Source organism: Sus scrofa, chromosome 1, assembly GCF_054392235.1.
Source record: "Sus scrofa isolate SSC_HxYL_T2T_F1_AM1 chromosome 1, Sscrofa_HxYL_maternal_Yorkshire_Landrace_v2.0, whole genome shotgun sequence".
Classification (NCBI taxonomy): domain Eukaryota; kingdom Metazoa; phylum Chordata; class Mammalia; order Artiodactyla; family Suidae; genus Sus; species Sus scrofa.
The window spans coordinates 235994360-236138538 of record NC_139383.1 but is presented as its reverse complement, the minus strand read 5'-3'; the positions used below and the strand labels follow the sequence as shown (position 1 = coordinate 236138538).

The following is a 144179-nucleotide window of genomic DNA, read 5'->3' as shown; positions in this document are numbered from 1 at the left end:
CGGAGCTGTAGCCGCTGGCCTACGCCACAGCCACAGCAACGCAGGATCCTTAACCCACTGAGCAAGGCCAGGAATCAAACCTGCATCCTCATGGATGCTAGTCAGATTCTTTTCCATTGAGCCACGATGGGAATTCCTCCCTGATTATTACTTTCTTTCTACCTTTCTGAGTCTACAACTCCTAGAAATGCAGTATGAAAAGTGATGCTATCTGATCCTGGCTATGAACACTGGGCCGAGGTGGGGGCAGTCCTGAAAGCACATGTGGCCCTCTAGGCATTGTGGTTTTTCATGTACCACTTCTGATCATAACAAAACAAATAACTACAAGCTAGTTTAGATTATCAAGGAATAAGTTCTCTGTAAGGTTAAGTGATGAGGTAGCAGGTTCAGAAGAAGAGCCAGCCTTAATCCAGGACTGAACTCGATGACCACCTGAGAACAACTTCTGGTTACCCCCACCCCTCACACCCCCACTCAAAATCAGAGGGGAGGAGTCCAAGGGCCCCCAAATGTGAAGGAGGCAGGGCAGGCCTCCTTTCTACTGGCAAATTTCAGGGTTGGAAAGATCTCAATGAACAGTACACAGAAGACAACACCAAAGTACCTATGGAATATTCTATGACAAAAGAGAGGTGCACTGCATCAAGCTACAAGAGAATTATTTACTTGTTGAGAAAAACATACTTCATAATACTAAAAATAAAGAAAGAAAAAACATCATGTTCAAAGGCAATAGAACATAAGAAAACAACTTTGAATTAGATTCGTAGTGTTGCCAAAACTCAGCCTCTGTCCACTGGTGCCAAAAAGAAACATGGAGACAAAAGTTCTGGGTGAAGGAGAAAAAAATGCTTTTATTTCTTTGTCAGGCAAAGGAGGCCACAGCAGGCTAATGCCTTAAAGACTGTGCCCTCTTTGGGGGAAGTATTTGCAGGGAGTTTTATAGTCTAAAAGGAGAAAAACAGGGTTTCACATAAAAATTAGAATGAGGGCAAACATGCAATCTTTTTTCTTTGGGTAACTCTTAGTCATCAAAGCTGATGTCAGATCTCAGCATGACCATGACGGTGGTCTTCTGGGTTATTGCTTAGAGTAACAGTACTTACGAAAAGAGCATATTGACTAGAGATGAGAACAAACTAGGAAAGTTCCTGAAAAACATCATGTGCTAACAACCTTTAACCCACAGGCAATTGTGCTCAGGGTGCCTAATCTTTAGCTTACAGGTGACTGTGTTTAGAGCACAATCAAATGCAAGGAAGCACAAGGAAGGGCTCCAAGCTGTTTGATTTTAAAATATCTGTTTCTATAAGAAATATAAGGAATACAACTTTTCTCTTAGGTGTATAAGATGCCTACATTACTATGTGTATCTCTTGAGAGGGAACCAGAATTCTGTTTCTGGACTGTTCCTCCTTTCCCTGATCAACAATGGTCTGAACCTGCCCCTTGGAACTCAAGGAAGGCCATGGAGGCTGAATGAGGCCCATTTCCTAAAAACAAGAAATGAGGGACACAGAAAGGCTTTTGTGCCCAGAAACCCCACAGGGCCCCCTGCTCTGTTACAATAGTGGAAAATCTTTACACCTAACATCACAGAAAAAGAGCTACTCTCCCTAATATTTAAAGAGCTCCTAGAAATCAAAAAGAGAAACACCAAAAAACCAGAGGAAAAATGGACGAAGAAAATGAAAAATGGAGTTCCTGCTGTGGTGCAGTAGGCTAATGATCTGGCTTGTCTCTGTGGAGGTGCCGGTTTGATCCCTGGCCCAGCACAGTGGGTTAAGGGTCCAGAGTTGCCACAGCTGTGGTATAGGTCACAACTCTGGCTCAGATTCAATCCCTGACCCCGGAACTTCCAGTGGAAAAAAAAGAAAAAGAAAAACCATAGGAAAAATGGGCAAAGATCATTCACAGGAAAGGAAGTACAAATGACCATAAATTTATGAAGAGTTGCTTAACTTCAGTGGAGGAATTGCAAGTTAAAACTATCCTGAGATACCATTTTCTTCCTCTATTAGATTGGCTAAAATTCAGAAAAGTAAAAATACATTCTGTCTCCAAGTCTATGGGGAGAACGACTTTTTAGTTTGATTGCTAGTAGGACTTTAAAAGGGCAACGCGAGTAGACAGCCACTTGTTAAAGTTTTGGGGTTTTTTTTGTTTTTTTGTTTTTCTCTTTTTTTGCCTTTTCTAGGGCCACTCCTGTGGGACATGGAGGTTCCCAGGCTAGGGGTCTAATCAGAGCTGTAGCCACCAGCCTACGCCACAGCCACAGCAACTCAGGATCCCAGCCACTTCTGCAACCTACACCACAGCTCATGGCAACGCCAGATCCTTAACCTACTGAGCATGGCCAGGGATTGAACCTGCAACCTCATGGTTCCTAGTCGGATTCGTTAACCACTGAGCCATGATGGAAACTCCGCCACTTGTTAAAGTTATTAAAGATACTACTGCAGATTCTTTTAATCCAGCAATTCCATTTCCGGGAATTTGTCCTGCATCCGTTAAGTTCACACCTTTAAAATTATATGTATATAAAGTTACTCACTGCATTATTGTGACAGCAAAATATTGGACCACAACATCAAAGATAAGGGACTGGTTAGATAAATTATGGTACATAAAACTGTACATAATGGAATACTATGCAGTTTCAAAAATAAATGGGGAATTATTCTTGAAGCAATTTGAAAATATCTCTAAGATAACAGTGAGTTAAAGGAGGACAGAAGCATGTTGCAGAACAGTATATATAATAACCTTGTGTATATATAATAAATTTGTTTAATTATTTGCTTTAAGAGGTATCTTGATTGTTTGCAGTTTAAGGCTACTACAAATAAAACTTCTATTAACATTCATGCACAGATTTTTGTGTGACATGAATTTTCATTTTTGTGGGATCAATACCCAGAAGTGTGATTGTAAGTCATATGCTAAGAGTGTTTTAGGACTTTAAGAAACTGCCAAAGTACTCCAGAATTGCTGTAGCATTTGACTTTCCCACCAGCACCATATGAGAGATCCTTATCTTTCCCAGTGTTTGCCATTATTTTTTATTTTAGTTGTTCTATAGATGTGTAGTGACAGCTCACAGTAGTTTTTATTTAAATACCCCTAATGGCTAATGATGCTGAATGTCTTTTCATGTGTTTATTTGCCATCCATACATCCTCTTAAGTGGAATGTCTCTTCATGTCCCTTGTTTATTTTCTAACTGGATTGTCGGAACATACACTTGTAAAAAGTTTCTGGATTTACTTTGGAAATGCAAGTTCACTTCACAGGCATGAAGTAAATATATTAAGGCTATTTGATGATATGGATAATTAAATGTAGATGCAGGAGGCAGAATGATGATGATGCTAAGACAAATATCAGGGAGATAGTGTCAGATATGAACATAAAAAGGAGGGGAGAGTGAGGGAAAGTGGATAGAGGAAAAGAGGGAGAGAGAAGAGAGGGAACAGAGAGAGTACAGGGCAAAGACAAGGATTGGCAAGAATGGTAAGAACAAAGAAAGGAGAGAGAGGGAGTTCCTGCTGTGGCTCAGCGGGTTAAGAACCAGACTAGTATCCATGAGGATGCGGGTTTGATCCCCGGCCTCACACAGCGGGTTAATTATCCGGCATTGCCATGAGCTATAGTTTAGTTTGCAGATGTGGCTTGGATCTGTCGTTGCTGTGGCTGTGGCTGGCAGCTGAAGCTCTGATTCAACCCCTGGCCTGGGAAGGTCCCTGTGCATGGCCCTAAAACACGCATGCGCGCAGGCGCGCGCGCGCGCGCACACACACACACACACACACACACACACACACACACAAAAGCAGCAAGAGAATACTGGCTCCAAGGAGAAAGATGAAATTAAGTCAAGGCTAAGTACACCCTAGGAACAAGGGCTATTATCAGGGGCCAAAGGCATCTCCAAGTCAAGGGGGCTGGGAAGACCGAGGTTTTCCTTGAAGAAATTTTTAGTATTTTAAAGCCAAATCAAAACCTGTGAAGTGGTGAAGGCTTTAGACTAAATCTAAGCTGTCAGTGGTGGAGTTGAAAGGGAGTTAGAGTCAATTCCCAGTTCTACCAACAACTGAGACCTCTGCTCTTCTATTTGTAGACTAGGACATCAAATCTTCTGCCCTTCTCTCTCTGGGATGTCACATGCCATAAGGTATTTCTCAGAAAACACGCAAGCCTCTGTAAGTTATTCTACAAATAAAAATTACAATTGCTATGGAGTTTCCTAGTGGCACAGCAGGTTAAGGATCCAGTGTTGTCACTGCTGCAGCTCAGATTTGATTCCTGGCATGGGAATTTCCACATGCCACAAGTGTGGCACCAAAAAACAAAAACAAAAAAACAAACAAAAAACTAAAATAATTTAAAAATCGTAATTGCTAACATTACTATGACTTTGTGTGAGTAGTTCAAATGATATACTAATCTAGTTAAGTTCAAAGGACCACAGAGAACAAGGTGAGGTGCAGGAGTCATGAAAGAGGCAAGAGTTAATGGCATGGGAGGTTGTGATCCAGTATAGCCTTTGGTAAGAAAAACTTCTCAACCTCTGTCTTCCTGTCGTGGCTATAAGAGAAAAGTCTGGGGTCACCTAGCAGATGGAGAGGTGGGAAATTCCGGGGGTGGTGTGCCATATCGAACCCTCTCTTCCCAATCCAATTAGACACCAATTCAAAGATATTGTCCTCTTCCCAAAGCCACCACCTGGTCAAAATCCTTATCACTTCATACAAGAATTTCGGCATCAGCTTCCAACTCAGCAGAGCATCAGCTTTTCCAGTAAACAAGCTTTTCCTGATTCCACTATCTCAATGACACGTTTAGCCTTTCAGTTTAACCTTTTCAGTTTCCAAACTTTAAGTCATTCCTGAATCCTCCTACTCCTATATTTATATACATATAAACTATATTTTATAACTGCAAGGTTATAAATATGGATGTAATCCAGACTGGATTTATTTTATATATTCTATTTTTTCTCATTTTGAGACAAATTAAAATTAAAATATTTTTGTGGGTTCCTGAAAATATGAGTCCTAGGCATTGTGCCTATTGCTTAAGAGGTAAGTGAATCCTGCTAAGTTCCACAAGCTATGGGACAAAGTCCTAATTTTCTTTTTTTTTTTTTTTTTTTGTCTTTTTGCTAATTTTCTATGCTGGCATTCAGGGACTTCAAAAATCCAACTGTTGCCTCACCATTATAAGCACTTCTGACCCTGCTTCCCCCAAAGGATGCTCGTCCTCTGTCAAGCTAGCCTGCCTACTGTTTCTCAAACACAGGAGTTGCTGCTGCCATTACTAGAGTTGCTTCCTGCTTTCTTTTTGTCTTTTGCCTTTTTTTTTTTTTAGCGCCACACCTTCGGCATATGGAGGTTCCCAGGCTAGGGGTCGAATCAGAGCTATAGTTGGCCTACAGCACAGTCACAGCAACACCAGATCCAAGCCGCGTCTGTGACCTACACCACAGGTCATGGCAAATCCAGATCCTTAACCCACTGAGTGAGGCCAAGGATCGAGCCTGCAACCTCATGTTCCTAGTCAGATTCGTTTCCGCTGCGCCACGACAGGAACTCCGCTTCTTGCTTTTTGAAATCTATTTCCCCAAATCTTTACTTTCATTTATATCTGCTATAGGAGGTCCATTTCAATTTCCGGCTTGAGAAAGAAATGCGGCATTGTATAGGCAGAAGAACAAGAAGTAGATTTAGATGGACTTAGGTTGCTTTTCCTCTCTGAGTTTACTTCTACAATTAAGAACATAGTACCTCTCAGGATTATCATGAGGATTACATGGAGTGAGGTACAAAACAAAACTAAAAAAAAACACTAGTAAGGTACTGAGCACATAAGCATCCTTTCTTCCTTTCCTTTCTTACTTCTTCCTAATTGTGCAAGATTTCCATGATCTATTTCTCTGTTGAAACTCCTATACTACATATTTAATCAAACCCAGGCATTCTCTTCCTATATTGGGTTATAAACATAAATAAATATAAAGAAACAACTTTATTGAGGTATAACAGACATACTATAAATTGCATTTTTTAAAATGTACAATTTGGAATTCCCGCTGTGGCACAGTGGATTAAGAATCTGTCTGCAGCAGCTCAGGTTGCTGGAGGTGAGATTTCAATCCAAGCCCAATGCAGTGGGTTAAAGGGTTCATTATTGCTGCAGCTGTGGTTTAGGTCACAGCTCCAGCTCAGATTCATTCCCTGGTCCAGAACCTTCCATATGCCATGAATACAGCCATTAAAAAAAAAAATGTACAATTTGTTGAGTTTAGATATATATCTGTAAACCCATTAAACCACCGTGATTGAGATAATAGACATAGCCATCATCACCAAAAGTTTCCTATTCCTTTTTTTTTTTTTTTTTTTTTTTTTGGCTTTTTGCCTTTTCTAGGGCTGCTCCCACAGAATATGGACTTTCCCAGGCTAGAGGTCTAATCGGAGCTATCAGCCTACGCCACAGGCACAGCCACACCAGACCCGAGCCGTATCTGTGACCTACACCAGAGCTCATGGCAACACTGGATCCTTAACCCACTGAGCAAGGTCAGGGATCAAACCCGCAACCTCTTGGTTCCTAGTGGGATTCGTTAACCACAGAGCCAAGATGAGAACTCCTCCTATTCCTTTTTGATCCCTCATCTCAACCCTCCCAGTCCTCTTCCTATCCCAGGTAATTACTAATCTGCTTTCTGACATTATAGATTAGTTTGCCTCTTCTAAAACTGTATATTAATGAAATCATACAGCATGTACTCTTTTTTATATCACTCCTTTCATTTAGCTTACTTTATTGCTGCACACATCAATAATTCATTCCTTTCTATTGCTGAGTAATATTCTATTGAAATATAACATCTGTTGATGAACATTTAGGTTTTTTCCCCTAGCTTTGGGCACTAAAGTTGCCACAGATAATCTACTAGGGATTTCCAGAGGTTCCATAAAACAGATATTTGGAGTATTGTTGGGTTTACTGGGTCATAAGGCTCAAGTGTTAGGGCAACTTGCACCTAAGTCTGTACCTGCTTCAGAATGCTTTCTTCTTCTGGAGCCCACTCAAAACTGTCAGCTTCATGGTTTACTACGTAAGTGGGTTGGAACGGCATGCTCAAATGTGTCATATGTTGCCTCCAAAATTCAGAGACCCACCATACCTTGTGCTTCTTCGTGGTGGTCAATGCAAGGTGCAACAACTTGCCTCTCAATTTAAGATATGCCTCAGACTGCTGCACCACTCAAAACAGCGCATATGTGGCAGACTCCTGAATTTTCGTAAACTTTTTTCTCACCTTTTAGAATGAACGTGAGTTACTAAGACATTTAAGGTACTTGCTACTTCTGGTTCTCCAGTTCCTATTTTAGGGTGGTGTCATCACTGATGCAATGTAGACTAGCAAGATGATCAAATTCTCTTTGGAGTATTTTATAATAGAGTGTAGGAGAGTTTAGGTGGCCTAGAGACAAATCAATAAAGGCATGTTTTGCCCTGCCTTGAAAAGACAAACTGCTTCTGATGTTTATTAATGATGAGAATGGAAATAAGCATTTGCCAGGTCAACAGCTGTAAGCAAATACATAGGGGTGTATTGATTTGTTTTTGTAATGATATTCCAGCTGGGCCATCGTTATGATTGGCGTTACCATCTCTTTAAGTTTAGAGTAACATCTCCAAAACTCATCTGACTTTTACACTACCCAAACCAAGGAAATCAAAAGAGGATGTGATAGAATCACAGCACTGCATCTTTCAAATCTTTGATGGTAGCACTAACCTCTGCAATTCCTCTAGAAATGGAGAACTGCTTTTGGTTTACTATCACAAAGGGGAGGAGTTGTGTACCTCCAGAGTTTTCACTTGACCACTTCTATAATAGTAGCCACAGGGTCATCCACCCCATGTCTGCAGGAGATGTTCTTAGCCTTCAAAAGCTGATAACCTTTGAAAGCTTTGGAAGGTTTCTGATTATCCACTTAGAGTCAGAAATTAAGTTTCACTGTCTCCTTCATCTTTTGTATACTCTTAAGGGCTGTCAAAAGAAGCAGGTGGCTGCATGATCTATGTAATTGTTTATTATCACCATAATGACTGAATACCACAGTTATGTGATCTCCCAATGCCTTGCCCTCTTGCAGTTTATCTCATGCCCACATGGTGATAATCTGAATATCATGATGCTACCTTATACCAGAGATGACATTCCCTAAGTTCTACTGGCAAATAAGGTAACTTATGCTCTTCGAATAGAGGTACAACCCAAACCCAGAATGCAATCCTGACTATTTCCTAGCACCAATTGTGACAGCAACTTTTATGTCAGTCAAGATCCCAGGAAAAAACAGATGACACACTAAAATTGGATAGTTTAAAGAATATTTTTTGACCACTCCCATAAAATGTGGAAATTCCAGGGCCAGGGATCACACCTGTGCCACAGCAGGTACCCTCCCTGCTGCAGTGACAACATGGATCCTTAACCTCGTGGGCCACAAGAGAAGATCTCCTAAAGAGAGTTTTTAAAAGGGACTATTTACAAGGATATGGGTAGGGCATAGGGAATCTGCAAAGCATTCTATACCCTAGGCTAGGAAGAGCATGGCATCACTACCGTTCCTAGACCTGAAGGGGCTGTGAGAATGTCCTTCCAGAGTGGAAGACAGAGAGGTCTTTTTTTTTTGGTCTTTTGTCTTTTTAGGGCCACACCCATGGCATATGGAGGTTCCCAGGCTAGGGGTCGAATTGGAGCTGTTGCTGCTGGCCTACGCCACAGCCACAGCATCGTCAGATCCAGGCTGCATCTGTGACCTACACCGCAGCTCTCGGCAACGCCTGATCCTTAACCCACTGAGTGAGGCCAGGGATTGAACCTGAAGCCTCATGGTTCCTAGTCGGATTCACTTCCTCTGCGTCAAGATGGAAATTCCAACAGAGAGGTATTGACGTAGAGAACTATTAGACCCTCTGTCTGCTTTTACCCAGCCTGCCCTTGGTGACCTCAGAGGAAGAAAACAGTGAAATAATCTGGACTCTTCTTTCAGGGATTCCCATTGAATGAATCCAATTGGAAGCCAAAGGGCAAGGGCATCCATGGATGCAACTCAACCCATTATGTCAGGCTCCCAGGTCACAGGGCAGGTACAGCAGGACAGAGAGTGAATCTAGAGGAACAAATGGAAGATATCCCATGTTTCTTAAAAATTAACTTTTGTGTGTTTATGTACAGTCCCTACAAGTAGGTGATAAGCCCCTTGAGGCAGAAACTTACCCTTCCATCCATCCTCCCAGAGCACCTGGGACAGTTTTGTATGAGTAAATGAATGAAAGTTCTTTGATGTTCAAAGCTATGCTATAACACGTTCGCAGATGTGTTACAATGCATGATAAAGACAAATAATCCGGGAGTTCCTGTCGTGGCTCAGCGGTAACAAACTCAACTAGTGTCCATGAGGATGTGGGTTCAATCCCTGGCCTCCTTCAGTGGGTTAAGGATCTGGAGTTGTTGTGGCTGTGGATGACTGTGATGTAGGCCTGCAGCTGCAGCTCTGATTCAACCCCTAGCCTGGGAACTTCCACATGCCATGGGTGGGGCCCTAAAAATATTCCCCCCAAAAAAAATTATCTGAAGAAAAATCTCCCTGATGTATCTTACCCAACACCGAAAGAAGGATATCACAATGACTGGAACAAAATGAAACAGAGCACAGCATTTCACAATGACTGAATCAGAGAAAATTCTGACAGTATTTAATATAGTCCCAGCTGAATAAAGATTTCAGCTCTCCCTGAGTGATTTCATAGGTAGGCGTCAGCCAGTCCAGCCCCTGCTTTTGATTAGCAGAACTTAAGATGAAATCAGATCACCCAGTGTGTGGCTTTAAAGTGACAGCTGAGTAATGGATGGTAATTTCCCATCTATTATGATAAGGCTCCCTTGCCAATGGGTTTTTGTGCATTCTGCTAAGTGACTCTGGTTTTCATTTCCCCAACACATTTTTATTCCCTGAATGCTTTCCTAATGTGCCCTGTTTTGACAGTGAATGGCTTAGTACACTTTGCAGGGATTTGTTTCTCTCTGCAATAGATTGATTCTTCGTATCTCACCTTGATTTGTTGGGATGTATTTGACCTCCTACCACTGACAGGAGAGGTGGTGATGTCTTTTTCCTGTAGATAACAAAGAACAGGCAGCTTTATTTCTAAGATTCTATTACCAGATTTGAAGAGTAAGGAAGAGATAGCAGAGGGTTGCTCTAAGAGAATCAATTACCCAAGTGTATTGCTGCAGAATGTGTGTCCTGCACACACACAAATATTCAAAACAAACATGGGCTTTAAACACATAGAGATCATGCCATTACCTTAACTTGCAATCATAGAGATTGATATACTGTACATTGTAGCTTAATATCAATATGAAATCAAAGTGCTATGTTCATATCTGGCGACCAGAGATGGCACAAATAAAATAGTTTACTGAGAGATAGTGGGCTGGTGTGCCAATTACTCCCTTTTAGGATTACATTTCGACTTCTGTATGTCTTTATTATTGAGGAATAACATGCATACAGTAAAGTGTCAAAAATCTTTTTTTTTTTGACTTTTTAGGGCCTCAACCACAGCACATGGAGGTTCCCAGGCTAGGGGTCGAATCAGAGCTATAGCTGCCATTCCACACCACAGCCACAGCAACACAGGATCCTTAACCCACTGAGCAAGGCCGGGGATCAAACTCGCATCCTCATAGATACTAGTCAGATTCGTTTCTGCTGAGCCTTAAAAAGACAAAAAATAACTAACCAACTAAATAAATAAGATGGGTGAATATTTGATACTTTTAAAAAGTGCCAAAAATCTTAAAAAGTAACATTATTCTGACTTCTACAACATAGACAAATTTTCCCTGTTCTTGATTTTCATTTACATGACATCATATAGTATTTTCATTTTGTGTCCAGTTTTTTTGGAGGGAGGGATTTTTTTGGTTGGTTTTGCTCATCATTGAACTGTGAGATTCAGTACTGTGGTTGTATGTATCACCAGTTTATTTTAATTGCTGAAGAGTTTTCCATTGTATGTATATACTACAATTTATCAGTTCATTCTATTACTTGATGGACTTTTCCTTTGAATAAAATTTAACAAGTTGCAAATGAATATTTAACAAACTGTAGTCAGGTATAAATCACAGAATAACTTGTTATCAGAAGTTAAAAAATACATTTTTCTCCTCTGGGCATATTCAGCAGCAGAGTTTTGAAAATGCCTTTTCTTTTCTATTATAGCAACATCTAGTGGCCTCAAAAGGCTATAAGCAGGTCTGGTTTCCACATTTACATTCAGACATAATGACTTTCAGTCATAACAGACATCCGAGAGCATCTAGATATCCATGAGAACCACAGAATGCTGTGTGGGACTCACCAGAAATCATTTAAATCAGATTCTTTGATGGGTAGAGCTCAGGATTGGTAGGTTATAAAAGCCGCCTGAGTGATTTTAAGGCACAGACAAGGCTGAGAACTATTTATCTAGACCAGTTGTTCTCAAATTTTTGCTGAACATCAGAATCCCCTAGAAGGCTTGTTCAAACACAGTTTGCTGACTCCATCCCAGGTGTACTTCAGTGTGTCTGGGGTAGGGCCCAAGGATTTGCATTTCTAACAAGTTCCCAGGTGATGCTGATGTGGCAGGTCCTGGGACCACATGATGAGAACCACTGATCTAGACCAACTCTGTTATTTTACACAAGGAGAAATTGCAGGTTAGACAGTCAAGGTAATTTACTGGAGTCATAGAGCCAGTTAGTGACAAAGTTATAATTAGAATGGGGCTTCAAAATCACTTTTCCTCTCATCTGATGAACCAGAATTGGATATCTCAGAATGTTATATCATCTGAAGCTCTGTTAAAGAGAGACTACTTCCCCTCCCCCATCAAAAATAATAATAATAATAATGAGAGGTTTAAGGGGTGGGTGAGGGTAATTTTTTTCCATAAACCTATTTGTAAGAACATAAGAATCCTGAGCAAGTGAGCTGATAATAAACTCTAGAACCAGGGCTGGAGAAGGAGTATAGGGCGGATGGAAAATGGAGCTTCCCTAGCTTGAATCTGAACCCCTGCTCAGGAAAGGGTGCATCTGCCCTTCAGTATCCCTCTCACTCCTTCCTTCCTTCAACTACCTCCCAAAGGCTGAGCTTCCACAACCCAAATGGGCCACGTGGTCTCAAGTCATCTAGTCAGGGGTCGAGAGTTCTCAGCCAATAGTTTGCTCCTTCCACATCTCTCGCATAGCACAAGATTTAGTCCATGCTGCTCTATCTGCCTATGGCTCCTCAATCTCACCCACATTTGCCCCTTACAGTAGAGTTTTTTCAAAAATAGTCAGCTTGTCCCCATCAATTGTGGTCCACCCCTGAGGTTTAGACAAGCTTGTGCCTAAGGATCTGTAGTACCAGGCTGTCAAGCAGGGTGAGGCCATCCTCCTAGATGTGCTAAACACACTGAATGACACAACACACCCACAGCTGAATCATGGTCTCCGAAGCCTTTTCAGCCTTCTCCACTGGCTTCTCAAACATCTTGGCATCAACTCTGCAAAAGAGCATTGCCTAAGGGGCTGGAGGATCAGTGTTTTAAATACTCATCGCAGGTGATTCGAATGCACACCCAGGTCTGGGGACCACTGCCAAATACCACATTATTGAGTAATCATTCGTCTCAGTTGCTAGGGTTTTTTTTTTGGGGGGGGGTGTTTAATGGCATTTTATATATATTCTTAGCATCCACAATTTGGAGCAGTGGAAAAAAAATTTTCAGCTCAGGATTCAAACAGGAACAAATTCATTCTACCAAATAGGAAGAGAGAAAAGAAACTGCACCAGGCAGAGACTGCAGGTGCAAGGCATTTGCATATAAGATATTTTAAAAATGTTTTCTATAGAAAACAACTGATGCAGACTCTTTTTTGAATAAGAACATAAGCAAAAACTTAGGAACTCTCTGATGGGGAGCAAAAAGCTGCCAGATCAGTGGTGAACAAGAGCAACCTTGAAAATAAAACTATAAAATAAAAAAGAGAGTTCCCAGGCAACCCACAGTTAAGGATTCAGCACTGTCACCACTGTGGCTTGAGTTTTATCCCTGGCCTGCAGACTTTTGCATGTCCCAGGCAAGACCAAAAACAAACAAACCCCACTCCTGGGCATTTATCCAGAGAAAACCATGACTCACAAAGACACATGTACTCCAACATTCATTGCAGCATCAATTGCAACAGCCAAGACATGGAAACAACCTAAATGTCCATTGACAGAGGAGTGGATCAAGATGTGGTACATATACACAATGGAATATCACTCAGCCATTAAAAGGAACAAAATACCAGCATTTTTAGCAACATGGATGGACCTAGACATTATCATGCTAAGTGAAGTCAGTCAGACAATGAGACACCAACATCAAATGCTATCACTGACATGTGGAATCTGAAAAAAGGACACAATGAACTTCTTTGCAGAACAGATACTGACTCGCAGACTTTGAAAAACTTATGGTTTCCAAAGGAGACAGTTTGGGGGGTGGGGGGATGTGCTGGGGGTGTGGGATGGAAATCCTATAAAATTGGATTGTGATGATCTTTGTACAATTATAAATGTAATAAATTCATTGAGTAATAAAAATATATATATAAAAGAAAGGAGCCCCCCCAAAATAAATAAATAAAAAGAGCACCACCAAACAAAGAGAGGATTGGACAAAAAAAAAAATGATCCCTGCTATTACAATGGTTATACACTATTTTCTTAGGAAGAACTAGAGGCTTATATGAGAATTCCACATTTGACTTTTATGGTTTACTGTATACAGTTTTCATTATTGAAGGTAGATCCACTTATTCTTCTGTTTCCTTCCTGAAGTGCCTGGTTGAACCACATCCCTCCAACTGTGCTTATTTGTTTATACACATAGATATACACAGGTACATTTATACTTGTACTCAAATACTGAAATCCCACTTTGACTTAAAGATAATGAAGCCATTTCTTCAATTCTCAAGGGAAGCCACTCCTCTCCTCTCCCTAGTCATACCAGACACACCCACAATAAACAAACCACAGAAGAAAATGAAAATTCTTTTTTTTTTTTTTGGTCTTTTTTTGTCTTTTTAGGGCCACATCCACAGTATATGGAGGTTCCCAGGCCAGGGGTCGATCCAGTCGCAGCTGTAGCCACCATCCTACACCACAGCTATAGCAACGTCAGATGGGAGCTGCATCTGCGACCTACACCACAGCTCACAGCAACACTGGGTCCTTAACCCACTGAGCGAGCCAGGGATCATCTTGCAACCTCATGGTTCCTAGTTGGATTTGTTTCTGCTGCGCCACAACGGTAACTCCTAAAATTCTTTTTTTTTTAATTTTTTAAAATTTTTATTTATTTATTGTCTTTTTAGGCATATGGAGGTTCCTAGGCTAGGGATCCAATCGGAGCTACAGCTGCCGGCCACAGCCGCAGCCACAGCAACACCAGATCCGAGCCATGTCTGCAACCTACACCACAGCTCACAGCAATGACAGATCCTTAACCCACTGAGTGAGGCTAGAGATTGAACTGAGTCCTCAGAGATACCAATTGGGTTCGTTAACCGCTGAGTCACGACAAGAACTCCTGAAAATTCTTAATTTGAAATTTCATACTGGAATTCCTGCTGTAGCACAATGGGTTAAGGATCCAGCATTGCTATGGATGTGGCGTAGGTCAGATTTGATCCCTATGTGGCTCAGATTTGATCTCTGGCCTGGGAACTTCCACATGCTGTTGTGTGGCCAAAAAAGAAAAAATTCATAATAATTTATATATTGAGGGGGCTGTGCTGGACTACATGCCCCTACATGTCTTTTAATTTAAAAAATCTACTCAGACAACTCAGACAAACAAAACTGCATGCACAACAGATGCTCTAAAATGTTCATAAATGATACAGCATGCAGGTGGGAGGGGCAGTAGACAGTTTGTCAGGCTTCAGGACCACAAACTTCCCAATAGTTACCAGAGGGATTCTTTCCTTTCTTTTCTTTTCTTTTTTTTTTTTTTTTTTTTTTTTTGCTTTTTAGGTTCACACTCGAGGCATATGAAAGTGCCCAGGCTGGGAGTCAAATCAGAGCTGTAGCTGCAGGCCTACACCGAAACTACAGCAACACCAGATCCAAGCCGCATCTGTGACCTGCGCCACAACTCATGGCAACACTGGATCCTTGACCCACTGAGCGATGCCAGAGATCGAACCAGTGTCCTCATGGATACTAGTTGGATTCATTTCCTATGTGCCACAATGGGAACCCCTCTACAGTAGTTTCTTAATGTGAAGCACAATATTTTTAAATTGAGTTATATTTATCAAATATATATGTAAAACAAGTCACAGAGTGGCAGAAAAATATTTCCAATATTTCCAATATTTATATATGATAAAGGATTTGTATATAGAATATATATAAAGAAATCTTACAATTCAATAGTAAGAAAACAACTCGATTTTAAAGAGAGGCAAAATATGAGAGTTCCCATGGTAGTTCAGTGGTAATGAACTGCTAATAAGCACATGAAAAGATGCTGAGTCATCATCATTAGTCACTAGGAATATACAAATTAATTACAGATTAATTATTTTATCTCCAGTATAAAATGGTGATTATCAAAATGGATCAACAATTATAAGTGTTATGAGGATGTGGAACCTCCTCACTGGGTCCCCTCAACACTGACAGTAGGATTATACATGGGGCAGCCACTTTGGAAAACAGTTTGGTAGCTCCTTAAAAATTAAACAGAAATTTACCATAGGCTCCAGGAATCTCACTCCTAGGGATATATATACACTCAAGAAAAATGAAAACACGAGTTCCCATCATGGCTCAGCAGAAACAAATCTGACTGGTATCCGTGAGGACGTAGGTTCGATCCCTGGCCTTGCTTGGTGGGTTAAGGATCCAACATTGCCTCGAGTGGTGGTGTAGGTCACAGACCCGGCTCAGACCCTGCTTGGATCCCATGTTGCTGTGGCTGTGGCACAAGCCGGCAGCTGTAGCTCCGATTCGACCCCTAGCCTGGGAACCTCCAGGTGAGGCTCTAAAAAGACCAAAAAAAAAAAAAAAAAAAAGAAAGAAAGAAAGAAAAATGAAAACATGTGTCTACACAAACACAATGCAAATGTTTACAAAAGCATTATTCATAATAGCCGTAGAGTAAAAATAATCAAAACTGGAATGGGTAAACAAAATTAGTATGTCCATACAATGGGATGTTATTGAGCAAAAAAGAAAGAGAATGATGAATATCATCACAACATGCATCTATCTCAAAAATGTTTGATGGGGAGTTCCCATTGTGGCACAGTGGTTAATGAATCCGACTAGGAACCATGAGGTTGCGGGTTCGGTCCCTGCCCTTGCTCAGTGGGTTAACGATCCGGCGTTGCCATGAGCTGTGGTGTAGGTTGCAGACACAGCTCAGATGCCCCGTTGCTGTGGCTCTGGCGTAGGCCTGTGGCTACAGCTCCAATTCGACCCCTAGCCTGGGAACCTCCATATGCCACAGGAGCGGCCCAAGAAATAGCAAAAACACACACACACACAAAATGTTTAATGAAAAAACCCAGACCTAATGACTACATATTTTATGATTTCATTTATGTGAAAAGTTCATAAAGAGATTTTATAGACACAGAAGGGAGATTAGTTGCTTGGAGCTGGGAATAGGAATGGGAAGTGACCAAAACTGGACATGACAGATCCTTCTTAGGTGATGGGAATCGACTAAAACTAGATTGTGGTGATACTTGTACAACATTGTAAATCTACCAAATCATAAAATTATACACTTAAAATAAGTAAATTTTAATGGCATATAAATTATATCCAATAAATCATTTTAAAAGTATAGAGATGGATTATCACTACATTGTAGAAAAAACTCTTACAGAATTTATAGCACCATGAAGGCTGATACTTTTATCAGTGATTCTCAACAATTTCCAGTCCTAGAATCCCTTTTTAACAGCAAAAACAGTGACAGCCCTGCATATTTATAGATATGAATTGAACATTTGGTATAAACTGAGGGAACACATAATTTCAGGAATACTGTGAACTCAGTAATTTTAATTGAATTTGCATTTAATTAATAATTACGTCTACTACACATAAAAATAATAGATACTTATGTAAGACATGCTTATTCATACTTGTTGGCATTTTTAACTGTCAATGCTGTGTGCCCATGTAGATTCATGGGCTTCTTACAAACTGATGGGGTCAGAGGCCTCTGAGTTGAAACTCCCTTCATGTCTTTTCACTTCCTAAAGCAGCACTGAACAGAGAAAAGGAAATTTACTACTTTAAGTTCAATTGCATGGTGTTTCAGTCATCTCCGCAGTCCGTTTAAGCTGGGAAGAATATGACTGACTTTTGGACTACAGGTATGTGCAGGCAAAATGTTCGTTAAGTCGATCATAGAAAAAGAGCAAGTCATATGACTGGAAAAATACAGAAAGGTTGACTGGTCAGATGCATGTTCAAACACATAACAGAACTGTTTTGTAGATTCCTGTTTGTCTCCACTCCATTCCCCAGGGCCCACCTTGGTCATGTCACTACAGCTCTCCAGTGCAAACCTCATATTAGATGTCGTGACCAGGCAGAGACAGCGTGCTCCCACATGGCTTCCTTCCTCTGGGATTTTCATTTTCTTTAGGATATCCTCTCAGCTTTATGGACAGTGGCAGAGCATCAGTATTTCCAGAACTACCAATTGAGGACTTCCCACATATAAATCAATCACTTAATAGCATCTGAAATGTACTATTTCCATTGCCAAGAAATGGATTCCAAAAGTGTTTCCAAATTATTTATAAGAAACACTTGTTTGTTTCGCTAAGTCTTGCTTTTGTCACTGTCCACTGGCAGCCACTCTCCCTGCCCCTGCCTTGTTCAGCTGGCAGCTACAAGTGTTGCAAAGGCGAGAAACATAGGAGAAACTTATTTTTAAAGAGTATGTAACTGTTCAGTAGGCTTTGGGGTAAAGAATAAAAACACAATTTTCTCTGATGTTCTGGACACCCTGTAGTGTATCAATTACACATTTTTCTAGAATAACAATTGGATCTATGTTTTAAATATAGAGCACTTCACCAGAAAACATACTCAGTATACTATTCGAAAGTGTAAATAACTTAGTTTAGAAGTCAGTTTATCTTGTTTCCTGACTTTGCGGACATGCTGTAATATCCTCTGCAAAGAGACGTCAGTTCTGTCCTGTAGAACATCTTTCCTAACCTCAGCTGGTCCTGGTAATTTCCTCAGGGCCGATTCATTTCCTTTATCAGTTATTTAGGTCATTGTTCCCCATGTTACTGTGATTTTTCTTCAAAATAATAAAAGAAAAAAAAAAAACCCTCCTTTATAAGAAAGAAAATTACTCCACAAATAAATTTATGACTAGGTTAAATAATTTAAAACAAAAAGTAGAAGAGATAAGGCTATACTCAACTACACAAAAAATTTTATTTGTAATTTAAATATGCAAGCTTATAATTTAAATACAAGTCCAGGGTAACACAAGATGCTTTTCTAATTTATTTTGTATTTTTAATTCAAAAAATAACTTTAAAACATTTGTTTTTAAACACCTAAGCTAACTTAAAAAAAACATATGTGTATATATATATACATGTTTTTTTTTTGTCTTTTTAGGGCCATGCCTGCGGCATATGGAGGTTCCCAGACTAGGGGTCAAATCAGAGCTATAGCTGCTGGCCTATGCCATAGCCACAGCAACACAGGATCCAAGCCGTGTCTGCGACCTACACCACAGTTCATGGCAACACCAGATCCCCAACCCACTGAGTGAGGCCAGCGACTGAACCCGCATCCTCTCATGATTCCTAGTCGGATTCGCTTCCACTGCCGCCACAATGGGAACTCCCTAAACACATAATTTTTTTGATCGTTTGATTTACTAAAGTTTCTCAGTTTCTGTGTGCGATTTAATTACAGTTGGCAATATGGTAGCACTTAGTTTTAACAAAGAAATGAAAGGCAGTTTATAAAGTTGTTACTGTCAGAAAGATTTTGTCTAAAGCTTGCTACTGCACTCACGAATTTGTGGAGGTTGTTACTAAAGGGCCTATTCCTCCCAAGTACTAAAAAGAGCCAATTCAAGTCTGACATTTCTTATGACAAATACTTTCATTGGAAGAGTTTGCCTCTTCCTGTTAGCATAGGAGGAATTCTATATCAAGGTTTCTTCTTTGTCCCCACCCAAGAATTTCCAGTTTACCTATGTCTCACTGCCACAGAGCATCTTAGGATATTTGAAAAAAAAAGTCTAGGCCAAAATTTATACGGTAATATAAAACTATGAATAGAGCACCTACTTTGAGGTAGAAGCTTTATAGATACGATATTTAACCTCACAGCAACTTTATACTGTAGAAATCACTGTCCTCATTTAACAAATAGGTAAAATACACAGAAGGTAACTTCACAAGGAAATCAGCTCAGGGTGACCCAACTTGTGAAGCAGGGTTAGGATTCAAACAGACCTTTCTGCCTCAGAGTCCCTCTATCACCTGACGTCAAAATTTATATTGCTTTATTTCAAGGCATGGATTTGGTAACAGAATACAATTAATTTTTTCAATTAGGTGCCATAATTACTTTTGACTTCAGATAAAATTTAGATACAGAAAAGTGAACATATCCTAAGTGTTGAATTTTTTATTTTACGTACTGTGTAATTATCACTAAAATCAAGATATGAACAATTCCAGCAACCCAGAAGTTTCCCTCATGTCCCCTCCTGGTCAATACTACAATCTCAAAGATAACCACTATTCTGATGTCTGTCATCATTAGTTTGGATTATTTTTGAATTTTATATAAATGGAATCATGAAACATGAAATCTGATGTTTGGATTCTTTTTTTATCGTATCGGTGAGGTTCATCCATGGACAAAGTATAATTTTAAAAATGTTAATTACAACTTAATGGCTATATTGAATTCAAAGGCATTTAATTTGCCTTAAAATGGAAAAAAGCTTAATTTTAAATATTATTTAAATAATGTACATTAAACATTTAATATTTTAATTAGTTTGTATTAATGAAATTAATGTTTCTGGAGGTTAGAGACACCTCTAAATCAAATTTTGATGAAATACTGTATCACTTAGTCAATTTCTGAACACTTAGGTACTATTTGTAATATTATCTTTTTTAAAACCCTCCACATTATTAACTATATATTTTATAATAAAAATTATTTCTTTCAAAACACATTTTTGAGATGATAAAAAATTTTTATTTTTTTCCATTTTTAAAAGTTTTATTGAAGAACAGTTGATTTACGATGTGATAATTTCTGCTGTAGAACAAGGTGATTCAGTTATACATATACACACAATTTTTTTTAAGATTATATAGAAGAAACTGATGTAGCCTTGTGGGGTTGTGTGTGTGTGTGTGTGTGTGTGTGTGTGTGTGTGTGTGTGTGTGTGTGTTTTGTCTTGTCTTTTCAGGGCCACACCCAAGGCATATGAAGTTTCCCTGGCTAGGGGTAGAATCAGAGCTATGGCCACCAGCCTACGCCACAGCTACAACAACTCGGGATCCAAGCCTCATCTGCGACCTACACCACAGCTCACAGCAACGCCGGATCCTTAACGAACTGATCGAACCCAGGTCCTCAAGGTTGCTAGTTAGGTCCGTTAACCCGATGGGAACTCCTAGCCTCATGTTTTACGTAGTGATATCTTTTGAAAGTTTGGTAATTTAATTCCTTAGAAATCTGTCTTATTCATGAGATTTGGGGATGCATAATTTTTTCCATAATTAATGAAATTATGGGACTCATTAGCATGGAGCTAAATAAACTCTGTTAACATTAATCCTGTTTATATAGAACACAGAATTAGGAATGCAAAGAAAGGCTAGTAGAAAACATACCAACTGAGACAAGGAAAGGAAAACAATGGAAAAGAAGAAAGCAGAGCATGAGAAAGACATAGGACTCAGTCAAAAAGGTCAGAAGTATATATAACTGGAGTGCTAGAAGAAGAAGAAAGCATAGGAAAAAGGAGAATTTGAAGAAATAATGGCTAACAATTTTTCTGTCTGTTTGAGGACATTGACCGACAGAACTAAGAAACTCAGAAAACATAAATAGCATAAAAAAGAAATCCACACCTTAGAAATCAGTTGAATGGCTGAAAACCAAAGATAAAGAAAAAACATCTTAGGAGATCACTGGTGACTCAGGTCACTGAAGTAACACAGGTTGGATAGATCCTTGCCCTGGGAACTTCTACATGTCACAGGCCCAGCCAAAAAAACCCCAAAAACATCTTAATGGAAATTCCCCTAGGGTGCAACAGGTTAAGGATCCAGCGTTGCTGCAGGTGTGGCGTGGGTCAAAACTCTGGTGTGGGTTCCATCCCTGGTTCTTGGAACTTCCACATGCTGTGGACAGAGAAAAAAAAAAAAAAATTAGGAGTTCCCCTTGTGGCGCAGTGGAAACAAATCCCACTAGGAACCATGAGGTTGTGGGTTTGATCCTTCGCCTCACTCAGTGGATCCAGTGTTACTGTGAGCTGTGGTATAGGTCACAGACACAGCTCGGATCTGGCGTTGCTGTGGCTGTGGTGTAGGCCCGAAGCCATAGCTCTGATTAGACCTCTAGCCTGGGAACCATCATGTGCCACAGGTGTGGCCCTTAAAAGACAAATATATATATATATATATATATATATATAATATATATATTAAGTAGGTTTCACAGGATTCCATTTCCTTTCTAATCTTATCTCTTACAACTCTCCCACTTAATCACTCCTTTCCTTGCTGTTCCTTGAACATATCTGACACAATCTTGCTTAATGGCCTTGCAGTGGCTGTTTCCTCTGCCTGGAAAATTCTTCCCCAGCATGTCTCTTTGGGCACCTTATTTTTTTTTTTTTTTTTTTGTCTTTTTTGTCTTTTTGTTGTTGTTGTTATTGCTATTTCTTGGGCCGCTCCCGCAGCATATGGAGGTTCCCAGGTTAGGGGTCTAATCGGAGCTGTAGCCACCGGCCTACGCCAGAGCCACAGCAACGCGGGATCCGAGCCGCGTCTGCAACCTACACCACAGCTCACAGCAACGCCGGATCGTTAACCCACTGAGCAAGGGCAGGGACCGAACCCGCAACCTCATGGTTCCTAGTCAGATTCGTTAACCACTGCGCCACGACAGGAACTCCTGGGCACCTTATTTTAAAATCATAGCCCACTTCCCATTCACTTGTGCATCCTCACCCCACCCCATCTGTACCCTTAGACTCCCAATTACCCTACTATGCCTTATTTTTTCCCATAGAACTTTTCACCTTCTAACATTCTGCAACATACACATATATATAATTCTTCTTTTGCAGAATGCAGGTAATCAATCAAATTGATATCTTCATTACTAATAATTACTAAGTACTTCATTTCAGAAAGATTAATTAATTTGTACCAAAGAAGTAGCATAGCCAGGATTTAGATCCATGCTGCATTTCAATAAAAATAATTTTCAGATTAGAAAGAAAGAATAATACCTAAAGATATGTAAATGAACTAAAAATAACAAAGTCCACAGAAAAAATAAAACAAATCTTTCTTAGCACTAAAGAATGAAATGCAGATACTACTATATGTCACTAGGTGATGCTCTTTGTTAAATTTCTCTCCTAGTAAGCTAATCTGAAGAATTATAACTTACTCGGACAGGGAAGAATTTGTGCTAGGTCAAATAATTTAACTGGCTTTTTAACTACAAAAGTGACATAGTTCAGAAAACAAATTTACAAACAGAAAAGTAAGCCACACAAATTTATGACAGAAAAACTGTCTGTAAACTTAGAGGCTTCTTTATCATGAATATATCTCCATTTATTTTTATCTTTTTTCATTTATGCCTCCATCTAATTTTAATGTCTTTCTTTTTTGGCTGCCCCACTGTATAGGGAGTTCCCCAGCCAGGGATCAGATCTGAGCTACAGTTGCAAACTGCTGCAGTTAGGCAACAATGGATCCTTTAACTCACTGTGCCAGGCTGGGGAATCAAATCTGCATCCTGGAGCTGCAGAGATGCCTCCGACCCTGTTATTGCCACAGCAGGAACTTCTAATTTTAATGTCTTGATAAGACTTTATATTTTTGTCAACAGAGTTCTTGAGTGTTTTTAAAATTGATTCCCAGGTAATGTATTTTTGATGCCACTGAAATGTTACCTGTATCTTTATTTTTTTATGCTAAAATATTCTTGAGTTAACAGACCATACACTCAAATAGTTCAATATGCATTTCTTTAATAACATTATTATGTTTTACCAAAATGATTCCATAATATCATCTCTTACCCCAAACCCAATAGTCAGTAAATATTAAAAAGGGCTCAAGCTTATTAGTAATTTAAAAAAATACAAATGAATAAGACAAAGACAAATTGCACACATACCAAATTCACAGAAATTTTAAAGTCTGATACTAAGTGTTGGAAAGGGTGCAGAGCGCAGGAACTGTAATACATCATTACAGGGAAGGAAGACAAATCCTTCTGGAAAGACAGCTTGGCATTATATATTAATAATGAAGATGCATCTACCTGATGTCCTCTACCACTGTAGATACACCTAATGTAGCCAGAAACAAGATATCCATACCAAGAAATACACAATATTGTTTGTAACAGGAAAACTTGGAAATAACTCAAATGTCCCTCAATAATAAAAATAAATTGTGGTGTGAGAATAGAATATAACAAAGAAATGTAAAGTTAACAAATTAGAGTTACTGTAACAACATAGGTTAAGCTCACAAATCTCATAATAATGAAATGAGATACAAATTAACATGCATAGCATAAGTCTGTTCACATAAAGCTCAAAACCAATGCCTGCCACTTATCTGAAAATGGTCCAGTAAAACAAAACAAATATATATGTATATATCCATATATACTCAAATATGAAGAAAATGTGGCAAAATGTTAACAACTATGAATCTAAGTGAAGAATATACAAAGCTTCACTGTACCACATTGCTACTTTAGGTCTGAGATTTTTCAAAATAAAAAAAATAGGAAAAAAAAAATCAGACAAAGCTAATTTATATTGTGTAAGAGTAATTTATTCAGCTGGATGTTATTAAACTATAGAGATTTTAAGCATTTTTTCTTCATGTGTATTTCACAAAAGAAAAATGGTAAAAATGATGCAGTAAGATATATAAAAACTTTCAAAGAAAAATTACTATATACTTGCTAAACATTATTATAGGAAAAAATAAACTTTTTGCTTTAAAACAAGCAAGTGTAAACAAGGGGGCTTTTGTTATGTGGGACATTTACCCGAGGTAAATCTATCAAAAGTTACCTCTTGAGGACCAATTTTTGAGGCCAATGACATAATGTTATCTGATTTTTCCATGAGATACTTCTTTTTTTTTCGTCTTTTGTCTTATTAGGGCTGCACCCGCGGCATAAGGAGGTTCCCAGGCTAGGAGTCAAATCGGAGCTACAGCTGCTGGCCTACACCACAGCTACAGCAACACCAGATCCAAGCCACATCTGCAACCTACACCACCGCTCACAGCAACGCTGGATCTTCCTCATGGATACTAGTCAGGTTCGTTAACCACTGAGCCATGAGGGGAATTCCCCCATGAAATAGTCTCATACAACCATCAATTCTGAATCTTGCTTAGTTTGATATTAGATAATATATTCTTCTAAAAAATTCCAATGAAATGCAATACTCACTGTGGCAGATATATTCACACATGCTACTTTAAAATGTACTATAAGAAGTGGGGTGGATGGAGTTCCCGTCCTGGCTCGGTGGTTAACGAATCCGACTAGTGAGGTTGCGGGTTGAATCCCTGGCCTTGCTCATTGGGTTAAGGATCCGGCATTGCCGTGAGCTGTGGTGTAGGTCGCAGACGTGGCTCAGATCCCACATTGCTGTGGCTCTGGTGTAGGCCGGCGACTACAGCTCCGATTCGACCCCTAGACTGGGAACTCCATATGCCGCAGTAGCGGCACAAGAAATGGCAAAAAGACAAAAAAAAAAAAAAAAAAAAGTGGGTGGAGGGATGCACTGAGGGTTTAGGATGGAAATGTTATAAAGTTTTGTTGTGATGATTATTGTACAAGTAAAAAGAAATAAAAAATAAATAAAATGTATTATAAGAAAACTCCGGATTAATGTTTTATCATTATTCAAGTATCATACACAATTCATACTGTTCATTTATAAATTTTGCCTATTTTCTATAGGTTCTTCCAATTTCCTTACTGGATTCCACAATATGTTTTTTTTAAAACCTTGAAGTTGTTCAGAATTTCATGTTTTCAAACTTTTAACATGATTATATTAATCCATTTGATTGTCATCTTCTTTGTCATCTAAATCAATATCAAAATCTAAATCATCATCTCTCTCTTCATTTCTTTGGCCCCTTCTTCTGTGGTTGGAACGTAGACTATTTTCAATATTTTCTGTCTTTTCTGGTTCTTTATTAAACCTACAGATGGAAGAAGAAAACCGTTTATTTCTCAGGATTTCATTGTTTAACTATATAGACTGAAAAGACCTTTATACTACATTTCTTGATTCATAGGACCATAATGATATGAGGAAAAGATTCTTGATGATTAACTTAAGAGCTGACCAATTATAATACAGTTGTCAATAAAGTATGATCAAAAGAAATTAATACACGATATTCATGTGAAAAAGAAGTTACATAATGAGTAAATCTTCTGCAATGTGTAATAAATGTGAAGCTCACAGATAAATGTTTTAATTTCCTAAAAACAATGTTTTACTTTTATTATAATGATAGAGAATTTTAACAATTAATTACGTTTTTCCTGTTAGTAGAAAAACATCTACAATGGCATGATATACTGCATCTTAAGACTTTCAGAAGTACTGAATGTTTCTTTAAAAGAAAACTCATACATCAGTTACTAAAAGAGTAAACCATGAACATAAAAAGAAATACTCACGGGATAACAATGTCTTCTTTCTTTCCACATTTGGCACAAACTTCAAGTTCAGAGGCACACGGTCTACATATTATGTGATAAGAATCCTTCACTGTCTTTTGTAAACATTTAACACTAAAAGTGGAAAAGAAAATCAAATCTTTTTTTTCCTGCTTTTTAGGGCCACACCTGAGGCATATGGAAGTTTCCAGACTAGAGCTTGAATGGGAGCTACAACTGCTGGCCTACACCACAGCCACAGCCATGCAGGTTATGAGCCATGTCTGCAACCTACACCACAGCTCATGGCAACGCTGGATCCTCGACCCACTGAGCCAGGCCAGGAATCGAACCTGCATCCTCATGGACACTAGTCAGATTTTTTTCTGCTGTGCCACAATGGGAACTCCCCAAATCTTAATTTTTTAATTACCTAAGTTTTACTTAATGATTACCTAATTTTTATTTAATGAAATACAGGGAGTTAGCAAAATGTATAGCTAATAAGCCCAAAAATTAAAATTCCTAGATCTCAATCTCAGATATTTCTCTCATATGTCATTTTAGTTTATTTAGCATTTCTAGACAACAGTTTAAAGCTCAAAGTAATAGTACTTGACATTTATCTTTCTTAAAGCTTTAAAAAAAAATCATCTGCAAATACTGACAGTTTTACTTCTTCCTTTTCTTTCTTTTTTAAAATTTTTACTGCCACACCTGCAATATATGGAATTTCCTGGGCTAGGTGGTCAAATTGGTGCTGTAGCTACAGCCTCTGCCATGGCCACTATAACACCAGATGCAAGCCTCCCCTGCGATCTACCCTGCAGCTTGTGGCAAAGCTGGATCCTTAACCCACTGAGTGAAGCCAGGGATCGAACCCACATCCTCACAGAGACAATGTCTGGTTCTTAGCCCACAGAGCCACAGAGGGAACTCCCTGCTTCTTCTTTTCAATTTGGAATCTTTTTATTTGTTTTTCTTATCTGACTGCTCTGGCTAGGACTTCCAACGCTATGTTGAATAAAAGTGGCAAGAGTGGGCATTCTTGTCTTGTTCCTTAGAGTGAAAGCTTTCAGCTTTCACCACTGAGTATGGTATTAACTGTGAGCTTGTCATATGTTCCCTCTACACCCACTTTTTGAGTTTTTATCACAAAAGGATGTTGAATTATGTCAAATGCTTTTTCTGCATTTATTGAGAAGGTCATAAGGTTTTTATCCTTCATTTTTTTAATGTGGTATATTATATTAACTGATTTAAGGAATCTGAACCATCCTTGCACCTCTGGAATAAACTCCACTTGATCATGGCGAAAGATTTTTTTAAAGTATTGTTGAATTCTGTTTACTAATAGTGATTCGGTCTTGACAGATTGTATGCTTTCAGAAATTTATTCATTTCTTATAGGTTGTAAAATGTGTGATGTACAATTGTTCATAGGAGTCTTATATGATATTTGTATTTCTGTGGCATCTGTTGCAATGTCTCTTCTTCATTTCTGATTTGATTTGAGTTCTCTTTCTTTCTTTTTCTTTTTGGGGTAATTCTAGCTAAAGGTCTGTCAATTTTATCTTTACAAATAACCAGTTCTTAGATTCACTGACCTTATCTGTTGTCAAGTTCCTATTTCATTTATTTCCACTCTGATCTTTGTCATTTCCTTCCTTCTACCAGATCTGGGCTTAACTGTTCTATTTTTCTAGTTCCTTTAGGTGTAAGTTTGGTTGTTTAAGATTTTTCTTGTTTCTTTATTGCTAGGACTCCCCTCTCAGAACTGTTTCTGCTTCATCCCATAAGTTTTTGTACATTGTATTTTCATTTTCATTTCTCTCAAGGTACTTTTAAATTTCCCTTTGGTTTCTTCTTTGACCCTTTAGTTGTAGTATATTGTTTATTCTCCACAAATAAGTGAATTTTCCCTATTCTTCTTCTGATTGATTTCTAGTTTCATACCACTGTGTTTGGAAAAAATACTTGATATATATGACCCAATCTTCTTAAATTTTTAAGACTTGTTTTATGGGCTAACATACAATTTATCCTGGAGAATGTTTCATGTACACCTGATAAGAATGTGTATTTTGTTGCTTTTTCATGAAATGTTCTCTCTATATATCCATATAATACTGTTTAAAAGTCCATACTATCCAAAGCAATCTATAGATTCAAGGCAATCCCTATCAAAATTTCAATGGCATTTTTCATAGAAATAAAACAATCCTAAATTTGTACAGAACCAGAAAAGGCCCCAGATAGCCAAAGCAATCCTGAGAAAGAAAAGCAAAACTGGAGGTATCATGCTGATTTTAAACTATATTACAAAGTCATGGAGTTCCTATCATGGCTCAGTGGTTAACAAATCTGACTAGGAACCATGAGGTTGCAGGTTCAATCCCTGGCCTCGCTCAGTGGGCTAAGGATCCAGCATTGCCATGAGCTGTGGGGTAGATCGCTTATGTGTCTCAGATCCTGTGTTGTTGTGGCTCAGGCGTAGGCCGATGGCTACAGCTCCAGTTAGAACCCCTAGCGTGGGAACCTCCATATGCAGCAGAAGTGTCCCTAGAAAAGACAAAAAACAAAAACAAAAAACACACAAAGTTATAATAACCAAAACAGTATGGTACTGACATGAAAACAGATACACAGATTGATGGAAAAGCATAGAAAGCCCAGAAATAAATCCATTCATATATGGTCAATAACTTTATAAAAAGGAGCCAAGAATATACAATAAGGAAGGAAAAAACTCTTCAATAAATATGAAAAACAAGACCACCACACACAAAAGAATGAAACTAGACTACTATCTTAAACCATACACAAAAATCAATTCAAAATGGGAGATCCTGCTGTGGTATAGCAGGTTAAGAGTCTGACTGCAGCAGAGACATGGGTTCACTCCCCAGCCAACACAATGAGTTAAAGGGTACAGTGTTGGCACAGCTGAGGTGTAGGTCCCAGCTGTGGTTTGGATTCAATCCCTGCCCTGGGAACTTCCATATGCTGCAGGTACAGCCATAAAATTAAAACAATAACAACAATAACAACAAAACATCATCCTAAAATGCTTCTGGGAGTTCCCACTGTGGCTCAGTGGGTTAAGAATCTCACTAGTATACATGAAGATGCGGATTCAATCCCTGGTCTCACTCAGTGGGCTAAGGATCCAGTGTTGCTGCAAGCTGTGGTATAGATCAGAGATGTGGCTCGGATCTGGCATTGTTGTGGCTATAGCAATAGGCAGGCAGCTGCAGCTCTGATTTGACCCCAACCCTGGATCTTCCATATGCCGCAGCTGCTGCCTTAAAAAGAAAAAGAAAAAAAATTTTCTGGACAGTAAAGGAAACCATCAACAAAACTAAAAAGGCAACCTACAGAATGGAAGAAAATATTTGCAACCTGATAAGAGGTTATATCCAAAATATAAAAAGAATTCATATAACTCAAAACTAGAAAATAATTTGATTAAAAAATGGGCAAAGGATCTAAATAGACATTTTATTCAAAGAAGATAAAACAGATGGCCAACAGGTTCACAAAAAGATGGTGAACATCACTAATAATCAGGGAAATGCAAATTAAAACTACAATGAGATATTACTTTACACCTGTTAGAATGGCTATTATCAAAAAGATAACAACTAACAAATGTTGCTAAGAATGTGAGAAGAAAGGAACCCTTATGCAGTGTTGGGAATGTAAATTAGTGCAGCCACTATGGCAAACATTATAAGGGTTAATCAAAACATTAAAAATGGAGCTACCATATGATCCAGCAATTCTACCTCTGTGTATTTATCCAAAGAAAATAAAAACACTAACTTTAAAACATACATGTACCCCATGTTCACTGCAGCATTATTTGCAATGGTCAAGAAATGGAAACAATCCAAGTGTCCATGATGGATGAATGAAGATAGAAAATGTAATCTATGTGTAGACACACATACACATACATACATACACAGTGGAATATTATTCAGCCATAAATAAAGAGGGAAATCTTTTCTTCTTCTTCTTCTTCTTTTTTTTTTTTTTTTTGGCTGCACTTGCAGCATATGGAAGTTCCTGGGCCAGGGAATCAAATCCAAGCCACAGCTGCGGCAATGCCAGATCCTAAACCCACAGCACTGGGCTGGGGATCAAACCCATGGCGCTAAAAAGACAACACCTGATCCTTACCCCTCTGCACCACAGTGGGAACTCCTTAAGAGGGAAATCTTGCCATTTGTAACAACATGTTTGGATCTTGAGGGCATTATGCTAAAGGAAATAAGTCAGAAAGAGAAAGAGCATGCTCTTAAGAACATATGAAATCTTTAAACAAAAGAAAAAATAAATAAATAAAACACCTAGCTCATGGATACAGAGATCATGGCTGTCAGAGGCAAGGGGGAGGGGGTGGGCAAAATGGGTGAAGGTACAAACTTTTGAGTTAAAAAATAAATTGTCATAGCAATGTAACATACAGTATATATACCACAGTGCATATAAAGATGCTAAGGAAGTAAATCTTAAAAGTTCTCATCACAAGAAAAAAAAAAATTTGTGACTATGTATGGTGACAGATGTTAACTAGACTTACTATGATGATCATTATGCAATGTATATGAATCATTACACTGTATACTTGAAACTAATATAATGTTGTATGTCGATTATACCTCAATTCTTAAAAAATTAAAGCCACATGTGCATCAAAGACGTTATTAAGAAAGTAAAAGGAAAAGCCTGCTAAATGGAAGAAAATATTTGGAAATCATAGCTGATAAGGAACTGGTATCTAGAAATACACTAAAGACTCCTATAACTCAACAGTAAAAAGACAAATAACTCAATAAAAAATAAGCAAGGGACCTGAATAGACATTTTCCCAAAGAAGACATATAAACGGCCAATGAGCATACGAAAAGAAGCTGAACATCTTTAGTTATCAGGAAAATGTAAATCAAAACCACAATGAGAAACCACCATACACCCAGGACTATTATCAAAAAGAAGGACAAAAAAAAAAAAAAAAAAAAAGGAAGGACAATAACAAGTGTTGGTAAGGATGTGAAGAAATTGGAATTCTCATACTGATGGTGGGTCACCTTTAAAAACAATTTGGCAGTTTCTCAAAAGGCTATAAATACAGAAATATCATATAACCCAGAAACTCTACTTCTAGATATACTGAAGAGAAGTGAAAATAGATAATGCACACAAAACCTTGTACATCAATGTTCATAGCAGCATTATCTGTAAGAGTCGAAAACATGGGAATAATCCAAATGTTGATCAACTGATGAATTTATAAATAAGAATATATATCTATACAATGGAATATTATTTACTAATAAAAAAGAATTAAGAACCGATCAATGTTACAACATGCATGAAAAAAATATGCTAAGTGAAAGAAGCCAGTTGCAGAAGACCACATAGTATATGATTCTGTTCATATGAAATGTCCAAAATAGACAAATCTATAGAGAAAGAATGGATGGGGGGATGTTTTGGGGAGAAAGGAAGACTGACTCCTAATTGGTATGAGGTTTCTTTCTGAGATGATCAAAATTCCAAAAACTGATGTGCGTGCACAATTCTGTGATATACTAAAAGCTGCTAAGCTGCTTCAAATGGATGAATTGTAGAGTATGTGAATTATTTTATAATTAAGAATTATTAGTAAATCTTAATAAAGCTGCTTTTCAAGAGCCAAATGGAAATATTAGAAATAAGAAAAACACCCTCCTGCACTGTTGGTGGGAATGTAAACTGGTACAGCCACTATGGAGAACAGTTTGGAGATACCTTAGAAATCTATCCATAGAACTTCCATATGACCCCGCAATCCCACTCTTGGGCATCTATCCGGACAAAACTCTACTTAAAAGAGACATGTGCACCCGCATGTTCATTGCAGCATTATTCACAATAGCCAGGACATGGAAACAACCCAAATGTCCATCCACAGAGGATTGGATTCGGAAGATGTGGTATATATACACAATGGAATACTACTCAGCCATAAAAAAAGAATGACATAATGCCATTTGCAGCAACATGGATGGAACTAGAGAATCTCATCCTGAGTGAAATGAGCCAGAAAGACAAAGACAAATACCGTATGATATCACTTATAACTGGAATCTAATATCCAGCACAAATGAACATCTCCTCAGAAAAGAAAATCATGGACTTGGAGAAGAGACTTGTGGCTGCCTGATGGGAGGGGGAGGGAGTGGGAGGGATCGGGAGCTTGGGCTTATCAGACACAACTTAGAATAGATTTACAAGGAGATCCTGCTGAATAGCATTGAGAACTTTGTCTAGATACTCATGTTGCAACAGAACAAAGGGTGGGGGAAAAATGTAATTGTAATGTATACATGTAAGGATAACCTGACCCCCTTGCTGTACAGTGGGAAAATAAAAAAAAAAAAAAAAAAAAGAAAGAAAAAAAGAAATAAGAGAAACATGGAGTGCAAGATACAAGACATAAGGAGTGCAAGATACAAGATATAAGAAATTCACTTTAGACATAAACAGCGTATCTTGTTTCATTGTACTTTTGCATAATTGCTTTTTTAAAAAACAAGTTGAAGGTCTGTGGCAACCCTGGTTTGAGCAAGCTTATCGCCTTTTTCCCAAAAGTATTTGTTCACTTCGTGCTTCTGTCACATTTTGGTTATGTTTGCAATATTTCAAACTTTTAAAATTATTATTATATTTGTTATGGTGATTTGTGATGAGTAATCTTTTATGTTGGTGATTTGTGATGAGTAATCTTTTATGTTACTACTGAAAAAAGATTATGACTCACTGAAGGCTCGATAATGTTTAGCATTTTCTAGCAATAAAGTATTTTTAAACTAAGGTGTGTACATTGATTTTTTTAGGCATAATGCTATTACATACTTAATAGACTATGGTATTATGTAAACTAAGTTTTATTCATCTGAATCACTTTACTGCAATATTTGACTTACTGAGATGGTCTGGAACCAAACTCGCAATATCTCTGAGGTATGCTTTGTATACAGTTAAAACAAGTAGGACGGGGGAAAAAAAAAGCATGTAAACACAACTCAAAAGAAAGCTGGAGTAGCTACATTACTATTAAAATAGACCACAAAACAAAGAAAATTGTCAGGTTTAAGAGAGGACATGACACTAAAGGAATCAATGTCCCAAAAGGACTCAATAATCCTAAATGTTTATGCACCTAAAAATATCATGCTAAAATAAGGGATGCAAAACTACTGAACTAAAAAGAGAAACAAACAAATCCACATTACAACTGGGGACTTCAATACTCTCTCTGTAAGTAAAGCAACAAGTAGACAAAAATCAGTAAAGATATATAGAACACCTTACTGATGGAAGTCTATCAATCAAACTGACATTTATATAGCACTTCATCCAATACAAGCAATATATTCTCTTTAAGCACACATGGAACAGAATCTAAGATAGCCCATATTCTGAGCTATAAAACCAACTCAATGAATTAAACCCCAAAACCTAAAATGTATATAAAACATTTTCTCTTACCACAATGGAATTAACTAGAAATCTGTAACTGAAAAATATCTGGAAAATGTCTAAATATAGAGAAATTAAACAAAACACCTCTAAATATAGGTCAAAGAGGAAGTCACAAGGATGATTAGAAAATATTCTGACTGAATAACAATGAAACTAGCATCAAAATTTGCAGAATGAAGCCAAAGATGTTTTTGGGACATTTACATAATGAAATGTTTATATTAAGCGAAGAAGAAGAGCTTAAACTCAAAGCAAACAAAAGGGAGGGAGTGATATCAATATGAATAGAAACTAATGAATTGAAAACAGAAAAATAGAGAAAAGCAATAAAACACAAGGCAGGCTCTTTGAAAAGATTAATATAATTCATAAACACACAGCCAGGATCAAGATAAAAGAGAACACAAATTACCAATTTTAGGAATGAAAGAGGGAGCAACACTATAGATCCAAGAGCTATTAAAAGAATAATAAGAAAAATTTACTTAAAACTCTATGCCTATAAATCCAACAAGTTCATTAAAATGGAGAAATTTCTGGAAAGACAGAGTATAAAAACTTGCTTAAGAAAAGAGACAGGACATGATGGAAGATAATGTAAGAAAACAAATGTCTCTGTGTGTGTGTGTATATATATGTATATATATATATATGAGTGTGTGTGTATATGCTGGGTCACTTTGATGTACAGCAGAAATTGACAGAACACTGTAAATCAACTTAATAGAAAAAATAAAAATCTTACCAAAAAAAAAAAAAAAAAAAAAAAAAAGGCAAAAAGAAAAGACAGGGAGCTCCAGTTGTGGCTCAGCAGGTTACAAACCCGACTAGTATCCATGAGGATGGGGTTTGATCCCTGGCCTTGCCCAGTGGGTTAAGGATCTGTCATTGCTGTGGCTGTGGTGTAGACTGGCAGCTGCAGCTCTGATTCAGCTCCTAGCCTAAAATCCATCCCATTTTAGATGTGGCCCTAAAAAAGCAAAAAACAAACAAAACAAAAAAACAACAAAAAAAGAAAAGACAGACAATCTAAAAACTCCTCTATACAGTAAAGAAAAACTTTAATTATGGTTAAAAACCCTCCAACAAGGCCCAAATGGCTTTACTGGTGAATTCTACCCAAACATTTAAGAAATAATACTAATTGTACATAAATCGTTTCAGAAAAAAAAAAAAAAAAGACAGGAAAAGTTCCCAACTCATTTGTTGAAGCCCTGACATCAAAATAAAACAAAGACAAAATTACAGTATTTCTAATGAACATAGGTATAAAAATGTGACAAAATGTTAGCAAATCAAAGCTAGCAATAGGGAAAAAGGATACACATCATGATCAAGTGAGGTTTATCCAAGGGCATGAAAGGCTGATTCAATGTCAAAATTAGTAACTGTAACTCACCAAATCAATGTTCTAAGGAAGAAAAACCATATGATGATCTAAATAGATGCAGAAAAATGTAACATCCATTCATTATATAAACTCTCAGTAAACAATAAACTGAAGGAAACTTCCGCAACCCAGTAAAAAGCATCTACATAGAAACTATAGGTGGTATCATACTTAATGATGAACGACTGAATAAGTTTCCCATAAGATTGGAAATGGGCAAGAATATCTGCCCTCGTTACTCCTTTTCAAAAATATACTGGAGGGAGTTCCCTGGTGGCCTAGAAGCTAAGGGTCCAGCATTGTCACTGCTATGGTGCAGGTTCAATCCCTGGCCTTGGGAACTTCCGCATTCCATGAGCACAGTCCAAACAACCCCAAAACATACTAGAGGTCCTAGGCAGTGCAATAAAACTAAAATAAAAGTAAAAGTCATACAGATCTGAAAGTAAGAAATAAAATGGTCTTCATTTTTTTCACAAATCGCTGACTATGTAGAAAATCTCACAGAATCTACAAAAGACATTAGAAATTAAAACTGGGTAAATTAAAATAAACTGTATTTCTGTGTTCTAGCAGTGACCTATGACTTTCCGTACAAATTGAGAAGCTGATTCTAAAAGTTATAAGAAAAAGCAAACATAATAGCCTAAACAATTTGAAAAATAAAAACAAAACTCAAGACTGGATTTCAAGACTTATCTTTAAGCTGTAGTAATCAAGGTAGTGTGGTATTGGTGACAGACATAAAGATCAATGGGACAAAGTTGAGTCCAGAAACAGATATATAATCTGACATATATAATCAACTGATTTTTAACACAGTACAAGGGGAATTCAATGGAGAAAGGACAGAATTTTCAACAAATGACCCTAGAACAGTTCAATATTCATGACATTAACAGGAAATGGATCATAAACCCCAAATAAAACTAAGAATTACATACTTTCTAGGAGAACATATAAGAGAAAATAAATATTTGTAATTCTAGGCTAGGCAAAGATTTAATTATGACAAAACTATGATCAGCAAACCCTGATAAGTTAGACAGATCTTCACCAAAATATTTCTCCACTTCAAAAGACACTATTAAGAAAATGAAAAAATAAGTCAGAGGTTGGCAGAAAATATCTGCAAAATGCATATCTGATAAAAGATTTGTATTCACAATATATAAAGAACTCTTAAAAACTGAGTAATAATTAAAACAAAGTAACTCAATAAAGTCATGAAGTAAAGACATGAACAGAAAAAAAGAAATAAGGATGCAAAATGACCACATGAATGGATGCTTAGCACCACTGGTCATCAATGAAATGCAAATTAAAATCACAATGAGATACAGCTATTCACTTATGGCTAAAATAGAACAAAACAAAACTTAAAAAAAAAACAAAACCCTGACAGTCCTAAATACTAAGGATGCAGAACATCTGGTTCTCTCATGCACTGCTAGTCTCAATGTAAATGATACAGCCAATATGGAAAATAGTTTGCCAGTTTCTTATGAACATAACCTTAACATACAACCCTGTAACCTCACTGCTAGATGTTTTTTTCTCAAGAGAAGTGAAACCATACATTCACGCAAAACCCTGTGCATGAACGTTTATGGCAGTATAGTTCACAATCACCAAAAACTTATAAAACCTAAATGTCCATCAACCAATGAATGAAGAAATGGGTATATAACTCAGCAATAAAATGGGCTTAACCACTGATTAACTCAATAGTGCAGATAAATCTCAAATCTGCTAAGTTAAAGAAGCCAGCCTCAAAAGACTATCTAACACATGATTCCGTATATATAACATTCTCCAAAAAAGTAAAAGTATAGGGAAAGAAAAGAGGTCACTGTTTGCCAGGGACTAGGAATGAGGTAGAAGGAACTAAAAAGAGTTCTACAAAAGAATACAAAGAACTACAAAGGAATGTTTGGGGGGTAACAGCAGTGTATTTTAATTATGGTCTCACAACTGAATTCATTTCTCAAAACTTATAAAACTGTTGTTAAAAACAACAGGTCCCCAAATTCAGTTACTTAAACTAAGCACCAAATCACCAAAGTGAGACGATTTTAGTTTTGGCCTTCCAGAAAAGGAATTTTAAACCAATCAGGAATAATCTGACTAGCTAGATAATCTGACTCTTAGACTCCTGCCACCCTGGCAAAGGAAACCAACCTTGCAATAACAAACCTGCTTTTTTGCCTAATGTAACTTTCTGGATCCCGCTTTCTTCTGCTTCAGCCTTTCAATATTCTATAGCTCCTCAGAGCTTCTTTCCATCTGCTAAATTGGATAAAGCCAATAAGATCTGTAAAATTCACTCATCTGATTTTTGTTTTTTACACTGTACACTGCAAAGGGTAAATTTACTGTATGTAAGAGACTTGACTGGGAAAAATAAATCAGAATTTAAAAAAAAATACTCTTCAATATACAAAGTGAAAATACTTTCAAAAATTTTTTTTATTTAGTTACTTGGTATGTTTGTGTTTTGACTTTCCAAACAGCTTTACTTAATCACTGCAATAAAAATTAGGTTAAAAGTTTATGCCCTTAGAACACACAGTGGAGTTGCCATAATGGCTCAGTGGTAATGAACCCAACTAGTACCCATGAGAATGCACGTTTAATCCCTGGCCTTGTTCAGTGGGTTAAGGATCTGGCATTGCTGTGGCTATTGTGTAGACAAGCACGTGCACCTAACCTGGGAATTTTCATATGCCTCGGTACAGCCCTAGAAAGACAAAAAAAAAAAAAAAAAAAAAAAAGAAAGAACACACACAATATTCTAAAATCCATATGGATTAGGAAAAATTTCAGAGTATTTTTTGCCTTCAATTTTTTTAAGTTTTTAAATAATTTTAAAGAAAGTCTGTCCTGGATAGGTTCCTCTGAGGCTTCAAAGAAATTCATTTCTAAGAATATGTTTTTTAATAACAGAAACTCTTGGGATAAACCAATCCTTAGGTATTCACATTGCTAATTCAGGGATAAAAGCTTATTTACAGAACTGTTAATGTTAAAATTCTATGCAAATGTTGTTTAATAACAGAAACTCTTGGGATAAACCAGTCCTTAGGTATTCAAATTACTAATTCAGGAATAAAACTGTATTTATAGAACTGTTAATGTTAAAATTTACATTCAAAATAGGCTCAAAAATGGGATATCCTGTTTTGGAATGTGGAGTGAAAAGATAACAGATTCTTCTAGCTCATCTAATCCTCAAAACAGTGACTTTTAACACTGGCTCAAACACCTACTACATAGCTTATTGAAATGCAGACTCCTTGGCTCTACCCATTATTTACATAATCAGAATCTTGGGGATGGGTCCCAAGAATCCGTTAACAAACTTTTCAAGAAATTCTCATGTACATTACCACTTGAGAGCTTCTGACCAGATCAAAGTACTACTGCCTTGACGGGGGTTTTCAGTGTTCTTAAAACTGGTTGAGAAGAGAAAGATTCTGTTCCTGAAAGCAATTATGCTCTTTCCAAATTTAAACTCATTCTGAAAAGCAGGTTGTATTCATTCTAAAAAATAGGTTATAGCTCTGTGAATATAAATATACCTATCTTATAAGGAGATGCAAAACAAACACACATTTAAAAAATTACACACTTCCAATCCCTATGGCAAAACAATCTGAAAAAGAATGGATGTATAACAGATGGACTTTGCTATACACTTGAAATTAATACAACATTGTAAGTCAACTATATGCCAATAATTTTTTAATTAAAAATAAAATTGGAAATAAAATATAAAGTACAGAAAAATGCTAATATTTCTATATCCAGGTAGTTATATTATAGCTGATTTATATTTTCCTATTGTACACTTTTCTGTATTCCTTAATTTTTTATGACATTCACTGTTTTTAATAAACAAGAAAAAATAATAAAAATGACATCTGGTATGGAAAAATAAATAAAATTACTTTTTTCCTTTTTATAAATGTATCATGTTTGTGAAAAGGTAAATAATGTACATTTTTAGATGTTTATAACCTTCCAGTTTCTCTGTCACAGAAGTGAGATCTTTGTGCACCTTTGCTTTCAAACCTCTTAATTTAGGTTTTATGTCTTCATGGGGAACAGAGTGAGAGAAAGTCTGAAAGTAATTGAGTTTCAGCCTTTTATTTTTTTCACCTAAATATATCACATTTGTCTAGACAAAGAATCGTGATCTTAAGCATGGAATGGTTTAGATGTTATTTTAATGATAAGAGATATACATTGAGATTGTCATAAAACTTGTGCAGTATCTTGAAACATCTTTAAAAATAGCTGTAAATTATTTAATCACTCCTGAGTGTTTTTTCTTACAAAATGCGTAGTAAGGAAAAACTTGAAATTCACCTAAATATAAATTTTACCTCATTTCCCCTGAAAATGGCTATGTTTTGAATATTTTGTGAGCCCATTACTAAAAGTACTCCAGAGATGTTAAGTAATGGTGGTTTTGCTTTCTTTTCATTTCTCCATGGAATACGATTCCCAGAAACAATGCATCTTGACTATGCATATATCACAACTAATCATTTTAATGAAAACTGTGGTCAAATCAAAACACAGGACACTCCTATAAACCAAGTTTGCTGATAAAGGAGACAGTAGTACACTTTTTTAAAAATGTCACCACATTTACTTCCTTGATATATACATATCACTGAAAGTCATTTTATTTGAGTCTCATTCTTTATAATGGACACTAAAAGTGCTGGCAAGTTAACATAGAACATAAAACAAAGACAGTGGCACTAAACTGTACTAGTAATCACTGTATTTGTCACCTCCACAAACTAAATTAAATAACAAAAATGAAAAATGAAAACCCACAGACTTTTTGATGACACCCTTTGTATTAGCATGACCTTTTTATAATGTTTAATAAAAACACAGCAACATTTGGAAGATCTGTATCACTCAGTGAACTAATATTTTCCAAATGAGCAAATGTATGATGTTACAAAATCACGCATGAATGAAGATCCAATCGAGTGCAAGACAGACCAATGAATTTTAGTATAATAAAGTGTTCATTAATGTGGTTTCAAATTCTTCATTTAACTAATCTTTAGGAAGTTACCCCTCTGATATCATATCAAAGATGAATCTCTGCAATTATCTGGAAAAGACTACTTTTTATTTTTTTAATTTATTTTTATGGCCACCCCCGTGGCATATGGAAGTTCCTGAGCAAGGCGTCAAGTCTGAGTTTCAGTTGAGGCCTACCCCACAGCTACAACAATGCTGGATCCAAGCCCTCACTGAGTGAGGACAGGGATCAAACCTGTATCCTCAAGGACACTATGGCAGGTTCTTAACCCACTGAGCCACAACAGGAACCCCTTGGAAAAGATTATTAAAATTTACTTTTACTCTTTATATTGTTTCCTTTTCCTTCTACCACTCAGACATTAATGAAATTAATAAAAATATAAAACAATTCCACTTGTCTCACTAACATTTTTGTTTCAAAAGTTATTTTTTATAAAAAGTTATATTAATACTTAGTGGGCATGTTGCTTATGTTTAAATCATTTATTAAATAATTATTTTTAAAATGTCTCAGCTTTTATATCTAATACAATAATTTATATCAATTTAAATTAGATATAACCCATTAAAAAATATATAAATGAAGTTATCTGGGGTCCTCAGTAATCCTTCAGAATATAAAGAGGTCCTGAGAACAAAAGTATTGAGAACCACTGATCTAGACAATAAAGACCAGCAGGAAAAGAACTGATCTTATATTTCTAGTATTTCTACAAGTACTCTGCCACAACTTTTCTGGCACTGCCTTCATTTCCTGGTTATATTATTACATTTTAACCTTTATCATAATTCAGCTCCACTCATAATACTCTCACATGTGATTACTATGTGCTTTCGTAAACAGTGAGCTGTGGTACTCCACCCTCGATGTACAAGAAACAGAAACTCACATTGACAAAGTTCTATAAAGTGACATTTCCTACAGTGACTCTAAGTAGTCTGTGCTAACACAGAAAGATCCTGAAACCATACTAAGGAATTGTATCACATGCTACTTAGGAAATGCTTTTAAGGAAACAATGTCCTCAAATTCCAAGAACTCTGGGTAGAAGTTCATTCAGTTCCTTGTGTTCCTAAATGATCAATGTGAAAATAATTTAAGAGATTTTACTGACTCCATTACTACAGTAGATTTGATTAAAATAATTCTTAAAAGAGTATAAAATATTCACCTGTGAGCAAGAGTAACTTAGAATAAAAGAAAAAATGGAAATTACTGCTCAAAATTACTACTTGGAGCAGGCAATTTTAAATCAAAGCTTGTTGTAGCAATCAATATTAAAGTCAAAAAGTAGGCTTTCTGCAGAGGTACACAATGGAAAACAGCGGTGAAAACTCTCCACTTTTACATTTAAATATTAAGAACCCAGTCTTTGGATAAGAATTAAAGCCAGGGTTTATGGTCATTATACTAAGATATGACATAAAGTGTCTAAAACTACACTCTAGGACATTTTAATACTCCTGGAATGTGGTGACATGACTCTTACATCACTGATTAACCATCAGAGCCTCAAGCTATGATAAGAAATGCTGGAGCTAAAGAGATAAACCAAAGAGGCCAAGCTTTCTCTCTTTCCCTCTCTCTCCCTCTGTGTGTGTGTGTGTGTGTATATTATATATATATAATATATATAATTATATATATATATAATTGCCACAAAGAGGGACTGATCATATTTTAGTATGTAACAATGTTTACTTTTGTTTGATAAAATGGACCAAAAAAATAGTGAATGAAACACTTTTTAAGGCTAGAAATCCAACCACTGAACCAAAATTCTGTCTTGTTTTCCCTTTATTAAATGTATATACAAAGCAGATAGAGAATCTTCTTTTTGAAAAGCAACATTGATTAATGTTTATGAATCACCAGGATTATGTAGCAAGAGGAAAGAAAATCTAACAAGAGCAAATGAATGAACAAATTACAGCTTATGTGGCACCCCAAGACAAGACACATAAAGAGAGCTCAAGAGTATCTTCATTGTCCATCAAAGGACACAGGGGGTTCTTGTTCATTCTCCCTCCATTCCCTTGTGCCTTATTCATAGGGTTTCCTGTAAACACTGTTTATAGCAGTCTTCTACCTTTTCTAGTCTGTCCAAGAGTAATCTGTGGGGCCATCTCTCCTAAAAGATCGTAAATCTCTGTGTATCAGAGTTTTGGTATCTTTTATAATGCACAGCACAGTGTCTTTTACATTGAAGTTGCTATTTAAGATAAGTGCAAACTGAATCAAATTTACTGGCTGTTATCCTTAGCAATCCCATCTTCTTTGTCAGAAAAGACCTGTATTTGGGATAATACCATCCATCATTACTCCAGTCTCCTCCTATGACAACATTTTCCTCACAAAATATGTAGATTATACCAAATTATCTTTCAAATCCAGGGCCAGTTTCTTGGTTCTTGTAGATCAAGTAAGGAAAATCTGGTTAAACAAGATAAAAGTTTTCTAACAGACACATTTTCATTCTATAAGGGAAAATTGCATTGGTTAATTTAAGGTATAGGAATGGTTCAAGTCATGGTGGATGACTTTGAGTCAAAACTTAGGAATCTGATATTAAATTGAAAGCCAGGGGCTGGCTGAATGGATACAAAAAATAAGATCAAATAAATTTTGTCTACAAGAGACCCACTTCAGATCTAGGGAACATAGAGACTGAAAGGGAGTGGATGGAAAGTTATTTCATGAAAATGGATATCAAAAGAAAGTTGGAGTAGCAATACTCTTATCAGACAAAATAAACTCTAAAGAAGATATTAAAAAATTATAAATATATAAAAACCCAACACAGGAGCACCTCAATATATAAGGCAAATGCTAAGAGCCATTAAAGAAAAAAGTGACAGTAACACATTAACAGTGGGGGACCTTAATGCTCTACTTATAGCAACAGACAGATCATTCAGACAGAAAATCAGTGAGGAAATACAGGCCTTAAATGACATATTAGACAAGATAGACTTAATTAGTATTTATAGAACATTCCATCTGAAACCAGAAGAATACACATTCTTTTCAAGTGCACATGAAACATTCTCCAGGATAGAACACATGGTGGGCCACAATGCAAGCCCTGGTAAATTTAAGAAAATTGAAATCATATCAAGCATCTTTATCGACCACAATGCCATAAGACTAGAAATCAATGACAAGAAAAAAAAAAAAAACTGCAAAAAACACAAACATGTGGAGACTAAACAATATACTACTAAACAAGCCATGGATCACAAAAGAAATCAAAGAGGAAATTTTAAAAATGCCTAGAGACAAATGAAAATGAAAACACAATGATCCAAAAACTATAGGATGCAGCAAAAGTAGTTCTAAGAGGGAAGTTTACAGCAATACAATATTAACTCAGGATACAAAAATAGCAAACAATCTGACCTTACACCTAAAGCAACTAGAAGAAGAACAAACAAAACCCAAAGTTAGTAGAAGGAAAGAAATCATAAAGATCAGAGCAGAAATGAATGAAATAGAAATGAAGAAAACCATAGAAAGGATTGATGAAATGAAAAGCTGGTTCTTTGAAAAGATCAACTAAACTGATGAAACTTTAGCCAGAATCATCAAGAAAAAAAGGGAGTATCAATGGCATTTTTCAAAAAACTAGAACAAAAAAATTCTGAAATTTATAAGAAAACACAAAAGACCCTGAAGAGCCAAAGCATTCCTGAGAAAGAAAAACAAAGCTGGAGAAACCAGGTTCCCTGGCTTCAGACTCTACAACAAAACTACAGCAATCCAAACGGTATGGTACTAACACAGAAGAAATACAGGCCAGTGGAACAAGACAGAAAGCCCAGAAAAACAAACAAACAAACCCACACACCTACTGTCAATTAATCTATGACAAAGAGGCAAGAATAAGAAAAGACAATCTCTTCAGTAAGTGGTGCCAGGAAAACTGGACAGCTACATGTGTAAGAGTGAGATTAGAACATTCTCTTACACCATACATAGAAATAAACTCAAATGGATTAAAGACATAAACTTAAGACTAGATACTCTTAGAGGAGGGAGTTCCCTGGTGACTCACCAGTTAAGGATTCTGCACTGTCACTTTTGTGCTTAGTTTTTCTGGACCAGGAACTTTTGTATTTTGCAGGTGCAGCCAAAAATAAACAAAGACAAATAAAACTCTTAGAGGAAAACACAGGCAGAAAACTATTTGACATAAATTGCAGCAATATCTTATCAGATCTACTTCCTAGAGTAATGAAAATAAAAATAAATAAATAAACAGGACCTAATTAAACTTAAAAGCTTTTACACAGCAAAGGAAAGCATAAACAAAACAAAAAGACAACACACAGAATGGGAGAAAATATTTGCAAATGAAGTGACTGACCAAGGATTAACCTCCAAAATATATAAAGAGCTCATGCAGCTTAATATCAAAAATATATAAAGAGCTCATGCAGCTTAATATCAAAAAACAAACAACCCAATCAAAAATGGGCAGATCAAAAGAGACATTTCTCCAAGGAAGACATACAGATGGCTAAAAAGCACATGAAAAGATTATCACTAATTATTAAATAAATGCAAGTTCAAAACTACATGAGGAATCACCTCACACCGATCAGAATGGCCTGATCAAAAAGTATGCAAACACTAAATGCTGGAGAGGGTGTATACAGAAAAGGGAATGTAAATTCCCTCTTACACTGGTGGTGGGAATGTAAATTGGTACAACCACTATGGAGAACAGTATGGAGGTTCCTTTAAAAACTAAATACAGGAGTGCCTGTTGTGGTTCAGCGGGTTAAAAACTCAAGATAGTGTCCATGAGGATGCAGGTTTGACCAATTCAATCCCTAGCCTGGGAACTCCCACATGCCTCAGGTGCAGCCCTAAAAAGACAAAAAAAAAAAAGAAGGTAAAACTCATAGTACCAGGTTTAAAATGAAATCTTATCTTTACGTGATGTTAGCCCAGCTCTAAGTATTTGAAATCTTTTCCTTTCCTTTTACTATGATTTCTCAAATGTTACCAACTTTCTAAAAATTCTCTGCATAATTCCAGCAATAATTCTCACAAATCTCACCAAAAGAATATAATTTCTACTTTTAAGGGATTTCTTAGCTTGAACTTTTACAGTTAAGATTCAAATCAGAAAGAATACACCATTTCAGAGACTAGACAGTAAAAGTAAAATTGGATTTCTAAAATATCAGTAAAGGAGAAGGTTCTATGACAACAAAGCTATTTCTACATCCTAGAGTACTAAAAGTAACTTTACTGAACTAAGATAGAGGCTCTGCAATGCCACTCCCAGTCCCTACTCTTGGAAGTTACGCTGTATTAAAGGAAAAAGGCACTCAACTGAAGGGGTTTCCTTGGCTATTTATAGTACACTTTTCCCAGGCTTGTGGGGCTTGCAGGCAGGAAGAGGAAGAAAAAGAAAGAGTCAAACTATAGCTGAGTGTTCACTATCTTCTAATTCTGCTTGGATTCTGGTAGATAGCATACACTGTTCATCTATCTTCATCCCAATTACCTCTGCCATCATAACCTTACTTGAATTTTCAAATAAAGTACACATGGGTACACACATGTCTAGAGAGGAAGTGGCTGACACTGAGGGTCTCATCATTAAATATCCCTTTCTCCTATTACATTTTAGAATAATTTTTTCTTCCTAATTTTTTACATTTTTTGCAGCAGTTAGAAATCAGTTTTTCACTGGTCTAGTAATATATATAATAATGTATTTATTTCAATGAAATTTATTGGAATGTTGCCTGTACTTTGTGCAAAAGTTAATTCACCACTTAAAAATTCCAATCCTTCTCACTTAGCCAATAAAATTTGGAAAATGTAATGGACACAACTGGTACTTCACCTTTTATTTCTACCCAGTCTAATACCCTAAGTTAATAATAAAAATGATGGGGGAGTTCTCTTGTGGCACAGCAGGTTAGGATCCGGCATTATCACTAGAGCATCTTGGGTTGCTACTGTGTTGGATCCCTGGCCCCAGAACTCCACATGCAGTGGGTGTGGCCAAAAATAATAAAAATGATGGGGTTTGTGCAGCAAGATCAGAAAGGGCCTAATAATCTATAAACCAGATAAATGCAATAATGTTCATTTTAAATAGTAAAAATAAAAGAATGTATAGAAAGACACTTCATTTTCCACAATATTTATATGATATATAAATATATATATTTTATATATATATATATATATATATATATATATATATATATATATATATATATATATGGTGCCAGTGAAAGAAAGAAAGAGAGAGAGAGAGGCCAGTCATCAGGCAATAAACATAAATTGAACATCCAATTTTTAAGGAATTCAACTTTGTTGATTCATCTGTAGCCATGTCCCCATACAAAATATCACCAAGTCAAGAGCCTTCTCTAACTATGATCCTATTATAAAATATAAAGCATTTCCATTCCAATTAATTTTCCCAAGCTCCAATGTTTACTAGCAGAGACAATTTTTCTATTAGAAGATTCTATAGCAAAGCATTTAATTTTCAGGTGTCCTGACATAAATATTCTCTTCAAATTTAAAAAAGAAAAATCAAGAAAAAAATTTTTATCTAGTAATTCATTTATAAATCCACTTATTTTTCCTTTTCATTTCAAATCTATTTAATTTTCCAATGTATACAATATAACTTGATACCAATGATGACTAAGGCTTTTCAAAGGTATATTTTAATAAAAGAAACTGTACTTCAGGAATACAAAGAGCTGATAAATGTGTTCAGTTTTACAATACATCAAAAAGGAGGCATCAAAATGTTTAGAACATGTGAATTATAAAATTAGTCACCTAAACAATGGATCTTCACTCAGATGCTATAAATTGAGGTTACATAAAGGGATAAGGAAGGACTCACTGTATATTGCAAACATTATTCTTCAGTTACCTTATAGTGAGCTCAGTTCCTAAACACTGAAAGCAAATACGGCCTGAATACTTACAAATGGAATCTGTCTATCTAAAATGTGATAATAAATGGATCAAGATTTATGTTATGGTGTTTGCTCAATGAAAAAACTCAAGTAATGAATACCAATTGATGGACAAATACAACAATCCAGCACCACGGAATGAGTGCAAGCTACTGTTAGCTGGTGGATAGATATACCTGGTGCTTTCTGTGCATTAATTTACTTTCTTTGAAAAATAAGGGCAGTGGTACTCATTTTATTAGGCAGAATTTTAAGAGTACAGTACTTCTTCCCTTTAAAAATAAAAGGGTTAACATATGTGCTCAAGAATGTGGAGATTTTTGAACCCTTATGTGCTGTTGTAGGATTAGAGTGTGATAACTACGGAAAAAAGTATGGAGAAGTCTCATGAAAATATAACACCAAATCATCCACCAATCCCACTTCTGGGTTTACACACAAAATAACTGAAAAAAGAGTCTTGAAGAGATATTTGCCCAAACATGTTCACAGCAGTATTCCCAACTGCCAAGAGGTGGAAATAACCTAAATGTCCATCAATGGATGGTTGGATAAACAAAATGTCACACACACACACACACACACACACACACACACACACACAATGGAATATTACCTAGACTAAAAATGGAAGGTAATTCTGTTCAATGAGCCTTGAACATCTTATGCTAAGTGAAGTAAACCAGTCACAAAATACAAATACTGTATGATTCCATTTATACGAGGTATTTAAAGCACTTAAATTCATAGCAACAGAAAGTAGAATGGTGGTTACCAAGAACTGAGTGGAGGGGAAAAAGGAAGTTGTTTAATGGGTATAAAGCTTCGAACTTTAAAGATGACTAAGTTCTACAGATCTATTGCACTACTGAACTGTTGTACACTTTTAAATGGTTGAGATAGAAAATGCTATGTTATGTGTTTTTCACCACAGCTACAAAAATAATGGATAACTTTAAAAAAAAGAATACATTTGGTTTATAAAAGATTATCTTGAAGGCTTCAGTTTGGTTAATTTGGTCAGAAAAAAAGCTTTGTAGTAAAGATGGAGCAAGCATATTATTAGAGAGGCAAGCTATAGGGTGGTACCTGTTTAGCAACACCTCATTTTCTCACCACTAGTATTACTTTTTGGTCTCTCGGTTTAGAGCACCACCCCCTTCTATTCCTTAACACACTATACAGTAAACATATAAAAGCAGAACTTCTGAGGGGACAAAGCCCCACTTAGCGTCCACTGAGCTTTTTGCTGCTAGAGACCCAACTCTTCCCCACAAGAGCCCTTGAAACAGTTATGTGAAATAAACCTTTTTAATAACACCATGTTATTTATCTGGGCCAAGGGAGGTATGTCAGTAGAGGTGAGATAGAGAAGAATTTATTTATTTAATGCAATGAAGTATGAAGAGATGAGGGCTGCACTGGGGCAGAGGAGATAAAAATTAAGAGGCAATCGATTTTAAAATTATCAGTTAAGAAGTGCAATACCTGGATGTGAGGACCAGGGGGAGTGACTCTGTCTAATGAAAAGTAAACAGTGTTTTAGGCATAAAGCACCCACCTGTCATGAAACTCTTTGGCCACACATCCCTAGAACAATGTGGTTTCAAGGCACGTTATACCAGCTCCTCCTCTCTTCACTTGAAATACTTTTAAGAAGAAATCTACTTTCAATCAACATTCTTCTTATGGCATTTAAGGACTGGTCTCCCTTTTCTCCATCTAAGGCAATTTCATTTTGGCCTGTGGTATTCAATGGATTCCTGGGTAAGCTTTTATTCAAAAATTTTAAGGCTGAAAAGTCTAAAAACCATTGAACTAATATATATATATGAAGTTTCAGTGGCTTGACTCTGTGAGTGTTCATCTATTTTGTAAGCAGTAGGGTTTCTCAACCAGGACACTACTGACATGTTGGGTTGAATATGTCTTTGCTGTGGGTCTATATGTGCACTAAGGATGTTTAGTCTACTCCTGGCCTCTACCACTACATGCTAGTAGCATCCCTCCCAGATTTTCTAGTCATGGCAAAAAAAAAAAAAAAAAAAAAAAAAAACAGTCTCCAGACATTGCCAAATGTCCCCTAGGAGGAAAAGGCCTCCCCTCCCAGACCCCAAGCTATTTGCGGCCTGTTGCCCTTTTGTACTAGCTTCTTCTTTCTCTTCTAATACTATGGTAATGTTAAACATGAGCTAACACTATTGGCGATTTTTTTTTTTTTTAATGGGTAGGAAGAGGAAAAAAAAAAAAACAGGATAGAGATTCTAACACGAATGTGGGTATTTGCCTACTACATTTCTAAATTAACAGGAAAAGAGGTTGCTTGGTTGCCTGAAACACCAGGCATAAGAAGTTTCTAGGTAACAGCTTAGGCATTTCAGGAAGGACCTGCAAGTAAAACCTATTTGTCTAGATACATGCATTTAAAAAAAAAAAAGATAGGGCTATGTATGCGGTATTCAGCAGTAGACAACTTCCATAAACAAGATAGGTGACTTGGGTAAAAATTAATATAGAATTAGGCTCACGTAGGGAGGGAAAAAAGACTTTTTGAATGAATATTAAAATACTGAGAAATCACTGTGGGAGAGTAGAAAATCAGGTCTTTGGAAGAGGATAATTTGCATTTGAATCTTAACTCCAACTGCTTTACATTCTTATCTTGGGCAAAACATTTAATCCCTCAGAGCCCAGAATAAAAAAAAAAAAGAAAGAAGAAAGAAAAGGCCATTTCATTTGTCTTACATTGCTTGAGGAAGGGGACAGTCTTTTAACTGGCTGTACTTCCAGTACCTGGAAAATGATATAAATGTCTATAAATGAGTATTAAGTAAAAAATATCAAGTACTTTCTTCTCTAAGAGTTATACAAATTACTTTACATTTTTTAGATTTCTTGCTTTTTAAATAATTCTCAGCTCCGCACCCAAAATTATTTACAGTGTTCATGAAGGACTTGGAACTGACCAGGAATGCTAACAAATAATGTTAATTTATCATTCAGGATTTTCTTTTCCCCCAAGTCAAAAAATAAGACACTTAAAAATAAGCTTTGGGAGTTCCCATTGTTGCTCAGTAGTAACAAACCCAACTAGTAGCCATGGGATGCGGCTTCAATCCCTGTCCTTGCTTAGTGGGCTAAGGATCCCGTGCTGCTGTGGCTGTGGTATAGGCCAGCAGCTACAGATTCGACCACTAGACTGAGAATGTCCATGTAGCTCAGGTGCAGACATAAAAAGAAAAAGGTTTTCTACAAAAAGATTTTGACTTGTCCTGAATCACAATTCTTACCGATCCATTCATTACTCATCTTAATAATGATTATACCATTCAGGTGTCAAGGGAGATGTCTGTTGTAGCACCGCAACAGCCCTCCACCAGGGAGGAGCAATTTCTTGCCTTAAAATCAAAAGATATGAGCCAAAATTCAGAGTCCCCGTCTTGGTGCAGCAGAAAGGAATCCAACTAGGAACCTTGAGGCTGCTGGTTTGATCCCTGGCCTTGCTCAGCAGGTTAAGGATCCAGCATTGCCGTGAGCTGTGCTGTAGGTCACAGACATGGCTCGGATCTGGCATTGCTGTGGCTGTGGTGTAGGCTGGCAGCAATAGCTCCGATTGGACACCTAGCCTGGGAATCTCCATATGCCACAGGTGTGGCCCTAAAAAGACAAAAAAAGATATGAGCCAAAATTTTGGATGGGGACTCCTGGTGAAGAATATGCTGACTAAAACAAAATGGGCAGATCATCTTAGCACTATTACAGAGTTTAGTATTATCTTTATGAGCCTTTCACTTTATTTCTATGAAGACCTGAAGCTTTATGTACTCCATGATATTTCAAATTGCCTTATCATATCAAAGGGTAGTATCATATCAGTATTGCACTAGTCACACATAACTAATAGGTGACATGCATCTAAAGTTCTTTTTTTTTTTTTTTGTCTTTTTGCCATTTCTTGGGCCACTCCCGCAGCATATGGAGGTTCCCAGGCTAGGAATCTAATCGGAGCTGTAGCCACCGGCCTTCACCAAAGCCACAGCAACGTGGGATCCGAGCCGTGTCTGCAACCTACACCACAGCTCATGGAAACGCCGGATCCTTAACCCACTGAGCAAGGCCAGGGATCGAACCCGCAACCTCATGGTTCCTAGTCGGATTTGTTAACCACTGAGCCATGACAGGAATTCCCTAAAATTCTAATGTAATTTAAAATTCATGTTCAGAGCTTGTTACAGTAGTTTCTAAGTCTCTCATGAGCTCTCATTTGTTTTGCATTAGCTTGGGCTTCTTAATTCCTAGAGATTTTCCTTCAGGCTTTACTGTCAAATTACCTATACTTTGGTATTTGTACACTACTATATTCCTTTTATTTTGCATTCATTAGGAGCTATTCTATGGTTAATCTCATTTGCCTCAGCGTGATATGGAACAGCAGCTCCCAAGGTCCTCTCTGACTCACATCTCAAAGGCCACTGGGTCTGGCTACTGGCAACATCATCATGAGCTTCCCTGACTCAATGACTCCAAACAGGACGGAGTTGCCGACCTATGAGTCCATGTGTTCACATCCAACAATTCTTAAAGGTAGTTGTGTTTTAAGTTTTCTAGAACTAAACAAGATTTACTACTTACACTGTGTCCTTTTACTTTCTATTTCTTGCTGAGTAAAACATCTGTTCTCCTAGAATTAACAATATGCAAATTCTTCTGGATTCGTAAAAATATTAAGACAGTAAACAATACACAAAAAGAATGAAAATCCAAGAGCTGTCTAAAATGATCAAGTTCATGGGAGTTCCCGTTGTGGCTCAGTGGTTAACGAATCCGACTAGGAACCATGAGGTTGCAGGTTTGATCCCTGGCCTTGATCAGTGGGTTAAGGATCCAGCATTGCTGTGAGCTGTGGTGTAGGCTGCAGATGAGGCTCGGATCCTGTGTTGCTATGGCTGTGGCATAGGCTGGTGGCTACAGCTCTGATTAGACCCCTAGCCTGGGAACCTCCATATGCCACGGCAGCAGTCCTAGAAAAGGCAAAAAGACAAAAAAAAAAAACTAAAGTAAAATAAAATGATCAAGTTCAGAAATTCTATAGCAAATCACAGCTTCTGGAAAATTTAGAATAATTGATGTGATCTCTTGTATACGGGCACATTCGATGAAGATAAAGATACAGGATGCAGCACATATTAAAGAGATTAAAAGCAGATAATGAATAAGGCATAAATTTTTTTAATGATTTCCTCTAACATGAATCTATAAAAACTCTATGGCCATGTAAATATTATCTATACTTCAAATTCTTTTAGGAAATAAAACAAGAGAAAAATAGATTAGTGATGAAATCTCAAAATAAGAAAGACCTGTTTAAAACTACAAATCTTGTACTAGGCCTATCAACTAAAATTACATGGTTTATAGCACAACCAGCACCTAATTCCTATGGTAGAGAACACAATTAATTCATTCCTGGAAATCTAGTATTGGGTAGTACAAACAGTTGCCAGATTTTCCTATTGCTAATTTAGGCCAGAGAGAATAACTTCAAAATTTTGTTTAAGAGTGTTTTCTTTGGGAGTTCCCGTGGCTCAGTGGTTAATGAATCTAAGAACCATGAGGTTGCAGGTTCGATCCCTGGTCTTGCTCAGTAGGTTAAGGATCCGGCGTTGCCTTGAGCCGTGGTGTAGGTCGAAGATGAGGCTTGGATTGTGAGTTGCTGTGGCTATGGTGTAGGCCAGCGGCTACAGTTCCCATTCAACTCCTAGCCTGGGAACCTCTGTATGCTGCGGGAGCGGCCCTAGAAAAGGCAAAAAGACAAAAAAGAAAAAAAAAAAAAGAGCGTTTTCTGGGAATTTGGGGTTAACATATGTAAACTATTGCCTTTGGAATGGATAAGCAATGAGATCCTGCTGTATAGAACTGGGAACTTTATCTAGTCACTGATGATGGAGCATGATACTGTGAGAAAAAAGCATGTATATATGTATGTGTGACTGGGTCACCTTGTTATACAGTGGAAAATTGACAAAACACTGTAAACCAGCTATAATGGAAAAAAATAAAAATCATTAAAATTTAAAAAAGTGTCTTGTTTGGGGAGGAAATGTTATAAAATATGAAGAAAAGATCCAGATAGGACAGAGAAACTTATAGCTATTTAAAAGAGAGTCAAATATATCTATAATAAACATTAACAATTTGCTCTGAAAGAGCAACACAGAAAAAAAATTATAAAAAACTTACATTAGTCTATCTTTGCTTGAGGTTTTTAACCTTTCAGAAGCATCTCTAGCAGAATAAATCACCCAAATTAAGATATTCAAAGCTGTTAAATATTCTCAAGTAAACAAATAATCCCATAATTTGAGCTAAAAATGCACAACAGAGCTGACATAATTTTTCAATAGAAATGAACAGCAAGGGTTATATCATTCATTATTTAGACTGACCTTCCAAACTTTAATTAAAATTTCCTCCCATAGAAGTTCACATCATGACTCAGCAGTTAACGAATCTGACTAGCATCTAAGAGGATGCAGGTTCAATCCCTGGCCTCACTCAGTGGGTTAAGGATCCAGTGTTGCCATAAGCTGTGGTGTAGGTCACAGACTTGGCTCAGATCTGGCATTGCTGTGGTGTAGGCCAGCAGCTATAGCTCCAATTTGACCCCTGGCCTGGGAAGCTCCATATGCCGCAGGTGTGGCCCTAAAAAGCAAAAAATAAATAAATAAAAATTTCCTCTCAGAAAGGAAGAGGAAATATATTTATGGAAAATGCCACTATGTAATAGCTAAAAGGAAAATAATGCAATAAGGAACAAATGTATTCTAAAGAGCTACTATAAAGACTACCAAACTAAAACTCATAATTGTAAAAACAATATCACACATACTAATGCTAATTTTTATATTTAAAATAGTCACTTTTCTCTTTCAGGCGTCAATTACTCTCTGATATGATCCTTACTGAGATAAGCCAAAGGAGGTAAGGGAGCAGTCCCAGGAGGTACATAAGGCTGATGAAACAGAATCCCAAAATTATAGAATGGTAAGGGACAGATGAGAAACAAAGTCCAGTATCTTTTCACTAGACTCAAAACCTCAGAGGAATGAAGTTATACATTATCAATCTAGTGATTTATTTACGATACCTAATCTAAGCCATTTCAGTAAACTTCATGGGTCAAAGTAAAAGGTCAGACCCTCTTTAAGACCCTTTTGGTAAAAAATAATATATAGTAAATATTGTAACCTCATCAGTCAGAGACAGAACTTTGCAAAACAAACTTTCCCTTCTCTGCCTTAACCCTAATCTTGTTTTATGAACAAGATGCAATAAAAATGCTACATTCTTTATTTATGAAAGAATGGGGAAGGAAATGATGAATCCGCCTTTCCAATCTATTTGCCTTCACAAGCCAAGATTCAGAATGTAAGATGAAATTCTGTTCTACATAGGATAATGGAAATTTTTTTTCTCTATTCACCTTAATATTTATCTGGACATAATTCTGAAATCAGGGAGTAAAGTAATAAACTATGATACTGGTATTACTGGTAAAGTAATTAAGAAATTTAACTTACCATTTTTTCGGCTTTGATAATGGTTTGTACTTGCTGTATTTTACACGCCATTCAAGAACTTCTTTACAGTGTTGACATACACCATCATGAAGTTTTGCATTAATTTTCTTAAAAACAAACAGAAAAACAAATTGAGAATTCCACTTGTGAGCCAGCTTAATAAACCCCAAAAGGCACATGAGAAATTTAATTTTTTTCAAAATAGTAACCCAACAATCTATGTAACATTTATGATATGCTATGTATTTTTCTATACATTATCAATTTGGTTCTTTATAAAGGCAAAGATTCAATGTTTTAATTTCCTAGCAGGAGTATCTTAAGAAAATCCTCCCCATAAATTCTGATGCATATGTATAACTCAAACTGTATGGTTAAGATATATATATATATGATATACATATATATATATCTTAGCTATACATGTAGTTAAGATATACACTTAACTATACAGTTTGAGTTATACTTGTAAGTTATAACTCAATAAAAGCATAGTAATAAAGAAGAAAACCTAATTCAAATTTATTTTTTTTTTTTTTTTTTTTTTTTTTTTTTTTTTTTTTTTTTTTTTTTTTTTTTTTTTTTTTTTTTTTTTTTTTGTCTTTTTGTTGTTGTTGTTGTTGTTGTTGTTGTTGCTATTTCTTGGGCCGCTCCTGCGGCATATGGAGGTTCCCAGGCTAGGGGTTGAATCGGAGCTGTAGCCACCGGCCTACACCAGAGCCACAGCAACGCGGGATCCGAGCCGCGTCTGCAACCTACACCACAGCTCACGGCAACGCCGGATCGTTAACCCACTGAGCAAGGGCAGGGATCGAACCCACAACCTCATGGTTCCTAGTCGGATTCGTTAACCACTGCGCCACGACGGGAACTCCCCTAATTCAAATTTAAAACTACTATCTTGACAATTCACATCTTAACACTGAAAAATGAGAAATTAGACTGAGAAATTAGATAATCCTGAACTGTCAGTCTGTAGGCAAGAGGAGAGACTAAGAAACTTGAGAAAGCAGAGCGAGGGAAAAGCAGCTGGAAGCAAGAGAACATTTAATTATTCAACTTAACCCTTTTCTATTCTCATGTAAAGAAAAATGTTTTAGAAAAGTTATCTTGCTAGTAACTTGGTTTCTTCAAAATAGAAAATAAATGTGCACATGTGACTGTACTGGGAAATGGGCTTTATGAGGGAACAAAATATTATTAGAATTTTCTTCTCAAAATGCACTGGGAAATAAGGAGGAAGGGAAATTTTAAATGTGTCATATGTTAGGACAATAGCTTTATATTTTATAACATATTCATGTGACTCAGTACCTAGACTACATATTTTCACTGGGTACACTGAGAATTCCCTAACCTGCTTACTTTGGTTGGGGAAACTTGGTCTTTGCCTATTGTTGGAATAATGAATAAAGGACATTTTAAGTTTTCTTTGCTTCTTTTGTTTCCTTTTCTAACTTCTCAAGAGGAAAAAAGAAGCATCCCAAAAGATTCAGGTTCTTTGGAAAGTTATTTGATAGTGATTTAAAAGCGCAATGTTTAGAGATTATCCAACAGAAAACAAAACTTCTGAACAGTGCTTGATATTCTTTAAAGTTCTAAACAAGAAGGAAAAATGAGAAAATGTTTATTCAAAGAGAAAATATTTCAAGGGTATTTTCAAAAACCATAAATTAAGCTGTGAATACATTATGTTTGAATTTAAGTCTATGGTGAAAACATTGTTACTTATGAATTGTGTATGGGAATTCTTTTCTTCCTGACCTAGATGGAGAATCCCTGGGAAAATAAATTCTGCATGCCACTATATTCCCTCCTTTCAGTGGTCTGCTGACTTTTGCCAGAAAGAAGGAAATGTGTGCCTAATGCAAAACTCTTCTTATCAACCTTGGCACTTAGTTATCAGATACAGGGCTTGCTAAGAATTACTGAGACCGAATGTTCACATTTCATCTTTTGTCCTCTCTGCCCTCTTTGCCTACAATATTGTACTAAAGGCAGTGCTTATAATTTCCTAACTATAGCAATAATAGAAACTAATGACTTGATCTATGATTATAATATGAATGTGATATAAACTTTCTAATTAGAATATTCTTAGAATGCACATTTCATTACCTGCAATTTTATTATAAATAATACACTCTGCTTGTTAACTAGGAAGCATTATTTGGTTTCTTGTTTGTTTCTGTATCCAATTTCTGACCAGCTCATCTTGATTTGCAAAGCTGTGCATAGTTTGGAAACTGGTTTCTTTAGGGTGGATCGACAGTAGAACAAAACAGGTCTTTGTGGGAACTTGTTCTGTGAGTGATGTGTGAAGCAGTATAAATGGAGATGTTGTACAGCATTCACATGACTAGCAGGCACTACTCTACAAAATTAAACTTGATTTTCATGTCTCAAGAAATGAATGAGAATAAGCATGAGAATGAATAGAACTTTCCTTTTAAAATAGCTGTAGAAAGAAAAATGTGTAATTTGCTTTATCATATTTTGGCAAACTAGAAAAAGTGAATTACAGACATGTGAGTAATGAAAGCTAAGTAGTAGTTGCTAGGAATCTCTCTGCCTGGGGCAAAGAAGATGGCAATCTTACCCTACTCACACCTATGTTTACAACTAACTCTGTTTTGTCAATTTTAATTTTGTTAATTTTTTTTATTATTAAAGTATAGTTCATTTACAATGTTGTCAACTCCTGCTGTACAGGAAAGTGACTCAGATATACACACATACACACATTTCCTTTCTTATCTTTCATCATGGTCCATCCCAAGAGACTGGATATAGTTTTAACTGTGCAATACAGTAGGAACTTGCTTATCCATTCTAAATGTAATAGCTTGCATCTACTAACCTCGTTGTTTACTGGCAACTAATTTTAGCATGTACCTCCCTCATGTAGAAGATAATAGGTTATTACCATTAAGATTTAAAAACGTGTTCAAATACAAAATCAAAACAAGTTACATGAAAACAAAAGCCTTTAAAGATCATTTAGTTAAATAAGCCCCTTTCTAGATCTTTACAGGAAAAAAAAAATCATCAGTGGACGATTCCACTGGACTTAAATTAAGCATCTTACCTAAAAAAGAAAACCTTATTTATCAACGAACATTTTTTAAAGTTAGAATAAACTTTAGAGGTAGCAAAAGATACTTATTAATATACATGTAAAGTCTTAATTTATAAACATCATTAATTCATACAACACATTTTACTATAAGTGTTGTTATCCTTGCTTTAAACGTTTTATTTTCTGACATCCATCATTGGTACTACAAAACAACTCTCCAAAAGAAACTGGGTGAGTACTTCAACTCCTAAGAAGGTAGCAAGAGCAAATTGTAAATATAACATCTGTATCAATATGCTGCTGCTGAAAAATATTTCATAAAATATAAAGTATCTTTTAACAGAAGAAAGATACTATTGTAGGGGGAATAATCTGAAGATTCAAGAGCAATGAATATAATCTTTCATTCAGACTTTTTGTACATCGCAATTCTTTCAGAAATGCTAAAGGTGAAACAATGACATATTTTACTCACCTTCATTAATTTTTTTTTTTTTTTTTTTTTTTTTTTTTTGTCTTTTTGCCTTTTTCTTGGGCCACTTCCCATGGCATATGGAGGTTCCCAGGCTAGGGGTCTTTTTGCCTTTTCTTGGGCCTCTTTCCACGGCATATGGAGGTTCCCAGGCTAGGGGTCTTTTTGCCTTTTCTTGGGCCGCTTTCCACGGCATATGGAGGTTCCCGGGTTAGGGGTCTAATTGGAGCTGTAGCCACCGGCCTACACCACAGCCACAGCAACGCGGGATCTGAGCCGCGTCTGCAACCTACACCACAGCTCACAAAACGTTGGATCCTTAACCCACTAAGCAAGGCCAGGGATTGAACCCGCAAGCTCATGGTTCCTAGTTGCCATGATGGGACCTCCCCTTCATTAATTTTATTTATTTTTATTTTTTATTTATTTTTGCTTTTTAGAGCTGCAATTGTGGCATATGGAAGTTCCCAGGACAGGGGTCGAATATGAGGTACAGCTGCTGGCCTACACCAGAGCCACAGCAAGATGGGATTGGAGCCGTGTATGCGACCTACACCACAGCTTCGGGCAACGCCATATCCTTAACCCACTGACCAGAGGCCAGGGATCGAACTCACATCCTCATGGATTCCAATCAGGTTCATTAACCGCTGAGGTATGAAGGGAACTCCCCCTTCATTAATTTTAAAACAAGGAATTAAAAAATTAAATTATTAGGAAAATACTAATTCTAACAGCTGCTAAATTTCCATTTCCATGGAATGGCTTTGTTCTCTCCCCTGCCTTATACCAAAATATTTTTTGCCAATATAGCTACAACAATGTAGTAATATACAGCAATACTCTAACTGTACTGATTTATTTATTTATTTTTCTTTTTTGATCCCATGCACCCAAGGCCTACGGAAGTTCCTGGTCCACTGTGACCTATGCCACAGCTGCAGGAACACTGGATCCTTACCCCTCTTCACCACAGTTGGAACTCCTTAACTATACTTAAAAGTATCTATTTTTACATTTTCTAGTAACACTCCTTTATTTCAAATTTGGTTAAAAGATAAAGCATCCCTGAATTTAGGAACTAGAATTTATATGACTAATAATAATAATGTGAAAATCTGGCTTTTAGGTTGTGACTTTCAAATTATAAAAATTTATGTATCTAAAATATACAAAATTTTATCTAAAATCCTTAATATGGCTAGAATATTGTTAGGCATAAAGTATCTTACAAAATAAATACAACCAAAAAAACATATGAGAGAATCAGATTGAGGAAAAAAATGACAGTTGGTTGGGAAAATTACAAAGTAGCCAAGAGTACAGCTGCAAAAGCACATTTGCTAGAGATGGGCCATGAGTGATATGAGTTTTTTAGCTGCCATTAAAACATAAGCTCTGCTTGCCTACCTGATTCAATGTCTATATGTACTATTCTTGTCATCGAAACCCAAAGTTTCATTTCTTAATCAAAAAGACACCATACAATATAATAAACAATGCTTTCAAAAATATCCTTACAGTACAAAGCATTTCACAGAGCTATTTTTTCCCCTGCTTCTCAAAGCAGACTGGTGTTATATAATGCCAAACACAGTGTAGTAAAAGTTATCTTCAGGTGTACAATATAGGTATAGATGTCTGATAGTCATACAATCTACGGAAATGCACTGCACATCATAAAGACATCTTCAATAAATACTTTCAACTGGGTTCTAAAACTTTCACCTTTATTATGAAAAATTCAATCATGCAAAAAAGGTTAAAACAATAATACCAATGCATATCAGCCAAGTAGTTGTCTTTGGGAATATCCCACATTCTCTATTTGCCAAACCGTTTCCTCATGGTGTAATTCAACTGACTGCTTTATCCCCTATAGTCCTGTAGGCTAGAAGTTTGGATTAAAGACTTGATTAGATTCAGGTTTAAGATTTTTTTGACAAGAATAATTCATTCATGCTACTGCTGTGTACTCCATATTACTCCAAGTCAGGAGGCACAAAATGTCCAGTAATGAGAAATTTGACTGACCACATTTGACTACCTAACCACCTAATGGTTAAGGTAGTAACTGCCAAGATCTCTTTGAATTATAAAGATCAGCAATAATACATGGGGGTCATGTCATTATGCTGTTCCACAATAACATTTTGCTTCATGGTTTTAGCATCCATTCAAGGTCCTTTGAATCAATCATTTCAAATCCTAACTCTATCATTCTTTCTACATTAATTATTTTAAAAGATTGCCAGCCTACGTCAATTTTGAGGTACAAAAATATACATCAAAATTCACCCATTTTAGGTGTATAGTTCTATGAGCCTGACAACCAAAATATGGAACATTTCCATAACTCTAAAAAGCCCTTTTGTGTCCCTTTGTTGTCAGTCCCCTCTATCATTCCTCAGGCAACAATAATTTTTAATCTGATCTTACAGTGTTGCCTGGATGAAATGATCAAGTCCACAGCTATTCCTTTTTATTGGTGAATAGTATTTCACTATACAGATGTGCTATGTTTGTTCACTCACCATTTGAAGGACATTCTGGGTTGTTTCCATTTTGTGGTGCTAATAAATATTTACATACACATTGTAAATCAACTATAATAAAAATTTTAAAAATATATTTACATACAACTTTCAGGGTGGACAAGTTTTCATTTCTTTTGATTTATTATCTAAGAATGGTATTATTGGGTTGTATGATAATTTTATGCTTCATTTTATAAGAAACTAACAGTTTTCAAATTGGCTATACCATTCTGCATTTCTACTACTCATGGATGAAGCTCTAGTTTGGGGGGGGTTGTTCGTTTTTATTTTGTTTGGTTTTTATTTGTTTTTTTCTTGTTTTTGGCTGCACATGTGGCATATGGAAGTTCCTGGGCAAGGGATCAAATTTGAGCCATAGCTGTGACTAACACCTGATCCTTAACCCACTATGCCACTATACCACAGTGGGAACTCCTAAAGATCTAGTTTATCCATATCCTTTCCAGTGCTTGAAATTGTAAGTATTTTTTACTTTAGCCATTTGAATAGGTCTGTAGAGTCATCTACTATGATTTTGATTTGCATCTCCTTAATAACGTATAATGCTGAATGTCTTTTCATGTGCTTATATGCTATTTTGTATTTTCTTTAGTGAAGTGTCTGTTTAAATATTTTACCTGTTTTTTTTTTCTTTTTTAATTGGTTTGTTTTCTGTGCACTTATTTTCATTATCTGAACAGTGTTTTTCTAAGAGAAAAACCTTTGAAATTTCAATGATTTTTTTTTTTTTTTTTTTTTTTTTTTTTTGTCTTTTTGCCGTTTCCTTGAGCCATTCCCACGGCATATGGAGGTTCCCAGGCTAGGGGTCGAATCGGAGCTGTATCCACTGGCCTACGCCAGAGCCACAACAACTCGGGATCCAAGCCGCGTCTGCGAACTACACCACAGCTCACAGCAACGCCGGAGCCTTAACCCACTGAGCAAGGCCGGGGACCAAACCCACAACCTCATGGCTCCTAGTCGGATTAACCACTGCACCACGATGGGAACTCCCTCAATGAACAATTTTTTCTCATGAGGACCACGCTTTTAGTGGCAAATCTAGTAAGTCTTTGAAGAATCATGATTTTCACCTATGTTTTCTTCTGGAAGTTCAGTAACTTTAGGCTTTACATGTAACTCAAGATTTAGTTTGAATTCATTTTTGTACATGATGCAAAATGCTGATAGAGGTTCTTTTTAAATTACATGTGTGGGTGTCCAAGTTCTAGCACCACTGAATTATGTTTATATCTTTGTCAAAAGTTAAGTATGTGAGTCTATTCTGGACTCAATGTTCTATTACAGTAAGCTGTGTGTCTACTTTCTCTTCAGTACCACCCAACCTCAATTACTAGAGCTTTAAGGTCTTGAAATCAATACTATGTCTCCTCCAAATTTGTTCTTTTTCAAAATTATTTTGGCTATTCTGGTTCCTCTGCTTTTCTGTGTATATTTTAGAACCAGTTTGTTAATTTCAACCAAAAAAGAGTGTTATGATTGCAGTTAGGATTATAACTATTAATAAATTTGGGGGAGAACTGACAGCTTAACAATGCTGAATTATTTCAGTCCATCAGCATTGGATTCCTGGAATAAACCTCACTTGTCGGAGGTATATTATGCTTTTTATTTACTAGTGAATACAATATGGTAATATTTCCTTTTTTCTTTTTTTTCTTTTTTTTTTTGTCTTTTTAGGGCCGCACCAGCAGCATATGGAGGTTCCCAGGCTAGGGGTCTAATCGGAGCTACAGCCGCTGGCCTACGTCAGAGCCACAGCAACGCCAGATCTGAGCCACGTCTGCAACCTACACCACAGCTCATGGCAACACCGGATTCTTAACCCACTGAGCAAGGCTAGGGATCGAACCTGCATCCTCATGGATTCTAGTCAGATTCATTTCCACTGAGCCACAACAGGAACTCCTGGTTTTCTTTTTTTTAATAATGTCTTTGTCTGGTTTTAGTGTCTAGTTCAGTTGCTATAGGACTTGCATACAAGGGTTAAAAGGACTTAAAAGAGACGTAAAGCTTTTACCTATGTTAGAAGAACACTAGAATACGAAAAACCTCATAGAATAAGCTCAAATCCTTTTTCTTTCTTCCTTTTTTGGTCTTTTTAGAGCTGCATCCATGGCACACAGAAGCTCCCAAGCTAGGGGTCTAATTGGAGCTGTAGCTGCTGCCTATACCACAGCCACAGCAATGCCTGATCTAAGCTGTGTCTGCAACCTACACCACAGTTCGTGGCAACACCAGATCCTTAATCCACCGACCGAGCCCAGGGATCAAACCGTGTCCTCATGAATACTAGCTGGATTCCTTATCACTGAGCCACGATGGGAACTCCTCAAATCCTTATTTTTAAATGTTTAAAGTGGGGATTTTTTTGGTCATAAACAGAAAAATTTTATCCTAACTAGATGGAGCTCAATTTGTTATAGTTATAGCCAGCCTTTGGTTTATCATATTACATAACATCTTAGGAATCAAATTTATCACTCAATAAATATGAATGGGGTAGGAGAAAGGACAGAGTTCAATCTTCACGTAGAAATCTCTTTTGTATTATGTTTTGCAACTAGTTCTTGCCTCTTAATACTTTTTTCCCCCACTGTATATTAACAATGAGATACTGTATTGTATAATTTTCTTATAAGAATTTATTACTTTTGTAGATGAAAAATAACTTTACTGATCATTTTTATAAATTTAAATCAATATGAGCATTTATATATAAATCTTCACATTACAGAGCTTTATAAAAATACAGATAAAGAAAAAACTCTTATTACTCAGAGATTCTTTACTTTCCAGCATTTCAAGTATATATATTTAAAGAAATTTGCATTTTTTTCTGTACATGTTGTTTACAACTTCTCACAAAATTTTTTTTTTAACATTAGTTATATACTTTTTTTTTTGTCTTTGTGTCTTTTCTAGGGCTGCACCTGTGGCATATGGAAGTTCCTGGGCTAGGGGCCGTATCAGAGCTGTAGCCACCTTCCTACGCCAGAGCCACAGTAACGCCAGATCTGAGCGGCATCTACGACCTACACCACAGCTCACAGCAACGCCGGATCCTTAACCCACTGACCGAGGCCAGGGATCAAACCCACAACCTCATGGTTCCTAGTTGGATTATAATTACTATAGATAGAACACCAGTACTATATGATCCAGAATATCAGTACTGAGTTCTATTCACTTAAAACTTTCAAACATAGAAACTTTTTTAATGTAATAATAAGTAATAGTTTGAATGTCTATTACTCTCAGAAATACCTTATTTGGATAAATTACTGAGTCTAATTATTTTTATGTATTTTTTTTTATTTCACAAAATGGACTAGTCATATAAATAGACCAGAAATATTTTTCAAGTGAGTTTCAGCAATAAAATTGGTTATATTGTCATTTAAGAAAAAATATAAAACCAAGGTTACTATAGGCTTACGTCTTTTTAGGAAACTACGTTTGTTTAACATAGCTAATTAGAAATTAGATATCAATGTTTATAAATAAAATATTACCTTAGTGCTCTAAAATACTTGATATACATACATACATAAATACATACATACATCAAATACATAAATATTTGAGTTACCAATATTTGATTTTTCACTATACAAAATTCTAATTAGATACCTAAAGTATAAAGTGAGGTATATTTCTACCGTAAGCTAAAATAATTACCTTCCCTCAAGTCTAGTCCACTGTCCTATCATTCACTCTACATTCATCTTAAGGATTTTAATGCACCAATACTAACCTGAGAGAAGTGAAAATATACACTAGAAATATTCAAAATTCTCCTCTTGTTTAATATACTTATAATACTAGCTTTTTCTAGTCAAGAAATATTTGATGCCCTTTCCAATTTTGTTTTTTACTGCCAAAATCTTTAACAAGACATCTGCAAAAATAAACAATTGGATTTTCATACGAAGACTGAATATAAAATGAGTTCTGACCACCCCAAACAGAGGACTATTCTCTCAAAAAGTGGGTAGAGCTATTGTCAGCTGCAATTATACAGAAAGAGGCTATGTACAAACCACCCAAACTACCTATTGGTTTATTTCAGCAGCCTTGCAAACTACCCAGATTTTCACTGACAAACTTAATTCAAACACTTAAATGGAGCCACACCTGCCTACAGGCAGAAACATGCTTTTGCGGTATCTTCTTCTGGCAGCAGCAAAACCTATTAAGAAAGCAATTTTTTTCTAAAGTATATTTCACTCACTTACTTTTATTTATTTTGTCTTAGGGCTGCACTCATGGCACATGGAAGTTCCCAGGCTAGGGGTCGAATTGGAGCTGTAGCTGTAAGTCTACACCACAGACACAGCAACGTGGGATCCGAGCCGCCTCTACGAGCTACCCCACAGTTCAAGGCAATGCCAGATTCCTCACTCAGTGAGCGAAGTCAGGGATTGAATCTGCATCCTCATGGATACTAGTCGGATTCGTTTCTGCTGTGCCACAACAGGAACTCCCACTTATTTAAAGGAAAAAATTAAAATAACTTGGTGCTGCATATTTTAACAAGCAAATATTTCTGAGGGATTCTAACAACCAAACCACTGCACGGATAAACCAACCACATCTTTAAAAGGTATGGTCAATTGGAAGAGGACACTCTGGTATAAAGATTTTTAGTCTTGTTCTAAAAGGCACAACTCAGTAGGACAAGTTATGAATGTTAAAAAATACTTTATAGAGGGACCCATAATGTAACACTAAAAACAAATTTTAAGCAGAACAAAGATAGAATAATCTCCTGAGGACAAGAGAAATTTTGCCTTTTAACAATTAAAACATGGGCACCTTAGCATTGAGAACTATGTCTAGATACTCATGTTGCAACAGGAGAAAGGGTGGGGGGGGAATGTAATTGTAATGTATACATGTAAGGATAACCTGACCCCCTTGCTGTACAGTGGGAAAATTAAAAAAAAATTAAAAAACATAAATAAATAAAAATAAAATGAAAGGTCTTCAATGAAAAAAAAAAACAAACAAAAAACATGGGCACTTAGTGTTTTAAAATTATGCACTTTAAACGATCTTTGAGCTATCTTCATTACTAACTATAGGGCACTTTTAGTAAATAAATAACCCAAGAATAATTTCACTAAGTGGAAGCAGCTTTATTGTCAGATCAGTTCTTTGAGAAGTGGGCCCTTCCTCCCTCAAAATTTTGCTATAAATGGTCAAATTGTCAGTGGTTTTTCCAAGGAATAACATTTGTCTTTCCAGAAAAAAGATTCACCTCAAAAAGTAAGGTTGTATTCCAAATTCCATTTGCTCCTTCTCAAGATCTGTTGCTAATACTTCTTTAAAATTATCCATTCCTCAATATTTAGTCATCAACTTACTCACTCCTGACTACTCTCTCTCTTTCCTTCAACTTAGCTGTCTAGGCAGTGCTCCTTTCTTTCTACACTCTTTACTCTTGATCAACTTAACCTGTAACTACAGCCTCAATAGTGACCTCAGTGAAGATTATATTCAATTTTTCCCCAATCCTAATGACTCTCTGGAAGTCCTATATCTCACACTGCATGAAGGATATCCACTTTCTTCCTCATGGAAATCCCTGAAACACCTCAAATCCATGGATTAAGTAGCAATCACTATCTTAGCAAAAAAATCTGTTCCTCCTTTTCCCAAACTTTATCCTTAAAGTCTTCTTGTAGTCTCAGGTACAAAATCTCAGGTCACCTTTGACTCGCTCTCTCCTTTTACCAAAATGCCAGTACTGACAAAATCAATTTTTCTACAATGTTCCCAACTTCATCTTCTACTTTCTATCTCCCTGCTTCCACATATTGGATCCTCATTTCTGATCTGTATTACTGAAGTAGCCCCCCAAATGGAAGACAGAGCCTGAAAAAGATAAAGGGAGACCAAAATGTCAACAGTTATGTTTTAATATCATCTGTCCATATGCCTCATCTGTTCAGAAACCTATATTCCTTAAGGCACTCTTAAGACTGATATTCAGACCTCTCCAAAATTTGATCTCTACTTTCTTTTCTGGTCTTATCACCTGTTTTTCCTGCCTATGCATCTATGCACCCCCAAGTAAACAAATTTAGGAGTAGGGATACCGACTGCCTCCTCCTAAGTCTTTGCTCTGCCTATAATGCATCTCTGCTCCATATTTTCGTGCTGAAGTTTAATTCTTTGTTCAAATTCTAGCTTTGCCTTCCAAGCCATCCTTCAAAATTCCTTAGAGTATTTTCCATATCCTTCAATTCAGAAGATGTATAGAATACCTAATATGGCCAAGCATATATTACATATTAGAGATACAATTTTAAAAAAAGAAGAGGTAAAGTTCTTACCCTTGAGCTAGTAAGCAGGCACATAAAGAGATGGTTTGGCAGCGTGGAAATTATTATAACAGATATAAACAAAGGGTGCTTTGGGATCATATTCTACCTAACAAAGTCTGAGTTCCAGTGCAATGCATAGGGAAGTCCACATGGAGGCATGAGAAAGTATATGGCCCTTTGGGGGAAATGAAAGCAGTTAGGAAGAGCCAAAGAGCAGGTGTGAGGAGAATAGGAGGAATGAGCTTAGAAGAGAACGTATTTACCAAGCCAAAGAATACAGACTCTCAAACAGGAAAGGGACATCACTGAATAAGAGCCTAAAGCAGCAGTTAAAGACAGGACTAGAGAAAATATGGAGATCCATAAAGAAGTTGCTGTAGTAACCTAAAAATAATATACTAAAACACTAAAGTTGGCTGTTGACAGTGGGGATAGAAAGAAGGGTGTAGGCATGGGAGATAATAAAGATGAAAGAAATGATCTAGATTCAGTAAATAGTTAGAGAAAAGATGACTAGATGAGAGTCAAAGCCAAGACTCCAGAGAAGAATGACTTTTAAATCAGTTCTCAAACTCTACAGTGTATATGTGTGTATATATATATATAATAAGGCTCAACCCAAATGCCTATTAAAAATCAAATTTCCAGGCCCCACTACTCCCTGAGAGTATGATTTTATAACTCAGGAGCTTCTGTCACACCACACTTTGAGAACCTGTGCTAAAGGGATGGGGGAATGCTGTAGAGCAGGAAAGAGCTCAGACAGTAGGCTTCTGTGATAACAACCTTTCTCACCTTCCTCAGACCTAAAGGTACAAATGAAAAGGATCCTTGGAAAGCTAGTCATACAGACTACAGTATCAATCTGAGATCAAATGCAGGGGAAGATAATTACCAGGGTGGTCTCATTTGTGGTTTGAAGGCTAAGTATATTAGAATCACCTGGGAAAATTGTTAAGCATGATGACTCATTGGAAATTCTCCTATGGCTCAGGTGGTTAAGGACCTGGTGTTGTCACTGCAGCAGCTTGGGTTACTGCTATGGCATGGGCTTGATCCCTGGCCTGGAACCTCCATGTGCCACAGGCACAGCCAAAAAAAAAAAAAGAATGATGACTCCTGGACGCAACACCAAGATCTAGGTGATCGATAATTTCTGACAACTGGAATTCTGCATTTTATACGAGCTCTCCAGATGATTCTTTTGTGTGTGTATATGTGTGTGTGTGTGTGTGTGTGTGTGTGTGTGTGTGTGTGTGCGCGCGCGTGCCTTTTAGTGCCGCATCCGCAGCATATGGAGATTCCCAGGCTAGGAGTCCAATTGGAGCTACCCCTGCTGGCCTATACCACAGCCACAGTAATGTCAGATCTGAGCTGCATCTGTGACTTACACCACAGCTCACCGCAACATCAGATCCTTAACCCACTGAGTGAGGCCAGGGATCGAACCTGCAACCTCATGGTTCCTGGTCGGATTTGTTTCTGCTGTGCCACAACAGGAACTCCTCCAGATAATTCTTTTTTTTTTTTTTTTTTTTGTCTTTTGCCTTTTGTTGTTGTTGCTATTTCTTGGGCCGCTCCCGCGGCATATGGAGGTTCCCAGGCTAGGGGTTGAATCGGAGCTGTAGCCACCGGCCTACACCAGAGCCACAGCAACGCGCAGGATCCGAGCCGCGTCTGCAACCTACACCACAGCTCATGGCAACGCCGGATCGTTAACCCACTGAGCAAGGGCAGGGACCGAACCCGCAACCTCATGGTTCCTAGTCGGATTCGTTAACCACTGCGCCACGACGGGAACTCCCAGATAATTCTTAAGCATACCAAAGTTTAAGAACCACTGCCATAGGCAGCTGAAACAAGTTACATTTTAAGAGAGTATATGTTCTCAACTTCACCTGTGTCACTGGGAGTACTACTACTAAGGAGGTGATATACTTTTCCTCCAAATGAAAATTGATTACTGTAGTTGAAACATCACTGGTTAGTGTGAGAGAAATAATAATAATAAATAATGACATGTATATAATACCTTCTGCTGAAAAAAAAATCAATATTCAAGGTTAATTATATCACTTCCTCATGACTACCTTGAGGGATAAACAGTATTATTCCTGTATTACAGATAAAGAAACAAATCAAGGCGTTTTAATAATCTGCCTACAATTACACATCTAATTGTGTATCAAGTCATACAATCAGGTCTCGAGAACACGCCCTCCAACTCCAAATTCCATATTTTGCCCCACCATTCCACACTGTCTCTCTTTTACAAACTAAACCTCAGTCTAATTTCCAGTTTCTCCATTGAGAACATTACTTGATTGGGAAGATGCACTTTGATTTCCAACCAAGTAACTTAGAGAAACTTTTGAAACATACAGCATTGGCTAGACTATTGGTATGCTTGAGGGATGTATCAAATATCTGAAAAAGTCTCCACAATAACCTCAGAACTGGCCGGAAAAACTTAAAGACATAAATTAAGAATCCGCAAGAGCTATTATTTAAGAAGCTTTCTCAAAGTTTAATACCAAATCACCCCTAGATTCTTACTCTGTAAATACCAAAATCCCTAATTCAAACATGGCTCACACTAGTACAGCACTGTATAAAAAACATCTGTTTTCTACTCTGACTTCCTCGTGGTCAGGAAAAATAGAATTTATATCAATAGTTTCTGGCCTCTATTCCTATTCCTGGAATTTAGGCCAAATCTAAATGTGCTAAAAGCTGGGAAATTATTTCTTCACTCTTCCCTATGTTTTAACCCTGCCTTAGTTAAAAGGTCAAATGTCAGACCAAATCTCAATTAACTATGAAATCTAAAATTAGAACATCATGGGAAATCTGGATGATTTCTAGATCAGTGATTCTCAATCTCTGTTTCTGCCTCTACTGTTCACATCCCCATATTACTCTCATCATCAAATACAGAAAATAATACATCTTAATTGACAAAAGAGCAATGAATATTTTGAGGAAGGACAGAGAATAGTGATCCTGATACATTCTCTTCCAACAGAGGATGTTTATATCAAAACCAGAGGAGACAGAGCTAAATACAAATATTTCTATCTTCTCAAGAAATGTACTATACATATCATATCATTTGACTCCGTGCTTGGTTGTTTACAGTTCTGGTCAATGTTCTTTTGCTTACGCAAGTCTTTGAGTGATTTCACATCTTTGGGACATGTCTGTACTTTGGCCAGGTGTCTAGTCAAAAGCATGCTCAGGGAAGAGTTATTTATTTACATCATTTATTACAAAACAGGTCTTTTTGGTTTTCATTATAAAAGCAACAAACTAATTTTTACATAAAAGACTGCTATCATAAATCTATAAACCACATGCCTAACCTAAGCCTTTATAAAAATTCTCCCTGCTGCTATTCTTAGAACATTCCTGTGGCTAGGGGCAGGCATAATTATCTTCATTTTGCAGATGAGAAACCTGAGGCCCAGAAAATTAAGAGATTTGCTTGAGGTCACACAATTAATCAGGACAGCAGAGGCAGAACCCATAAAAATATGCCTTTTAGTTTAGCAGATTCTATTAAAATTACAAGTAGAAAGTGTTCTCCTACAGCTTCCAAGGTTTCCTAAATATTAAAAGAGAAAAAAAAAGGAAAGAAGGAAAGAAAGGAGGGAAGGAAAGAAAAAGCAAGTAAGCAAGCAAAGCACAAAATTTTGCAGGGTAAAATTCTGTCTGTGTTTTGTCCTGTGTTTTGACTCAAAATCTAATAGTAGTATATTAATTGTTTTATAAATAGGGCCAAACCTGCTGACTTGTTGCTAAGGTAACCTTGCAGTACTATATATTATTTCTTTAAAAGGCACAAAACAAAATTATAAAGTCAGAAAAATTCATTAAGGAAAGAAAATATTATCTTTGCTAAGTTATGTTCTAAAAGAGGAGGATTTACTTTTCTACCACGATCTTCATAGATTTTCAATACAATGAAACCTAAACAATAAAGGGTAACTAAGCAGTGAGCAACATGGGCCAGCTATGTACAATCCAATTGGAATGCAAAAACCCTAGTCAAGCAGCAATTGTATACTGTCATGAGGCAACACATGTGTTTTTATAAGCACTCATTAAAAATTAGTCACAACTTGAGATCTTGTCCAACCAGTACAGTATGCCTCAAGTTAGTGTTCTTAAAAGAGATAAACTACTGACCAACCATTGTTTTTACATGTATTAAAAAAAAAATGATATTCATTTCCTCCTAACACCATATTTTAGGAATTTATGGATTTTACTCTTTCGAGCATAATAATTAGCAAGGTCCACCAACCAAAGGCTTTTATCTTTTAAAATAAATAAGCAATGTAAGGCATTTACTTGGGGACAGGTATACAAGGACATTTACCATAATGAAGCTAGTTCTTCAAAGATAGTTTCCTTGTTCTGGTTATATTAATATGTCGTAAGAATAACCTGTACACGCTGATAACTGACTTGGCAATTAAGTCACATCATGAAAAAATTAGGTTTGTGCCATGATTCATTTAGAGTATTCACATGTGACTTAACTCCAGTTGAGAGCATTTTCACATCCTTGAAAAAAAGATTTTTTGATGACACTAATATAAAAAATAAGGGATAAAAATTAAAGTATGTCTGAAATGAAAGATGCAAATCAACTATAACAAAACACTACCACATTTTATTTCTTTAGTTTTTTTAAAAATCTGAATTTTTCCTATAATTCCCTTTTTTTATTTTTTTGGCTGCACCCATGTCAGATGAAAATTCCTGGGTCAGGGATCAACCCTGCGCCATAGTTGCGACCTACCCCTGGAAACACTGGATCCTTAATCCATTGTGCTACAGGAGTTCCCGTCATGGCGCAGTGGTTAACAAATCCGACTGGGAACCATGAGGTTGCAGGTTAGATCCCTGACTTTGCTCAGTGGGTTAAGGATCCTGCGTTGCCCGGAGCTGTGGTGTAGGTTGCAGACATGGCTCGGATCCCACGTTGCTGTGGCTCTGGTGTAGGCTTGAGGCTACAGCTCCGATTTGACCCCTAGCCCGGGAACCTCCATATGCTGCAGTAGCGGCCCAAGAAATGGCAAAAAAGAAAAAGAAAAAAAAAATCCATTGTGCTATAGAGGACCATCCCTAAAGTTCTTATTTTATTCTCACATCAGCCCTGTGTGGAAGGAAGAAAGTGGTACTGTTATTGTTATTCTAATTTGTAGAGAGTTGATACAACTTACCCATGGTTACACAGAGTGACTCAGTAGCCACAAAGGTAAGAGTCTGAAGAGTTTACTCCTGGTATTGCCCTGATTCCTAGTTTAGAACTCCTTCCAACATGTCAAACTATAAAATGCATCACAGGTTAGAAGTATAGCATGTATGTACCATGTTCATCTCTCTGCTGTCTATATAGGAACAATTTGAAAAATATGAGCTGATGTGTAGTCAGTACTATGCTAGGTAACACTTTGTCTTATAAATCTTTATAATTCAAAGATTAAGATTTATAACACAAAGTTCCCTCCCTCACAGTGCTTCAAATCTAGTTGGAGAGACAAAAGTAATGCGCATGAAGCAAACCTGAAGAGTTAAGGAATATGTCATTAAGAGTTAAAATGGTATTTAAAATAAGAGATTACTGTCTAGCTTCTTCAAACTGGGCATTTCAGAAAGATTTGGACTGAGGGGTGGAGGAGTCATTAGAGATTAAAGGCTGATGGGTGGCCTTTCAGATTGAAAAACTCTTGTTGTCTCATTCAGCCCCAACCCAGTGGGACAAAGGGAGGGAGCTATGTATCTCTACTACTTATGGCAAATTTGCAAAGGTTTCACAGACTGGGAAAGATCTTATGTTTTCAAAACCATTATTAATCTTGTGAAGATGAGTCCTCAAAAGGCTGCAGATCAAAGTCTAAAATGGCACACAAGCTTAATTTAAAACAAGAACAACTCATCCTCCTTCATACTATGTATTGCTACTAGTCAAGTATTAAAGCCAGAAGTGGAATTCATCCACAGCAGAAGCAATAGGCACTATGAACAGAAATGCACACAGGCTATGTTTCAGCCTTTCCTGAAATATATGTGACTGGATAATAGACAAAGAGTAAGGTGATTTAAATCACCAATTCTACAGAGAGGAAAAATCTCATGCTTTTAATGCTAGATTACATGAATAACAATGCAGTTAGATTTTTTACTAACTGAACTAAAAGTACACTTCAAACTCTTTATTCAGCTATTTTTAATCAAAAGCCTTTTAAGAAGCCATTAGTAAAATTTTTGAACTGCTATTATTTCTTATACACTGGTCTTATCCCCCCAGCTACACTATCAACACCATGAAGGATAGAACAAGGTCTTATTTTCATCTCCATATTGCTTCAAAGACACCAAACAAATAATGGGCACTCAAATTTTAATGATGATACTTTAATGATGATACTGATTTTTCTTCTCTATGGATTCTCCACTTTCCTAAAACAAGATCTTTAGCTTGCTTTTATTTTTAATTCCCAGATTTGGCTGAAACCTTAATTTATGAGTATAGATTTTGTCTTCCAAATAGTTTATCTTTTCTACTTTATAATTCACATATAACAGCATTAAGTGATTAAAGTTAACTTAGTTTAACAAAGTTCTCATTTCATCACTGATTCTTCTATCATACACCTTCTTAATATCCCACAGTATATCACTAACTACATATTTATACATTTTTTGGGGGGAGGGTCTTTACGTCTTTTTCAGGGCCGTACCTGCGGCATATGGAGGTTCCCAGGCTAGAGGTCGAATCAGAGCTATGGCTGCTGGACTATGCCAGAGCCACAGCAACTCGGGATCCAAGCCCCGTCTGCAACCTACACCACAGCCAGATCCTTAACCCACTGAGTGAGGCCAGGGATCGAACCCGAGTCCTCATGGATACCAATCATGAGGACACCAGCTGGGTTCGTTAACTGCTGAGGCACGACAGGAACTCCTATTCATACGCATTTTTTTTTTTAAACAAAATTTTAGTCTGCATGATCCTTTGCCTTAACATCCAAGCCATCACTTAGTTCTACAAAGAACTACAAAATACTTCTGGAGTTTCCCTGTGGCCTAATGGTTAAGGATCCAGTGTTGTCACTGCTTTTAGTTCAGTTAGTTGTTTTTTTTTTTAACAAGTAGCAGATGAGAAGTCTGATGCCTACAGGATTATAGTTGCTTTAAGGATAAACTCTTTTTCCCCCTCTCTTTAGAAGCCTGTAGGAATTTCTCTGTACTTCTTTCACTGGAGTTCAAAAATATCATAACAGGTCTAGAACTCTAATATTTTCTTCAACTTCGGGAAATTCTTGTCTTTCTTCAGTACTTTTTATCATTTCTTTCTCATACTCCTTGCCTTCTGGATTTCCTTTAAACAGAAAGTAACTTTCCTAGCTCAATCTTCCATATCTGAAATTTCATTTCATTGATTTTTTTGACCATGCCCATAGCATGCAAAAGTTCCTGGGCCAGGGATGAAACCCGCACTACAGCAGTAACCAGAGCCAACGCCGGATCCTTAACCCACTGAGATACCAGGAAGTTCCTCACTTCATAATTTGTATCACTTTGACTTTCAAATTAGGTTTTAGAGAGATCCCATGGCTTGATCTCCCAAATTAGCCAATTTAGTCTTCAGTCTTGTCCACACTGCTATTCAGTCATCCTATTAATAGATTTACTTTATATTCCTATAATTACAATTTTAGTTTTTGAAAAACATCTCTGACTTCTTTTTTTAAACAGCAGTTTATTTTTGTTTTTACAGATTTTGAGAGCTTTCTGAATCATTAAAAATGGATTCCAGTTACACTTTATCAAAGTCATCCCTTGTGTCGTATATTTCCTCCATTAACTTGGCATAGGAGGTAGATTTTCCACTTATGCATCTCATATTTTGGTTTTCCTAAAAAGTTTAGTGCTTCTCAGTAGTCTGCTCATATCTATAAATGAGAGTCTAGATCTGCACTATTCAATATGGTAGCCACTATCCAAATGTAGCTATTAGAATTGAATTAAAATTCAGTTCCTTAGTTACACTGGGCACATTTCAAATACTCAAGAGGTCCATGTGGCTAGTGGCTACCAAACTGAGTAGCACTGATATGAAATATTTCTACCATCACAGAAACTTCTTCTAGACAGTACTATTCTAGAATAATCAGCAGCAGATATAGAATGGGTTACTAAAACAGAATTGAGAATCGCTATTGTTCTGAAGTGAATTCAGATATTAATTATATAATCTCTGGCTCTGGCTGAGAGGATAAAAATTAACAGCTTGAAAAGCTTTTGCTTTAGTATACACAGAAAGCATGTTGCCTCTAAATTTAGGGATTCCTTGTTAAGCTCTGCGATCAGAAATAATCAGGAATATTGCTCTGCCTTTGTCATTCATGCCATGTACCCACTTTAGAGTTGTTCTTCTGACTTTATCTTGAGGGCAAATGATGGAGAAAGCCATTTAGTGCAAAGAATTGGTACAGATTTTGTTAACTCTGATACTGACATTGTTCTAGAGTTTTACTGGAAGAATCTTGACTTCCATCTGTATTACATTACAGATTCATAAATTGCTTAGTTGAATCAATCTAAATCCCATCTACTTTATATCTTAAATTTCTTTCTGATTTTTCATTGTTCTAATGCTGTAATTTTATTTTTTGCTTTTGTCATTTCATTAAAATTTGGGAAAAACAGAAAGATAAATGCATGTTTTCAGTCAACCATTTTGAATTAGAAGCCTCAGTAAAAGCTGACTTATTTTTCTTACTGAGAAGCAAAAAGAACACATTAAAAAAGATGTCCCATACATGTATGTGTAACTGGGTCACCATGTATATGGTAGAAAATTGACAGAACACTGTAAACCAGCCATAATGAAAAACAAAAATAAAAGTCATTACATAAAAAAATAAAAGCAATTCCATGAACCAAATTAAAAAAAAAAAAAAAAGAATTCAGGCAAAAAAAAAGTGTCCCTTCAGAATCCCTGACTAGAGTTAAACACCATGATAAACCAGAGTTTTTAATTTAAATATACTAGAGAATAGCTGACCTTGAAATCATTATTTGAGCGTCAAAGAACTGTCCATGGTTCACTAATAATGAGTTTAAATTACAGCAACAGCATCACACATGTAAAAGTAACCATAATATTCTTTTATATGGATGATAGATGACAACCTAAACCATGTGACTATTCTAACTTTATTAAAAACTAGATCTGCATTATGTCCTATAAGCATTCACATTTACAGGAAACATGATGTCATATTAGTACAATGTCTTGTGATAAAGGCTAATGATGTTATATAGAACATTCACATATGTAAGTATATACCATGATGTCAAATATATTACTCAATTTGATGACTTCAGTGATACGAGTAATTCTAAAACAAATAAGTCAGCCACCTGGTAAGAGAGGGCTGAGCATTTAATAATATATAAATCTTCATGGAACAACAAAGAATTTAAAATAATCCCCAGTTTAGCTTGGTATTTCTTATCCATGATGTTGTAAGTGGCCTACAACACCAAATGACCTTCAAAACCAGGTGCGATTAATATAAAGTTCCAGTAGGATTCTACTGCTGATGAACCATCACTGAAAATGATTACACATACCTAGCTCTATCATCTACAAGAAGAAATAATTCCTTGTTAATAACATGTAACTTGCCAAAGCAAAAACAAAGAAAAAAGAAAATGTCATCTGACTTTGCTCCGTAAGGACACTTTGAATAATTATATTAACTTTAGAATGCAAATCCAGCTATTCCAACTAGAATTGAACTTGATAAAATATCTAAGAAAATGTTCACCATGAAGTTCTAAAAATGTCATACAATCTCATGAATAAGTGGAGAAGCTGAAAAAGATTCAGGACTGAAGTTGAAATAATTGGCTCCAAAGCTACAGGAAAGTTCAAATTTATTCTTGATATTTTTTGAAGTCAAAAAATCCTACAGGGACTAAATTAATCACTTGGAAAAATCAAGTCATACCAATTTCTTTCAGCCCAAAGAAGGATTATATCAAACTGTATTGTACAATCAAACAGTTAAGATGATCCATCAGGATGCTTGTCTATATCCACTGACACTATTTTTATAAAGAAAGGTTGGTCATTGGGCACCTGTCTATCCTTCTCCTTTGACTCCAAAGGCCATGATTTGAAGGTTATTTAAAAATACTTTATGCTGGGAAACCTGGACAGCTGCATGCAAAGCAATGAAACTAGAACACACCCTCACACCATGCACAAAAATAAACTCCAAATGGCTGAAAGGCTTAACTATAAGACAAGACACCATCAAACTCCTGGAAGAGAACACAGGCAAAACATTTTCTGACATCAACCTTATGAATGTTTTCTCAGGTCAGTCTCCCAAAGCCACAGAAATAAAAGCAAAAATAAACCAGTGGGACCTAATCAAACTGACAAGCTTTTGCACAGCAAAGGAAACCAAAAAGAAAACAAAAAGACAACTTACAGAATGGGAGAAAATAGTTTCAAATGATGCAACTGACAAGGGCCTAATCTCTAGAATATATAAGCAATTTATACAACTCAACAGCAAAAAAGGCAACAACCCAATGGAAAAAATGGGCAAAAGACCTGAACAGACATTTTTCCAAGGAAGATGTGCAGATGGCCAACAAGCACATAAAAAAATGCTCAACATCCCTGATTATTAGAGAAATGCAAATCAAAACTACCGCAAGATACCACCTCACACCAGTCAGAATGGCCATCATTAATAAGTCCACAAATAACAAGTGCTGGAGGGGGGTGTGGAGAAAAGGGAACCCTCCTGAACTGTTGGTGGGAATGTAAGCTGATACAACCACTATGGAGAACAGTATGGAGGTACCTTGGAAATCCATACATAGAACTACCATATGACCCAAAAATCCCACTCTTGGGCATATATCCGGACAAAACTTTCCTAAACAAGACGCATACACCCGCATGTTCACTGCAGCTCTATTCACAACAGCTGAGACATGGAAACAATCCAAAGTCTATCGACAGATGATTGGATTGGGAAGATGTGATATATATACACAATGGAATACTGTTCAGCCATTAAACACAATGAAATAATACCATTTGCAGCAACATGGATGGAACAAGAGACTCTTATACTGAGTGAAGTCAGAAAGAGAAAGACAAATACCGTAAGATATCACTTATATCTGTAATCTAATATAAGGCACAAATGAAACTTTCCACAGAAAAGAAAATTATGGACTTGCAGAATAGATTTGTGGTTGCCAAGGGGGTGGGGGAGGGAGTGGGGTGGTTGGGGAGCTTGGGATTAATAGATACAACCTATTGCCTTTGGAATGGATTAGCAACGAGATCCTGCTGTGTAGCACTGGAAACTATGTCTAGTCACTTATGATGGAGCATGATAATGTGCGAAAATAGAATGTGTACCTGTATGTGTAACTGGGTCACCATGAGGTACAATAGGAAAAAAAATTGTATTGGGGAAAAAACTTTTAAAAAAAGAAAAGAAACTGCAAAAATACTTTATATTTGTCAAGATAATTATAGGTAAGAATGATTGGTAGTGCTAGGAGAGGCCAGTGATATTCTCTTCATTTCAGTTGTGATTACATGACTGTGTTAAGTTTGTAAAAATTCATTTAATTCTATTATGATTTTTGTACTTCTCTATATGCTTTATGTTATAATTTGATAAGACTTTAATAAATGAAAATGCTCCATATTTGCCTTTTTTCACTTTTTAGTTACTACTCTGAGATTCTTTTTTTTTTTTTTTGTCTTTTGTTGTTGTTGTTGTTGCTATTTCTTGGGCTGCTCCTGTGGCATATGGAGGTTCCCAGGCTAGGGGTTGAATCGGAGCTGTAGCCACCGGCCTACGCCAGAGCCACAGCAACGCGGGATCCGAGCCGCGTCTGCAACCTACACCACAGCTCACGGCAATGCCGGATCGTTAACCCACTGAGCAAGGGCAGGGACCGAACCCGCAACCTCATGGTTCCTAGTCGGATTCGTTAACCACTGCGCTACGACTACGATGGGAACTCCTACTCTGAGATTCTTGAATTAAAGATTCATATCATACTCATCTTTTGCAATGCTTGGTACACAGTGGGGGCTTAATAAAGACAGATTAATTAATTGTACAAAGTCAATAAGAACTACTTGATTTCCATTCCTTCATCCCACAGCACTGAACTGCTGCTCCAGGTACATATTATATACCACAAGTAGTTTAAATGATGCTCAAGCCCCTCCCTCTAGACACAGATGGCACTTGTGTGCGTATACATGAGAGAAAAAGAAAGAAGCCAAGACATATATAATAATAATTAATATGGTATGTACCATATGTGTGGTGAAGGCAATAAATGCCCTAGGGAAGGACGGCAACATTCCATTGGGATTAACCAGGAAGCGCCTAACTGAGGGAGTAGCATGTGAGCATGATGAGCATCTTAGTAAGAGGAAGGAATGGACCAGCATTTACAGCATGCTGGGTACCATGTGAGCATTTCGTAAACCTTAGTTAACCGTCACAATATAGCTAAACCTACTAAGACCTTGACAGGTTAAGAAATTTGTCCAAGATCACAGAGCCAGTAAATGGTAGAAAATTTGACCTAAATCTTTTGACTCCAGGATCAATGTCTTTCTACCACACCATGCTGTCACTGTCTTGAACAAGAGCTGATACCTTTGGCCAAAAAAATTCAAAAACTCAACATCTAAAATGACACAAAAACTGAGAAAAAAATTTTTTTTCCTTCCCAATGCATACACCTCAAAATGTTTTATTCTTCCTAGTAACCTGATAAAAACCACAACAGACCACATCTATTTATAGGAACAATGGCCTTAGCTGACAGTACCAGAATTCTAAATCACAACTTAAACTCATTCTACCATTTTTGGTAAAGAGGTCTTAGTCAACTAGTCTTTTTTTTTTTCTTTCTTTCTTTCTTTTTTTTTAAATGAGAGTTACAATGTTTATTTCAGGTTCTCTCTTGGTTTGGTTTGGTTTTGCTGTATTTTTTTTTTTTTTCTTTTTTGCCACACAGGCAGGATGTAGAAGTTCTTGGGCCAGGGATCAAACCTACACTACACAGCCCCAACCAGAGCCACAGCAGTGAGAATGCAGGAGCTCAACCTGCTAGGCCATCAGAGAACTCCCCAATCTTATAACCAGAAAGCTGGCTACCTAAGACATGATTTCATTTTTACACTTTTGCCACCACATAATGTAACATGTTCATTTTGGCAATAGGCATAAATACCTATTCATAATCTTGTTTTGGAAAAAACCCTCTCTTTAGTATCTTTTTGCCTTAAGAAGACCTTTATTCACATAGTCTCAAACATTACTGAGGAGCCTTCAATGTGTCTGGAACTCTTCCACAAAAAAATGAATAAAAGAGAAGCCTTGTTTTCAAAAGAGTCTTCAGTGTAACAACAATTTTACCTGAACTTTTTCATTTCATTTTATTTTGTTTTTCAGATTAAACTCTTTCAACTTCCTGATCCACAACCTACAAACTCATCAGCACCCATTCTGCCTTTCTGCCTTATCCATTCGTTCTTTTATTTCATTCCATTCAACTTTTCTTTGACCCATCATCATCCCCAAGCTGTACTATCTCCTTGAGGATAATACTTTTCATATCCATTATTCCCCCTCTCTCACTTTATTTCTTAATTACTATGATACTGCCCTTATCACAACATTTGACACATTGCTCTAAGTACTTATTTACTTCATTCAATCCTCAACTACTTATTGAATATCTCCTATGTATCAACCCCTGGTCTAGGTATCAAGGATATAAATAAAAATCTTTGCCTTCAGAGCAATCATATTTTAGGGTGGCCAAGAAATAAGATAAACAGTAAACAAATAATATGTTGAAAATTAATGAGAAGGTTATGAAAATTTAGATAATTCGACAGTTGACAGTTTTGCTGATAAACTGAAATACAGAATGTGAGAAAGGCCAAGCGTCAAGAGTAATTTTCATAGTGTAGTTTGAGGAACTGGGTAAAGAGTGTAAAACTCTGGTTTACAGAGTTGGGGGACATAGCAGGAAATGGTTTGACAGAGAAAAATTAAGAGTTCTTTCTTTGCCATGTTAAGCTTGAGAAACCTTCTTCTTGATATTCAAGAATAGAGGTTAAGTAGGTAGCTAAACATACAACAACTTTGCAACTCAGGAAAGAGGTTGGCCTGGAGTTCAAGATCCGGAAGGTATCAGCATAAAATGGTACTTAAAATCACGGACTGAGCTGAATGAAAAATATTATTTCAGGAGAGTGCTGGAGAGGCAAATTTTGCTGAGCAACCGAGTTACTGAACATTAACAAGGATTTGGCCACACAGAGATCACGGACCTTGAGAAGAATAGTTTTAGTGGAATGGTGTATACAAAAACTATGTAAAGAGAGAAAAAAATGTGAAGTCAAGATATGGAGATTCGGGAACTACAGAAAAGAAGTAGAAAGAAATAGGGCAGGGTTAGAAAAGAACATGAGCTCTATCTAAGAAGGATTTTTAAAAATTGAAGTAACCCTTTATAGATGGAAAGACTGATGATTCAACAGAACACGCAACTGAAGTCTTAAATTAAAAGTAGGCAAGAAATGAGCTCCAGGGCAAAAGTAAAGGGACTAGCCTTAGGGAGGGACAGGCATTTCACCCAGTATCACAGGAAGGCCCGAGTATATGCGTACAGACAGAGGTAGTTTGGTAAATGTGATGGTGGACAGAAAGCTGGATCTAAGCAAGGTTAGGATTCTGCCAGGCAAGTACCACAGAAGGAAAGAAGGATAAGGGATTTGAAGCATATAACAAAAGAGCAATTATATTAACAGAACAAGGTCTCCAAGCTAGATAAGGAGGGAAAAAAGGACATGAATGAGGTCTGGTGAAAAGCAGAAAAGTTAATGGACGGGAGCACACAGTGGAGTTTAAAAAATTCTTTAAGGAAAAAGGAAACTAGATAAGTAGATGGTGGTCAGGATTTTGTTTTGTTTTGTTTTTTTAAGTTTATAAATGGAGCAGTTACCAGCAATGAGGGTTTCACGCTTGATCATCATGGTTGATTTCTGAGGGGCAGAGGGGTGTCCTAAAAGATGAAAGATCAAATGTTTGATTATCCATGTGGATGGCAATCACTAAGTACGATGACAGGGGAAATGTGGGAAGGCAGTGACCCAGGTACCAATGGGGAGGTAAGGTTAGATCTGGAGAGGATAATAATCTGATGGCATGTATTTCAGAAGAGCTGGGGTTTTGAATGAGGAAAAAATGGACAGAAGTATCAAATGGGAGAAAGGGTTCTAAATGAGAGGTTAAAGATGTGGAATGAAAAAAATCATCAGTACTTAAAGACTACAGGAAAGAGAGTTCCCAGGAATAGTCAGGGCAAGAAAGTCAAGGAAATTTTATTTTCAACACTATGTCTCTGATGGTAATAAACTACCAATCCCAGGAAGCAAACTGGAAGGATTAGGAGAGGGCACTGAAAAGTTCAAAGACTGCATGAAGTCAGGATCTGCACAAAGCCAAATGATTAAAAAATTTCCCCAGCAATAATGGCTAACCTGGGAACCTTGAACACTAAAAAACCAACCAGAACAAACACCTGTTATAAGCTTTATGAGAGCAGCTCAGTATCTTTCCAATAAAATCTCTTTCTGCTTAAGTTAGCAACTAAAGAATCCTCATGATAATTACCTTCATGCAAAGCCAACCCCCCCACACCCGCACACACATCAGACAAGTTCAGAAGAGGAATGTTTATTTAATTAATTCAATACATTTAAGTGATGTTTGACCTGGAGTGATAGGGAAAATCTCAGAAAGGAATTTTAGGCATGTTAACCATTCCTTTATCCTCTTCTCATTTCATTTCCTCCTTTCACAAAAGTCAATGGTGAGAAAAAGGGCAATAACAAGTGAGGATGGAGTGAACTGGCAGCAGGTTTTTCTGAGGACAGGCAGGATTCGGGATTCTCCGCAAGCCTGCCTGTGACCTCACAATAACACTTGTGCAGGTGTGGAAAGAGTCCTACAGCTTAAAATAACAAATGCCACAGCAGCCAGTACCTCTCAGCCCCAAGGTTCTTTGCCCAACTGTGTCACTCCATACTACACACTGCTTCTCTAAATGAAAATGACCCATTTGGGGGAGAGTTAAAACTTTATGACTTTCTCTCAGGTCAACTAATTTACCTAGATGAAAAATTCTGAGAAAACTTAATTTCTAACAGTAGTATTTAATTTTATGTAGAAACAAGAGTTGACAATGTAATTATAAAATTTCATAATCCAATAGTGAGTATAGTACTATTCCTTAAGACATGGACTGAATCAAGATAAATTAATTTCAGTTGTCATTCACTGTATATAATGAAATGTCCAAAACATGACTGATGAAGAAAGAACAATTGTACTAAGCATTAAAAATAAGAAACATGCAGAATTGATTTATTGGCTTTGAGTGGAAGCACCTTGGGAATCTAGGTGCATGAAATACTCCAAAACATGGATGAGATTATTTTTGTGTGAAAGAGAGTAAAGAAAATAATAGAGAATACTTCAAAATATTCCAAATCGTGAATACTCACCAGCACTATGACATTTATTTAGTACAATATTTTTAGGTATAGCATAATGCCCAGCACACCATATATTAAATCTCCTTGTCAAATGAAAAAGCATGTTGAATTTAATATGAAGCCAAATGGGGGTAGGATACATTTAACTTAAATCCATTTAATAAATAGCATTGGCAAAATATATCAAGGAACATTTCCCAATCTGGAAAGAGTAAAGGGAGTCCTAGGTGTTTTCTAGAGTGCCAAAGATGGTTACCTTGAAACTATATTAGAATTCATTGCTGGCCAGCTACAAATTTGTTCAGTGGCTACCCACTTATTTAACCCTTAATTGATGAAACTCACTGATTAAGAAGTAACATTTATACACATGACTGGCACTTCATTACTTATACCTAAATGACTCACACCAGAGATTACTTAAACCAATCTGAGATAATTTCTTAAGATACAATATTTCTGGCCTAGAGGAGAAAAACAAAGATCCCATATCACCTGATTCCAAGCTACCAGAACAAAATGAGCTTTACCAATAATATCCTCTTCCATAGCAAGGTTTTACTCATTCATCTACAGTGTCAGGCACCACAGCCAACTAAATTACTATGAATCTATCCCAGAGATACACCTAGGAAAAATGAGATCCAGTTCAGTAATCTTAAGAACAAGATCCACTTTGTAATCATCTGTATTCCTCTTAGAGAGGGACAATATTTAACTTAAATGTCATGACTGGAATTTGCAGATAAAAGCTTATAAAATGGGAAAATACTAGAAGACAACTACTAGAATTATTTTGACTTGTAGTTAGCTAAGTTTACTATGTCAGACTGTCAACCTATCTTTTGTTTTCTCTCTGGAGAAGTCAATAAGATTTTTTTTTTTTTTTAAAAAAGGACTGATAATAGGTAGGATTTCTACAACTTCTCCAAATAAAGAGCAAACAACAAAAATAGAACTTCATGGCATCTGAGTGGTTAATCCGTCATTTTGTTGTAATATCTATTTTGAATTGAGGTAAAATTTCTATCAGTGTCTTGCACAGATCTTAAATGCTCAATTCAATGAGTTTCAATAAATGCATCAATTCCTGTGATCTTCATGTTCCCATTACTCCAGAAAGTTTTCTTGGGCCCCTTTCAGTCAATCTCTCACCACCCAAAGCAACCATTGCTCAGATTTCTATAGATATGAGAAGCAGCTGACTTCTTTCCTTCCACGTAATGTTTTTATTTATCTACATGTTTGTATCAATCAGTAGCTCCTTTTTTTTTTTTTTTTTTTTTGTTTCACCTATGGTAGATGGAATTTCCCAGGGATCAAACCAGCATCACAGCAGAGACCCAATCCACTGCAGTGACAACGCCAGATCCTTAACACACTGTGCCAAGAGAATTCCCTCAGTACCTCTTTCAAAAAAAAAAAAAAAAATAGCGGAATTGTATTTCACTATGTGATTGAAATTCATTACATGATTACTGATTATATAACACTATTTGCTTATCTATTCTCTTGTTGAAGGCTATTTTTTCCCCCATTTTTTGGCAACTGTGAATAAAGATGCTTGTAAACACATAATCCTGTTCTGTTATATAAATGTAATCAGACCATCTTAAACTTAAGACAGCTCTCTGCCTAAACCAGGAGCCCAGGGGCTGGACTGAATTAGCATCTGATTTCACAGGAAGTGAGATGAACCCCAACCTGCTCCAAAGATCGGCCTGGGACCAGCTCCAACCAGCCCCTATCTGTGATATGTGACACTCTAGCGGGCCATGCCTTGTGAAGAAACACTCTTTCCCTGGAATATTTCAAACAGGTAACATTTAGGGGCAGTGGCAATAAAGTTCACCTCTGTTCCAATCCTAATCTGGTATCACAATGCTTCTATCATAGACAAAACAGTATTTAAAAAACAACCAACACACATACACAAAAAGGGACCCCCTTTTTTGGCCACACCCCAGCATGCAGAAATTCCCAGGCCAGGGAATGATCCCACCCCACAGCAGTGACATTGCCAGATGCTTAACCAACAGGCTACCAGAGAACTTCAAAAAAGGATTTCTGATTTATCTGTTCCTTGAGGTCTCTTAGCACAGACCTTACCTAATCAATGGATAGCCACATGCTAGTAATGTAACTCCAGGCACAACATTCACCTCTAAATCCTAATTTCCCAATATGCAGAATGGGATAATTGTAGCATATATCTTAGGGTTATTTTGAAGACCAAATTATTTAATAGGTATCAAATACTCATAGTGGCTAACTTGCTTAAGTACATAGTATAGTTATTATTAACAAAACTATATTTCGACTTTCATTTTCCTTTTCCATTTCAAGGGAATAACCAGAGTTTCCTAAAATGAATATATTCCTCCCAAATTAATTCACTTTCAAAAGGTATTATAGGAGTTCCCACTGTGGCTCAGTGGTTAAGTTGCTGCAGTGACAACTTAATCCACTGTGTCCCAAGAAAACTCCAAAAGGTATTTTCAATTTTATACTTTACACATTTTTCTGTTGTTTCAATATTCTTCAACAAATATGCATTTCTTCTCTAGTTAATTTTTTTAGGCCTTGAGCAATTGCAAATCCACTTATATTATCATATGTTCTGTGGTTAGGTCATATTTGTGAGCCACATGGGAAGTCTAAGGTTAGGCCATATTTGTACCACTATTTCTTAAAAATATTTTTGTAGGAGTTCCCATTGTGGTGCAGTGGTTAACAAATCCAGCTAGGAACCATGAGGTTGTGGGTTCGATCCCTGGCCTTGCTCAGTGGGTTAAGGATCCTGCGTTGCCATGAGCTGTGGTGTAGGTTGCAGGCACAGCTCGGATCCCGAGTTGCTGTGTAGGCCGATGGCTACAGCTCCAATTAGACCGCTAGCCTGGGAACCTCCATATGCCACAGGTGCAGCCCTAAAAAAGACAAAAAAAAAAAAAAAAAGAATTCGCCATGAATGTAGCCAATTATTCATCCTCCATTAAACCGATGATCAATTATCTTTCCTCAGTAAAATACTTCTGCTATTATTGTCAGAACTGCCAATAATAAAGCACCTGGTAGTATGCGATTTCCTCACAATTTAGAAGCAACAAAGAAGCTAATGATAAAAGTAATCAACAAAATGAAACTCAGTGACTGAACTTGAGACTCATGAAAAGATTTAAAACCATAATGACATGGTTGTTAGATCACACCAGAAAATGCCTAATAAAATTATAAGTCTAGGAAGAAGTGCTAGCATAAGAAGTACAAGTTCAAGAAGTCTTGTACTTACAAGTCTAAGAAGGACAGCAAGCTACATTGTAGCTAAATATTTATTAAAAACTACTTTTTATCACCTGATGAAAAACCATCAGAATTAAATGCTTGTGCCAAAACTTAGAGTAAGAATACAAGAGGAGTTCCCTGTTGGCCCAGAAGGTTAAGGATCTTGCCTTGTTACTACTGTGGCTCAGGTTCAATTCCTGCCTGGGAATTTCTGAATGCCATGGGTGTGGCCAAAAAAAAAAGAGAGAGAGATGAATACAGAACAAGGTAGCTATTTATTTGGAATACCATAGCTTTTTATCCTGGCTTACTTATTGATGAAAGGCACAAACTTGGGAAAGTCTTCCCAAATACTGCTCCAGGTTTTCTTTCTTTTTTTCTTTTTCCTAATTTTTTTTTTCTTTTTGGCTGCTCCAAGCATATGAAAGTTCCCAGGCCAGGGGTCGAAACTGAGCCACATCTGGGACCTGTGCCACTGACCTAAGGATCTAGAATTCTCAACCTACTGATCATGGCCAGGGATTGAACCTGCATCCTCATGGATACTGGTTGGGTTCATAACTAGCTGAGCCACAATGAGAACTCCCAGGTTTTCTTTGTGAATCTGAACCTAATTAAGGGAAAGATGAGGTCCTCTTAGTAGGACAACTGAAAATATGAGGCAACTGAAAATATGCCTTCTTACTCTTCTTTATTCAAATGTCCTTCCCTTTATCAGAATTTATCATAATTTATAATTATACATCTTTGTGCTTACTGTCCAATGACCCAGAAAAAACTATAAGTCCTTTGAAGACAGAGTCAGCTCTTTTGAACACTGTACACATACTTACATAGGACCTTGCACATAAAGTGTTCATATCTGTATAGTGAAGATGCTTAAATATCTGTATAGTGAAGATAGGAAAAGGTCACTGGTTGCCATAAACAGTCACTTCACTTTCATAGCCAATGTTGACAAATTAATCACTTGTTGGACAATTATTATGATCCAGATAATTTATGTATATCATTTAGATTAGCCTCACAACAAAACTGGAAGGTTTCTCATTTGAGACCAAAAGAAGACTCAGAAAAAAAATATTAAATAACTCGCTTATGCCACACCCTAGCAAATCTGAGCTTCAGTTTATGTTAATATCAGGTTTATGCGATGTGATGGTGGCCCCCAAACTGCCTTTGTCTTCAATTATCTCCCCTCCCTACAGCTATGGGAGGAGGGGGAAAGAGCTCTAGCAAATTAGTAGAGACCCTAGACCTCTGGCAAGCTATACAGTCTGAATTTTCTTTCAACCTAAAGAAATCTGCTAAAGTAATATAAACAGCAAGACAATCATTTTTATATTCATCAAATAGTTTGATTCTCAAAACAATCTTACAAATGAGAGCGATAGTCCCATTATGTTGGTGTGGACACTGAGGTTAAGAGCACTTCAGAGCTTTCACACCCTTTCTACAAAGCTATGGGCCTAGGGCTTTCCAAAAAGAAATAAGGACAGCATAAACTTGGTGCAACATTTGAAAGAGACGCGCGCCATAATTCTCGTATTTCTACTGGAAATATGTGATCCAGATGGGAGCGTTCAATTACTCAAGTTTCCTATTTGCATTTTAGGTTTGATGAGGGTCCCGATTACTCTGTACAATCATCTAAATGTTGACCGCCAAATATATTTACGAGGAGATAACACATGCAGGTCAAAGAAAGGGCGTGAGAACATTATTTTAGAAAGGGCTGCACTGCAGCCAAAACTAACTCTGGGCTGCAGTCCACATTCGCCCTCGCCAACTCCTCTCATTCCTCTTTCCCCTCCAGTGAACCATTCCTTCCAGATTGAGTGCAGCAAATTCCTACCTTGGTCTGAACACTCTTATCAAACTTGTCATTTTTGAAGCTAAAGGTATTCTGGTGCCTCTGAGGCCTGGAACGAGCCACGTTCCCTTTCTGGGAACTCATCGCAGAAACCACAATTTTCTCGAGCTGAGACAAGAAGATGCAAGGAAGACTACCACGCCAGTAACTACCCCACCGAGTTCAAGCTTCTGTCAACGACCCGGAAGTAACTTATCCAGCCTGTCTGGTCCCGCCCCGGCAGCCCACGTGACTCCTCGCAGAGGTCAAAGGGCGCCCTCCAGCCCCTCAGCTCCTGTCTCTTTCACTAGGCCGAGTCTCGACCCCTCCCCCTCCTCAAGGTTTTTCTCTCTAACCCTGGGTATACATCCTACTTTCTTCGAAGCGAGAATTTCCCCATTGGTCCGAATGTGGTAGTCCATCAAAGCGGAGGGGCGGAGAAGATTTGCTTCTATTGGCTCCTCTTTTCCGCAATACCCGCCTCCTGCCGACTTAGCTCAGCCTCTCCCGGGGCCAGACTCCTCTGGGCGGCTTGTGATTGGTGGAAATTGGGATAAGCTGGACTGCGTCCCTCCCCCGGCCCGCTCCCAGGCTGGAGCCCGGGTCAGCTTTGGCACCTTCCTCCAGTGACCAACTCGTAGTTTAGCGAGTGCTCTGCTACCCCCTAGGTTCCTTTCCAGCGTCCCTGTCTCCCACTTCGAGAGCGAACCCCGCGGCCGGTAGGCTGAAGAGGAGCCAGGAAAGAAGGACTAAAGAGAAGAAAGACCTGGCTGGTTCTAGGTGGTGTCTGCAGTGCCAGTAAGGGAGGTGGCGGCGGGCGCTGCGACCACGGCCGCGCGGGACGTGAGGCCCAACAGCAGCCGACGGCGGCGGCGGTGGCGGCCACTCCAGCGCCTCGCGCCGGGGCCGTTAGTCAGCAGAACGCCAACCTGTGTAAAGGAACAGGGCCGGCCCGAGGCGAGACTCGGGAGCGCGAGCCGGCTCCCCCGAGCGCCGCCGTCCTTCCTCGTCCCGGCGCCGGGGGCTGCAGCCCTTGTCCCCCTCCTCGGCCGGGCCCGCCTGCAGGCCGGGAGAGTCCGGCAGAGGCAGCAGCAGCAGCAGAGCGGAACGCGCCTTGTAGAGGACAGCGCGGCGGCAGAGGTTCCTTCTCGGCCCTTTCTGCCTGACGCCTTGGTTGCGGCCCTCAGGTGCAGGTGCGTGGGGCCGCGGGGGGTCGGGGCGCTGCGGCCCGGCTCGGGGAGGGGGCGCTAGGCCCGGAGCTGCAGCGCGGGAGGGACCAGCCGGGGCTGAGCGGGGGGAGGGGAGCGGGAGTCGTCTTTGTTGTTGGCGCCCGGGATCCCTCTCCGTGCCGGCGAAAGGCGGGGAAACTACTCCCGATCGGATCTAGGTTTTTGAGAAGATTGTCTGGTGGTTCAGTGAAGGGAAGAGATAGGAAAGTCCTGCGGTCGGTGAGGCTGCAGTAGTTTGGGGGCGGAAGGACGGACAGACGAACTGGGGAAGGTATTGGGTCCTCCCTTAAGAGAAAGGTCTAATTTCATTCCTTTGCTATTCTCTCTGTGGACGGAAAGCTGGGGCCAGGTTCCCATTCCCCTCCATGGCCCACTGTGAGATTCGCGATGGCTGAAAGCTTTCTCCTGAATGTCCTCGCGTGTGCCAGCCTCGATTTTAGATCATATCTACCCGGTGCTTGGTGATTTGGGTATTGTGGTCCAGCCGTCATGGGGTCTTCTTCTCTCCATAGTTGAACTTCACTCTTGTCTTTTTCAAACTCTGGCGTAGGCTCATTAGGAATTGTCTTTGAATTGAAAAATTATTGTTTGAATTTTTTTAACCCTGAAACGAAAAGTTCTGTCAAGTTAGATTTATTGTTGTGAAGGCCTTTTGTAAAGAAGAGAGTTTAACCTTGGCTTGTTTTTAAAAAAAGTTCAGAGCTTTGATCCATAGTGATTTTTGCCAATGGCAGGACAAAACTTTTTTAAATGACGCATTGATTTAAGTGTGAGGTGGATTTGTTAAGCAGAAGGATGAGTAACGGAATACAGGGAGGGTGGCTTGTGAATTTTGGCTGTTAGCTTATGTGAAGATACTCGTTTTTAATTTTTTTTTTTTTGTAGTAAACAATACTTGATCTGCAAGATAATTCACTGATTGATTTTTAAAGCCTTCAAGAATGTGGAGATCTTGTTTCAGCATTTAAAAACTACTTAATGAGTCTGAGTAAAAAGTCAGGTACATGTTGTCATAGCATTCATCTGTTTACATTAGCAAGTAACAAGAAAACTTAAAACGAACTTTTCTCTGTAAAGAGTTTGTCTCCATATGTGTTTGTAGCTTAAACTCATTGAGGTGATTTATCTAATACCTAATATTTTGGTAATTATTTCAACTGCGAGTATTATAATTTGGGTGCCCAACTCTGCTTGTTGGTAAAATTTTGGAAGAAGGGATAGAGGCTTACTTAAGGAAGAATAGTGCAGATAGCCATGTTTTGACTTATTAAAGAAATAACATCCCTGTTATGTGGTAATAGCTATATTACTTGAGATCCAGGAGGAAAGGAATAGCACCCTCACCCATATTTTGACCTCTCCTTTCTCCTACTTTAGTATTAATAAGGTTAACTGCTAAGGATAGGATTAGATTTTTAGCAGGCTAGGCAGTTTTAATTTTGTCCCTTGCTGTGCAGTACTGTAGTTAAGAGGCTTTCTTCCTTGAGTCTATTTGCCCATTTTGAAATGTGTATGACATTTGACAAAGAAGTTTCTATTTCCTGTGACAAACAATTACAAAGCATCATGGCAAAATAATGTTTTTGGTAGTTTAATGATCACAAAAGAACTAGGCAGTTAGTGTCTTTTCTAAGCTGTCAGCTTAGAAAAGTTGGTCTACAACTCCAGGCAAGTTATTCCACATCTAAATCAGTTTCTCCATCTGTAATATAGAGATAGTAAAATGTGCCACCGTCTCACAATATAGAAAGGGCAGTGAGAACCAATAGTTGCTCTGGTTATGTGACATTGGTAGTTTTAGTTAAGAGTACTTTTTAAATGCAGTTCTCTTATTTTGTTTTGGTATGAATTTCAGTTCCTTAGTGGAGAATTAGCATAAAGAAACATAATAGGGAGAGTGTCTAACCATAGGCCATCTTTAGGAAGTGGTAAACTCAAAATTTTTCCCCAGAAAATATAATTTGGTGTCATATCTTTAGAATCAGTGATGACATGAAAATAAGAGTGACAGATTGACTTGGTTTATTTATTGATAGATTTTATTTCTCATATATCCAAGGTTTTGCTCTTAATTCTCAAAAATTAGTCCTACCTTTCCTACCTACCCTATTAAAAATTTCTCACATAGCAATATGCCTCTTAAACCCATCCTTGAGTTGGAGAGGAGAGTGATGCTTTATGCCTTTATTACAGATGAAGTAAAGCAGTTCATTGTTTGAGTTGCCTAAAGCTACACAATTTGTAAGAACCAGAACTGAGACTTGAATCTGGGTCTTCTGAATCCTTTGTTTTGGAACAGCGTTTTCCCAACACCTGTCTAGACCCAACAGTTTTTGCCAATTCAGATGAAACTAGAATATAGCAGTATAAGTATTGGTAACATACAAAATAATAAATACTCACACACTTATTAACCAGTTGGAAAATTACACTAGGCTTCTGCTGTACCTGCTACCCCTCTTAAGTCCTGTTTCCCTCTTTTCCCCACTCCCAACTACTAACCCAAAATTAGCATCATCCTTCCTATCCATGTATTTATACTTTACTACATTCTTTAGATCCATGAACATTATACAGTTTTGCTTTGATTTAAGTCTATTTAAATATGAATTTTGTATCAGGAGCTTGCTTTCTTCACTCAACATGCCAAGATTTATCTGTTTATTCAGGTAGCTCTAGTTTATTTTTACTGTCATATGGTATGTGTCCCTTTATGTGACTTATATCAGGTTTCTATTGGTCATTTCAGTTGTTTCCAGTTGTTTGCTTATTAAACAGTGCGTAGGGAATATTCTTGTAATGGTTCCTGACCCTATATTCCGTTTTTATAGAAATGCTTTACAGCTTCCCCAATACTGTCCTAAAATGGGATTTATAATAATAAACTTACATTCATATTTTAAATAAAGTAATGCCCTTACTAAAATAATTTACAAGTAATTTATAACAAAGTAATGTATTGCAAAATTGGCACAACACTGTAAATCAACTATACTTTAATTAAAAACATATCAAAGAAATGTATTGCACTGTATAAGTGCTCAAGCTCAGTCACACTGTAATTTTGCTACCAAGTGTAATGGTGGTAGACCAGTAACAGCAGAATTCTGGGCGCTTGTTAGAAATCAGAACCTCAGGCCCTACCCTAATGACTCAGGTGCTGAGTATTAACAAGATTCCCAGGTGATTTGAGGGCACTTTAAAGTATAAGAAGCACTGCAAGAATAGTAGTAGTGAGTACTTTGCACCCATAGTATCACCATAAATAGCTGCTAATGCAGATTAAACAGGAGTATTGAATTGGCCATTCAGATAACCAATAGAGGGATGATGTTGATAACGAAGTTTGTGAAATAACTATTTTCAGTAAAGTTTGAACACAAATTAAAGCTCAGGAGTTCCTGCTGTAGCCCAGTGGGTTAAGAATCCGACTGCAGCAGCTCTGGTCACTGTAGAGCTGGAGGAGCATGTTCGATCCCTGGCTCGGCACAGTGGGTTAAAGGATACACGGATTCAGTCCCTGGTCCAGGAACTTCCATGTAATGTGGTTGCGGCCATAAAAAATAAAAACAAAAAATACATACATATGTGTGTGTGTGTATATATATATACACACACACACAAAAAAAAAAAAATAAAAGTGCAATCTTCTCTCTTTACAGGGGGTTACATTCTTTAAAATCTTCAGCTATGTTAAAACAATACAAATACTTTGTGTTAAGTCCTATTTATTAATATTAACCGTATTTTTCCTCCTATTCCTTTAAATGAGTGCCCAGCAGAATGTCCAAGAGTCATGGGCAACATTATCTTTACACACCAATAGAGCCTCTTGTCCCTGGCATCTATTTAGTCCCCCCCTGTTCATCACAACAACTAAAAAGCCATTGTTGAGAAAGATTGCCCTGAGATATAAATCTAGTAGTAGACTATTAGAACACAGGATAGGAGCTATTGCTTCAACTTCACTAGATTACTACCAGTTTTCTCTCCAGAGTATTTCTGTCAGTAATGGATGAGAGGGTCTATTTTCCCACCTTCCAAATAGTTTAGATTTCTTAAGTTTGCTGTTCTCAGGAGTATAAAACAGTACCTCATTTTAGTTGTCATTTGTATCTCCCTAGTTAGTTGTTATTTTTTGGCTATTTATGTTCCTTTTCTATGAATTGCTTATTTGGTTTTTCTGTGGGATTTTGTATTATACTGATTTTTATATGTGTTTATGTATTCTGGAAAACAACACTTGACAGGCTTTACAAATATTTTCCAGCCTTTAGCATGCCTTTTCACTTTAAATATGGTGTCTTTTGATGACTAGATGGTCTTAATTTTAATGTCAGTTTTATTTTATGATTGTGCCTTTTCTTTTGTCATCTCTATCCTGAGATTATAAAAATTATGTTATTGTTTCTTTTCTTTTTTTTTTTTTTTGTCCTTTGTCTTTTTAGGGCCGCACCCACCTGGAGGTTCCCAGGCTAGGGGTCTAACTGGAGCGGGAGCTGCCAGCCTACACCAGAGCCACAGCAACGCCAGATCCTTAACCCACTGAGCAAGGCCAGGGATTGAACCTGAAACCTCATGGTTCCTAGTTGTATTCGTTTCCACTGTTCTACAACAGGAACTCCTGTTAGGGTTTCTTTTAAAAGCTTTACTTTTTCACATTTTGATCTTAAATACACATGGAGCTATTTTTATATAATGAGGTGTTTGTGAATCTAAATTCGCTCAGTAAAAAGAACTACCTTATATAGTGAAATTGTTATTTTTTATGTTAGTGTACTTATGAATTTATAGTGATAGTAAATTATATTTAGCTTGCAACATCCCTTTGAGGCAAAATTAAAATTTGGTAACTATTGTCACTAAAACTTTTTTTTAGTTTGCCTGTTTTTTTTGTTTGTTTGTTTGTGGTTTTTTTTTCTTTTTGCCTTTTCTTGGGCCACTTCCGAAGCATATGGAAGTTCCCAGGCTAGGGGTCGAATCGGAGCTGCAGCCACCGGCCTACACCAGAGCCACAGCAAAGCAGGATCCGAGCCGTGTCTGCAACCTTCACCACAGCTCACAGCAACACTGGGTCCTTAATCCACTGAGCAAGGCCAGGGCTCGAACCCCCAACCTCATGGTTCCTAGTTGGATTCGTCAACCACTGTGCCACAACGGGAGCTCCTAGTTTGCCTGGTTTTTAATAAAAGGTTTTGGAACCAGTGCTTTTAGACTACTCTGATTCTTTTTTCCATCTGTGTCACGCATTCAGCCTCTAAAACATCATAGGAAGTAAGCAGGTATTTTTAAGTACTCATCTTAAGATTCTTATGATCCTAAATCTTTTTAACAGAATTTCAGACTAAATTCAAATGTTATTTTAATATTAATTTGGCTCAGATGTAGGCCAGATTTTTTCCCCAGGAATTATGAGAATAATTGAACACGTTATATACAGTTAAAGATGAAAAATGGGAAAGGAAAAATGGACCGATGTCTGATTGTCTGCCACTTATTCTAGGTTTTGAGAGGTTATACTTATAAACAAAACAATCAAAAATCCCCAGCTTCCTAGAGTTTACCACCTAGCAGAGGACCATATGCAGTATATCAAAATAAATATCTAATGTGTTAGAAAGTGATAAATATCTCAAAAAAAGGTAGAGAATGGTAAGGGATAATCAGAGGCAGTTTGGCCTATGAAATAGTTAGGTGGTTAGAGTGTAGGCCTCCTAGAGGAAGGGGAGAATGAGCAGAGATGCACAATGATGGCATTAACTGTGCAGGTATAATCTTAAAAGGGTAGACAGAATATAGACTTTAAGTTAAAACTGTGTTTATGGCTCTCCCATTTAATAAGTTGTGTGAACTTAGACATGTTAATTGACTTAACAATCTGAAGCAAGCCCTGATTTCTTCATATGTAAAAGGATAACCTAAGAAAAGTAATATGATTAAAGGAAATAACAAGTGAAAAACACCTACTTCCTACCTCGTGCCCCCACTTAGATCTCAGGTAGCACCCATTCCAAAATATTAATGGGAAGAAACAGTCAGTGTAGTAATAAATTTCATTAACTTAGTCATTTGTAAACTTTCTTTAAACTTTTTTTTTAATTTGAAAATTATCTCATGCAGATTTGTTGGAAAGTGTTTTGTATTTATGGTGTCTTTATGCCGGAGTTTGAAATTGTATTATAGGCATTAGCTCATTAATCACTATACATCATCTTTGTGATGGAGGCAATGGATATGTATCATCTTCCACTTGAAGGAATTGCAGCTGCTAAATGGCATAAAGTTACAGAGAAAGTCAAGGAGAATCTGGGCCAAATCTGATTATATTTGGTTGTATTTTCCCTGTGTTCCTTTCTTTTCTGCAGTGTTGCTAAATTGACTCTCTTTTTTTTTTTTTTTTTTGTCTTTTTGTCTTTTGTTGTTGTTGTTATTGTTGCTATTTCTTGGGCCGCTCCCGCGGCATATGGAGGTTCCCAGGCTAGGGGTCTAATCAGAGCTGTAGCCACCAGCCTACGCCAGAGCCACAGCAACGTGGGATCCGAGCCGCGTCTGCAACCTACAGCACAGCTCATGGCAACGCCGGATCGTTAACCCACTGAGCAAGGGCAGGGACCGAACCCGCAACCTCATGGTTCCTAGTCGGATTCGTTAACCACTGCGCCATGACGGGAACTCCTAAATTGACTCTCTTTAAAGCATAAAAGGAAAAAAAAATTGGGAGGAGTTGTTTGAGGTTTTTTTTTTTTTTTTTCTTTTCTTCTTTTTTTTCCTTCTTGTTGTTTGGTTGTGCTTGTGGAAGTTCCCAGACTAGCAATTGAACCCACACCACAGCAGTGACCTGAGCCACTGCAGGGATTACCGGATCTTTAACCCACTTTGCCACAGGAGAATTCATGTCATTTATATTATATTGCTAGATCAATGGCCTTTAGAAAATCATTAGGTGCAAATAATATTTTAGTAATGACTATTTTCACTTTTTCCTCATGAAGCTTCTCCTTGTCTCAGAAGGTAATACTATAATTGACAATAGACCTGGGGGTCTTTAGCCTTAAAAATACATACTGCTAAAGAAATTCTTTTCATTATGGCATATTTAACTAAGATGTATTTTTAGAATGTAGCTATAGTAAAAGAGAAGAATTAAGAGAATAAGTGTATGCTTGATGTAGATCCGGATGAAAAAGATAATAGGGTTGAAATAACCTCATCAACATGGTGTAGGCAAGGCTCCATTCCGGTCCCAATAAACCTGAAGTAGAAGCAAGTGCTTCCAGGGGAAAAAATAGAAGATATTATCAGTTCATCAATTGCAGTAAATTTATTTGGCTTCTGAATTTAGATTACTTCTTTTGGCCATGCCTGTGACATGCAGAAGTTCCTGGGCTACAGATCGAATCTGAGCCACAGCAGTGACAGTGCCAAATCTTTAACCACTAGGCCACCAGTGAACTCCATGAATTTAGATTATTCTGAAATGTGTTTTGAAAATTAAAATCAATTGAAATAATTCCTGTAATAAACTTTCTCCAAAGTGCCATTAGTAGACCATGACCTAGATTTTTGTTTTTGATTAGTATCCTGCTTGGTGTACTGGTAAAATTTTTCACTCTCTAGCTTTGCCTTCTCTACCCCTAAAAGTGAAAATTATCCTCTACACATCAGTTACTAACAAGAAGATAATGCATTCAATAACTTGGTTTGGCAAGGTTCTATCTGAAACACTACAGGTTACATATCATTCATTGGCTTTTTAACAGACTTCACTTTTTTAAATGTCACTTTTTTAAATAAAGATTTAGGACAGTGAAGTTAATAGAAGTGAGGACAGCTTGAAAAAAGTTACACATTGAGGGGAGTTCCCTTCATGGCTTAGTGGTTAATGAACCCAACTAGGATCCACGAGGATGCGGGTTTAATCCCTGGCCTCGCTCAGTAGGTTAAGGATCCCACATTGCTTTGGCTGTGGCATAGGCTGGCAGCTGAAGCTCCGACTCGACCCCTAGCCTGGGGACTTCCATATGCCATGGGTTTGGCCCTAAAAAGAAAAAAGAAAATTGTATGTTGAAGACATTCTGATAGAATTCCCTAGGGTAATGGTTTTCAATTTTTTTTGTTAGAATCCATAAGAAGTTTTGCTTCATGATGTAATATACGTATATGCACATGCAAAAAAAGTTGCACCTAAGAGATTATCTATATAGGTCTTTAAAAAAATAAACATAAACGTTGTTTCATTTGTTTGTAAGGGAGTGACAAATTGGGGAGAATTTTTACCAAAAGAGAAGGAACAGTATAAACAAAGCAAGAAAGAACTGTGTCTCTTGATAAGGAACAGTATGTTTAGTAGAATGAATAGATAAGAAGGTGCTCAGAAATAAGGCCTAGACGCCAGGAAGGGGTGAGGGTGAGGGAATCATGTATGGCATGCTAAAGAATATAGATTTATCCAAGCGGGTTGTATGGCTCATTGAAAGATTTCAAAAAATGAAATCACCTGGCAACAGGGTGGGGTGTGCATTGGAAGGGTATGAGGTAGGTATTACTGAGTGACTTTATAATAATAAATGAAAAGTGGTTGAAGCTAAGATTTGGCTGAGGGGATAGAGAGATATATAGGGGTTAGGCCTTGATTGAATGAGAAGTAAGAAGAGAGGGAGAAGGAGAAGGCCGGAAGAAAACACAGATGGAGATTTCAGGCAGTAGCTTGAGGGTCTGTGCTAGAAATTTAGATTTGTTTTTTAGATTTAGACATCATTAGTGTATGAGTGGTAGTTAAAACCAGGGGTGTGGCTCAATCTATAAATAATGGTAATGATAATAATACAGTCTTTGAGGAGTTCCCGTCGTGGCGCAGTGGTTAACGAATCCGACTAGGAACCATGAGGTTGCGGGTTCGGTCCCTGCCCTTGCTCAGTGGGTTAAACGATCCGGCGTTGCCGTGAGCTGTGCTGTAGGTTGCAGACGCGGCTCGGATCCCGCGTTGCTGTGGCTCTGGTGTAGGCCGGTGGTGGCTACAGCTCCGATTCAACCCCTAGCCTGGGAACTTCCATATGCCGCGGGAGCGGCCCAAGAAATCGCAACAACAACGACAAAAGACCAAAAAAAAAAAAAAAAAAAAAGTCTTTGAAAAGATTATCAGAGAAACCTAATTTGGAAGTTAGCTTCAAAGAGGAAGGAGATAGATGGACAGTGGTGTTTAAATGCCATAAGTGTGATTGTGAGTAAATGGAAGACTAAGAAATATCTAATGTACTTGAAATGGTTACCAGTGATTCTAAATAGATCAACAATTTGATGATAGATATTAGACCATCTTTTTTTTTTTTTTTTTTTCCTTTTTTCTTTTTGGCTCCTTCTCAGCGTATAGAGTTCCTGGTCCAAGGATCAGATCCTACGATCTGCTGTACCTGCAGCAACACTGGATCCTTAACCCACTGTGCCCACCCAGTATCTAACCTGCATCTCAGCACTCCAGAAACACTGCAGATCCTGTTGCACCACAGCAGGAACTCCCACATTCGTTTTTTAAAGACAAGACTTTTGAATATGGCTTTTTTTTTTTTTTTTTTAAATTTATCTGGAGTTCCCCTTGGGGCTGAGCAGTAACAAACCCCACTAGTATCTATGAGGACATGGCTTCGATCCCTGGCCTTACTCAGTGGGTTAAGGATCTGGAGTAGCCATGAGCTGTGATGTAAGTCGAAGACTCGGCTCAGATCGGCATTGCGGTGGCTGTGGGGTAGACCAGCAGCTGCAGCTCCGATTCAACCCCTAGCTTGGAAACTTCCTTATGCTGCAGGTATGACCCTTAGGAAAAAAAAAATTTTCCTTTAAATATAGTCGATGTACAATGTTGTGCCAATTTCTGCTATACGGCATAGTGACCCAGTCATATGTACACATATATATATGCGTATGTGCATATATGTATGCACATACATACATTCCCTTTCTTATATTATATTCCATCATGGTCCATCCCAAAAACTGAATATAGTTCGCTGTGCTAAACAGTAGGACCTCATTGCTTATCCATTCTAAATGTAATAGTTTGCATCTACTAACCCCAGACTCCCAGTTGAATATGTTTATGAACAGTAGAAATGAACCAGGAAAGCGGAAGAAGCTAACAGGAAATGTACAGAAAGGATAGCTGATTAGGCAGGGTCTCTGACAATACTAGAGACATTGGAACCCTCCAGAATCTGTGTGAGGAAAGTGACACTTCTCACAAGTGAGAGGCAATTGGGATTTAATTGATTTCTAGGATCCAGAAGGAGATTATCAAATACATGCCTGCCTGTTCCAAGTAGACAAGAACATCTTTTTCCTGCATCTTAGTATGGCAAGGATTTAGATACTGCTTCATTTAATGTTCCCAGTGACTGCAAAGCTTACAGACAAGAAAACTGAAACTAAGCTGTGATTTGATTGAATTTTACCTAGTTTCAAAGCCCAGTTAGTTCTAAAACCTTTGGGGGTGGGGCAATTTTGGAAGTGATTGTACTGGGCAAAACTTAAATTGATAGCCTCTCATTATTCTGATCAATAAAATTTAAGTTTTTCCCAGTACAATCACTTCCAAAATAAAGAATAAAAACTTAGTACCTATTAATTACTATTTTTTAGTTTTTTTACAAAGGTTTCATTTTTCACAAAAGTTATGTTTTAATGCTAGAAAAGATAGAAAGGATATAATCTCCAAATAAGAGTTTTAATTTATTAAACTCATTACTTTTGTCCTTAACTTTTCTCATTTTGCTGAAGAATGGTAAAAACTTTATCATTGGCTAGTACCATTAAAAATAAAATATTCCTATAAACAATACATCTTCGTTCAAGTCAAATCTGGTAAACTAGATGACAGAGTTAGCTTTTATTCCCAAATGCATTAAAACTACTCATGCCAGAAAAGATTCATGAAAAGAAACTTTAATGAAAGAAACAAAAATATAGTCCATTGTCACAGTTTTATAACTTCAGTTGTTATAGCTGAACATTTTATTTTGTTCATAAAAACTAAATGTTGTATTTCCCCCCATATCAGAAACTTCTTTAGTACTTTGTTTTTCTTCAAGTTAATTTCTAAGGATTCTCAATACCAAACTTCTAAGAAAGTAATGAAATGATAAAGTGAAGCAACTCTGAGAAATTCACACATTTATTCACAAACTATTTCTTTTTGTAAATTTGTTAGATACTTCTGGGTTGTGTTTGTTATGGTTTATTTTTAAAATTCCTGAAAGCCACTGTAGATCTAAATACTTTCAGAAATAGAAAATCAGATTACTATAGCAGTGTTTAGTAACATTGATTACACTACCTTGTCCCACTTTGGGAATATTATTCTGTATGCATAAACTTATTTGCTTGTTTTGTAAATACTGCCTAACCAGTTATAACTGTACATCTTTAATCAATACACATGTAACTCATTTGTTAGGATTCCTACCAAAGTGAAGAACTGATTAAGTTCCATGTTCTTAAGTCTGAAGTTTTTTGCTTCTGCCTGTGACGGCACTAGAAAGTAATGAGTAATACAGTGGGTAAAAAAAAAAATCGATGTTCAGGGGCTTACACTGGGACGCTGACTGATATCTTGTCACTTAGAGACAGTATTCTGCACCTAGGAGCTACAGGAGCAAATCAGTCATTTATTTTAAGTGCCCAAATCATTTAAGAGTGAATGCTTTAAAAATTAAATTTTTCCAATTAGCACACGTTTCATTCCCAAAAGAAACAGGAGAGAATGTTCAGTTTTTATCAATACAAAATTTAAATTATTCAAAATAATTCCTGAATAAGTACTAGGCCCTTTATAAAATAGCTCCCAAATTAATCTACTGGGAAGCATTTTCTTTTTTTTTTTTTTTTTTCCTTTTTAGGGCCACACCTGTGGCATATAGAAGTTCCCAGGCTAGGGGTCAAATCGGATCTGTAGCTGCTGACCTATACCCAAACTTACAGCAACTTGGCAGGATCCTTAACCCACTGAGTGATGCCAGGGATTGAACCCGAATCCTCACGGATACTATTCGAGTTCTTAACCCACTGAGCCACAACAGAAACTCCCCACATTTTCAACTTTTTTTTTTTTCCCCTCACTATCCAAATAACTCCTGTTTTTTGGTTGCAGCTGCAGCAGGTAGAAGTTTCCCAGGACAGGATCAAACTGCTGCAGTGATAATGCCAGGTCCTTAACCCGCTTCACAAGGAAACTCCCCAGATAACCCTTTAAAAAAGGATTTTCTAGCCTTGTTCAAAGGATACTTGTGATGTAACTTCATATATAAAAATATTAGTGTTCAGCTTTATAATCAGGAAATGGATTTCCTGTTGCAGTTAATGGGTATTAGCCAGATAAAACATCTCCAATTAGCAAATTAGTAAATTATACATGTGGTAATTATCCTTAACTTACTAATGTGTTTGGTAACTGCCACTCAGGGTGTTTAAGTATATCAGAAGGTGTTTTTTTAATACAGAGAGTGCTATGTAAATATAAACACAGTTTGTTAATTATCATGGTTTCCAGAAATATTCAAGCCAGAAATTACATACTTTGGTATTGTAACTCCTAGTTTAGAACAATAAAACAAAACCTATTTTAATTATATTTAGCATTATCTTAGTTTACATTCTGTCAGGTCTTTAGGTATAACTGCAAGTTCTTATTTTCTTTGCTCTTTATCTCTTTCATTAGTAGAATATTATTAATCACGCGGTGCCTATACTGCTGAAGAAAACACATGGTCACTGACCTCGTAGTAAGTAGACATTAATCAAGTAAGCACATATTGCAGGGATCACAATTTTCACCTTTAAAGAAAAGAACTAGATACTATGAGAAAGAATAACATAATACAGATTTGAGGTTTACAAGATCTCTGGAAAAAGTGGCACTTGAGACTGGAATATTGAGAAGTTCGAGAGGGAGCAAACAAGGCATGAGTGCAAATCTTGATGTGGAAACAGCTTTCAAGGAACTGAGAGTAAGAGAGACTGCAATCATAGAGATGAAAAGGGAAACTATCAAGATAAGTTTGGAGGAGTAAACAAAGGCCATAACACACAAGGTCTTTGTGGAGAATTCAGATTTTATTATAAGTATGGAGAGAAGGTATCAAGGAGTTCCTGAGCAGATTTCTTTGTAGGCTATGTAGAAAAGAAACTAAGAGAGCGTGAATGGAAGATATTCACATTACTCTTATTTTTCCTTGTTTATTCATGATTTCCTTTGTTTACTCACACATTCTGAGTTGTTCCTTCTGTTGTCTTTTTCTATATAACTCAGTCAGTTCTTTCATTTGTAAAAGCTGGGAACTACTCTAAAAGGGTAGAAAGGGCAACCTTACTAGTAAATGGAAGGAATTGCATGTGTTCTCATGTACAGATAAGGATGGCAGAAATGGAATGTCCCGTTTAAACTCTATTTAGTATTTAGACTTTAAGATATTGAGGTCATTGAAAACTGCTCTTATTTGCTACTGTTTTGACTTAATTTCAATAATATTCCCACAGGTTTTAATTTTTTATTCTCTTTAGAAATAGCACATTTAGAGGCCATTTTTATATTCTTGGCATTTTTAATAGAATATACAGATTTCTCATTCTGTAGAGGCAAGAATACAACAGTGTAAACATAAGTTATGATGCCCAAAAAATCCAGGCAGATTATGGAGAAGAGTGAGGATTTAGCATGATAAAATATTCTTGCTGGAAAAGCTCTAGACTGTATAGTAGAATATTCTCATGTTAAAATCGAGGCAGTTGGGAAAGAGCTCATTTATATAGAATTATAACTAGAACCTGAGTTTCTAACTCCTAAACTAATGCTGTTTCTACCATTCCTTTATTTTATAAAAATGAGATAAGTATAATATGAAACTTTTTTTTTTTCCCCCCGGCTGCACCTACAGGAAGTTCCCAGGCCAGGGATGGAACCTGCACCGCAGTTGTGACCTTGCACAGCAGCAGCAATGCTGGATCTTTAACCCACTGCCCCACACTGGAGCTTCTAAGACATAATTTTTTTTTGTCTGCACCCACGACACATGGAAGTTCCTGGGCCAGAGATTGAACCCATACCACAGCAACAATCCAAGCCTCTGCGGTGACAATGCTGGATCCTTAATGCACTGTGCCACAAGAGAACTCTAAGACATAATTTTTATTAACTAAAATATCCAGTAAACGAAGATTACCTTTAGTTTATGTTGTGTGGTAGAAAGTTATGTATGTTACTAATTTGGAGAAAAAGTTACTTTTAAAAGTGGTCAAGTTTTGATATTTAATTAAAGGATGTGGTTTATATGTTTTGCAGTATATAGACATTTGTTAATTTTCTACTTTCTTAATAATGTGTGTTTAACATACCTCCATATATTAGGTTGAGGGGTGTGCCTGTTTAAGATTTGTTTTTGAAAAATCTTAAATTTGAAATCTTAAGATTTAGTAAATAAAATTCTTTAGTAGTACACAAGTCACCTAGTTACCATGCTCTAAAATGATCAGTAGTGGAGCTCCCCTTTGGCACAACAGAACTGACGGTGTCTCTGTAGCACCAAGGATACATACAGGTTTGATGCATGGCACAGTGGATTGAAGGATCTGGCTTTGCCGCAGTTTTGGCAAAGATTGCAGCTGTGGCTTGAGTCTCATACCTGCCCCGGGGAACTCCATGTGCCATGGGATGGCCAAAAAAGAAAATAAAATGATCAGTGCTATCAAATTCTAATGTAAATTCAAGTTAGTAAGCTTATACACAGTTGCCTCAATGACTGCATCATTCTCTATTCCATGTATAAGGAACTACAACTGTTAAACAGGAATTTTTAAAAATTTCTCATTTATTTAATCCTCCCCTTTCCACAGTTTTTTTCTTCCTTTCCACATTACCTTTGCTTTAGTTCTTTCTCAACTATCATACCTTTACACATATTATTCTCCAAGCCTAGAGATTTTTCCTTAAAACTGCTTTTGGAAATCGTATCTACTAACTCTCAAGTTCTAACTCCTTCGCAAAGTCTTTGCTAAGTATTGATGACTACTTTAATCTGATTTTTGAAGCTTAAAGTTTACCCAATATTACATAGCACTTAGTGCCTCTATAGTGTCTTTTAATTTTATAAAAAATTAATTTATTAAGAATAAATATAGAAGTTCCCATCGTGGTACAGTGGAAACGAATCCGACTTGGAACCATGAGGTTGCAGGTTCCATCCCTGGCCTTGCTCAGTGGGTTAAGGATCTGGCATTGCTGTAAGCTATGGTGTAGCTTGCAGATGCGGCTCAGATCTGACATTGCTGTGGCTGTGGCGTAGACCAGCAGCTAGCTCCAATTTGACCCCTGGCCTGGGAACCTCCATATGCCATGGGTGCAGCCCTGAAAAGACAAAAAGAAAAAGTAAATAAATAAATAAATATAAATTCATTCATCATAATACATTTAAAATACTGACAATCTACAAAAGAGCAGATGAATTTTAAAATTAAAAGAGGCTTGAGGAGTTTCCTGGTGGCACAGTGAGTTAAGGATCCAGCATTGTCATTGCTATGGCTCTGGTCACTGCTGTGCTGTGGGTTTGATCCCTGTCCCTGGAACTTTTGTATACCACAGGCACAGCCAAAAAAAAAAAAAAAAAAGAAAGAAACTTGAATAAATATTGGACCAATTACTTTAGATTTTTCAAATGAATAAATAGCAGTTAAATGCTTTGCCCAAGGTCTTAAAGAATTAAAACTGACTCTGTTGAATATGTTATTCTTATTTTCTTTAATTAGGTGTTTAAACCTTTCTTCTTTGAAATAGTTATTCTAGTTCTTGTCATGCACTCCTGAAAAATGTGTTCAGAAGGTAAAATTCCCATGTTTGAAGAAATGTTGGCAAAATACTAGTCTCTTGAAGCCAGGAAAGGCATTAAGCACAAGTTACAGTGACGAGTATTTGTTGTTAAACATTTTTGGGGAGTGTGGTGTTTCTTTAGACCTTCACTTAACAGATAAGTATAACTAAGGAAAAGCAGCTGGCAACCAAGAGAAAAAGAAGTGGTGGCATTGGGAATTTATGTTGATAGGCAAACTGAAAGCCATATTCTTAAGGATTGACCAGCTTTTTACACAGTCTATTAAAAGAGAGGTAATGATACTTGTTAGGGAATATTATACTTATGCTGAGGCTGCATTAGTGCCATAATTCCCCCATATCCCTACTAATAAGATATTTTATATATGGAAAAAGGGATTAATAGATAAGAGGAATATACTTGTATGCTGCTTGTATTTGTTCTGTGGTTTTGTTGTCCCAATGGTTAATGAAAATACCTCTTTCAAAATATCTGTCAGAGTTCCCATTATGGTTCTGCAGGTTAAGAACCTGATGTAGTCTCTGTGAGAATGTAGGTTTGATCACTCAGTGGGTTAAGGATACGGTGTTGCTGTGGCCGTGGTGTGTGATTCAGCCCCTAGCCCAGGAACTTCCATATGCGGCAGGTGCAGCCATAAAAAGAAAAAAAACAAAAAAACAAAAAAACACCTTACACCAGCGAGAATGTTCATCATCAAAAAGTCTACAAACAGTAAATGCTGGAGAGGATATGGAGAAAAGAGAACCCTATTACACTGGTGGTGTGGGAATGTAAATTGGTACAGCTGCTATGGAAAACAGTATGGAGATCCTCAAAGACTAAAGATAGAATTACCATTTGATCCATCAGTCCCACTCCTGGGCATCTATCCAGAAAAAGCCATGACTGGAAAAGATACATGTACTCCAGTGTTCATTGCAACATACACAATAGCCAAGATATGGAAAATGTCCATGGACAGAGGAATGGATAAAGAAGGTATGGTAGATACACACAATGGAATATTATCCAGCCATAAAAAAAGGAAAGAAATAATGGCATTTGCAGAAACATGGATGAACCTAAAAATTATCATGCTAAGTGAAGTTAGTCAGACATGCTATCACTTATATGTGGAATCTAAAAAGGGGGTAGAGATACTGACTCATGGACTTTGAAAAACATGATCTCCAAAGGAGACAGGTTGAGGGGTGGGGGAGTGGGCTGGGGGTTTGGGATGGAAATGCTATAAAATTGGGTTGTGATGATCATGTACAACTATAAATGTAATAAAATTCATTGGGTTAAAGAAAAGAAAAATATTTATAATTATATATTATATATATTACCTTTGGCGGGGGGGCATGCGCATTGCATGCAGAAGTTCCCAGGCCAGAGATCAAACCACACCACAGCAGTGACAATGCTAGATTCTTAACCTGCTGAGCAACCAGGGAACTCCAAAACTGACTTAATTTAAATAACCTTAATTTTACTTTTTCACCAAATATTCTCTTGTTTGTTGGGGTGGGTTTTTTTTGTTTTGTTTTGTTTATTTTTTATTTTTTTATTACTCAAATGAATTTATCACATCTGTAGCTGTATAATGATCATAACAATCCAATTTCACAGGATTCCATCCCATAACCCAAGCACATCCCCCCACCCCCCAATCACCAAATATTCTTAAGAGGTTAAATCTCAGCTAGTCTCATAGAAGAGCCTCTCATTTTGAGAGCTGATGTTGAATACCTATAAGCAAATTTGGACTACTTCCATTTTCAATTTGAAGAATGTGTCAAAGTTTCTGTAATGCCACCTTGTCAGTGTTCTAATGCTTATAACTGTTTATTAATATCCTCTACCCCAAAATGGCAATCAATCAGGATAACATAATATAGTGTATTACTCTCTAACCCTTATCAGGGTGGTTCTGAGCTATTTACAATTTAATCAGTTACATGCAGAATCAGTTGGTATGCTATCAGCTTGAGTTCAAAGCTGAAAATTACCTTAGATGGCAACAGCTAACATCCTGACAAGGATATATGTGATTTGAAACATGCGAATGTTTTAGAAAAAGGATCCAAAACATTTAATGACAGAGTGACTTGAAAACTCTTCTCAAAAATCTGGTGCTTCTTCATAAAAAAGAAAAAATAATGCCATTTGCAGCAACATAGATGGAACTAGAGACTCTCATACTAAGTGAAGTAAGTCAGAAAGAGAAAGACAAACACCATATGATATCACTTATATGCGGGATCTAAAACGGCACAGATGAACCTATCTACAAAACAGAAACCAATTGTGGACCTGAAGAGCAGACGTGAGTCTGCCAGGGGGAAGGGAGGGGGCTGATGGGGAGTATGGGGTTGGTAGATGCAGATTGTTACATTTGGAATGGATGGGTAATGGGGTCCTGCTGTACAGCACAGGAAACTGTACCTGTCTCTAGGGTAAGAACCTGATGGAAAATGGGGGAAGAAAAAATGGTTGTGTGTGGGTGCCTGGGTCACTTTGCTGTACAGCAGAAATTGAAGGAACATTGTAAATCAACTACACTTTAATAAAAATTTTAAAAATTAAAAAAATCTGGTGGTTTTTGGAGTTAATTTTGTGGTTCAACAGGTTAAGAACACAATGCAGTCTTGAAGATCTGGGTTTGATCTCTGGCCTCACTCAGCAGGTTAAGGATCCAGAGTTGCTGCGAGATTCAGCTTGGATCTAGAGTTGTTGTATGCCTGTCATGTAGGTCTGTGCAGCTGCAGTTCTTTTTTGTTTTTTGTTTTTGTTTTTGTTTTTGTTTTTGTTTGTCTTTTTGCCATTTCTTGGGCCACTCCCGTAGCATATGGAGGTTCCCAGGCTAGGGGTCGAATCGGAGCTGTAGCTGCCCGCCTACGCCAGAGCCACAGCAACGCTGGATCCGAGCCATGTCTGTGACCTACACCACAGCTCACGGCAACACCAGATCTTTAACCCACTGAGCAAGGGCAGGGATTGAACCCTCAACCTCATGGTTCCTAGTTGGATTCATTAACCACTGCGCCACGACGGGAACTCCAGCTGCAGTTCTCATTCTACCCCTACCCTGGGAACTTTCATATTTCTTAGGGGAAGCCATAAAAAGAAAGAAGGAAAGAAATCTGGTGGTTCTTGAGTTAAGATTTCTGTTACATATACCTTTTTTTTTCTTTTTTGGCTGCCCCCTGACATGTGGAGTTCCCAGGCCAGGTGTCAGCCCCTACATCACAACTGAGGCAACATCAGATCCTTAACCCACTGTGCCAGGCTGGGGATCCACCCTGCGTCCTGGCACTATAGAGACTCTGACAATCCTGTTGCACCACAGCAAAAACTCCTATTACATATTAATTTTATGCTCCTTAAGTCTTACTATACCGTGATTCTGTAAATGCCCATTCTGTCCCAAACTTCACATCTATATGATTAATATTCTCAGCTCTGGAGAGGAATTTCTACTTTGTACTCTTTCTTGACTTCAATTTCTTTTTTCCCCTTTTGGCACTGCCCACAATCCAGATTTCAATTCTGATAGCAGCATATTCCTGGCCTGGGGATATCCTTTCAACCTGGGCATTAAGGGATATTCCTATCTTCTTGTTGTATACCAAGTCAGTACACAAAAAGGTATTTCATTTCTATACGTTAACATGGAATTTTAAAATGGTATTTTTAAAAGGTATAAATAAATAGAAAATATAGGAATGCAAACACTCAGTTTTCAGTTCTTCCCAAATCAATTCTAGATTCAGTGCCACTTGTCAACATGCCAACAGAGTATCAAGTATCAAAGTTAATTCAGATGTTACATCTCCTTAGGTTGGTTGTATAGGTGTTACTGCAAACCAATGCCACTTTTGCGAGCAGTTTGGTCCATTTCAGGTACATTTTAAGAAATAGAATTTTTTTTTTTTTTTTTTTTTTTTGTCTTTTTGCTATTTCTTTGGGCCGCTCCCGCGGCATATGGAGGTTCCTAGGCTAGGGGTCTAATCGGAGCTGTAGCCACTGGCCTACGCCAGAGCCACAGCAACGCAGGATCCGAGCCGCGTCTGCAACCTACACCACAGCTCACGGCAATGCCGGATCGTTAACCCACTGAGCAAGAGCAGGGACCGAACCCGCAACCTCATGGTTCCTAGTCGGATTCGTTAACCACTGCGCCACGACGGGAACTCCAGAAATAGAAATTTAAGTGTTGAAGCAAATATCCAAAGATTTCCTAGACAACTTACATATTTGAAAAGCACTGAAATATATCACTTTTTCCCATGTAACCAGTAAAATTTGTCTTTTTTAAGCAGTGACTTCAGAATCCTCAGAAAAGAACAATAAGGCTATGAATTTATAAATGCTAGTCCAGATTTTATTTACTTTTTTGGTCATCTGGTGGCCAAGACCACTTCCTTCCTCTTGCCCCAGGTATATGTTGTAACATTCTGAACCAAAAAAAGACTTTTTTTTTTTTCGTGCAATTTTGGATTTTTAAATTTTATTTGGTTTGTTTTCTATTTTTGTGTATAAAAATGGGAAGGTCTTTCATCCTTGTTTTTCTTTTTCCACTGATCTTATTATACTCTCTCCATGTTCGTACTGTAGCAAAACATTTCACTCCCACACACTAATCTTTACTCAGTGATTACAAGCATGGACTCTGGATCAAACTGCTAAATATGGTGATCTTGGAGACACTAAACTTCTTGGTTTCCTCATCTGTAAATTGGGTTGGTGGGGAGGATGACATCTCTTTATTTGGGTTGTTACGAGGATTATTTATGAAGTTTTTTTTTTTTTTTAAGATCTAGCTATGTAAATATATTGATAAATAAGCACTCGCTTGGTTTTTAATAACCTAGCAAAATACCATACCTGCAGATGTGTGAAATAGGAATCTTTCACCCCCTCATCAACACCTGCACCCCTTTCCCCACATTATCTGTCACCAGCCTACCCCCCCCAATAAAACTCATTAACTATAACTTGCTAAATATAACTTAACATGCTTATTTAGGTACTTTGTTTTTAGTTGGGAGACCGAAAATCTCTGAATCTTTTCACATTATGTATTTCTTCATTCTTTTTCGTGGAAGATTGAATCTGAAACTTATGACAAAAGATGAGTTTTAAAGTTTTAGAATGAGAAGAAATCTTAATACCTAGTTCAAACTTATCATTTTATAGGAAAGAAAAATTGGGTATAAAGAGACTGATTTCCCCTATATTCACCAACTTTTTAGTTTCTGGACTATACGGTACTTACTAGTAGAATTTACTGGGTAGAATCCCTAATTGTATTACTGGACCAAATAGTTAAAGCTGTACCATGTTCTTGAATATTTGTAAAGTAACTTCTGTTCCCACTGAAGATGGTAAATAGAATACACTTTTTTGTTCCTAGGCAGAGGTAGATGGATATGTTTGAGAAACTTTGAGACTTGAAATTGACTCTCAAGTAAAGTTACCTTATCCCCTGAAATCCTCCTTTTTTCATAGAGTTCCAAGCCTGCAGCTATTTAGTAGTAGTATTCAGACTAGAAGTCTCCTGAGTCAGCATACTTACACACATATAAAGGAAACAATTTAGATCTTTGCCTCTTCACTGACTCTTCATATTTATGAAAACTCTAGTAGCATGAAAATCAAAGATGAACAAACAGAAGGAACAGACATTATCTGAAAATACAAATGGACAAGAACAACAAAAATTTGGCTCTATTAGTATTCTAAGAGAGATTTCAGAGGGTACTGCACCCAAGGAGTAGTTATAATGTTAGAGTTGTACACTCTGGGAGTTCCCGTCGTGGCGCAGTGGTTGGCGAATCCGGCTGGGAACCATGAGGTTGCAGGTTCGGTCCCTGGCCTTGCTCAGTGGGTTGAGGATATGGCGTTGCCGTGAGCTGTGGTGTGGGTTGCGGATGCGGCTTGGGTCCCTCGTTGCTGTGGCTCTGAAGTAGGCCCGTGGCTATAGCTCAGGTTAGACCCCTAGCCTGGGAACCTCCATGTGCTGCAGGTGAGGCCTTAGAAAAGGCAAAAAGACAAAAAAAAAAAAAAAAAATCATATCGGTATTAGAAATCAACTTTGGTGGCATTCCTGTTATGGAGGGAAAAATGAATCTGACAAGTATCCATGAGGATGTTGGTTTGATCCTTGGCCTCACTCAGTGGGCTAAGGATCCGGTGTTATCTTGAACTGCAGTGCAGGTTGCAGATGCAGCTTGGATACCATGTTGCTATGGCTGTGGCGTGGGCCAGTAGCTACAGCTCTGGATTTGACCCCTATCCTGGGAACTTACATATGCAGTGGGTGTGACCCTAAAAAAAAAAAAAAAAAAAAAAAGGCACTTAAATGCAAAAGTAATTGTATAGCCAACAACAATGGTATTTGATTACATAGGGAGCCAGTAGAAACTTAAAGTTGATGGAACAAGAAATGGATATTCAAATATAATATTTAAAGTTATATAGGCGTTTCCTTGTTGTGTAGCAAATTAAGGATGCAGCTTGTCAGTGTAGCAGCTTGAGTCATTGCTGCATAACAAGTTTGATCCCTGGCCCAGGAACTTCCACATGCCACAGGTGAGGCCCCCCCCCCAAATAATAAAGTTATAAAATTAACCAACAAAAACTTAAAAAGTCAGAATGAGCATAAAAGGGAGAAAGTAGGGTAAATTCTCTGAATCTTTCATAATAATGATATATCATGATAGAAGATAAATATATGAGTGTGGTATTAATCATCCAGATCTAAAAGCAAATGACCTGAAGTCATAATTTCTTATTGAACCTGGTTTGGGTTTGAATTTGGGGTGGGGTTAGGGAAGAGTCTTCTTTGTTTTCAGTCTTCATTTTTATCCAATTCATACAAGCGTGTGGTTAAGGATCCAAATGATTCTATACAATTTGAAAATTAGCAAGCTCAGGCCCCCATCTCCTTGATATCCTTTCCCAGGTAATACTAACTTTGTTTTGAAGGATTCTTTTGATGTTTACCTCCATATCTCTACATAACAATATTATATTGCTACATCTTACATGTTGACATCCCACATTAGAAGGCCCTCTACTGCAATACACATCCTTCTCATTCCTACAACATCCTGGTATAACTTCCCTTTGTATCATTGGATCTGTCTTTCAAATTAGTCTGATTCCTTAGAAAAGATTTCCTTCAATGTAAACCTCTGGTCTTCTGAGTTGGAAAGTGTCTTAAGGAATAGGGAACTGAAGTCTTTTTTTTACCATGGGATGGAGCAGCTTGATGTAGAAGCCAGGCCACAGTGAAAAGTACCAAATCCTAACCACTAGACCACTAGGGAACTTCCCATGGAACTGAATTCTTTTTTTTTTTTTTGTCTATTTCTTTGGGCCGCTCCCACGGCATATGGAGGTTCCCAGGCTAGGGGTCGAATCGGAGCTGTAGCCACCGGCCTATGCCAGAGCCACAGCAACTCGGGATCTGAGCCGAGTCTGCAACCTACACCATAGCTCACGGCAACGCCGGATCGTTAACCCTCTGAGCAAGAGCAGGGACCGAACCCGCAACCTCATGGTTCCTAGTCGGATTCGTTAACCACTGCGCCACGATGGGAACTCCACATTTTGTTTTTTAACTTCCTATGTCGTTTGACTTTTCTTAAGCCCCATGTCTTGTAATACCTTTATCATTACAGTATTGCTTTTTTTTTTTTTTTTTTTTTTTTTTTTGGCTGCACCCGCAGCATATGGAAGTTGACTCCTGGGAGTTCCCATCCTGGCGCAGTGGAAACAAATCCAACTAGGAACCGTGAGATTGAGGGTTTGATCCCTGGCCTTGCTCAGTGGGTTAAGGATCCAGCATTGCCTTGAGCTGTGGTGTAGGTTGCAGATGTGGCTCGGATCCCAAGTTGCTGTGGCTCTGGTGTAGGCTGGTGGCTATAGCTCTGATTAGACCCCTAGCCTGGGAACCTCCATATGCCGTGGGAGCGGCCCAAGAAATAGCAACAACAACAACAACAACAAAAAGACAAAAGACAAAAAAAAAAAAAAAACAGATTTTAAGTGTTTGGAATACTCTATGGGCTATGTTCAGAAATTAGCTGATAATCACACATGTTCCTATAGTTTCTTACAGTTTACTTGCAACTCCAGCATGCAAGGAACTTTTCAAAAATATTGAATTCCTTTGACACATCAAAAGCATGCATTAAAATATATAGATAGCTTAATTGATTTGCATTCCTCATTTTAAATAAAATGACTCTTACATTAAAATTGGATTAGAAGTTGTAATATTGTTGCGAAGATAGTAGTCTTCTAAAATGGTATTGTGTAGGTTACCTCATTTAGTTGAACAGAATCTATAAAAATAGCTTATATGTACTTCAATAGAAAGACTGAAAAGGAGGGCGCTTCAACATTTAAAGCTAGTATGGATGTGAAGCATGAAAGCTCTGATTCTGTATTGCCTGGAATTAAAAGGTTTTATTAGTTTAGCACTGCCTGGTAGGATTTTCTGCAATAATAGAATTGCTCATTTTGCACTGTGCAGTTTGGTGGCAACTAAGTAACATGTGGCTGGTGTGACTAAGGAACTGAGTAATAACTTCACATAGCCGTTTGTGGTTAGTGGCTCCTATATTAGATAATGCAGTAAATATTATGTATTAAGAAACTAAGAGGAAACATAAGTATAGAAATGGCTACATGGACCTATGTAAGACTTCTGAGATTAATTAGTTTGCTTGGGATAGGTTATAGGCTTTTTAGCCTTAATTTCCATCTTCTACAATATTGTTATAGATCTACTAATTTCCTCACTTCTGAGTCTTACTGTTTAACTAATTTACTAAACAACAACAACAAAAAGTCATAACTAACACTAAGGTTGAGGCTATTTTGGTACTTCTGGTAGGCCTCATGTTTAACCCCAAATTTTGTTCATGTTTAACCCCAACTCTTCTCACAATAGGAAAGAAAATTTATTTTGACGTTGCCCAGTACAATTTGTCAAATTGAGAAATTCCTAACTCTCTCTTTAAAAGTAACTGAATGATTCCTTAAGAGAAGAAAATGGTTTGCCAAATTTCTCCTTTCAATTTGAAATATTAAAAAAATATTTTAAAAAGTGCTTTTAAAATTTTCCCCTAAGTTTTTAAATTTCTATTCTCAAGTGGCATAACCTGTTGGTTCTGTGCCTTCAGAGTTTAGTTTTCCTGGTGGTCACCCAGTCAGGTCCTTTGATCTCAAAAATAGTGGAGTTCTCTTGCTGATTCTTTAGTGATCTGAAAGAAGAAATAAATAAAACCTGTCCCAAAGGGACAAGAGGTGCAGAGGCTATATTTCTATGTAAGACATGTACAGATGAGAAAATAAGTTAGAGTTCTCTTGTGCCACCGCTGGTTAAGGATCCAGCATTGTTGCTGCTGTGGTGCAGGTTTAGTCCCTGGCCCAGGAACTTCCACATACCACAGGCCGCCAATATATATATATATGTTAAAACAACATCATACTAAACACCTAGTTTCTAAGTAACAGAAATATTTTTTATAAATGTTTTGGATGCTCTGTCTTAACTAAAAAGTAAGCATGTTGCCAAACTTATATAATGGTGAATATTCAGCTTCTCTATATGCACTAAACTCTGTAATATATTTGGCTCTCTAACAATCATAACATACATGCTTTCATTCTTTGTTGTACTTTGGTAAAAATGCTGCTGCAGATTACATACTGGATCTTAGGGTGGCAGTGCCTAACTCAGTTGGTGCCCTCCAAGGATACCAAAATGAGTGTAATTTCCTTGCTTTGGTATTGCTACATTTCTAGGCTATTGAGCTGTATGTGATTGACCCCCTTTTTATAGTAGCATTTGGATTAGTCATTAGGGATATATTAGGCTCATGGCCCCTTCGTATAGAACTAATCTAAAATTTGATGTTTTTTCCCCCTCCACTTTCTTAGTTGAATATCTTCTGTACCATCACTTCTGACTTTATTCTGATCTTTGCTACTTCTTGTTCTCAATAATCAAACATCTACCTCATTTATCCATTTCTGGTGTTAGGCAGTCTCTGCTATAGATCTAATTTTATTTTGGTTTTTTTCTGTTTTCTTCTGTCCATTTATCTTTTTTTTAAAAAATCAGGCATTAATTTTTATAAAGATAGACAATAAAAATGGGTTGTTTTATGGTAGCAAACAGACCAATCTTTATGTTTTGTGTAATCTTCCTGTTTTAAACAACTTACCTTTGAATGCCCTGGATTTATTTGTTTTAAAAAATTAGGGGTTCCTGCTGCGATGCAACAGAATCGTTAACACCTTTGGAATGCTGGGACGCAGGTTCAATTCTCAACCCAGCACAGTGGGTTAAGGAACCAGCGTTGCCACAGCTACAGTGTAGGTCACGACTGTGGCTTGGGTCTTCTTATCCCTGGCCAGGGAATTCCATATGCCATGGGGTGACCAAAGTAGTAGTAGCAGATTCTCTAGGTAATGTAAATTCTGACATTCTACAAAACAAAATATGTAATATTAACTTTCCCAGATTCCCATATGAAGCCACATTCAAAGAAATTCATCTTGGACTCTAGAATACAAGTTTTTTTTTGTCTGGGGGGTTTTTGTTTTGGTTTGGTTTTTGATGTTTTTTTGGCTGCAACTATGGCATGTGAAAGTTCCCAGACAAGAGATTGAACCTGCACCACAGCAGCAACCCTAGATAGACACTGTAGTGGAGAGATAATACTGGACCCTTAACTTACTGTGCCTCAAGGAAACTCCCTAGGAATTAGTTCTTAACATGAAGTATAGTATACAAAAATTTAAGTAGTTTATCATATACTAACTACACTCTAAATTAGATAAGACTTGAAATCAGCATAGATACTCTTTAGGGCAAAGTTATCAAAATAGCACATAAAATGAAGATGAAGTACTTTTAAAGTTTTCTTTGAAATCTTCTATTAAAAGACTTGTGGTAGTTCTGTTCATTACAGTAAAATCTAGAACCCTAAAAGAATCTATTGTCCTTTGTAGATGGTAGTAATGTGAGTCAATCTGCATTACAAAGGTTTTTTTTTTTTCAGTAAATATTATTACATCAGGAATTGACAGAAGTCATTTCAGTAATTTATTCGGTCAGAAGAGAGGAAGAAGATTGTAGTATGTCATTTTATTTAAGGACATTCTTTAAGAATAGTCTTCCTGTTTTGCTGAAAAAGGACTCAGATGTTCATCTTTTTTCCTTTGTCATTGAGCAGGTTCTTGAATTATTATTTCATACAATTTTAGGAACTTCCTCCTGTTACATAAATGAAGTGATTTTGAGTCCTCCGCCAAAAGGAAAACCTTAATTTTCACAATGGGCCAGCTGTTTAACATTGAGCTGACCTTTCTCTTTGTGAATTGATTTCCAGAGGGGCAAGATTTCCTTCCCCCTGGAAGACTGTTCTATTCTGCACTTTGTAATGCACTGAATGATTTTAGTTACTAGCTAGCAGTCCTTTTCCTGACTGTATCCTCCCTCATTCAGGTTTTATACTTTTCTATTTGACTGCCTCTATTCTGCTCCCATACAAGAAACCTAAATAATTGTCACAAAATATGTTTGCTTACTTTCTTAGCATGTGATTTATAAACTTTTTTCTTATAGAGGCTTCCGAGATGTAGAGTTATTAATAATCTTGTTAATTTACTAACTCGTTCATCTAAAAAATACTAGCAGTCTTATTATGTGACAGATACTCTGCATGACACTAGAGGCTCAGAATGACCTTTTTTCATATACTTCTTAGCCTTGTATATCCTTCTATAAATTGCCTATTCACAGATTTTTTTCCATTTCTTCTCTTAAGTTATCTTTTATTTTCTTGTTTTTGTAAAAGGTTATTATTTTAGATATTAACCCTCTGACAGTTTTGGGTGAAGAAATCATCTTTCCCAAAGCATTTTTCACTGAATAGAAATCCTTTATTTGAATTAAGCTAAATTTGCCACTGCTTTATTCTTCATGGATTTTTTTATGTTGTATCAATTTTCCCTTTTGGATTGATAATCCATCTGCAGTTTGTGTTCTACATACTTGAGGAATTTTTTAATTTTAAAAATGCTATACATACAATTTTAAAGATTATTTTCCATTTATAGTTATTACAAAATATTATCTATATTCTCCATATTATACCACACATCCTTAAGCCTGTCTTATACCCAATAGTCTATACCTCCAAGATTCCAAGTACTTTTTTGCTTATGTGATAAGCTTTCCCAGCAAAATCTGCTAAGGAATCCATCTTTTCCTAATGTTTTGAGAAACTCCATGTCATAGGAGATTTTCATTTATACATAGGTCTGTTTGTAAGCTATGTCTTCTGTTACTAGGTCTCTTTGTTTCTGTGTCATCACTAGTCTGTCTTTATTACTTTGGCTCTGTGTAGTCTGTCCTAATACCTGGGAAGCAAAATTCCCAGCTACCCGAGAAATAATTACATAATTTTATTATTTCTTTGCAAAAGGTTACCTTAGCTTTCCCTAGTATAGTCTAGCCTTATCTTGTCTGTCCTTCCTTTCTTCATTCCTCCCTCCCTCCCTTCCTTCCTGCCGCTTCATTAAGACATAATTCATATACTATAGAATTGACATTTAAAATGCACAATTCCATGGTTTTAATATATTAAACAAAATTATGCATCTCCCACCCAAATCAAATTTAGAACATTTTTATTATCCCAAAAGAAACCCTGTACTCTTTAGCCATTGTTTCCCAACTCTTCCATACTCCACAGCTCTAGACAAACAGTAGTTGGGTTCATTAACCAGTGAGCCATGACAGGAACTCCTCTATTTCATTTAGTAGTTTGGCTTTTGCTTACCTTTTTCTCTTGGTAAATCTTGTCCTAGTATTCTTCCCATAAAAACAGTGGTTATGAATTCAGGTTCCAAAGTCATTCTGCCACTTACTAGTTCTACCACTTAGCAGCTGTTATGACCCCTGGCAGGTTACACAACTACTTTGTGCTTCTGTTCTCTCAATTGCAGAAAGGGTATAGGAGTTCCCTGGTGGCATAGCAGGTTAAGGATCCAGTGTTGTCACTGTTGTGGCTCAGGTAGCTGCTGTGGCATGGGTTCAATCCCTGGCCCAAGAACTTCTGCATGCCACAGTCATGGCCAAAGGGGGATGTGGTGGATAGTCTTTGTGTCAGAGGGTTATTGAAAGGATTAAATGAATTAATGTTTGAAAAGTATTTAGAACAATGCCTGACAGTAAGTGCTCGGTTAACTGCTAGTTGTTAGTAGTAGTATTGGAAGCCTTTTTTAAGAATCCCAGTTTTCGGGTCTCTTAATTTCTTTCGCTTCCTATTGTCTGTTTTATTGATATCTGCCCTTAATTTAAAACTTAAAATTTGTAAATTTTAATAATTTTAAACTTAAAACTTATTTTAAAACTTAAAAAACTTAAACTATCCCTCTAGTGTCTTCTGATTACTAATGTTGCTGTTGAAAAGTCAGATGTTCATCTGATTCTTGTTTCTTTGTGGGTAATCTGTTCTTCCTTTTGGAAACTTGCAGATTTTTGTTTGTGGCAATTTTTGTATTTACTGTAAGTTTTCTTAAATATCTACTTGGCATTCTGGGGTATATCAATCTGAATTTTTGGATAGTTCCCGTTGTAGCTCAGCAGAGACGAATCTGACTAGCATCCATGAGGACAGAGATTTGATCCCTGGCCTCGCTTAGTGGGTTAAGGATCCGGCATTGCCGTGAGCTGTGGTGTAGGCCTCAGTCGAGGCTCAGATCTGATGTTGGCTGTGGCTGTGGTGTAGGCCAGCAGCTGCAGCTCCAGTGCAACCCTAGCCTGGGTGCTGCCCTTAAAAAGACCAAAAAAAAAAAAAAAAAAATCTGAATTTTCTGTCTTTAAATCTGAAAAATTATTAGATTGTCTTTATTTTCTCCTCTCTTGTTTAGAGGGGACTCCTATTGTATTGATACTGGTATTTCTATTTACATCCTCCTTCCATTTTCTTTTGTATTTTCCATCTCTTCATCTCTCTCTCCCTGAAAAAGTCTATACTTGGAAATTCCTCAACCTTATTTTCCTGCTCACTTATAGGCTCTTAAACTGTCATCAATACTTGTGTCCAACCCATCAGTTTAATTCTTATTTCAGATACTGATTTTTTTATACCAGGGATTCCAGTTAGATTTTTCTTTCTGACACTTTTTTCTGTTTCATCTTTAAGTTTTCCCTTCTTCCTCTTCCTCTCACCCTCTGTCTTTCTGTCAGTATGTCTGTCTCACTCTCTAGCTCTCTTTTTAAGTAAGTTTTTGTGGGTTTTGTTTTTGTTGTCTTTTAGGGCCACACCTGCAGCATATTGGAGGTTGCCAGGCTAGGGGTCGAATTGGAGCTGGAGCCTGCGACCTACACCAAAGCTCCCAGCAACGCCGGATCCTTAAGCCACTGAGCAAGCCCAGGGATTGAACCTGCATCCTCATGGATACTAGTCGGGTTTGTTAACCACTGAGCCACAGCAAAACTCCTTAAACAGGTTTATTATAACTATTTTAAATCCTTGCTTTGTCTCATCCAAAAATTCTGCTATAAATTATTTGTTGTGTGACATTTATGTCCTCTCAGTAGTCTATCATTTTCCATCTTTGATTGTGTCTTTTCAGGATTTTGTTGCCAAGAAATAACTAGTAAACTATTCAGATAAGTTATATGAAACAAATTGGATTTAAATTATCTAAATTCAACTAGATATTTCAGTGAATTATCGAGAATGAGATTCTCCTTCAGAAATTTACTCGGCTCTGATCATACTAAAACTTAGGTTTATTTTGTTCAAATTTTCTATTGCGAATTTTTTTCACACACTAAAGGAGAGAATAACTTTTTAAGCAAGTATGTGTTGCTGCCCTGTATCAGACCTGTTTTAGGAAGCGATAATTGCAAGTTTTTGTTATTAAGTGGATACCAGTTATTTTGGTTTGAGGCAGTGGGGATGGGAATAATTTCTTCTGCATAAGAAGCTCTGGTTATCTTTCATTAGTCTTCACCCTGGTACTGCAGCTTTTTCTTGTTACTTTCCTTTGGCATTCATCCCAAGAAGCATCTCTGCAGCGTTATATATATTCTGTCAGCCAGGTTTATTTCAAAATTACTTTGTTACGTTATATAAAAGTCTTCATGTTCAAGAGGTAAGTTATAGGAACATAGTCTAGTTTTATATACTTATTAATGGAGCTTTTAATATGCTGGTGAGGGTCAGCAGTTGAAGACATGTAAGGTAATTGAGGATGAGAAATAACAGTAGCCAGATTATGAACAGATAGCCCTGATACAGTGTACCTTCTGCCTCATCTTGTTTTTCCAGGTCATCTCCTTTGGGACTGATGCTTCGAACTCCTTTCTCTGCCATCTTCACCACATCCTTTATGCTCCTGACCAAGTTGATAATTTGTAGCCTAATTCTGTAGTAGGTATCAGTAATTTAGCACATATTTTTTGCCTGCCAAGCCCTGGGCATACCCTCAGAATTCTTCTCAACACTATACTTCATCAAACCGATAAGAATTATCACTAAAGATGATAATGACTTAGTTGTCATTTCTGTTCTCACTCTTGTTCCAGCCAGAGTATTAACTTATTCAGTCTGTATTTATTTCGAAGACTGAAAAGGAATAAAGATAGAATAGTAAACGTGTTTCCCATTAGTCAAGAGACATTTTTCTGCCTTTCCCCTGCTTATCTTTTAAAGACTTTTATGTCACTCCTATTCTCTATCTTGGCTGTTTCTGCTTCTTCTTTCTATCTAATTAGTTTACACTGGAAAATTAATACATTTGTATTAAACAATGTAAACCAGATTTTGAATTGGTATTTAATGAAAAAGGCATTCCTTCTTTCCATATGTTGTCAACTCTTAAGTCACTTTTCTGAAGTGATTGCTTCTCTCTCTCTCTCTCTCTTTTTTTTTTTTTTTTTTGTATATATAACAAGGTACCTTTTTTCTATCCTTTTTTTAGAGTTTTCTGGAGAAAATTAGGTGCCACCAAACCTCTGGACAGTGTTTGTTTTGAATGCCTTTTTCCTAAAACTAAGCAATGGTCTATTACTGCTAAAAAAGATAGGAATTTGAGAAAGGATAATTAGAAGGAAATGCTGGTATGGCAAACAAGTAGTACTTATTTTTGTTCCTGACTTAATATGAGCTCTGGATACTTGAAAAATACTGAGTATTGATGGGAAAAAAATAGGAGAAAGTGGACCATTTTTGAAAGTGCCAACTATACAGCCATTACTGTGGGGGGGGGGGTTTGTTTTTGTTTTTGTTTTTTTGTCTTTTTGCTATTTCTTTGGGCCGCTCCCACGGCATGTGGAGGTTCCCAGGCTAGGGGTCGAATCGGAGCTGTAGCCCCCGGCCTACGCCAGAGCCACAGCAACGCAGGATCTGAGCCGAGTCTGCAACCTACACCACAGCTCACGGCAACGCCGGATCGTTAACCTACTGAGCAAGGGCAGGGACCAAACCCGAAACCTCATGGTTCCTAGTCGGATTCGTTAACCACTGCGCCACGACGGGAACTCCCGTTACTGTGTTAAACGCCTTAATGATACTGTATTTGTTCTTCACAACCATTCTGTTTAGTATAGGCATTGGCCTTATTTTTATGAAGACAATGAGGGTTAAAAAGGAGTTCCTATTGTGGCTCAGTGGATTAAGAACCCAACGTATAGCACTGGGAACTATGTCTAGTCACTTACGATGGAGCATGATAATGTGCGAAAAAAGAATGTATACATGTATGTGTAACTGGGTCACCATGCTGTACAGTAGAAAATTGATAGAAAACTATAAACCAGCTATAATGGGGGAAAAAAATAATTATATTTAAAAAAAAAAAAAGAAGAAGAACCCAACATAGTGTCCATGAGGATTCAGGTTTGATCCCTCACCTCATTCAGTGGGCTAAGGATCTGGCATTGCTGAAAGCGTCAGTGTATGTCACAGATTCAGCTCCAATTTGACCCCTAGCCCCAGAACTTCCATATACCATAGATGCGGCTATAAAAAGAAAAAAAAAAGAGAAAAAAAGGTAAATAATTTCCCAGAGGGCACACAGCTAGTAAGTGCTACTCCAGCTTTCTCTGACTTCAGATGTTAGGCTTATTTTCATCTAACCATTTGGGAAATTTTCCTTGAGCAGATTTTTTTTCCACAATAATGCCTTTTTTATTTGGGCAATAATTACATATGTGCATACCTCTTATGTTATTATTTGTGGAGAAATAAATATTACCTCTATTCTCTAGTAAGAGTATTTTTCATATTTTGGTTAAATGTTATAAAATATCACCGCTGTTTGAAATATGTCACATAGTATTTGAGTCTATCTCCTGGTCAAGAATATTGGCCTTACCTCAGGATTTAAGTATTTATAGAAAGATACCAAAAAATCTGTTTAGAGAAACATACTTCAGGTAATAGTAGTAGACACTGACCACTAGTAGAATTTACTTGGTATCTTTTTTTTTTTTTAACTTTCTATTGTATGCAAATGCAGAATGTGCATTCACTGATTAAAACAATGACTTTTTCTTTTTCAGAAGATGAATAATCTTTCATTTAGTGAGCTATGTTGCCTCTTCTGCTGTCCACCATGTCCGGGGAAAATTGCTTCAAAATTAGCATTTTTGCCACCTGATCCAACTTACACTCTGATGTGTGATGAAAGTGGAAGCCGCTGGACTTTACACCTGTCAGAACGAGCAGACTGGCAATATTCTTCTAGAGAAAAAGATGCTATTGAGTGTTTCATGACTAGAACCAGTAAAGGCAACAGAATTGCCTGCATGTTTGTTCGTTGCTCACCCAATGCCAAATACACTTTACTCTTCTCACATGGAAATGCTGTTGATCTTGGTCAGATGAGCAGCTTTTACATAGGACTGGGATCACGGATTAATTGTAATATATTCTCATATGATTATTCTGGATATGGTGCAAGTTCTGGGAAACCAACAGAGAAGAACCTCTATGCAGACATAGAAGCTGCTTGGCTTGCTCTTAGGACAAGGTAAATGGTGACTGTGAGTTGTTTTCCACACTTGTGATGGTTTACTAAAATTGTCTTTTATAAGAAAAGAATAAAATCTGTTCTTGTAACACATCTTGAGGTACTCAATAGAGATTATATTTACCGATATATACATAGAAGAGTTACACTTTCAGGTTGTAATTTTAAATTTTGTATAATAGCATAAAAGAGTTCGACAGGTCATGTGTGTGTGATTTTCTTAAAAATTTCAGCCAATGAAAAATGGTTGGTTTTAAAACTTCTTGGAGTGTGGTATAAAAATGTTTATTCATAGTTGTAACATTTCAAGGGAATGAGGGAAAACCGTGATTTAGCTAATTATTCACTTGATCATTAACAGTAAGAGGTTGGATTGTTTTTGTTAAATAAGGTTTTGCATATACACAATAATTAAAAACTAATAGAAGTTGCATCAATCTTCTCTAGTCACAAAGATACTTATAAATTTTTCTTGAAAAATGTTGCAGTTTTGTATACTTTAGTGTATTTTCTCATCAGACAGTTAATGTATACTAAAAAGAAAGTTATCTTACTATAAATTATTCCTCATTATACAGTGATAAGCTACCTGACTTCCAGAGTATTTGAGACTGAAGCTAAAGGGCATAAAAAAAAGTTAACCATTTAATGCTTAAATGTTAATAGTTTCAGTTAGTTAAGGATAACTTCCTCAAATTCATTAGTAGGTATAAATTTTTTTAGAAATTATCTTTAGAAACATTTAGCCCTCCAAGATGTGTAATAAAACTATGGTCTCAGAGTTCTATATAAAGGGGATTCTTATGTCAGCTGAAATGATATGAAAACATATCTGACAAGTAAGTAAAAAAGATGGTAAATAGTAGGTAAGGAGTTTAGGAATGGGAGGGAGGCAGGTACAGGATGGTAAAAATTTGTAAACTTAAGCTGTCTTAAATGACCACATTTAAAATATGCTTCAGTTATTCTGATGTCAGTCCCCTCAGGCCTACAAACAAAAATGAGTACCCACTTTCAGTCAGCCAATTGAACATAGTATATTACCTGTCAGCAAAGTATGATAATCTTTTTAATAACAGATTTATGAGATATAATTCACTCCTTTAAAGTGTAATTTCAGTGAATTAGTATAGTTTTAAAAGTGCTAAGTTAGGAGTTCCTGACTTGTGATTCAGCAGTAACAAACCCAACTAATATCCATGAGGATGCAGGTTTGATCCCTGGCATTACTCAGTGGTTAAGGATCTGGTGTAGGTCACAGACACAGCTCGGATTCCATGTTGTTATGGCAGCTGCTGGTCATATTCGACCACTAGCCTGGGAACTTCCATGTGCCTCACCTGCAGCCCTAAAGCGGGGGGGGGGGGGGGGGGGTTGCTAATTTAAAGCAGATAGCCTTTATTAGTAGTAGTTTTCTTTGTTTTGTTTGTTTGTTTGTTTTTTGCCTGCAACATGCAGCCTCTTGATGTCAGATCTCATTTCCCAGACCAGGGATTGAACCTGGACCGCAGCAATGAAAGTGCCAAGTCCTAGCCAGTAGACCACCAGGGAACTCCTGTTAGTGCTTCTAAGTAACACAAAAGTATGATTTTATTCAAGCAAAACATATTAGTATCCAGTTAAGTGTTCTTTCTATGTTTATGTAAAAGAATACCCTCTTATAAGTGGTCAGCTTTATTATTTTGCTTTTTTAAAATCTTATCAGATATCAGGGTGGCTCTGTGGCGCAATGGATAGCACATTGGACTTCTATAACTAGGTCACCATGCTGTACAGTAGAAAATTGACAGAACACGGTAAACCACCTATAATGGAAAAAAATTAAAATCATTAAATGAAAAAATAATCGTATCAGATATCAATTTAAAGAAAGCTTTCTGAAGTGATTTGTCATCTTGGCTAATTAATCTTTTAAAACACTTGAGAAGTATGAATGGGGAGCAGGACCAGAATAGATAAATTGCTAAATAGTCCCACATACTAGTTTAGCATAGAGTTTCAGACTTTGAATTTTTCTTATGTTGAACACTAAGTATGGTTGGAAGAGTTAGTAAGTGTAGAAAGTCTTGGGAAATTTATTTAATTTTTCTGAGCCTCTGTTTCTTTGTTTAATGAAGAGGTTGAGTTAAATTATCTCCAAGATCCTTTCCAGTTCTTGAATTCTATCATCTAAGAAAATGTGTATAATTAAAATTGATGCCTTTCATTTCCTTTACTTGATTGAAGTAAAAAGTTAGAACTTAAGTAACCAGCAAGGGAGAAATAATGAACTTAAATAATTATTATTTGAATAACCTCCTTTTAATAATAATTGAATATTTAATAACCCGTTTCTGAACTTAATGATGGATCAACAAAACATAAGAGACAAATATTCACTATACTGCCTTTCCACCACAGTCTTTGAGCTCATTAACTGTGTGCTATAATAGAAAAAGCGCTGGACTGGGAGTCAGGATACTTGGATTCTAATTTTAGGTCTGCCACTAACTTACTCTGACTTTGAACATCTGCTCAGTTAGCAGCCGACCTACATCAGATGGTCTCAAAAGTCCTTTCTACCTTGTACTATTCTGAAATTCTGTTACTGCTTTGAGTCTTCTGATGCTAAATTGGCAGCTGCTTCTGCTTCTCTGGAGCCTTGCCCTTGCTAGCTTTAGTCTAAAACTCATCTTTGCCACCAACAGTGCTGTTATTCAACTAACAGCATCCATGCAACCTCAGGAGTTATGCTGATGCTGCACATGTTCATTTTCCTAATTTCTTCATTCCTATGGAGCTAGGTCTGTTGCAAAGAAAAAGCCTCTCTCTCTCTCTCTCTCTCTTTTTTTTTTTTTTTTTTTGGCTGTGCCTGTGGCATGTGGAAGTTCCCAGGCCAGGAATCAAACCTGCACCACAGCAGTCACCCAAGCCACTGCAATGACAATGCAGCATCCTTAAATTAACCCACTGTGCTACAAGAAAACTCCAAAAAAGCTTTTCTGAGTTGAGTTACATTTAGAGTGAATTTGAAGTAAATGGAACCCAGTCTCTGGGACATGGTCCAAATGCTTGTGTAAGACTGATGGGAAAAAACTATGGGGAAGTCTGTTACTACCCAGATAGATCAGATAGCTCTCTGCCTCTGGAAAGAGCCCTAGGGATTTGTCTTTCTCTTTCCTGGTGAATGTTCAGATACTTAGAAAGCTGTATTACCTTTTCAAAAGAGTGAAAGCTATTGTGCAAACGAACCTTAACATCTCGGAGTGACTGCTGTCAAACTACTAAAGTGAAATGACATATTTGTTGTCAGTCTAGCCCTTAATCCCACTTTCATTAATTCTTATAGTACTTCACATTTGCAGTAGTTTATAGTTAGGACAATTACATTGTAAACAAGTAACAATACCTTGTTATAATATTATTGAGTCAGTGAATTCCCATTTAAGTCTGAAGCATTTTTAAAAGAAGTATAACAGTACTCTTGATCTTTATCATGAAGTCTGTTCATAATTAACTGAACCATTTGGTATTTTGGAATTAATCTGTTGATCTTTTCAGTTATTAGTCCATTTCTATGGGTAAATAATCATAAATGTCAAGAAAAATAATAATTTTCTTGGTTAAAATAAAACATATATTTTATTCACTCCATACTATATGTAGCATTTTCATCACTGTTACAGACTTTAGAAAATACATTGAGCCATTTTTGATTTCTAGAGAAATAAACCTTTGTTACATTGAATGGAAAATAAATACTAAATATCCATTAAAAATCAATCCATTAAAATAGTAGTAATATAATATGTTCCAAATTTAGTCAGTAACATGCTACATTGAATTGCATAAACGATTTAATAAATTCATTACTTAAGATTAAAATTTTAAGAAACCTCAGCCATTAGTTTTCCAAAAGATGGAATTGAAACTGATGAAAGAAGTGAAGGATGGAGTTCCCGTCGTGGCGCAGCAGAAACGAATCCAACTAGGAACCGTGAGGTTGCGGGTTCAATCCCCAGGCTCTTTTGGTGGGTTAAGTATCCAGCGTTGGCATGGGCTGTGGTGTAGGTTGCAGACGTGGCTCAGATCTGGCATTGCTGTGGCTCTGGTGTAGACCGGCAGCTACAGCTCCAGTTCGACCCCTAGCCTGGGAACCTCCATATGCTTTGGGTGCAGCCCTAGAAGGACAAAAGACAAAAAAGGAAAAAAGAAAGTGAAGGATATAGATTTTATTGTAGCATTAAATATGATAAAGATAACTAAAAATTATATTTTAAAAATTTAACTTTGTGTAAGTCATTTGTCATTTTTTATAAGACTGAGTCCTTGGTAATTGAATATTTCATACCAGTCTGACTTTATTTTTTTAACTTCTTAACTTTGTAGATATGGCATTCGCCCTGAAAATGTGATTATATATGGCCAAAGTATAGGGACAGTACCATCTGTGGATCTTGCTGCTCGGTATGAGAGTGCTGCTGTTATTCTTCATTCTCCTTTGACCTCAGGAATGCGAGTTGCTTTTCCTGATACCAAGAAGACCTACTGTTTTGATGCATTCCCAAAGTAAGTCTTAATATTCAAAAAGTTTAATTCAAAGAAACTTTTGAGGGAATTTTTTTCCATCACTTAAGGTATTCATGATACAATTCACTCAGCCGTGAGCTCCTATTTTACATATATTACAAAAATAGTGAAAATTAATTTGTGAGGAGAGTAGTGGCAGGATACCATCCAGAAAACTGAAATGTTTAAGACATGGTACCCCAGGTGAAAAGAGCTAAGTGCCTTAAGCCCCAGGTAGTAGCACTAGTTTTGGAGACAAAAATAAGAATTTGAGAAATAAAATTCATAGAACTGAATGTCAGACTGTATGTAGGATACTAAAGAAAATAACTTGAATATAATGCCCAGGTGTTTGACTTGAGCCGCTAATGGATGATAGTGAGATGCTTTCTTAACACTGGAGAAGAGAAACAAGTAGAGGAAACATAAAACAGATACATGTTCATAAAATCAAGTGAATGATGTTGAATGATACCTGATTTACAAAATAAAATGTTAAAACTGTAAAAAATGTTAAATCTTACATGAACCAGAATAAGGAGTTCCCGTTGCAGTGGTTAATGAATCCGACTAAGAACCATAAGGTTATGGGTTCGATCCCTGTCCTTGCTCAGTGGGTTAAGGATCCGGCGTTGCCGTGAGCTGTGGTGTAGGTTGCAGACGCGGCTTGGATCCCGCGTTGCTGTGGCTCTGGCATAGGCCGGTGGATACAGCTCCAATTCGACCCCTAGCCTGGGAACCTCCATATGCCGCGGGAGTGGCCCTCAAAAGACAAAAAGACAAAAAAAAAAAAAAATGAACCAGAATAAATATTGCTCCCACAAAGTATGCAGATATAAGCAGCATTAGACAAATTAAAAGAGGGGATACTTTTCTTCATGCTTCTCGACACAGGATGGAAGTTCCCACTATCTTCTCTTTCTCACTGTAAAAAAAATGATGGCCTATTTTTCTCAAAGAAAGGGAAAAGGCAAGAAGAGGATGGCAAATTTCAGTCTCGTTTCCTTTCTCCAGTTGGCAGCAATACAAGGGTTTTTTTTTGTGAATGATAGATTGGTCAAAGGCCAAGTCACCACTTAGTTCTTTATAAGAACAGCAAGGGTCATTTTAAAAACACATATTTTTCTTAGCCAGTAAGTGGTTACTTTGAGAGGGAAGCTTATGGGAACATATGATCTTATCACTATAGCAGCTTTGGGAGGTTTTTGGTTTTTATATTTATTGGGGATTTGTTTTTGTTTTAGAAAATGGTAGATTGGAAGGTATGTGCATTATACTGTCTAGCTGAATGGTTGGAACAATAAGGAGATATTTGGGGTAAACTACTGCCAAGTTATATCTGTCTAACTCCTTTCATTTTAGCTACACCATAGAGAGCAAAACTAACAGTAAATTGTTCGAAAAAGAACATACATTTCCTTTTTTATTTCCTCCACTTTTGGACATTTGATAGCAATATTATACTCAAGCATTTTTTTCCTTACCAAAAACAGCCTTGGGTTACTTCATAGATTACTTTCCTCTTTTTCAAGATTCTGTCATTTTATGATTATAAGAGTTGTTATTTGTAAGATTTCTTTTTTGTACTGTTTGCTTCTTCCAGGTTGCCCTTTTTCATTATTTGTTTTGATCCTTGTCCTATATTTAAAGTGTTCTCCTCTGATGTCTGATAATTTTTGGTTGTGTCCTCACATGGAAGAGTTAAGGAACTAAAGAGCTGGCCTGAAGCAGGTGATTAAGGCTTAATGTCTGAGTTTCACTATCCAGTGATTTGGTCAAGCCAGTTAGTTGGGGACTATGTCAGTATTTATATTGCATCTTTCCTCTTAGGCAGATATATTCTCCAAAAAAGGCTCCTTCTGAGAAGACTCCCTAAAACTAACTACTGCTGAGAGGATGAAGGCTGCCAGCATTCTGGGAGCCTGGTAGGGAAAATGGGTTCATTGCAGCCACTGTGTATGTTTACTTGCTATTTATGATACCTCTGCCCTGAAGGGTGGAGGGCAGTTACCCAGCTGCAAAAGGAAGAGGAAAGAATCTGGGGGAGTAGGGCCTAACTAATTCTTAAACAGACTTTGAACGAATTCTATAGATTTAAATCACCTGCCTTCATTCCCCATGTCAATTCCTAGCCTTCTGGGGTATTCCATGGTATAATTGGGCTGGTTCTTCACTTTACCTTTCTATCCTCTTAAAATTATATTTTCTCCTATACATTTAGTGTGTTACCTCACACATTCATCTGCTTTCCAGGGCCAAAATACTGTATTTTGTTACATTCTTCCTATTTGTGTGAGTTAATACCCTAAAATAAAACAAAAAGCATTTTGCTGTCATTTTAGTAAGTTATTAGGAGGGGGGGAAATATGAGTGCAGAGAGGTATGTAGTTAGCACATAATTGAAATGTTCCTTGGTTTCTTCCTTTCCTTGCAACCTAAGCTTATGTGCTTCAAAACATCAGCATTATAGAAAGGTGAAGGAGGTTGACTATAATCAATGGGTGATTCCCTCAAAACAGAAGTGTGTGAAGTTAGCGTCTTCAAATTATCCTAAGGTAGTGATATAAAGATGACTTGCATTTTATTTTGTATTCAAGAGGTATCTATCCATCCCTCCTGAATTGATTTAAAGACAATTCTGATGTTTGTATTATCTAATGTAACACAAGAAAAATTGTGTTCGTATTTAATTTCTTCTTTACCCTCTCTCTTTCCCTACAGTATTGACAAAATCTCTAAGATAACCTCTCCAGTATTAATAATTCATGGGACTGAAGATGAAGTCATTGACTTTTCACATGGCCTCGCATTGTTTGAGCGTTGCCAAAGACCTGTGGAGCCTCTCTGGGTTGAAGGGGCAGGTCACAATGATGTGGAACTTTATGGACAGTACCTTGAAAGATTGAAACAGTTTGTGTCACAGGAACTGGTAAATTTGTAAAATATTCTGTAAATTTGCATACTGAGTTTTCTTTTCTTGATGAACTGCACTCTTTGGTAAATAACATAAAACCTGAAGGTTTTGTTTGCAAATCATGTAAGTTGCCTTCATAAATGTACAGGTAATGATTTGTTAACAGACTTAATGAAGGTTTTAATTACCAAACTAGAAACTGGAAATAACAGTATCATACAGTCAGGCTGTGTAATTTATATTTTTTCTGTGAATTTTTTTTTAAACATCAAGATGAGTACTGTATGAAATTTTAATTCTGTAAAATCAAATGCTGTAAAAGTATTGCCAAATGCTTTTGCATATTGGAAACAAATTTATAAATATTTTTAAAACATCTCAATGTACTAAATCTTATCTGGTATACAAATGTAATATTCTGTCAATAAAAAGTGTATATCTAAAATAATTCAAGTACTCATAATAGAATAAACTGTATGAAAACATGGAAGTTCACTAGATATGACCTAAACCCTGTTGTACAGGGATAGAGATTTAAAAGGTTATTTTATTGTAAAATACATTGAATTTTCTCTATTTCCTGGTTATCGTACATTCTCTCCTTTAAAAAAAAAAAAAAAAGATGTAAGTCTTAATTTTCATGCCATCTGTTAATTTACCAACTAGTCACCTTGTAAATGAGAAGTCATGATAGCACTGAATTTTAACTAGTTTTGATTTATAAGTTTTGGTACTGTGAGGCAACTACTTAAAATTTTCATTTTAGTAATTTAAAAGGCATTTAGAGCTTCAAGAATGATTTTGTATGTAATGTTGTTTTAAATTTTGACTAATCTCTTAGAAATGCAGTACTGTCGTTATTAGAAAAACTGAAAGTCCATTAGATGTTCTTTAAGACCACAACAGACTGGCTATTTGTTCCCTTTTCACTTTGACTATTTTTAAGAACAGGATCTATTGTTTTGGATTACTCTCTGAAAATTTCATGGATTCACTCCTGGATGCAGGAAATAAGAAAACATTTAATTACATAACTTTTATATTAACCAATGTAGTAAAAAATGAAGCTCACACCCAAAAACTAAGTTGCCTTTCCTTGAATGAATCCTGCTTGAATAAAACAATGAAAGAAAAATAAAATTAAAATTAATGGTATGTAGTCTAATTTGTAAATGAATGAATATTGAAATAATACACACTGTGGATATATTTTTAAGGCCTTATGTAGTTTTAATTGTTCTGCTTGTTCTGTGGTTATGTCTAAGACTATAGTATATGATTCTCTTCAAAGTATATCAAGTTATTGTGAATGCTTTGGTTCAGATGTGTCAAATTAACAGTAAAACAAAAAATACGCCATACAGCCGTGCTTGTTTTCCTTCTTCCATGCTCCTCACTCTTACTATGACTGAAAAAGAAAAATACCATTAATCTTTATAAAACATAGATCTAGTTTTCTAAATTTTATATTTACAAATTTTTTTATTCTCATTTCTTTCTTTTAGAGAGGTTTTTCCTTCTTAAGATTGTCTTGAAGCCTGTACAGTTCCTTCTTTGTACAACACGTACCCCAGAGTTTAGCTAAGTGTTTTCTTTGATCATCTTGGAAAATTGATCATACTAATTCACTACTCACTCATTCTACAGACTTAGTGAATGTCTACATCATGCAAAATCCTATGCAGATAGAGATAGAAATCAGCCATGTCCTCAAAGATGTCACAGTACAGCTGACATATAAGCACATAGGCCCTTATTGCACAAGTATTACTATTGGGATAAGACTGAAGGAGATTTGTAGAGTGTTTATAATAGGTGAAAGATACTTTGAAAGGAACATGGGGAGAAAGTCAAGGAAGAGTTCCACAGAGAGGTGGTATTTGGAGTTCCCTTTGTGGCTCAGTGGCTTAAGAACCCAACATAGTGTCTGTCCATGATGATGCAGATTGCATCTGTGGCCTTGATCATTGGGTTAAAGATCTGGCATTGCCACAAGCTGCAGCTCTGATTCAACCCCAGCCTAGGAACTTCGATATGCAGCAGGTGCGGCTGTTTAAAAACAAAAAAAAAAAAGGAAGTGGTATTTGAACTGAGCTCTGAAGGATGATAAAAAATGATTAGACCTGGGTAGCCCAAGGGAAATGAGGAGAATGATATGTGGAGGCCTAAAGGAAAGATAGTGCATCTGAAATTAAGACTAAGAATGGCATAGGGAAGAGGTTGGCAAGCTATTTAGGGGCATAATCATACAATGTATCATTATTCTAGAAACAACAGAAAGCCATTAAAAAATATGAAACTACATTCGGGAGTTCCCGTCGTGGCGCAGTGGTTAACGAACCCGACTAGGAACCAACCATGAGGTTGCGGGTTTGGTCCCTGGCCTTGCTCAGTGGGTTGGTGATCCAACGTTGCCGTGAGCTTTGGTGTAGGTTGCAGACGCGGCTCGGATCCCACGTTGCTGTGGCTCTGGCGTGGGCTGGTGGCTATAGCTCCGATTCGACCCCTAGCCTGGGAACCTCCATATGCCGCGAGAGTGGCCCAAGAAAATGGCAAAAAGACAAAAAAAAAAAAAAAAGAAACTACATTCGTCAAGAGCTTATAGATGAAAAATATCTACAGATTTTTAACTTACTAGAAATAACATGTGAGCCAACTGTTTACGAAACAGTAAGCTTATAGTGCTGAAAAATTCATCATGGGGAAACAATCTCATACAAAGTGCTGGTCAGACCACATCTGCAACACTAATTTCAGGATGCAGTCAAGAATATTCACAAATTAGAGCAAATCCTAGGGTCTTTTACCAGGTTGGGAGGAGTTCTGTAAATTGAAGCCCAAAGAGTAACTGAAGGATTATGTGACTAAGGAATGAGAGCTGTCTTCAAATATTGGACAGGCATGTACAGTTTACCTTTTGTGACTCAGTGGGACTAGGTGAAAGTTGCAAAATGTCAAGATTAAAGCTCAGTGTAAGAAAGAACTTATTATTCTTTATCCATCAAGGAAAAGGATCACCTCTTAAGGATAACTGAGTCTCCTACCACTGAAGCAGAAGCTGAATGACATCTGACAGTGCTACAGAAGAAATCCAGATTTAAATGAGAAATTGAAGTAAATGGACCATATGTAAAAATTTTTTTCTTTTACAGTTTTGTATTCCATTTAGGGTTCTTCTACTTACTCAGAGCACTGCTTGCTTTGTGGCATCTAGAAGGACAGTGTGATGTAAAATTGGCAATCAGATCTGGGTGCTCTTCTGAACTGATGCTAACTAGGTCTGTGACCTTGGCAAGTCACTCTTGGACCACAGCTTCCTACTAGAAATGCAAAGATGGGGAGTTCCCATTGTGGCTCAGCGGAAACTAATCTGACTAGCATCCATGAGGATGCAGGTTCAATCCCTAGCCTCGTTTAGTGGGTTAAGGATCCAGCATTGCCATGAGCTGTGGTGTAGGTCCCAGACGCAGCTCGAATCTGGCATTGCTGTGGCTGTGGTATGGGCCAGCGGCTATAGCTCCAATTAGACCCCTAGCCTGGCAACCTCTATGTGCTGCAGATGTGGTCGTAAAAAGACAAAAAAAAAAAAGAAAAGAAAAGAAAAAAAATGCCAAGATGGAACTGATTTCTAATGTAATGTGAAAATTTCTCAGCCTCACTCGTGTAGTGACTTACTAATTTTTAACCTTGGCTTGAGTAGCCCCAAATAACACTTTTTTTTTTTTTTTTTTTTTTTTTTAATCTTTTCTAAGGCCACTCCTTCGGCATATGGAGGTTCCCAGGCTAGGTGTCAAACTGAAGCTGTAGCCACTGGCCTATGCCAGAGCCACAGCAATGCGGGATCCGAGCCGCATCTGCAACCTACACTACAGCTCACGGCAAAGCCGGATCATTAACCCACTGAGCAAGGGGGGGATCGAACCCGAAACCTCATGGTTCCTAGTCGGATTCGTTAACCACTGCACCACGACGGGAACTCCCCAAATAACACATTTTGACATGTGGCTTTGGTACATACTAACATGGTGCAATTCTGATGGTAACGTGATTCTGGGGAAATGGTCAGCAATATACAGAACTCCTACCATATCTTACAAGTACAAAAAGCAGAATAAGAACTTTAGTAAATTGAATTATCATTTTTACATTTTTCCGATACTTCTAACTTACTCAAATTTATCAGTTCCATATTCTACCTAAGAATATATTCCACAGTGCTTTTTTCCTTGGTGATTTCTATAAAAATATAGGTGTTGCTCGCTTTAAGAAAGCTTGACAAATGAAAATGAATTTTTAATTGTAAACTGACATCAATTATATGAATAGGATGTTCTTTGTGCAAGTAGACATTTTATATGACAGATTTAATTTCAAGAACAGGTATTATGGGAGTTTTCTTGTGGCATAGCAGATTAAGAACCTAATATTATCAATGTAGAGGTTCAGGTTCAACCCCTAGCTCCTAAGCTTCCACATGCTCTGGGCATGGCTAAAATGAACTAGAAACTTGGAATTCTGTGAAATGACTAATATAGGCCTTTGTTAAATTTCTACTAGGAAATCTATGCAGTGTTTATTTAATGAAAAATGAAATGATTTTTTAAAAAAGAACATGTATGGGAAGCCAGATAAACAATCTAATCTTAAAAATTTTCCATGTAATAAAGCCTAATCCCTTCATTTTACAGATGAGGAAGCCCAAATAAGAGAAGTTACCATGCGAAGGTCTACAGTTGTCATCAGTTTGACTCTCATTATCTTCTCTTCACCAAATTTATCTGGACTAATAGACCACTGATCCTTTTAAACTATTATACAACATGGGAGTTTCCGTCGTGGCTCAGCAGAAACAAATCTGACTAGCACCATGAGAACACAGTTTTGATCCCTGGCCTCCTCAGTGGGTTAAGGATCCGACATTGCCATTAGCTGTGGTGTAAGTCCCAGATGCAGCTTGGATCCCGTGTTGCTGTGGCTGTGGTGTAGGCTGGCAGCTACAGCTCCTATTCAACCCCTAGCCTGGGAATCTCCATATGCCTCAGGTGTGGCCCTAAAAAGACAAAATAAAAAATAAATTACTACACAACATAAACTTATTTGCTCACCAGTGTTAATCAAAACTATTTTTTTTTTTTTTTTTGGTCTTTTTTGCCATTTCTTGGGCTGCTCCCTCGGCATATGGAGGTTCCCAGGCTAGGGGTCGAATTGGAGCCATAGCCACTGACCTACGCCAGAGCCACAGCAACTCCGGATCCACGCTGCATCTGCAACCTACACCACAGCTCACAACAATGTCAGATCCTCAACTGACTGAGCAAGGCCAGGGATCAAACCGGAAACCTTATGGTTCCTAGTCGGATTCATTAACCACCGTGCCACGATGGGAACTCCAATCAAAACTATTTTTAAATGGCTCCTAGATTCCTCCTTATCACTTAGTTATTCACTGAATAGTAAATTGGTAGATTGTACTTTTAACATTTTCAAATTAATGATTTGCATATTTAAAGTAAGTAACAGTCCATTTTACAAAGCTCAGTAACAGCTATTTGGTAGTTCTAAAACCTAGTGAAGACAGTAACTATAGTCACATGAATAAACAACCAAGTGTTTACTTCAGCAGTACATTTACTACAAGTTATATAGCATGCCAAGTATAAGCAATTACATTGAAAAAAGTGTAAAAGCAGTTATTACTAATTGGTGATGAACAGGCTTTAGGTTTGTAGCTTTGGATTAAAATAGGTAGTATGTTTGAATACCATGATAGTATATTGAATTTCTAATAATAATAATATGTATCACAAAAAATGTACAGTAACCAGGAGTTCCCGTCATGGCTCAGTGGTTAACAAATCTGACTAGGAACCATGAGGTGATGGGTTCGATCCCCGGCCTTGCTTAGTGGGTTAAGGATCCGGCTTTGCCGTGAGCTGTGGTGTAGGTTGCAGACACGGCTCGGATCCTGCGTTGCTGTGGCTCTGGCAAAGGAAGGCCAGCGGCTACAGCTCCAGTTCGACCCCTAGCCTGGGAACCTCCATATGCCGTGGGAGCAGCCCTAGAAAAGGCAAAAAGACAACAACAAAAAGTCCAGTAACCAAAAAAGGAACTATGCATATGATGATTGAAATTGTTTTGCGTTGTAATTTGCAGAATGGAGAGAGGTCTGCTACAACTGTAAATGGATTATGCCTCTGAATAAGTTGAAATAATGCAGGAAGGAAGCAAATACCTCCATCCTGGAAGTAAAGCAGAGTCTTTATAAATATCGGTGAGCTAAAGTCTAAGCTGGTTCTCACATTAGGAGCCCGATTGACCTGAAATTATTTTTCTCCATTTCTTCTTGTAGGCCGTGTACTGAACTTGCATAATGTAATTATAACATTTCTAGAAAAGAAATTATTAGTATGCTTTCAGAAACAAGATCCTGGAGGGAGTTCCCGTCGCAGCACAGCAGAAACAAATAGAACTAGGAACCATGAGGTTGCGGGTTGAATCCCTGGCCTCGCTCAGTGGGTTAAGTGTCCGGCATTGCCGTGAGCTGTGGTATAGATCACAGATACAGCTCAGATCCAGCGGTGCTGTGGCTGTGGTATAGGCTGGCAGCTGCAGCTCCTATTAGACCCCTAGCCTGGGAACCTCCATTTGCTGCGGTGCGGCCCTAAAAAGACAAAAAAAAAAAAAAAAAGTAAAGATAACAGGAGAAGCATCTCCTGCCAAACAAGAGGCAGCAGACAAGCTTCCAGATGCTGTTAAGAAAAGCACTGAGAAGAAAAAATAACTGAACAGGTCTTTAATATAACCAAAAATATTCTGAGGGAAAAAAATGCTGCAACGAACATTTATTAATACATAAGAAAAATGAGCACCCAGATTTCAGGCAGGAAGGGATAAGTTATTACTGTTTTGTGCAAATGCAGTCAGGTTTATGATCCAGACTGCCCTTCTAAAGCTGCTAACCTCCAAAGCCTTGAAGGAAAAAGATAAGTACCAGCAGCCAGTCTTTTGGTTATACCATAAGAAAGCCTGAAAAATGAGAACCCTGTTTCTGGATTAGTTTTACTGATGCTTTGTCCCTGAAGTTATAAAGTACCTTGCCAGGAAGGAACTGCCTTTTAAAGTTCTTTTGATATTGGACAATGCCCCTGGCCATCCAGAACTCAATAAGACATCAAAGTGGTCTACTTGCTCCCAAACACAACATCTCTAATTCAGCCTCTAGATCAGAGGATCATGAGGTATTTTAAGGCTCATTACACATGGTACTCTACGGAAAGCATTCTCAGCACTGTAGAAGAGAACGCCAATGCTGCAATATGAAAATTTGGAAAGATTATACTATTAAAGATGCCATCACCTTTAGAAAAGCCATGAACATCATCAAGCCGAAAGCAATAAATTCCTGCTGGAGAAGACTGATCAGATACTGTGCATGGAGTTTCCATTGTGGCAGAGCGGAAACGAATCCAACTAGGAACCATGAGGCTGAGGGTTCGATCCCTGGCCTCGCTCGGTGGATTAAGGATCCTGCGTTGCCATGAGCTGTGGTGTAGGTCAAAGATGCAGCTCGGATCTGGTGTGCTGTGGCTCTGGCATAAGCCGGCAGTTGTAGCTCCCATTAGACCCCTAGCCTGGCAATTTCTATATGCTGCGGGTGCAGACCTGAAAAGACAAAAAGACAAAAAAAGTAAAGATACTGTGCATGACTTTACAGAATTCACAACAGAGCCTGTCAAGGAAATTATGAAAGAGATTATGAATATTATTTTTTTAAGTTGGGGTAAAGAACTTCAAGATATGGATCTTGGAGAAATTCAAGCGCTAATAAACACCACACATGGGGAGTTGCCAGAAGACAAGTTGACAGGGCTGAGTGCTTCCAAACCAGTGCCAAACAATGAGGAAGAAGATGTAGAAAAAGCTGTGTCAGAAAACAGATTGACTTAAGACACGTGGCAAAAGGGTTATTATTCAAGACTGCTTTTGACTCCTTTTATTTATGTACATGTTTTATGATATGCATGCTGAAACTAAAGCAAATGGTAAAGGAAGGAGTGGCACCATGTAGAAATATTTTTAGAGAAACAAAAAAGCAAAAAGAAAGAAATCACAGTGTATTTCCATAAAGTCACACCAAATGTGCCTGCCTTCCTGCCCCCTCACCTCCTCTACCTCTTCTGTCTCCACCACCCCTAAGAAAACAAGACCAACCCCTCCTCTTCCTCAGCCTACCCAAAATGAGGACAATGAGGTTGAAGACCTTTATGATGGCCCACTTCTTAACGAATAGTAAATAATCATCATGCCGTACATTTAATAAATTAGCTGTTGTGTACGTGTATGAGTGTCTTCATATGAAAATCTGATAACTGTGTGGCAAGAACTGTATGAGACATTTTTGCGTCATCATCATCATCATTGCCTCAGTATCTGTCATGTAGAACACTGTGCAAGACTGGAAGTAGATAGCTTATTTCCATAGGCGATAGGTGAGAAATATCTACTAAAAAATTAAATGTGTTAGTATTTTCTTACTTTTTTTCCTGATTAAAAACTTTATTTCAGGAAGCAGAACTGTTTTTTATTAATTACTCAATGAATTTATTACATTTATAGTTGTACAATGATCATCACAATCCAATTTTATAGGACTTCCATCCCACACTCCAGCACACCCCTCCACCCCCCTCTTACTGTTTTATTACTTTGCTTTCAAAGAATATATTATAGTATGCTTCTCTCTCATAATTGGAGAAACTGCTAATCAGCTTGTCATCACAGGTAAATGAGGTTTTTTCACTGTAACAATACTTCTAATTCTATATTATGAATATGACTATAATACTGTATGCCATAAAAATTTTGTACTGATTTATTTATTAGTGTATAGGCTAGTTTTCCTTGAAGCAATTGTAGCAATTATACTAGGCTACCATAAAGCAATCATATTGCTATTCTTTGTTTTCAGTGTATGAATCATTATACCTGTAAATAAATATGAATTTCTTTTCCACATTATCTTTTCATTTTTAATGTTTAGTGTCAAAAATATGTATAACATCTACACTATTTTGTATCATATAAGATGATACTGATAGATAATCTTGTAAACTGACAACATAAACTTATCAAATACAGCACAAAACTGTAAATGTATTTTTTCTTCCTTATGATTCTTTTAATAACATTTTCTTTTCTTTAGCTTACTTTATTATAAGAATACAGTATATATGGGGAGGGGGAGGAAGTGGGAAGGGCTGGAAATCTGGGGTTGATAGATGCAAACTATTGTCTTTGGAATGGATAAACAATGTGATCCTGCTGTATAGCACAAGGAACTATATATCTAGTCACTTATTTTGGAGCTTGTGGAGGACAATGTGAGAAAAAAATGTATATATGTATGTGTGACTGGGTCACTTTGTTGTACAGTAGAAAATTGACACTGTAAACCAGCTATAATGGAAAAAATAAAAATAATTTCAAAAAAGAATACAGTACATAATTCATGTAACAGACAGAATATGTTTATATTATCAGTAAGGCTTCCCGTTGACAGTAGGCTGTTAGTAGTTAAGTTTTGGGGATTCAAAGTTATACATGGATTTTCGAACACATAATTGGCGTCCCTAACTCCTGAGTTGTTCAGGAGTCAAGTGTAATTACTACTTCCCCACCTATAGTCATTTCTTCAGCCCATTTTAGCCTCCTTACACTCACTTCATTTATGCTGTTGTTGGCAAAGACGTTGCACATAGGTAACATTTCTATATGGCATAGACCAAATAATACATTACATTCATATTATTTTATAAAGTTACATTTTAAATCATTGAAGAAAAGAGAACAATATTCATTTATAGTAACATAATTACTTTTACCAGTGTTCTGTTCTTGTGGATTTGTATTATAGTCTAGAATCACTTGCTTTCAGCGTAAAGAACTTGCTGAAGTATTTATTGTAAGATGAGTTGCCTGACAACAACTTCTGTTTTTGCTTATCTGGGAAAGTCTTTTTCCTCACTTTCATTTTTGAATGATAGCTTTGCCAGATACAGGATTCTTACTCTATACTTTCTCTAGATTGAGAATATTTTTCTTTGAGCATTTTGAATATGCTTTCTCACTACCTCCTGGCTTCTGTTGTTCTGATGAGAAGTCAGCTGTTAAACTTGTTGGGTTTACTTGTAAGTGATGCCCTGTTTTTCTCTAGCGTTCATCGAGATTTTCTCCTTGCTTTTGCCTTTCAGCATTTTATACTATGATGCGTCAACTTATGATCTTTTTGCATTTATATTTGAAGCTTGAGTTTCCTAGATGTATGGGTTATTGTTTTTCAATAAATTTGGTAAATGTTTGCCATTTACAAAAATTTTTTTCTCTCCTTTCCGTCTGGTATTGTCAGTTCAAGGGCTGCAAAGATTACAAAATCAGTCATCTGCTCATGTTAATGAGCCCCAGGCTGCTTTACTTTTTAGATTCTTATGTTTGATATCCAGTTTCCTCTGTTGTCCTTTCTTGTTGTTAATTGTCATTAAATACTGCTGTAAGCTTTTTCTCTTCCCTGTTTCTGTGTTTCTACTCAGATGATCTAGATAACCAGATAACTGAACTTATTAAATTATGTCTAAATTAAGAGCAGCATGGCTCTGCTTAAAGGACCTTAAAGACTGCTATGAGCTACATCCAGGCAGCCAAGACAAAGGCTACCCCCACCCTGAGAAAGAATTAGTTTTTAATTACCTAACCCAAGGGATTATGTTCTGTTCAGAGGATCTAGATTTCTAGGGCTGGCTGGTAGGAGCTTGCTCTCTGGTGAATGTTACTGCTGTTGTGTTCCTTTTTAAATTATGAATTTTCAAGAAACAGAGCAACATACAATTTCCAGCTTTTTCCAGTGTTGAAATGGTAGCTTCTAAGTGACTTATTATCAATCTAAGAAACTGCAAGAGAACATATGAAGTGGTAGTATGCATCAACCAGCCTTGAGCTTAGCTCGATTTAATAGTCATCATTGACCGGGATGTGTATTTAAAAGTGCTCTCTTTAGAATCATGAACAAAAAGTTGAGCTTTTGTAAGCATCAGAGAACATGGAATAGAACTTAAAGTGACCTTGAAAATGGAGAAGCAGGTTCACCAACATTAGAAAGGAGCAGAATAGGGAGATGAAATGCAGTATGCTTTGGAATGGATAAGCAATGAGATCCTGCTGCGTAGCACTGGGAACTATGTCTAATCACATATGATGGAGCATGATAATGTGAAAAAAAAAGAATCTATACATGTATGTGTGACTGGGTCACCATGCTGTACAGTAGAAAATTGACAGAACACTGTAAATCAGCTATAATGGGAAAAAATAAAAATCATTACATATAAAAAAAAGAAATGCAACATGCTTTAGGATGAATAAATCCTTCCAAAGATACATAATCAGGAGCAAGGCAGGGTAAGTATAAGTAGAGTCCAAACACCCTGCCAATTAAGGAATATTTTGCAATTCATGAGATATGTGAAGAACAACATTGAAAAAAAGAAAAACACTGTGTTAATAGTTAATTTGAATATAAGTAAATAGTGTAGAACTGATTTTGAAATGCTAGAAACAGGCTATAATAGAGGGAGAGGGTATGTTTAGGAACTAGTCTTTGCTCTTTAGTACTCATTAAGCCCATCTTTTGGTCATATTGTGTGTCTTTATTTTTGTGTTTCAGAGCCTAAGAGAAATAAGCAAAAAATAATGATTAAAAGAGTATGAAAGGACACCAGAGGAAAGCCTAATAATAGATGTTGTGACTGCGCCATTCTTTCACATCCTTTCCAATGTTTCTCAGAAGTCATCTACTCAAAGCCCCCCTAAGAAGACTTGGAGTGAGTCAGAAATGATGCTGGACTCTGCACTATCCCTTTTCATTCTACCAGTTCTAGATTGTTCCCTAAGCAGAGTGTCATGCAGAGCTTTCTTTCTTTTTTTTTTTAAAGAAGCTTCCCAGAGACACAGAGCTGCCTTCCAAGAAACTATCTTCTATCTTCCTATTTGATTGAAAATCTCTGAAGGGCAGAGCACGTGTCTTTCCCTCTTCTTAGATCTTTGCCCTTTCCTTGGTAAATAAAACCTTCCTGACATTTAATATAAGGGAAGAAAATGTTCCAAAGAGATAAAACTTTTCTTCATTTGAGAGTTTTATAGAATAGTCTCATAATTCAGAGCTATGCTTCAAATTTTCCTTTTGTCTTTATTTTATCAGAGAAGAACGTAGCAAAATTACAAGGGGAGAAGAGAGGGTAGGAAGCTTTTGAAATCTTAAACATACCAGTGAATCTCTTGGAACCAGAGTTTCACCATCAGTTAAGGGGATATTGAATATATTCACTCTGTTGACCTTGGAGGTTTACTATGAAGATTAAATGATAATTCTAAATGGGAATATCTTAAGTGCTCTAACAGAAGAGAAAAATATAAGGGGTTATGTTCTAAAAGTGGATCTCTATCTAGAAATGAAGAGTGTCAGCTCATGAACTACTTTTAGGTAATTTTTAAGGATTTTTATTATTGATAATGTGCCAATTTACTAATGAATTTTCATAGAACCCTCTGAGTCTATGCAACTCTGTGTTAAAAACTGGCCCATTTCGTACTTTGATTGTCTTTATATGATTGACAGAATCTAA

At 37.1% G+C, this 144179-nt stretch overlaps 2 protein-coding genes across 7 annotated transcripts; one reads left to right on the top strand and one right to left on the bottom strand.

Annotated features, from left to right (window-relative positions):
- Nucleotides 1-23410: 23410 nt before the first annotated feature.
- On the bottom strand, nt 23411-89091 carry C1H9orf85 (chromosome 1 C9orf85 homolog). Of its 5 annotated transcripts, XR_014822718.1 has the most exons (6): nt 88892-89091; nt 54657-54763; nt 49822-49869; nt 26133-26246; nt 25112-25645; nt 23411-24645 (listed from the first exon to the last, which is right to left on the bottom strand). XR_014822718.1 is itself a non-coding variant. In XM_013993617.3 (5 exons), exons 1-5 carry the CDS (start codon nt 88991-88993, stop codon nt 25495-25497), a joined length of 522 nt encoding a protein of 173 aa, XP_013849071.3. In that variant the 5' UTR covers nt 88994-89091; the 3' UTR covers nt 23411-25494. The 5 variants fall into 5 exon arrangements, 3 of the variants coding, with proteins under 3 accessions (XP_013849071.3, XP_013849072.3, XP_084843891.1); XR_014822719.1 differs by lacking the exon at nt 49822-49869; XM_013993617.3 differs by having other exon boundaries at nt 23411-25645.
- A 423-nt stretch (nt 89092-89514) lies between these two features.
- On the top strand, nt 89515-132866 carry ABHD17B (abhydrolase domain containing 17B, depalmitoylase). 2 transcript variants are annotated; one of them, XM_005660158.4, is made up of 5 exons: nt 90021-90081; nt 121340-121441; nt 123574-124043; nt 128412-128591; nt 131313-132866. In XM_005660158.4, the coding sequence occupies exons 3-5, from the start codon at nt 123577-123579 to the stop codon at nt 131530-131532; spliced, it is 867 nt and encodes a 288-aa protein (XP_005660215.1). In that variant the 5' UTR covers nt 90021-90081; nt 121340-121441; nt 123574-123576; the 3' UTR covers nt 131533-132866.
- The last annotated feature ends 11313 nt before the right edge of the window (nt 132867-144179 follow it).

Bases quoted from the DNA above. Each gene is read 5' to 3' on its own strand.
- ABHD17B (XM_005660158.4), top strand. From the start codon at position 123,577: ATGAATAATCTTTCATTTAGTGAGCTATGTTGCCTCTTCTGCTGTCCA. The intron at 124,044-128,411 runs GTAAATGGTGAC...TTAACTTTGTAG, and splicing joins TGGCTTGCTCTTAGGACAAG to ATATGGCATTCGCCCTGAAA. The intron at 128,592-131,312 runs GTAAGTCTTAAT...CTTTCCCTACAG, and splicing joins TGTTTTGATGCATTCCCAAA to TATTGACAAAATCTCTAAGA.
- C1H9orf85 (XM_013993617.3), bottom strand. From the start codon at position 88,993: ATGAGTTCCCAGAAAGGGAACGTGGCTCGTTCCAGGCCTCAGAGGCAC. The intron at 49,870-54,656 runs GTAAGTTAAATT...ATCATTTTCCAG, and splicing joins TTATCAAAGCCGAAAAAATG to GTACTGGAAGTACAGCCAGT. The intron at 25,646-26,132 runs GTGAGTATTTCT...TTCCATCTGTAG, and splicing joins AAAGAAGACATTGTTATCCC to GTTTAATAAAGAACCAGAAA.